The sequence below is a fragment of the Amphiura filiformis genome, chromosome 8 (assembly GCF_039555335.1).
Source record: "Amphiura filiformis chromosome 8, Afil_fr2py, whole genome shotgun sequence".
In the NCBI taxonomy this organism is placed as follows: Eukaryota; Metazoa; Echinodermata; class Ophiuroidea; order Amphilepidida; family Amphiuridae; genus Amphiura; species Amphiura filiformis.
Genome location: NC_092635.1, coordinates 60,090,431 through 60,212,326, shown reverse-complemented (window position 1 = coordinate 60,212,326; position 121,896 = coordinate 60,090,431). Strand labels below are relative to the sequence as shown.

Sequence of the window (121,896 nt, the reverse complement as noted above, 5' to 3'; positions counted from 1 at the left end):
CGCCCTTAAAGTGAACACAAAGCACCGGGTATGTCGCTCATTAACAGAGCGCTTGTGTCAATCTGAGCAAGGGTCTGCCGTTCTTCTCTGAAACCCAGTGTAACAATCACGCCAGTGTTGCACGCCTTTGCATTTACACGAAAGACTGTAAAAATAAGCAGTATGTGCGTAACATTTTCGTCTGCCCAATGTTGTGCCTATTTTTGCATTTTTCTCAAAAATTATAGCGCACTGGGGACAAGTAAAATATGTATATTATAGGGGCAAGGACTACAACTACTGCACTGGAAATTTTATTTCAGCACAGACAACAGTTGTGGTGTTACAGCCAAAAATGAGGGAAAACCATTATTTGATCAATAAATCAATAACTACTTGCTTTGAGTTGCTGAAATTTCAGTACAGTAGTTGTAGTCCTTGCCCTATAATATACATATCTTACTTGTCACCAATGTGCTATAATTTTTGAGAAAAAAAAAATGGGCACAAAATTGGCCAGGGTGTAGTACCCCCTTAATGGAACAGTCAGCCCTCATTATCGGCTGATGCTGGGACTTTGACGGTTTATGGTTAGTCTGTAGTATGACATTCCTTCCTTCCTTCCTTTAAAGTGCAGCCTCAATTATGAGGAAAAATGCACTGCTTGTGTGCTTGGGTAGGAATAACTTGAACATAAAATTGTAGGCAGGTGCGAAATATACAGTATTCGTATGGAAACATGAGGTGAGAGACAGTACAATTCTAATGTTCCTATCTAGGTGAACAAAACTTGTTGTATAGTCTCCAAGATTCATAATTATTCTAGTTCACACACAGCATGACAATAAAGAAACAAACTACACTAGACCTAATAAATGTACTATTCTAATAGTTCACTCTACTTCCCTACATCTTCTACTTCTACATCTGTTGCAGTAGCGTACCGTGGCCGCCCCTTCCCCGGGGGGCTGAAGAAAATCTAATTTTGCCACCCCTTCCTCAACAGCCCGAAAAGGTTGCCCCAATTTTTTTACGGTCGTTTGAAAAAGTGAAGAGCAAAAAAAACAAAAAAAAGGATTTATAGGCGCTACCACCCCAAAGCAACACATTTTGATGTATAGTATAATTTTTTCAAATTGTCCGCCCTTTTTTCTTTACTAATTCTTTTTGCCAGCCCTCTTCTTCCGCCGCCCCTCCTTTTGCCGCCCCTTCTTCTTCCCGCCGCCCCTTCATTTTGGCCGCCCCCCTGCTTTGACCCCGGGGGCTGGCGCCCCAAAATATGCGCATGTGTTGGGGAAATAGCCCCTAGCTCAGGTGGATACAAAATACAAAAGATACATATATATTTGTGACATGATTCTGATCTACTCAACCAATTTTGACAATAGAGTTATCATCATTAACTAGTATACTATAGTGGAAATCCTCACATTTTTTTGTATTTTATTTTATTGCTTGTGTTCCCTAATTTCACAATTTGGCCCAATTGGATCAGAACATAATTTTTTTTCTTATTTCTTATTACAGCATAATAAATATATGGGAATATTTATGTAAATAAATATATACAATGTTAAACAGTAGTATTATGTGACCTTCTTTATGTGACATGGACATAATCAAGCAAAATGCGTCATTGGGCTATTCCATTTAAAATCCACACTACCCCTGTGGAAGATTTGGGAAATGATTTCTACAGGGGGAGTATGAATTTCAAATGGAATGAACAAATTAGGCAGCACCATTTGAATTTCATACATCCTCTGAGAAAGATTCAACCTCAATCTTCTACAGAGGGAGGGTGAGTTTCAAATGGAGCTGCTAATGTGATAATTCCATTTGAAATTCATACACCCCCTGTAGAAGATATTTCCAAAATCTTCCACAGGGGTAGTGTGGATTTTAAATGGAAGAGCCCATTTGTAACAAAAAATTAATTTGTGATTGGGAGCCAATATTTCAACATTATGGAAACATTTGTATCTTAACTCCACAAAAGCAAGAATATCAGATTCAAAGACGGATGGTCTGATCAACAGCATCTTTCCAACTTTTTCTCCATCAAAATGGATAATTTTAGTATCAGTGGAAAGCTCTCTTTTTATCATTGACCCTGTGAAATAATAGGGCTCAAAAATGTTTTGTTTGAATTTTGCAAGCCAAAATGTGGCGTAAGTGGGTTAATCATCTTATTTACAGGGTGTCCAATAGGCCTTCAAATAACAACAATTTTGGCATAAAATATGCACAGGAGAGTCATCCCTGTGCAGTGTCAGAGCTCCTTAAAAAAAGGGGGCCATCCACAGTTCTGATACCTGCACTCAATACCAGGTTCATTCATATATTACAAACATAAACTTTTCAGATAAAAAGTTCAGAACAAATTCAAACATTTATTTGGTCCAGAAAAACATTACTTTGCATCGGAATATTCCAGTTAAAATCATTCACACACACAGTGTGAATTTCAAATGGGGTTACCTAAATGGATGACTCCATTTGATATTCGCATCCCCTCTGTGAGAGATTAAGGTCATGTCTTCCATAAGGGGTGTATGGATTTCAAGTGGAATAGCCCATATATATGTCACATTGATTTACAATTGAAATTTGCTCAAAATGTAACATTAAAAAAAAGGAGGGGATTTCTGGTATGCTACATCAAAACATGCAGGTCTCAGGACACAAATATATAGAACTGTTGATCACTATGGCTTACAGTAAATACAGTAAAACTGGACATTTTTGCGCTACATTTTGTGTTTCAAGCTGCTACCACACAAATCCCAAAATGTTCCTATAAGGCCGGGAATCCTGCAATTATGTTCAGTTACTTTGCAGAATATAATTTGTAAATTGCCTTCTCACATCCATACACTGCACCCATACATTATGTATGTGGTTCTCAAGTCATGCAAGGCTGGTTGGTCCCATATCAGTCATCCCTGTGTGCACATTTAGTGTCGGAGCTATTTGAGAAGAGAAGAGAAGAGAAGAGGGGGGACCATCCACAGTTCTGATATTTGCAATCAATCCTAGGTTCCAGGATTGTGCATAGGTAATAAACTGTGCACATAAAGCCTGTGCGTTAATACTCAAACGTTGAGGTGCAGCACGCATATGAAAAAGAAGAAAGAACAGCGCACAAATATATTTCTTTTCTGTTTAGGTCAATGTAAGGACAATTAGAATTGCAAATTTAAAAACAAGAGAAATAGCTCAAAATTTAAACAAAAAAAATGTGAAATATAACCACACAAAAATATTCACTTTTACGGTATGCCAAATCATTTTACATCAGAAGTGATCCAATAGGCTCATCATGCATTGATGGACATATATAATACTCATATAGTACAAATACTACAAACATTAACTTTGTCTTCATATAGGTTACAAAAAACTCTTACACATTATATTAAATTTGTTAACTCGTTGGCATAAATTTATTTGTACTTTGGTACACGTCTGAGTTGTACATAAGCCAGGAACATAAAGCCCACCAAGATGGCAACTACGGCGACCGTGTTTTGCCACAGACCCCAGGTATCGTAGCGAATGCCCTGTGAGATTAGATAACCTTCTCCTGGAATGCTGTGAAGGAATAAAAACAAACAAGAGGATTGCGGTTAGCATTGAAGAATAATAATGACATACACCCGAACAATGTTCTGTAGTCTGTAAATGTTAAATGCCATGACTTTTCCCAGTCTCCCCATCTACACATACTGTCTGCCAATAGTATCACAAGCTATTTTTTGCTGAACTTGAAACAAGACTTTCAATAGGTTAATCAGCTACTTTTTGAATCTTTATAGCCAATCAGAAACAGCGATATATTTGGCAGAATCAAACCGGCAGCAAAGGAGACTAGACTTTATGTTGTGTAAAACTGCACGGAATTAGGCCAAAAAAAATAATTATTTGGTTGCTCTTCCAAGACAAATATTTGTAGGGTCGGTAGGGCGTTCTTTTTTTTTCCCCATGGGATCTTCCTACATTTTTTCTCCATTTTAAAAAGGCTACCATTGGCAAATGCTTGATCATTTTACGGCAAAACAATTGTGCGTTTTTGGACTGAATTTAAATGGAAATACTTCTTGTTTTTAATCAAATATGCATTTCATAAATAAAATGAGAGAAAAACAAGTATAAAATGTCCTTGATACTGTCATAATTTAAGGTTTCTTCTAAAAAAGTGATTGGAAAAAAAAAACCGACCCAAGATCTCTAATTAAAAATACTGGCGGGTCTTTTTCTTTGTCACTCTTTAACACTAATAATAAAATGAAATGGATTTACTATTTTTGAAAGTACGGTATCACGTCTCATCTAAGACTCATCATCAGGCTGATTGATCAGAGCTGTCAAGTGCCAAAATCGGTGACCGGTAGTACCGGGTGTTTCTATTTGCGCAATGTGGTTTGGCTTTGTAAGATTTTACAATTGGGGCCAAGTGAATTTCAGGGGGGCGAAATCAACCAATTTTGCACAAAATTAGAAATTTACGCAATTTTGGGGGTTTTGCCTCAAAACTGGCGGGGGGGCAAGAAAAAATACCCCCTTTCCCCCACCCCTGTAGCGCCACCACTGGTTATTGCATTACTTACCAATTGACTTCGGTTCCATTGATTACATCACAGAATTGCATGCCTGTTAGCTCGTTGATAGCTAATGCCTGAAACAAAATTGGAAAATTGGTCTCATTTCAAAATAGAATTTTGATTTAACAATATGGTATAGCAGTCAAATTAGCTCAATTGATAAGGCATTCGACTATGGTGCGAGAGGTTGTGGGTTCAAACCATGGCGGTGCCTAGTATGCTCTCATGGATAAATTGAGTTATCTTGAAATTCCCTTGGACAAGGAACTAACTGCTAATTGTCTCGTTGTAACCCATACGTAACTCGGGGAGCTGATCCTGGTTGTGATGGTTATTTGTGGGCAGCAAAGTCCCTCATTTGTTGTCAAATGGTTTATGGAATGATGTGGGGCTGTAGTGGTCAGCGATAACCTGTAAAGTGTGCTGAGACTTGTGGATCAATGCCTAGGCGTTGTGCCTGTGCGTAGCGCACTGCAAATCACTGCGCATTTTAGGAATGCTGGATGACTGCAGTTCCTATGCATTCATTGTTATACAGAGATTGTGTACATCCATATCAAAACGATGCACTTGTCGGCTGCTGCATGTCTCTTTTTTTCATAATAGCAAGGAATAAATATCCGACTCATCTCAAGTGGAGGTCACATCAAACCATCAGTAAATCACATGGTTTTGTAATGTTCCCTGTATTCGCTGTCATAGTGCACATTAGTAACCATTGGTTATGCTCCAAGCCTGTTCCGAAATTTGATATGCAGTAGGCTTTGTGTTGTGATCATTTCGATCAGTGGTTCGAAACAAAGAAAGCGTGATCCAGTTGATCTAGCAACGGTCATATTCTAACGTGCACTACGACAGCGAATTCCTAAACCATACTTTGGGATGGTCTATATATATATATGCCTTGTTTCGTTGGCTGGGCAATTGGAAACACCCAGTGCTTGGCACTTGACAGGTCTGGGGTTCGTATCCCGAGGGAAACAAGTGACCTCCACTTAGTCTGATATTTATTCCTAGCTATTATGAAAAAAAAACATGCAGCAGCCGGCGAGTGCATCATTTTGATATGGATGGATGTTCACACATGTATGTCCTTATTCGCCAGTGTTTATTAACACCCCTACATACAAACACACCCCCACACACAAAACAAAACACCCCAGCATGTTACTTACATTTGTACTATATCTGAATATACTGCCATACTGCAACCACTGTAGGAATTCAGGGAGAGATTCTATATTGATTAGGAGACCACCAAACACCTGTCAAATACAAAACATAAGATATGATATCGATGGTTAGCAGAAATTAAATACACCAGTGGTTGTAATGAGTATATTATTCGTATATCGTCAGCCTGCTACGCTAATTGCCTAGTAAAAGTTATTTTTTATAATTTTGAGAACAAATGTGGTTCAAGCATGCATCAGTTATGTAATCACTCTAATTATTGCTGATTATTCCCTTTCATTTGAATCTAATTAATATCTATTTTAAAACTGATGCATCAATCACTATATTCATCATGTCATATTGTATCATTCTCACATAGATATTGACTGCCAGATCAAAGATAAAAATTAAAGCCACATAATTAAACACCAGTGAAAAGTTGTGGTTTAAAACATGCCATTTAATGTTTTTTGTCCCACTATGTACATGTATAGCCTATTGTACATGGGGCAAAGTGGGTATAATGCGCTCAGGTGCAATCATCATGAAATGTACACCTACTCATGTTACTCTCTTGCCATTTTTCTGGGAAACAAAAAATTAATTGAATTCGTAATTATGATGCCACCCCTAGCTCTCCGGATTGCAGTTATCTAATAAAATATTTGAAATATGTATACTAGCCGCCATCAAAAAGATGGCGACATGAAGATAAGACGTGCATCGATATCGGTCTGTCAATCCAGACTTAATTTACCTGTTTACGACAGTTCATGGCCATAATTTATATTCCATCATATTCAGTGTTATCTGAGGACAATTTTGGACAGTGTTTCTGTTGAAATGTCAGCACTCAGTAGGAGAAAAACCCCTGTTAAAAACGACAACAGCGCGGGAATTGCAAATGCTAATGGGTCAGCCATGGTTGACCAGTCCACTACGGTTAACGCTGTAGACAACAATATGGACACTACCACTGAACAATCTGCGGAGCAGTCATCTATGGTCAAACCGAGTACATGTAGTATGCAGCGAGAACAGTTTGAGACTACAGTTATGACATCCCTAGAGAAATTGCTAGCTGGCCAAGATCAATTGAAATCGGATCTAGAGACATTTGAGAAAGACATCACTGGATCAGTGACCAGTGACCTTTGTTTGTTAGGCTTCCGCACTTGTCTTGTGTTGTTGTTATGTGTATGTGTGTTTTATTTTTTGTAAGATTGTGCAACAATTTTGCAGGCATTTGCCTTTTGTTGCATCTCCTCCATCTTCAGTCTGTCCACATAGAAGTACAAACCAAATCTGTGGCATTGGGGGTCGATGCTTTGCGTCACACGCACTGCGTGTTAAAAACTGCGACGCGTAAAGAGCGTGGTGCGCTTGCAAGTACAAATCTTGCAGCGTTTAGCGCGCCAAAGAAGCATTTACACACGCATTGCACTGAAATAATTATTCTCATACCTTCAGTTTCCGAGGTCTATTTACTTTGTACTTCTATGTGGACAGACTTCTGTTTTTTAATCATTTTGGTGTTATTTAAGCATTTGTTGTATTTTGATGGAAATGTTTGTTGTATTTTGATGGAAATTAATTGAATTGAATTGAATTACATTGATCAAGAAACAAATATCTAGTTTCTTACAAAACACACTTTCATTTATATGATATCATCAAACTTTGGGTTTGTTCCCTTAAGGGAAGGGGTATGAACGTTTGGACAGTATTTATTTTGGGACATTAGAGCACATCAGACATATCAAATTGCATTCTGAATATGAAGAATGTCCTTCTGATATCAAATAATTTTGATTTTTGAAATTAGCAATTTAATACACATTTTATGGCAAATCATTAAAATTGATATTTTTGATATTTAACAGTACTCAAGTAAACTTTACAAATCTGATGATTTATACTTAAAGTGTATGTAGGTGGGATGAAAAGCCTGATGATCAATTGAAAATTTTGACCTTTCAGTATTGGAGATATGGATTTTTCCCCAAAACACCAAAAAAATTAGGTCTTTTGGGAAAAAATCCATATCTTCAATATGAAAGGTCAAAATTTTCAATTGACCGTCGGCTTTTCCTCCCAGCTACATACACTTTAAAATATATCATTAGATTTATATAATTTACTTGAGGACTGTTATATATCAAACATTTGAAAAATATTAATTTTTATAATTTGTCATAAAATTTGTATTATATTGTGATTTTCAAAAATGAAAATTATTTGATATCAGAAAGACATGCTTCGTATTCAGAATGCAATTCGATAGGTCTGAGGTGCTCTCATGTCCCACAAAAAATACTGTCGAAACGCAATAAACGCTCATTCTAGATCCCTTAAAGTGACCATATTTAGATGGACGAAACATCAAAACCACTGTTGGCAGCACCTCTCTCCCCACATACACCCCTAGTTGTGCAAATCCTCCCAAGATGTGAAATGTTTTATTCCAATGTCATACCTTATATCAAAATCTTGTCATCTGTAACTTTACCAAAGATCTCCCCCTCCCCACCCACATACCCCATCCACCACCTCACACACTGTTATCCATTATGTACTTACCATCATAAATACATATGACATGGCTAGAGCTAATGTAGCAATTGCCATAATGCCAATACTAGCACTCATGAAGAAGGATAGAGCACAGGCACATATTGTTGTTAATATCATTTGCAAATAGAAGAAGAAGAAAGCAAATGCTGTTGGTTTGAGTCCTAGAAATGTCAAGAAAAAAGCAACATGTAAGCAACTTTGTCTACAGTATTTGTCTTGTTAGTACATATTTGATAATACATGGGATAAATGGTTCACACGTTTGAAGTCCCCCCCCCTACGATTTTTTAAAATAAATCAAAAAGTTGTTTACAAAATTTAAAAATTATAAAAGTTATTGGTAGCCTAATTTGTTTTACATTCCTGGTCCAATTTACAATGTCACAATGGTCACAAGGGCTCAAGCAATTTACGTAAGAAACGATGCAGTATTGAAAGCTGTACCTCGGTCCATTCAATTGTCACAACGCATGCACAATGTAACATGTGAATAGGCTAGGCCTAATGCATTGTTTAAGAGCTGAATGAACCAAAGTGTGCAACTTTCCATCTATGCCGAGGGTAATCAAGCACATACTACAATCCCAGTCAAGTAGTATTTCCGTAAGATTGAACATTCTAAAATTGCACTTTCTTTGGTGTGAAGTTTAAAACCCTTTCCTACTACGTATACTCCGACCCTCCCCTTCCCCAACAATCAATGCTGGTTGCTTCTACGGGTGCATGACCAAATCAACCAGGTTTCATCACGTCGGCAGAGTGCAACACTATCGTAAGTGCAGTAGAATGCAATAGCTGCCATTTGCAATATTTCAATATATGTACTTACTTTTAACCAATAACCCCGGCCAATAACACTAGAAAACACACCAAACTACATGTAAAGGTGATATCTTGGGGTTAGCTTAGTGGCCATCAGGAAGGTATACAGAACATCAACACTTTACAATGATCATGATGAGGGGATTGTGCTGCAAATAGGTGTTTTACAACCGGCAGCTATTACATTCTACTGCACTTACGATAGTTGTTGCACTCTGCCGACAATAGGAGCATATTTGAAGTACCAGAGTCAAAGTTTTCCAACAATTTTGACCAGGATAGTAGGTTGCCTACTTAGATGGAACAATAATATTGCTCTAGTCTTTTAGGTTCTGAGACTTTTGCGCATTTTAGGTTTGGAAATACAAACCTTCATAATGGACTATTCCAGTTGAAATCCATACACCCCTTATGGGAGATCTGATTTCAATCTCCCACACAGAAGATGCAGATTTCAAATAGAGTCACCCAGTCAGGTAACCCCATTTGAAATTCACACTCCCTGTGTGGGAGATTAAAGTCATGCCTTACATAAGAGGTATATGGATTTGAACTGAAATAGCCCTATTATGCACCTTTAAAAGTTATGAGATGACACAAAATGACAGTCCATATATCCAGACTCACCTATCATCCAGTATGTGATGCAGCAAAACCCTAAGTTTGGAATTATTCTCATCGGAATCAGATCACAGAAAACTTTGGAAAAGAAATAAGCTGACACACGATAAAAACCACTTGCCGATTCATGCCTGCAAATGTAATCAAGACAAAGTTAAAATCAGTTACAGAAACCCGTATTACAAAAGTACCAACAATTCACTTTACACATGTTACTATCAGCATGCATCTACTTGAGTAAAAAATATGTCAATATGCCAGACAATAGATTAAAATGATTCAGCAGAAACAGACTCCCTCCATCATTTACACGGTTTTACCGATTGAAATCCTCCACTATTGGCTATTCCAGTTGAAGTCCATACACCCTATGGAAAACATAACCATAAAGATCTTCCACACTGGGAACAGGGGTGTGAGTGACCTCTATTGAAAAAAGAGGAACTTTATTCAAAAAAGAGGACAAAGAGGAAAAGCACTGAAATATGCTCAAAATGGACTGAAAATGAAAGAAAAAGCTGAAATTTTGCCTCAAAAAAATTTCCAAAAAAGAGGAATTCAGCTTAAAGAGGAGATTTCACACCCCTGTGGGAGTGTGTATTTCAAATGGGATTACCTGAATAAGTGACTACATTTGAAATATACACCCACTGTGTGTGAGAAAAGGGTCAGGTCTTCCATAGAGGGTGTATGGATTTCAACTGGAACAGCCCATTTCCCTTGTATTTATCCTACAAAATGTTACATAATATATTATAAATGAAGAAACAAAGCTGATGAGGCAAACTGAAACTATAATAAAGGAGAGAGAAAAATCAGAACCGGTCAGATTAGAACCAGCGAGAACTCATTTGATGTCGATGAGTTCACCACCACATACCACAACAGCTCATAGCGGATCTACCAGAGAATGAAACAAGTACTGTTTTATTCTCTCTTAAATATCTCACAGCCAAGTAAATCAATTATAAAGAGAGGGGGCGAGAGGCCTATCTGCTGTATGCAATTTGGTTTGCATCAACATGTAGAAATAAAGCAAATTAAGTTTTTCTGTTGGTCAATGCAATGAGTGGTTTTTGATGATGTACCACCTTCCTCTTCTTTAACCAATATTTTATCACATTAAATATCAGATTATGTTGTACAAATCCAGAATTTTACTCACGTTTTAAACATTTGATCTTCCATTTGTACTGACAACAATAACATGAAAATGAAGTGCTCTGGCACAAAATGCAATCTGTATCATGTGCTGCATTTTGTTACATTTCATCAATATTATTATTGGCACACTGTGTGTAGATCTTGGGACAGTAAATAAATAGTGGCTGCGTAGGTTTGAAAAATGATCAATAATATAGTCCAAGCAAAATATTTGGTGGCAAACTACATAATTTTATTTGCATAGCAAATATAACATGAATTTTCGGTCATAGACCTTTGTCAAGTGTGAAGTGAAAACCTTTTGTGTGCCGGAAAAACAAAGGAAGGCATGAACCAGGTACGTGCAAGAAAACAAAAGTGCAATGCGCAGCGCCTATTGCTATGCAAGGGGGAAAAACATGTAAAAGGTCATCACTCTAGATCTTGGGATATATGACATGGTGCATCTGCTATCTTCACATATACTTACATAAACACAACTCTTTCATTGATGAATAACTCCAATGCACTCAAATTACTAAAGACCATGTTCATAACGAGGAAGAAGAACACACCAACCCTGTATAGAAAATAAGAAAAAAATTATTACAGACAAAGACAGGGGTGAGTTTGGTGAAGGGACTGTCAAGTACTGGGACTAATGTAGATTTTGCTCATCATGACCAATGCAGTAAAGAGCATTAATCAAAGCTAAACCACAGCATGGTCTACAGACAAAGACAGGGGTGAGTTAGGTGAAGCGGTCAGACTGATGCAAACATCGAAGACACCACCAACCCTGAATATCTTGTACTAGTTAGTTAAATAAGTCTGTGCCTACACACGCATTTGACGGTATGCTTGCAGCGCAGCTGTGTTAAAGCATTGACATCACTACTAAATGGTGAGGTGAGACCAAGCTTAGTTGGGATTGTTCTTGGAACAATATATTTTCCAAATAATTATAGCATCCCGTTCCTGGGATGAGTTTCTATTCTTTGGTTCATCTAAAGTTCGTTCATGACGTTGATGCTTTTTCACTGCTGCACCGCAACCGTGCTGACAAACCGCCCATGTATGCAAACTTATAAGCTCTCTGCAATACCTTTATGCCGACGATTTGATACTGCTACCAGCGAAATACGCACCTACATCATTGACGCATCTACGACACATACGTCAAGTGAAGCTTAGTTTGCACAATTAAGTTAAGTATTAGAAACCCACTTTCACCGATCCTTGGCAAGAGAAAATACAGTCAACAGATACTCTCAGGTCTTTGATAAAGTAAAACTGTTATAGTCTGCACACCTTTCTCGAGTCATCAGTAATTCAGATATTGTTTTTTATTGTATCTCTAAATGTAACGATGAGAAGTATATAAAAGTATACATTTTCAGAAAGGAACTGGTGTGAGGAATCCAACTAGAATAATTCCGTTTTTTAAAGTTGCGAATCTTTTAAAAACTAGATTGTCTCAGCAGCAGGGGACATTAGGCTGTCATGTGCATCTAGGTGTAGAGGCTTATCCTCTTATTCCCACTTGAGCATTCTCAAGTACACTTAAAGTTTTTTGGTCTCCTGGTCAATTCAGTTTTAATTTAGGGGTTGTTGTTATGTTGTTATAGCAACAAGCTCAGTTTTTCTGTCCAGTCAGCTGTCACTTTAGTGGTGTGCAGCCATTCAGGTTTCCTGTCTTATTTTTTCATTCCTTTGTTATGTCCATAATTCTCCTAGTGATGCACTTGCAATTGTTCCTTCGATCTTGATGGACCAAAAAATCCCACCCACCCTCCCAAAAGCTGGAAGGGTGAATCAGTTAACTAAATATGGTTAAAGATACTCCAATAAAATGGTATGTCCAATTATGCTGCTTTATGCTTAAAAATAGAGGCTTTGTATGGAATTTCTTCAAATCTTGAAGAATATCATTAGTAGATTGTCTCCACTTTCTACTGCGTTTTATAGAAGGGGAATGAATGCTTTGTATGGAGTTTCTTCAAAACCTGAAGAATCTCGTCAGTAGATTGTCTCCACTTTCTACTGCGCTTTTATAGAGGGTGGGGAGTTTCTTCAAACCTGAAGAATCTCGTCAGTAGATTGTCTCCACTTTCTACTGCGCTTTTATAGAGGGTGGGGGAGTTTCTTGAAACCTGAAGAATCTCGTCAGTAGATTGTCTCCACTTTCTACTGCGTTTTATGGTATTGATTGGTTTTATTGGGCTATTGAATGCTTTGTATGGAGTTTCTTCAAACCTGAAGAATCTCGTCAGTAGATTGTCTCCACTTTCTACCGCGCTTTTATGGTATTGGTTGGTTTTATTGTGCTATTGATTGCTTTGAATGGAGTTTCTTCAAAACCTGAAGAATCTCGTCAGTAGATCGTCTTCACTGTCTACTGCGATTTTATGGTATTGGTTGGTTTTATTGTGCTATTGATTGCTTTGAATGGAGTTTCTACAAAACCTGAAGAATCTCGTCAGTAGATTGTCTCCACTTTCTACTGCGTTTTATGGTATTGAATGGTTTTATTGGGCTATTGAAAGCTTTGTATGGAGTTTCTTCAAAACCTGAAGAATCTCGTCAGTAGATTGTCTCCACTTTCTACTGCGTTTTATGGTATTTGTTGGTTTTATTGGGCTATTGATTGCTTTGTATGGAGTTTCTTCAAAACCTGAAGAATCTCGTCAGTAGATTGTCTCCACTTTCTACTGCGTTTTATAGTGGGTTGCCTTCATGCTTTCCTCCCTTTCTACTGCGTTTTTATACCAGGGTTATAAATGCTTTGTTGCTTATTTGGAGTATCTTTATTTACTTGGTTGTAAATAACGGTGGATTTAATATATTATATATCAGTAAATGGTTTAAGCATTGATGCCAGATCTTGCTGAATACAAAATGTTCGTTTGCTAGTGTTGGCATTGTTTATTCTTTTGGAGATTTCTAATTATTTAATTGCGGTTAAAAATGTTGTTTTCCAATCCAATCCTCTGTTTGATCCAAAGATGTATCTGTTTAAGATATGCTTAAGATTTGCTTAAGATGAAATTGGTTAAATGTGATTCAGAAGTCAACTTTTGTTTGTCCAGCCTGTATGGTTGGCTTGTACACATTTTTCCAATAATTTGTGTGTTTATTGATTTATATGAAGATAATCAATAATTCCAAATGCTTGCTGCAATTAATTATCTCAATGTATATAATTTGTTTAATTGATATGAAATCTGTTATTATCTCAATATAGTCTTAATTTCTATGAGATTGTGAAATTGTTATAAATAAGCTTATGTGTATTAAATGGTCCTCATGATCGTGGGGCAATGCGGAGTCTATTCTTTGCGTTGTTGTGCTTTCCTGCTGTCTCGAGACAATCAATTCCTGCAAAAGTTAAGTTTTGATAAAATCTCAAAATGTGATTTTACTTAACTGACTCGAGGAAGGAATACAGACTATATACTGTTATCATTACTATGCTACTATACATACCTATTCTGAATGCCTGAATCTCTGCTAGTGTCTAGCTGAAAGTATATACCACCTACGATGAGTGAGAAGATCACCATCACTACAAACTGAAATGACAAGAATAACCACATGAAAATTAATACGGAATTAGTGTTGCTTTATTTGATTTATATTATTACAAATGTGAATTTCTAACTTGTCTAACAAGCTGATATTGATTCTGCAGACAAAACTGCTCATGACAGCTCAGGGGCACATAGGCACATGTGCATTAACTGCTTTGTGTACGATTGCATGTGATATGCATGTTTATTAGAAATGGAGATTATGTCTTTGTGCCGCTGAGCCATTGATATGACTAGCATTATTTTATGATTAGTAAAGAAGAATCTAGTTAATAATTGAATACATGAATCCAAAACCCACCCAAGTCCATGGGAATTGATTTTGAGAAAAAAACCTGTGTATCATTTTAATTCCTTCAGTTAGATTTACCTGGTCAATATGGTAAGTTGGACGTGCAAATGGATGGGTTAAACTGTATTAGGTATGACGATTAGCATTTCAGGGACTTTGTGGGGTTCATCTTAAATTCTGGACTTGGGTGGTTTTTTGAATCATATACAAAGACAATAATGTTGGTATGATATTACCACTAGTAAGATAATACAAAATAAAGCACACAGTTATGTATAATGTTGATAAGCATTCTGCCATGTAATATAAACCACACACTTTCCTTGATTAAACCCATTTTTTTTTCAAAAGTCACTCTGCAGCAATGAAGATGTTACAAGTGGACTTTTATACATACTGGATTTCAATGAATGTGTTACAAGACTCAAATCATGGACTTGGGTTGATTCTTTCATACATGCTATTTTTCACATGCTCAATAGACAGACACAGAGGATGAATTTGAGTTGTTCTTTCAAACATATGACAGGCCTATGTATAGCAACACTTTCCCATGCTTAACTCAATTTGGCCAAAGTATGGACTTGGGTGGCTTTTGTATTCATATATTCAATTGTTTCTCCCTCATACATTTGTCATATTTTAGCAGATAGCCCAATGATTACTTTCAAGAATACTTAACCACCCATTTCTTAATGACTTGAGTAATACTGTTACCCTTTACAATTCAGATCAACAATGGTCTTACCTGGAATATTGAAGTCATGGGATTTCTGATGATGTTCTTCACCGCTCTTACTGATACAGTACCCAACTAGAAATAAACCAAACAAATATGTAATAAATATTTATTGTACATAATATTTTGTCTAACTGCACCAACAAATGACCATTGACCAATTTGACCATAATATCTAATTTTATAAAACATGCAAACAAATAACATGCTCTGTAAGGGAACAAACCAAAAGATCGATGATGTCCTATAAACGAAACTGGGGAGGGGGTAAAATACTCGATTACGTTTGTACAAAAACATTGGTCTGAAGAATGTGTCATTTAAATTATTATGTCAAAATTTTCAACATTTCATTATTACGTTTCTGGCAGAGAGGGAGGGGGTCGGCTGAGAAACGAAACTAGTTACGTTGATAGGATGTCATCGATCTTTTGGTTTGTTCGCTGTAAATATAAATTGCTATCCCATGTGTAGTTTAACCATGGTTTGCCAATTCCACAGCCCAGGGCTGTCAACTCTCACGCATTGGCCGTGAGTGTCATGCATTGGGTCACTTTCTCACAGTCTCACGCCAAGGTAGTATAATCTCACTCCTAGGTATTAAATCTCACGCCAAATGCTGGAAAATGATTAAAATCTCACGCATCGTCAAGATAATTTGTTGTCCCTACCCCCCCACCACCGCTTTTCAGATTCTCGAAGGCCATGGCTCAAATAATCATGGGTCAAAATGAACATTTTAGTCGACAAATCCTGGTACGGCTCTGTCTCATGCCAAGCAATTCCAAAAAGTTGACAGCCCTGACAGCCTCACTCGCAGAATCTATGTGTTTCCACTGGGCACACCATATTTCTTCACGGTTAACACTTGCCAACCAATTAGCCGTTTGCGGGCCAACCACCACGTTTCCACTGACACTCTACCCGCTAAATGATTGCGTGATCTGGTGTAGAGCGGCATTTTATACTTAGAGAATAAAGGTATGGTTTTTAGCCACTGGAGTGCATCTATTGTCTCATATAACACGAGCAACATCATTATTTTCGCCTTGTTGTTTTACGCCAAAAATAATGATATCGCCCGTGTTATATGAGACGATAGATGCACGACAGCGGCTAAAAACAATACCTTTATTCTCATTCTTAAACACTTCAATTCAAATAAAAATATCATACAAATTTTAAACAAATTAAATCCTACATTTTGCAACGAATAACCTTGGGTTTAAAATCGATCAGTCCCGTTGTTACTGTGCACCCCCGATTGGTCCAAATAGCGAGTACACGTATCACATCGACGCACACGCGATGACCCGTGTGATATCGTGTCATATCACACAGGTAAAGCTGGGTAAGAACCAATAAGATTGCAGGAACATTCTCAATTGTTTAAGAATATATTTTGTTTTCATGACCTTAGGTCATCCTGTGTCACACACATTGCATTTATTTACTGTCACAGACTTGACCTTGCAAAGGTTTACTTCCGGTACACCCGTTAACCATCACACCAAACGTGTTTCCACAGAGGAATATACCTGGTGTTACACTACATGATCTTCTTCCAGAGGTGGAGTTGCCGGGTGTCCACACCACATCAATCTGAACCGATGAGTACATAAGTGGGTAACACTATAAACTAAACTGCACTACCCACCAACATTTCCCCAGTAGAAACACACAGAATGACCCTTAGGGTATGTGAAAACAATGGTACAAATAGAAACAACTGTACTACTTTTATGAGAATACCTTGTCAGCAAATAAATTTCGGCATCAACTGAGCTGTAAAAACCTTTCAAACATATGTGACATGATCAAGGGGAATGAGTCACATGTCGGCCCTGGTCAAAAATGAGTTTTACACATGTTTCTAAACAGGATATTTAGAGCTTTCAGAAACTGAAAACCCCATGTTAAAATGACTTTTCTTTGTGAAGTTAAGTCAATTTATCAATTGCTGAAAACACTATAAAACAAAACAATTTTAACACTTTCTTTGCCAATATCTCAAAATTAATATTAGCGACATCCGACTCATTTCCCTTGATCATGTCACATATGTTCAATTCACTCCCTTATTACGGCACTTTACCTGGTGTAGGAAAGATGTGGGATAGTCTATTTTTTGGACAGTCACTGTCTCTGTTTGCTGGTACCGTGAAAACACTCGTTTAGTATTCTCTTGCATTGCTGTGTAATACTTGGAATTCACGAAGTTCTTCACAAGTGGCGTTTGTTTCGATTCCGAATCCGATTCGAACTGATTTTGATTGCTGTATCCGAATGTGACCTGTTTTTGACATCTGTTGAGGAATACATATAATAAGTGTTAGAAGTTGAGCTTCTGTGGGAAATAGAATTTCAGGGGGGAAAAAAATCAACAAATTTTGCGCAAAATTACTGCAAAAAGTGAAATTTTCTTAATTTTGGGTTTTTACTGGGGGAAACAGGGGCAAGATTTCTGACTGGGGGAATTTCCCCCCTCCCATGCCCCCATGACACAGTCACTGAATACCCCCACCCCTCAGATATGAATGTTCTATACATTGAAAGAGGGTGAAAAAAAACACACCATCAAATATTGTACGCTTCAAATAATAACACATTTTTTACCAAATAAAAAATCACAACATATCCCTTATTTATCCCTGGAATATCTCACTGCACAGTTCTTTGGCATTAGTATGTTTATACACTCATACAATGACCTTTGACCCCAGTATGTTTATACACTCATACAATGACCTTAGAATGAGGTCAACTGCTGAGCTATCATTGTTGTCTGTCTGAGGTCAATGCATTTTGCTATTGGAATTAACTTATACCAGTTTAGCTCATAGTGAACTCATATGTTACAACAAAATATGTCATGTGGTCAAGTCATTAACAAACATTACATAAATTTAGGTCATGTGATCCAACAAAATGAGTCTGATGTCAGGAATATTGAGTTTGAGATATAGCCAATGATAGTATTCAACTTCCTTTGTATTGTATTGTTCTGAGCAACAATAATATGGCCATATCTTTGGTACCGGAAGTCTTTTTATGATTGGGTTTCGATCAAAATAAAGCTCGGAGAATGGCTCATGTAATGAAATTGAGAACTGAATTTTGATTTTGATTGACATCAGACTCATGTAGCTTGATGGCATCACATAATATGCAACAAAAAGTAAAGTTAGCTCACAGTGAATGGCTGCTACCACTTCAAACATCAGTCACACCACTATGAGATCCTAGTGTGCATAAAGATCATACTTTGCGTGGTGAAACATATTGGGGTTAAGGAACTGTGTCCTAGAGATTGTTATGCTTGAGACCCTAGTATGCGTAAAGGCCATTCATTGAGTGTAGAAGCATATTGGGGTTAAGGAACTGAGTCCTAGAGATTGTTATGCTTGAGACCATAGTGTGCATACAGGTCATACTTTGGGTGTAGAAACATATATTGGGGTTAAGGAACTATGTCCTTCAGATTGTTGTGTTTGAGGTCCTATTGATATGCAGAGTAGGAAATTCACTGCAGCCCAGAAGTCCAGCATCATCTGATAACAAGGGCCAATCACTCTTTACAATCACAATTTACAAGAGAAACGAAAATATTACACACACTCTGCGCCTGTAAGAGCATATTTTTTAAGCACAAGCAAGTTGTTACACACAAGCAATGGAATGATAAGCCAACGTACATGAATATACCAGAATTATCATTCATTCAAATCATGGGGACTTAAAAGTGACCCTGTCTAGGTCGATTAGTTACTTGTCCCAACTTGTTATTTCTAAGAAATTATATATCAAATGTGCCTCCCCTTTAAGAAAGAACTCTTTCTCAAATTTCACTAAATGTATGGTACCAAATTTGCATGAATTTAAAAACCTGATGGCAATTGCTCTAAGGTAATTGCAGGCCTAAGGAACTTGAGGAGACCAAAAAAGACCTACAGGGTGTCCCAGAATGATTTATACAGAGAAAGATGGAATTATTTAGGTATGAACGGCATTTCTATTGGTCATATTGTTATGCATTTTAAGCTTTATATATATTTAGCTTTCTCAGATTTTTTAGATTTTAAAAATTGGACGTTTCTAGTAGAAGTTAGAGAGGATTGCGTAAAAATGGTGAATTCCAAGTTTTGACAAACCAACCTATTTTGAAAATCTGTAAAATTACTAACCGTTCAGCACAAAGTAATGTTATGCAATATATTGCTGTGTCCTGTTCTTACTTCTACTAAATAGTCGACATAATCTATCGTTTATTTATGATGTTACGAAACAATCATTGTATGGAATAAAGGATTTGCTACGCTTGAGTGACCTTAAACTATTCTTTCTTTGGCGGCAGTTTTGAAGACAATTATTGAGGCGTGTGAGTTTCATCATTTGAAATGCCGGCAGAGATGAATTTTTCATAAAAGTATAGAGAAGGTTCGTCCTTAGTGTCACAGCATGCATTTATGTCCACAGCAAACTCACAGCTACGTAACGAAGAAGATTAAAAAATTTACTTTGAGGAAGTTATATCCTCTGTAATAATGACATTTTTGGGTAAAAATTGTGGTAAAAATCACATAAAAAGTATGTTTTTCAACCTAAATATCCGATGTCATATTGAAATGTTTCACTTCAATCCCAAATCAAGAATTAGCTAGCATTGTAAGCTCTACATCTGTGCCAAATTTGGTGTATTTCCTATCAAAGAATGTAGGATTTCTCCAATATATTGCACAGTGCGGCTGGACGATGGTGATAAAGGATCCATGTGTTATGATGCCTTTGCACTGTAAATTACACACATGCAGTTTTTGTCCATTTTCAGTAATAGCAATGTCACGCCAAAACGAATCAAGCTATTTCCATGAAAGTCACAGAATAAGTAGGAGACATGTGTGGCATTGTATTGCACTTATTAAAATTAGATACACTGTTGACTATATATTTTTGATATTTTGTTCAAACACGGTATAAATCATTCTGGGACACCCTGTAGCAGGAGTGGTATATTTTGAAAATTCCACAATCCTTAAGACAGTCAGCAAAGCAAAGAATGTCATCAATTTCCATCTCAAAATTACTGGGAACAAAATGTGCTACAAGGTCATATTTGGTCAGCCAAAAAAAGATGAATATTTCATAGTGATACCTTGTCTACAATTCAGATCCATGATTTAGTTGCCTTATATATATACTATGGAACTATTTCCATGCTTATACAGAAGGCAAGGACTCAGCAGAATATCTGCTAAACACCCAAGCAAAACATGTGCCTAAAACATTAACTATGATATAAAATAGTAAATCCCTGCACTTGGTTACAAGGCCACTGTGATGGCAGCCTCAGATTACCAACTCTCCCACACTAGGATCCACAACATGCTCATCTATGAGGGGCACAGTTCTTCAACCCCAAAACATTTGTATATTCATTGAATGACCTTTGAATATTTGGGTACTAAAACTCATACTCTGCAAGTTGAGGTCAAATTTTGCACTATGATTGTTTAATTGAGGTTATTGAACTATGTCATTGGGATGAGGCCATTGTGGTCCATAGTGCCAGGAGATCAGTCATGTGGCATATGTGATATACCATAATCACATGAATGTGTGATCATTATTTACTGTAAGAATTATGCTTCACCCTGGCAGAGTGTAAGACAATGCTAGACACAATAGTGTCTAATGCTAGACACAACAGCGTCTAGCATTGTCTTATCATTTACTATGTCAAGCTTGACCTTTACCTATCAAAATAATACTGAGCCTCATTTTATAAGGCTTGTTCAGACGATCGCTTATGTAGTCACTTGAAAGTACTTTCGAATGTAAACTTGCAAGTAGTGCCCGTCTAAACGCACTCGCATGTAGCTACATGCAAGTTACTTTTGACGATTATACATGCAAGATATCTTACATGTAAGGCCAGTGTGAACAAGACTTGCATGTACCTCTCATGTAAGCATGACCTTGATGATCTTACATGTAAGGCCATAAGATATCTTACATGTAAGGCCAGTGTGAACAAGACTTGCATGTAACTCGCATGTAAGCATGACCTTGATGATCCAATCCTATTGTGATTGTGTATAATCAAAGATACTCATATCTTTGGTATAATCATGGCTTAATTTACCAGTGAAGGTCATGCTTACTTGTGAGTTACTTGTGAGTTGGCTTACAAGTAAGTCCGGTGTGGACACACACTCACTTGTAGGGTAATTTAATTGCTGGCTTGCATATAAGTTACATTCGAAAGTAGGCTACCATCTAAACACACCCATAAAAAATAAGGACTGTACAATAAAAATTGCAGCTGTTCTTGAGTTTTGACCATATTTCATCCCAAATATTATTACAATGAAAATGGGTGTTATTACACCAAGAGGCCGGTCGAGTGCAGATCCGTCGGAACATGCTTGAATAAATTGCTAACCTCATTGTGACATCATCCAAGCAGCAAAGTTCATTTCCCATTGAAAATGCATTATCTGACGGATCTTCAGTGGACCATTGTGCTAACCAAACATAACTAAATAACCAATGTGGTTGAGGAATATATACCAGCTTCAGAACTTTACAAAACTACCTCATTTTCAATCTGTTCCATGGAGTCAAATATCTACAATGACAATAGACGCCTCATGCGCTGATGCTATGCAGTGATTAGCACTCCGAATACAGATCACCAATTGATATTTGAATTCATGGAAAGGTTTGAAAATGAAGGAGTTTCATAAAATTCTTCTATTTTAGGAACAGTCAATTTTTTCCTCAACCACGCCAATTATTTAGTTATGTTTAGTTGTAGCGTTAAGGAGGCACACAGGATCACTAATTATCCATTATTATTCACCTCATAACTCGAAAACTATTTATGTAAAGTATATAAAAGTATACATTTTTTGAACGGAAATGAGCTCATAAATCCATTTAAAATGTCAGTTTTGGGTCAAAAAGTACAATTTTCGAGAAAATCCCAAAAAACGGCTTTTTTGACCAAAAATTTTTGGTCCGCCATAAAAAAATTATTTGAAAATCAAAACTGTAAAACATGAATTTTATTAATTTAGACAAATAAATCTAGAAAGTGTTTTTTATTTTTTGAAATTTTGCTTAGTTTTTAAAATATAGGCAAAAAATCAGTAAAACGTGTGACCCGTATTCAAATTTTTGAAAAATGAGAAATAAAAAAGTTCTAGGCCCTAATTTAAAAAAATGAAAAAACACTATCTAGATTTTGGCCATATCTAAACGCTTGACTTAAAAACTTACCTCAGTGATGCTTCATTTAGACGCTATGGCGGACCAAAAATGGTTAAAAGTGGTCAAAAGTGAACTTGCCGAAAATCGCGATTTAGAAAAATACAGCGGATTTTAGGTCCATTTTTGAAGATTATTCCATTAATATATAATCCGGTGACCTGTGACGTTTGGTCAAGTTAGAAAATCAGAAGGGACGTCCAACTGCAGCAGATTGGCATTTTTTTTGGTGATTTAGAAGGTAAAAATTACAATATGACAAAATTATCCATGCACATTCGGCAGATGTTTATCCACATGGAGTAGCCATTTTATTTACTGCAGTCTTGTTTCCATGGTGCAGCAGAGCTTCCGGCAAGGCCGCGGCGTCGCGTCGGCGTTTGAGGAGCGACAGGACGCGCGGACAGACAGACAGGTTACGCGAATAAGTTGCACACTGCATGGTCGTGTTGCCGAGAACGAAACCAAGATTATTTAAGCACAATTTTGTCCTGTTCCGTATAAAAAAAGATCATGCTCTGTAGGCCTATTAAAATTTGCGGACAATCAATTATTTTAGCAGATAATCAGGAAGTTTTATGAAATGAAGAATAAATTGAGGCATAATCATGATAATTGCGATTTCTGTTTTGTCCTAATTTTCATAATTTTGCTTTAAAAATGCAATGTTTTTAATTTATCGTTTTTTGTGTTTTTCTTTTTTTTTTTTTTTTTTTTTTTTTGGTGTTGACAAAATATTGAATTTTTATGTTCATTGTCCTTTTCTGAACCGCAAACATGATGTTGTTAATACTCGTTGCTTTTTCTTTTTAGTTGGTGCTTGAGAGGCACCACAGCGGCCCGTCCGCGCCAAAGATAGGCATTTTAACGCCCGTTATAGCTAGGCCTACACCACAGGAATACCAAGTAAAATTTAAAAAGATTCTGATGTGTCGCATTACTCAATATTCCGTTTTTGTTATTGTAATTGTTTCGTGTTATCATATTTTATTTTTAACTTTTTACGGAATATCAAACACATACAAAAGTCATAGGCCTATTATAGGCCTCAACCAAGAAGAAGAAGAAGCCACAATAAAGTTGTAAAATATTTTGTACCGCATAAAAAGTGAATAAATACAATAACAAAAATTTAGAAAAGTGTGTCTGTTGTTGTTTTCAATCAAATAAACGTGTAAAAAGTGGGGTAAAAGTTGTAATATGTCTTGAATAAACGTCTCGTAAAACGGACAAAAAGTAGGCCTATATATATGTTAAACGGGCAAAACACGGAAAGGTCACAAGAAAACTGAAAAACACGGAAATTGACATAGCCTAACAAAACCGAATTTCAAAAGTAGAAAACGGAACACTTAGGCCCTATGGCTTTAAATTAGATTGTGGTTTATGCAGTAGGCCTACCGTATAGGCATCATGCTATAAAGAGCGTTTTAAAACACTGCATGAAAACATTCAAGAAAAATGCTTTAAAGCAGTTTACCTTTTAAAGTATGCAGAAAACATTATAAACGTGAAAGTTGAAAGCCAGACAAACATTGCAAATAAAAAAAAATTCGGCCAAAACATTCGCCAAAAGTCTTGTATTTTAAATGGGTTATAAAAAAGCACGAATTTGCGTTTTCGATTATATTTCTAGTTTGAAATTATTATTCAGCATTTAAACATTCATGAAAATGCTTTCATAAACGCGTGCTCGCTATGCCGATTTCAAATATCGACATTTTTGACATAGAGTTGTAGGCCTATGCCTATAGATGATCGATATGATGTATTGAAATGTCAACGTTTTTGACATTGCGTTAATGGTCAATCAGGAGTAGAGAACGTTTGAAAATGAATCTTAAATCCGTTTTTTAATAACACTTTGAAACATTATTCAGGGCCTTAGGTATCTAATATAGGCCTACCGGTAGTAACTGCTTGCCTATTTTTTATGGTCTTCAAAATTAAGACGAGACTGAACGACCGCAGAGGCCCCCGAACCAAGGCTGGGACTGCATAAAATATAAGCTAATATAATAGGCCTATATTCTTGTCCAACTACAACAACTTGGTAAATCAAATAATAACAATGAAATGAATGAATGAATGAATGAATGAATGAAATAAAACAAATTTTTAAACATAAAATAATAAGCCTAGTGATGTACTATACGGGCTAAGTCTAGCCTACTAGCAAAATATTTAGGGCCTACGTTTTCTATCGTATCTACCAGATTGCGTCATCATTACAGGGTAACTACTTCTTACAGATAAATTTCACCTTTTCAAGTTCAGAATGAAACTTGAAAAACAAAACAAAAACAAACAAAAAATTCACTATTATGTTCATATAAAAAAACTATAATTTAATATACCACTATATCAGTACTTTTTTGGCGAAATTTATCGAGTAGGCCTACTGATTCTGGGACGGGGACGGTGGTGGTCTGTCGGCCCGCAGTTTCGCAATGCAATGGTGCAAGCTTTACCTACCTTGGAAGAGATCAATTATGATAAAATACGGTAGTGATCGCGATTATGACTCAGCGCCTCAATCAGCAATCACCTCGCCCATCCAGTTTACCATGTGTGCTTGTCTTTTCTAGCTGTACGCCGTAGTACGCGTAACGAGAACGCGATATATTGCGGGAAAACAATGATTTATTTGCTTTTGCATTTTGACGAATTTTTAATGAAAAATGGTCTTTATGATAGCTTTTCTTATGGTTCAAATTTTAAGATTTCTTTAAAATCTATTAATGACAAGATAAAATACGGTTAGAAGATGACATTAGTGATGAAAACTCAATTTTGGCCATGTAACACTTCAGTGATCCTGTGTGCATCCTTAAGGCCAGAGTAATGGAAGACACATTCGTCCACGCCCGAATTTGAGATTTCTTGATATTTATCAACACTACATGTAAGATGTATTCTTTCACTTGAAACTGATAAAATACAACTTGCTAATATTTACTCGTATTTTTTGCTTAATTTATTTCACTCTTTTCAACTCTAAAAAGTCACATGGCTCAAGACAGCTTAGTAAATTGGCGGAAATAATGAGTCAGAAATGCGCAAATGCGTGTTATTTTGAATTTTAGCGCACTGAAAGCAGCCATTATAGATTCATTGGTGCAAAAAGACGCATATTTAGACCATGCACCAGATACAGCTTTTACAAGAGTGAAAGTCTTACCGTTTTAAAATATAAGGACGTTTTGTGCATAATTTTGACATTTTTGTACTAAAACGTCAATTTCTCAGCATTCACTTTTGACAATATTGCATGATTTTTGTGACAAGATAACTCGAAAAATATGCAAGCAAAAGGTAAACTTTTTGCACTATCGTTTAGAGTACATCAAAGTCTAGGGAAGGCTTTCTCATTTTTTCAAAATATTTGTTTTAATTAAAAATATACACCATTATGTGCAATTGTTAGCTTAATAGAGCGACAAAATTGATTTTTTCACATGTTTTTTCAATATTTCAAAGAAGAGAGGCGAATTTAAAAAAATAAAAAAACCTTCCCTAAGTTCATATCTCTTCTTCATGAGTTGTCACAAAAAAATTGGGGTAAAAAAGGGGCTTTTTGTGATTTTTGAACAAATCTGACGTCTTCATGAGATTCCTTGGCTCATTTCCTTTCCAAAAATGTATAGTTTTATATACTTTGGACATACAGTTAAGAAATAATGATGCTGGAAAAGGTCTATGTTCTCTCCCATTACACTGGCCTTAAAATACCCAAACAGTTAAGTTTCTGACGATACAGTTCTATCAGGGACACTCTGAGAAAATATGGAAAACTGTTATAAAATCACAATTCAACAACTTTTCCTATTTTGAACAGCTTGTTGCCGTTGTTAAACTGTGATGAATCCACACTTACGAATAAGCGTATGCGTGTCACTCAGTAAGACAGAAGTGCCCTCATTCATAACATGTTATCTGGGTATTAAAGGGGGTCTCCGGCAATCATAACATTATACGTTATATATAAAGAATCACAAGGTTTTATTTCAAACAAATTCATATTGACCATAAAAACAGTTGGATCTCAACACGCGATATTCAAAATTCCTGCGCCGAAATTGTCTAGTGCAATGACATCATGAATAATTTGTGCTCAATCGTGTCAGCAGCCTTCATTGTATTACTGGGACGTCATTGCACTCAACAATTTCGGCGCCCGGGAGGGTTGAGAGACTGATGTTTTTATTCGGTCTTATGGTCACTAAGAGATTGTTTTAAATAAAACCATGTGATTCATGCTTGATAATTATTTTTCTTACATATAAGGCATGTTGTGATTGCCAGAGATTTCCTTTAATGGGCACATAAACTTCACAGGTGTATGTATGCGCTTAAAACATTTGAATTCATGACAGCAGTTGCATATTGCTGTTTTGGAAATTGACAGACTGTACCGGTATTCTATAATAAGTCAATATCCCAGCAAGTCGCTACCCTCGGAATTGAACCTGGGACCTCATGCACTAAAGGCAAGTACCCTAACCATTGCGCCACGCTCTCCACAATCTTTTTCACTTACTATATTCATCTGCAACATCAGCTACTGAGGCTACAGCTGTGGAATCACCATTAATAACATCCAAGAAGAAATCTGCTGGGTTATTATGCTCCTCACACACAAATCCTGTACACAGATTTAAAAAAACAAAAACTTATGCGTTCAATACCGGATGTTATTAAAGTGGTTGAAGAGTCCAAACACCCGGTTAATAAACCCTAATTCTTACCCTAACCCTGAACTTCACCCTAATCCTAACCCTAACAATAAGTCCAACTCTAATCGTAAATCTGACCTTGACCCAAGTCTAACCCTATCTCTAACACTAAACCTTATGCTAAATATGTGTGATATCGCGATCAACAATGATATCACAATGTAATTTTCAATACCACAATTTGTTTTTAAAGCTTCTAATGATGTGTCTGAGCATGCGATAAAGCAAAATCTCCCAGTACCACGCATTGCATTACTGGTAGATTTCTCACAATGCAATGTGACCACTGGAAGTAATGAATTTAAGATGGCGGCTTCAGTACTTCGGCAAATTTTGAAGCAAAATTTTAACTTATTTGACTGTATATCAAAGTGAATTTGTTAAAAGCTAAGATAATTTTTGTAAAACATACTGTCATGTTCTACCATAAGTAATTTTGTTGAGTACAATTGCACTCAGTGTAAGAAAGCTTTAAAAAAAATTGCGATACGGTGATATCGGGATATTTTTGCCCCCTCGATGTTTGATATGAAAAACACTGGCGAAGCCCACACTTACCTTCAAATGCTAACCATAACCCTGGCCTAAACCCTAGCCCTGATCCTAACCCGAAATGCCCTAAACTCTATCCCTAACCATTTTCAGACTAATGACTCTTCGCATTTAGGTAATCTTTTTTATAGTGTGCGACTGTGTGTAGGGGTGTGCTAGCCTAGCTACATGCATGCTTGCATGTACTCCTATGTGTGGTCTTCTATATACAGCCAACAAGGGAAATTTTCTAGCATTTTTATTGCAATAACATATTTTTATCTGATGTGGAACATGACCCTAACCCAAGGTCATCCCCCCAGTCATAATAATGCATTTTTAGGGCATTTCAATAGCAGGGTCACATCAAGGGAGATAGCATTGCCAAGAAAAGCTAGCAATGTCCCTTGGGTTTTAGGTGAGTGTGTTGTATTACAATCTCCAATAGATGGCATAACATATTATTATTATTATTATTATTATTATTATTAATTGAGAGATACCTATGCTCATTGATTATTTCTTTGAGTAGTTAGGGAAAGTTGTTTTTACCAAACATTTTTTTCAGAAAGTTTTATAAGCTTAGGAAAATGCTTCAAAAAACATTCTACATCATAAAAAATGTAAAATTTTGTCGAAATGTTCTTACAAAAATACAAAATAGTTTTCTTTCAAACATTTAAAAAAAATATTATCGTTTGTCCACACAGAATAACATTTTGTTGCCAATGTTTTGTGACAACTGAAAATATTTTGGTGCAAATGTTTAAAATAATAAAAAGTTTCATACCCCTAATTTAAATGGTTTCATTTTTAATCTTTTGACAATTTTACAAAAACAATTCATGGTTTTTTTCCATGTAGTAAGGATTCAGGTTTCTTCTTCCAATAAAGTGGTGCTTCATTAGGATGAGGATAAACACACTGCAGAATCGCACATGAGTGGAACAGTTAGTGGCGCAACCGTATCTTGGTGCAAATACATACAGGTGCAAGTAAAAAACCTGGTCCTATGGTGCAGACTTGAATGCGTCGAGGGAAGCTGCGTGGGCAGGACCAACGCCAGGGTTTGAGTTAGGATTAGGGTGTAAATTTCAATTCACTTACCACAGTCGCTAAAGTATGTTAATGCCTCGTTAGCAGGTCCATGATAAACCGTCTCCCCAAGGGACAGTAAGTGTAGGAATTCAAACGTCTTGAAGATGGAATAACGAGGTTGGTGAATGGAAAAGATGATAGTCCGTCCTCTCCTTGATAATCTGCAAATGATCAGAAACAAAAGTATTATCAGAGCTACATATTAACCCCATGAGAACTACCTGCCAATTGGTCAAAAAGAAGTTTTCATTATCAATTGGACCAATCAGCAACATTGTTAGAATAATTTCACCACACAAAAAATTGGGGTGAATTATTTTCAAAAGCTCCATTCTGATTGGTGATTAAAGTAAATGTAATTGACCAATCAGAGGCAATGTTAGATCGGCAGGTAGTGCTCAGGGGGTTAAGAAATGGTTAAGTCTGACACTGAATACTGGACTCCCCCCTCCAAAGTCAAATGATGGACCACTTTTTCAAGTTCAAACTGTTCTAGTTTTAGGGGGCTAAGTTCCGTGTTTGCATGTAAGCTTATCAATTTTGAAAAAGGTCCACATTCCACACCCCGCAAAATAAAACACTGGTTGCAAGCCTACTTTTATTGTAACCTAACTTTTAACCAAATACTTACCTGGGAAAATTATATTATTACATATTCATGAGCTTTTTCAGTCATCTAAGCTCATGAACTACAGTACATTGATACAAGAAAATATATAAATTAAAGTCTTATGAAAACCGTATGTCAGATTTGCTTCAAATAGATTTTGAACAATGTACTTTTAAAACATGCTCAGAACTAAACTAATTTCCAGAAAATGCCTCATGATCCACTTTAAGATTAACCCTAACACCCCAATGGTTTTTTTGCTATCGTGAGGGAAAGAGGAAATGACAGGAGAGACGATGAACAATGAAGTCACTTGGTACCCCCCCCCGGATTCGAACCTTAGACCCCTCGTGTGTCAACCACAGGATCACTGACTGGTAGCCACGGGGGTTCTGCTGGCCCGGCCAGTGATTCCGTGCGTATTTATGACTTAGGGTCAGTGGTTTTCCTTGTTAGATTTGGCAGTATTAAGATAAATGGTATTTCTATAATGAAAGACAGAGATAAAAAGAATTTGTCGCGTCTGACGTCATCTGTCAATCAAACTCGAGCATGGTTTGTTTACAAGTATCATGATGATGACTTGCTGAATGCGGCGCTATACCCGGGCGCCTTATTGTTAATTTTGCACCTTCAAACATGCAAACCATCTCAAAAGTTAGGCTTCATAGTAGGAAACTTTCTTTCGTGAAGGTACCATGTCAACAATGCCTAGAAAAGCTGCTATTCGCCTTTTCGCCTTTCTGCTATTCCTTTTCTCCGATCGGCACCAGATAAATCTGCCTTCCTTTTACGCGCTATTAACCTGTGTAAACCAATCAAGGATTGTAATTAACAGTGACATCAGACGCGATAAAATCTTTTTATCTCCGTCTTTCATTATATAAGCATACTCCTTTTAATAGTACCTCCTTACTGTCACTACATTCATTTTGTAACAGTCCTTTATCTGCTGATTAAAAGTGTGCTGTACTAATAATAATTTGTTAACTTATGATAAAAGTTCAGTCATAAACAGTGGCTTGTTCGGGGGGGGGGGGTTCTTTGGGGGCTTCAGCCCCTGCACTTCGTTAAAAATCATGTAAAATCAGCTGTTTTTTGGCAATTTTAGCCATTAAGCGCCCGCATAACTCTGAAAGCCCCCCAGGAACAGATCTTGGACATGCCGGTGATCAATGACCAAGGTCAATCATAAGTGACCAATGCATTAACTTTATCGTCAAATTATTTGGATTCTGATCGATACTAATAGAGGCATACTACTTTAACAATACATCCATACTGTCTTTGTGTTCATTTTGTAACATCCTCTTATCTGCTGATTAAAAGTGTGCTGTACAAATAATAATTTGTTAACTTATGATAAAAGGTCAATCATCAATGATCAATGCCATAACTTTATCATCAAATTATTTGGCTTCTGATCAATACAAACAGATATACCCATCATCTCTTAGATAAAAGTGCTTCAAATAGTGCACCAATGCAACCGGGGGCACTCAACTTTAGAAGTGACAGGTATGTGCCTACCGGCGTCGTGAAGTAGGGGGCCTATCGGTACAAAACATTGTTTTAAAAAACGTGGGTCATACAAACAAAATGAAAAAGGGGGTCATTGGGTATAATATTTTGAAAAAAGGGGTCATTGGGTATAACATTTCAAAAATGGGGTCATTGGGTAAAATTTTTTGAAAACAATCAAGCAAAATTCTATTTTCCAAAATTTCCAATACAAATTTACTGAAATAAGAGAATTTGAAATCTTGTGGCATTTTGATGATAGAATTCTAGGAGAAAAGGGGTCATTGGGTAGCGGTAGCCGCACCTAAAAAAGGGGGGCCATCAGGTATATTTAACTTCAAAAAAGGGGGCCTATTGACAGGCACATACCGTCATTCTAAAGTTGAGTGCCCTCCCCCTGGAATGTAACAAAACAAGCAACATATATTTATAAAGGCCAATCTTTCCATGGCCAATGTGTAACAAATCACGCACAGGGCTGCATGTTATGCATTCAGTACATGATGTTATGACAGCTAGTGTTTGTGCTTGGAAAAATACACGGTAACGGGTGCAACATTTTCATCTCTTGCACTTCATGGAACGATCGGCCCTCATAACAGATGGTGCTGGACTTTGCCACTTGGTGCACTGTTTGTTTATAATATTACTAGTCCAAGTAAGACCGTCAAGGAGAAGGACACGGTAACCTATTGTTTCCTGAAGGCCATGTAAAACTGATCAAATAATTCTTTCTTTGAATTCACTTTAAGGGGGTACTACACCCATCACATTTTTTTGGGTTTTTGCATTTTGTGAAGAAATGAGAAAAAAAAAATGGTCAAAGTGGTATGCAAAATGAAGGGGCAAAACTTCTCGTTCTATTGGTGGTATTGATAATAATGTAGCTTACATGCTTTTAATTGTACAAGCCAAAGAGAGGTACATGATGACCCCGTCACAATTTTGATCATATTTGCAATTTCAGAACTGCTGACGTGAATCCATTTACACACACTTATTTATCACCAATGGCAGACCCTAATAGTATCAAAATATTTTTTATTTTGGAAATGCATTAATTATGCACAGCTTTGAAAACACAAATATGCATCAATTTCATGTTATCAATGAAATTAAACTTATTTCCCCCTTCCAGTTGACAATGATATGCAAAATTTGTGTTCACAAGGCAGCACATTTGTTTCAGGTTTGATAAGGTTGAAATTAAAGAACAGTCAAAACAGTCAATTTTCAGTATTAGGTGAATTTTTGCTCAGTTTTCTGAGAAAATAGAAAGCTTATAAAACACGATAATAATGTGAATCGGGATGTTCACAATGGTAAAACCTCAATATTAAACTGTTGGACACACCCTAAAACTTCATGTGTAGTAACGGTTTCGTCACTTACCTGTAGCGGGTGTGTATTCCTTCCACTTTGAGAAAAAGATGAAAAATCCGTGTGAAACTTGAAGTGATAAAATCACTGCTCGCGTCGAACCGATGAAAACACGACGCCATATTTTTATAATTGGTTTTGACCTTTGACTAAGGTTGCGCGATACTCGATACATCGGATTCTCTGATACCGATGCAGCGTCACGATACCGTACTTTACAGACATGACAGAATAGGCCTAAAGAATTAGTTAATGGAACGTATTGAAAAAAATATTAGAAAATTGAAAACAAATATAAACAAATATTCTAATCTTCCATTCTCTATTAGCGACTTCAGGTAGCGAATAAATTGTGTGGTAGGTCTAGACTATCTCCAACTCTAGTGTGATGCAGAATCCCGGGTGCAGAATTCACTGCTTTTATTGGATGGAGTATAAATGATCCAGATCCAGATCTCGCAGCCGGGCTCACCGCTAGGCCTAGGCCTACATTGTACAGTGTTTTGAATAATCCAATGGATTGTCTATGGGATATGCACTCCGCAGCACATCATGGCGGGTATTGGCGGGCATGTAGGCCTACACGATAAAACATTTCAGGGTGTGTTTGTTATGTTATATTTATTACAATTAGGTAAAAATCTCGATTTTGAAAAATGTTACGGTGCTTTAAATAACAATTGTTTTCCTAAATGTACGTACATGTAACGTCACAAAACACTTTTCAGCGACCTACCATATCATTCACATTTAAAAGTGTATAGAAACTAGTTTACGCTGAGGATGATTTCATACAATTTTTTAACAAAAGGATTTTTCACACATCTGAGTTTTGGTGACCTTGAGCATTGTAAAGTGGCAATGTTCGATCCCAATCAAAGTAATTGCAAATCTTTTACAAAATATTTTCAGTACAAAAAACACGGTTTAAAAAATGTTACGAACGATTTGAGACTAGCCAATTGTCAATTGTAGGCCTATTGATTTTGTTTACAATCAACACACAAATTGTGTTAATAATGTTTTAAACTTAAATTGTCAACAGAAAGAGTCAGCTGATCATCAGGTTTTATGTCTTCTTTTAACAAGAGTGGAAACAAAGGAACCCAAGAATGTGCAAAGTTATTGACTTGACTAGCATCTTAAAATTAAACTCTGAGTCAAAAATAAGCTTTCATTAATTAAAAAGAAAGTTGTAAAGTTGTTGTATCTTGTTGGTAAAGTGAAGTTCGCTACTGGTTTTATCATTACCTGTGTTGCGATTCAAATCCCACAAAGAGTAAGTAAGTTCGTTATTAAATGTGGTAGGCCTCAGTACCCCCCCCCCCTCCCCAACATACACATTGACTCATTTAAGGCGCGGATTCAGGGGGCTGACGGGCCCACCCCCCAAAAAAAAAGAGAAGAGAAGGGAAGAAAGGAGAAAAGAGAAGAAAATGGAGGAAAGGAGGAGAGAAACTAAATTGCACGTAATTGAGTAGGCCCATGTCTAAATAACCGCACAGTCGGGACGATTGGAAGTAGGTCCTATATAGGCCTGCGATTATTTTAGGCATTGCTTGAAAGCGGGTCCTCGTCCTAAAAGCATGTGAAAATTACTGCGGGTCCGCCGATATGCAGGGCCCCTCACATTTTGCCACCAAAGTCAGTATTAAGACGGACTCCATACCGACTTCATCGATTTATGCATGCTTTATAGTAATTGCCAATCTCAAGTTTTGCAACTTGAGTTCGGGCCTTTTTTTCTGTTTAAAGCAATTGATTCAAATAGTAGTGAAAAAACAATGCACCGAATGGCTTCAATTCGACCTTCATCTTGCAAATTTTTCAAACTTCTCAGGGGGAACATCCCCTCAGACTAACCCTTAACGTGTAGTGGATAAACATAATTATGATCATTTTCGCTCTTCTTCCAACATTTGTAAATTTAAGCCCTATGTTAACACAATTTGCGGTATGGACCATCATTCAACAAATTCGCGGCTTTTTCAAACTAACATTTTATACACTAATCACTGCTCAGTGCCAAAATGGTCCACAATCACTTCAATAAAGTTTTCATTTTGCACAAGTTTCTTACTTCTGAGGGTGTCAGACATCCTGTGTCGCATAAGCGCTTATGACGCGATGCCATTTTTTCAATGTTATTTTATTTTTCTAAAATTGCCCCCCCTTGGCTGCTTTGGATCGACAACTGATACAAAAGCTGGTATCGCCCATCCTACAGAGGATGACACAGATTACTCAACACACGACTTCTACTTTTACCACGGTCATTTCACACGCGTATGAATAGAAATTGTTTTGCGTACTTTTTAAATATTTTTTAGAGCACGCTTTTTTCAATATTTTGACAAGTTGACGTCGAATTTTCTATTCTTTATTGTTTGGCAATAATGTATGTTGCCATGATAGTTTATCCAAAGTTGTAGTTTTTTGTTTTTGATCGCAAAGATTGGGTATTTTTTATTACGAATTCGAATTTTTTGAACGCCAGCATGGTCAGGAGGCTTCGCCATGGTGCAGAATTCAGGTAAGTGTAACAGTAATTTTGCCTTTTTGGACACTAAAAGCCATTCGATCCTTGATTTTATTGATATGAACTTTGTTCATTTGCAAGCATAATGACATAGGTACCATTTGTATATGTTTATTAAATTTTAAAGAAATTTTTGCCCATGTTTGACCCTACGCCAAATCGTTAAGCGTGTATTGACAAAGCGGTGTGTGTCAGTCCTAAATATATAGAAGCACGGCGTATTATTGGACTACGAGCTAGTCTAATACTGTATTGTGTTAGGAACGGCATCCCGGCAGAAAACGGTTGTGAAGAAGACTACTATCGTGGATCGCTAACAAATAGGCGTCCTAACAACCAATCAACTTTAAGACAAATAGGTGAAAACTGACACTTTCACGATGTTTTGTCATATTTGTTTTTTATTTCACATGATCCGTGCATATATCGCCTAGCTATAAATGAAAAAATATTTTTTTAGACCAATCAAACCAATATATGGGTGTAGTACGCCCTTAAGAAAAAGATCTATATGACTATTGAACTGTAATCTGGGTCATCTTACTATAATTCACCGGAATCTCTCTGTGTGTTTGTCTGTCCGCCTATTTTCTCGGAGACTAGGGGTCGCACGTTCCTCAAACTTGGTGAGTGGGTGCATCTTGACCCCAGACAGAACAGTTTGTATTGGTTAGTGGGTCAATGTCACCTGAGGTCATCCAGGGGTCATCTGAGGTCAAATTAGTAAACACTGTCATATGGGCATGGAACTTGGTGGGTACAGTCAACATTTAGAGCCATTTTTTTGGAGGCAGGACTCTCCTAGTCAGTAACCATGGCAACAACTTTGGCAAACAATAATCTAACCAATGACAACAACTTGCTCTTTTTGCTCTTCAATTGATACATATAACATCATTTGTCCTTTTGTTTGATCCAGTTGAAGAGTACAATCACCCTCATCCAGGTGCACAATAAGACTGCATCATGAATTATTAATAAATCCAGCTACAACACCCCTAGATGTTTGTATATGACTGCCTACTTCAAGCTGGCCCCCACTTGGTTGGTATCAGTATAGCAAGGGGATAGGGTAAACCTGGGTAATAAAAAAAATGGCATTCTGATTTTCATGTTCTAGTTATTTTCTGTCTGTCATACATATGAACCATGCATCACCTAAGGCCTAAAAAAAAATGTTTGATTGGCGTAACCCGACCGACCCTAAAAATAGGCCCGACCCTAGACTTTTTTTTCTTATTTTTTTGCAAAAATGAATAAAAAATAAAAAATAAGATTAAAATTTTAAAAAAGAAAATATTCATGATTTTCAGCTGAAAATGTGTGTAAAATAAAAATTGCCGACCGACCTACCCTAATTTTTGTTTCATGTTACGCCAATCAAACAATTTTTTTTAGGCCTAACTATGCTGTGCCAAAAAGAAAGTATCCTTACACTTGGAAGAAAAATCCTAATTTTAAAACAAAACCATATTTGGGTAGATTTATTTGTTTAATAGATGCACGTTCTCATCCGGCACATTTTGACACCCCATTGAATCCAATGTGACTTCAAGAAGCAAAGTTACAAGCATTTTATTAGATGAAGGTCCAGTTTTAAAAGTGACAAACTGGCCTATTCAAAACTCCACGGACTAGACATCTGGTTTGAAAGTGATGAGTGGCTAATTTGTGTGTGCCTTTAATTTAAAACAAAAGGAACAAAAGAAAACTGAAACAAAAGAGCTGACAAATAAAATGAGAGTTATGAAAAGTACAGAAGTAAAAACTGAAATAAAAACTGCTTTATTTTCATTGAAGAAACTGTGTTGTGTCTTTATTGCGCTTATTGGAATCTTTTTGCGCCTTGTATAGGTCAGTTTGTCACTTTTAAAACTGGACCTTTGTCTATTCAATTGCTTGTAACTTTGCTTCTTGAGGTCACACTGGATTCAATGTGGTGTCATAATGTGCAAAATTAGATACATGTAGTGCAAAAAAAATTTACCCCAATTTGGTACAGTTTTGAAATTGTGATTATTTTTTCAAGTGTAAGGATACTTTTTTGGCGCAGTAGCCTGTGACTGGGTTCTTGGATGTTGGTTTTGGTTGGGAATGTGTGGCTGATTGTTCTACAATTTGTGGCTCCATATTATACATGAAGATCTGAAAATACAATTCCTCTCAACTAAAAATTCCCATACCAACCTGTACACTACAGACCCCACTCCCCCCCCCCCGGGATAGGTGGGAGGGGGACAAATCAGGTCACAAGATTCAGGGGTGGATCAAAGTTTTTGAAAGGGTAGGGAAGATGCTCATTAAAAAGTTTCTTGCTTGCTTCACCCGCCTCAATTTTATGGCAAATGTTACTGGCAAATGCCAATTCTGGGGAGGTCCAAGGGGGGTACCACCCTTCAGGCCTTAATTCAATCTTCAAAAAAAAATCTGGGACAAGAGGGGTCTGGATCCCTGGATCCACCTTGGCAAGATATAGGCCTACTTACTTGGCGAGAAGCAGCATGACTGCATTGGCTGTGCTTGCATCTAAACCCGTAGTAGGCTCATCTAAAAATAGTACTGATGGTTTGATGATAAGTTCCATGCCTATGTTGGTCCTTTTTCTCTCTCCTCCAGAAACACCTCGGATAAAATCTGTCCCAACCTGAAATTGGTGGCATCCAAAATATATTATGTAAATTGATACAGTACTTCTCTGCCTATATATGACCTTGACCTACAGCTGAATTTAACCCTGTGTAGGGGTAAGACACTGCTACCAAGCTTGTAAAAACTGTTTGAAGGGGTAACATTTTTCACTCAGGGATAGGTCAAAAAGAAAAGAATACTATATTTTTGAGACAGTTTGAACTTTATTTGAGGGGTTTGAGATTGGATGCATTGTTTCATATTCAATTTGAGGGTGATCCCCTACCAAAAGAATCAATGTACCGTATTTCGTCAAATAAACGCCCCGGGTTCACTTCCGGGTTTCTGATGCAGATTTTCGCCATTTATTGCTGCTATTACCGACCATGTGAGCAACTTGGTAAGCTTACTACACAAGATAGCATGGAAATATCGAATTTTTGAAACATCTCGGTTGAAAAAAGTGGTGGGGGCGTTTATTTGAGGGGGCGACTATTTGACGAAATACGGTATAATGAAACCAGTGTCTTAGCTAGCCACCATAAAATGACCGCGAGTTTGGAGAGAGGCGCTATAAGTGATAATAGCGATAATAGCGCCCTTTCATATACTACTTGCAATTGCGTTTGTAGGTATATATATTGACAAAGGCTGTTGACCTTTTTAGTAGACCAGCTATGTATTAAACAAGGCCATATATAGCAAGACATATTTGAACTCTTTGAACCCCCAATGGGCTGTTGAGGTTTTTTAAAGGTCAAATTAGGACAGGGATCAAAGTCTATGATGTCTGGGAATTACCTAATTTACCTGCAAAATCATGCCAGTGTTTCTGTACAGAAAAGACTGCTTAAAATCATTAAAAAATATTTGATTTCTCCCATCTGTGGTACACTTGCAGGATTTGATATTACTAATCATGACCAATCCAAATTTAGCCAAAGTTATGCAAAGTTTCTGCTCATTTTTAAAAATGCTTTTAGGCCATCCAAGGTTTTTTCTGAGAAATGCATTCAGGGCGCACTACCGTATAATACTATTTGGTGGTGTGAAATCTTATGTACATTATTAATTGGGACCTAAACTGGGAATAAATGTACCCAACAACATTGAGAGTCCAGTTTGAATTTAGTTCCGCAACTTTATGCAACCGGAAATAGCGCTACCTTGAACTATGTAGGAACAGACTATATTCATGTGAGGAAATGAAGATGTGAAATGCGATAAATGCCTTTTGTGTCCCATAATGATAGCTTTTAAATTGACACACTACTTAAAAAATTCCAAGTTTAATTTTTGAAAATATGATTAAAAGTAGCAATTTGTCTATGTATCTCATATTGAGAAAAATGGATATATCCCGGTGTTGTCACTTAACATTGACTATTTGTACGCATTATCGTTCACAATTTCGGGGGGAAAAGGGGTTATTTTAAACTATGTTCGCGAACATAAAACCACGCAAAATAGGGAGGTATTTTTGACTTTGGGAACGATCATGTGTTACGCCTTTGAATAGGGAGTGACAACACTGCGGATATATCATTTCAAAGAGTGTCCTTTTTTTTGACATTCAGACTCGGAAATCAACAATAGAAAATAGCATAATAAGAGTGGATGCTCTAATTTTTTTTAAAGATTAATGTTGAAGAGGGAAAACTTCGTATTGCTGACTTTGGCATTCAAATTCACAGGCCTTGCAGGCCCGAAGGGTGATGTATCGGCAAGCCTGTAGTGATTTTCACAGATACTTCACCATCAAGACTACCAGGTAGCAAATTATAACTACCAAGATGACTCCCATGTCCCTTTATTCAGGGACTGCCTTTTGAGGATAGCAATCACTCTCTACTGCTCTCCTTAAATCTGATATAGGAGAGTGATTTTTAGCTCTCCTTAGTTGACCATTCTCTCCTTACATTCTATTGTAAATGCTTTAAACAGCTCTCCTTGAAGCCTCCAGAAGAGCTATTTAATGCTCTCCTGCAAATTCCAAAAGACAGTCCCTGTTTATTAATATACATATACTGTCATTACCTTGGTATCTGCACATTTAGTGAGGCCCAGCTCCATGATGATATCTTCAACTCGTTCTTTCTTCTCCTGTTTGCTTATTTTCTTTGACAATCTGAGTGATGCTGAGAATGCCAGATTCTCTCTTACTGTCAGAGTGCCCATGACTACATCATCCTAAGAAACAGAAAACAATTAATAATTATTATTATTGACAGTTAATGCTAGTTCACATGAATATACACTGTATGTGTGTTTAATCCAATCACAGCTTTTAAATACGCAGACGCAAATGCAGGTTATTGAAAAAGTATAATGACCGCATCTCGTGACATAGTTAAAATTACACTTTACAATGACAGCGCTATGTGACGTATTATGCATTCGAACAATTTACGCTGACCGCCATATTTGGACATCGCATACTTGCATGTTCACTGTTCAACTGAGCGTATAGCGCAACCTCTCTGGATCGACTAACAGCAACAGAGCCCAAAGTAGTGCTTTGTCAACATCAACACCCATGAACACACCCATGAACACAGTATTGGCACTTAAAAGTGCCAATACTACATTCAGCTAATTCCTTAAACCATGCAATAGATAATGTAAAGTTAATGTAAGAACTCATATTATTTGTGTAAATAAGTGCACATTAATTCAACATTTAGGGACTGAAAATCATAAATTTCAAGAAGAAAAAGTTTGACTTTCACTGTTTGGAGGGCCCTGAATTGATCGATTTATGTATAGCCAGATACATAAAGCAGCCGATTTGGTCATGTATGTAAATATAGGGAGAACTCATTGTCTCAAGTCCGATGTATACTCCACTTCGCGACCGCGATTTCGCAGGCCGCGAAGTAATTTGAGCTGAAAATTCCTTCATGGAGCAGGTTTCTTAAACTCATGGAGAGTTGGATTTGTTCAACTTTTGGGGGTAGGCCAGCGAAGTTTCTATATGAAAGCACAGAGCAGGCAACAATTCTTCGCGATACTCGGCGATATTTTGATGAAGTATACATGAATGTCTTCGCGCGAAGCTGCAAATTAATTTTTTCATCACAGCTTCTCGCGAAGTGGCGAAGTGGAGCATACATCGGACTTCACTGTGTACAGTTACCTGTACACAAATGTGCAGAACCTAATTGTTCCTCAGATTGTGTAAGAGCCAAAAGTCAGTCTGCAAATATATGAAGCTCAATGTCATCAAACTATTTATTCATAACTGAATGCCGTTTATGTCCTTCAATCAATCAGGAGCATAATCTGTATGCCCTTTTTATGTCCTTTAATCAGGAGCATGATTAACCTCCAACAATTTGATAACATTCACAGATCTATATAATATATTATATACAAGATTGCTAACTTGATATACAAGATATTCAATCAAACAAGGAAACAAGGACCCTGTTCACATTAGAAAATTTTCTTCTTTCGACGAACCTCAAACGAAGATTAAAAATCGTTTTTTTCTAATGTGTACACACTTTCTTCCTTCGACAAAGATTAAAATTGCTTTGTTCAACGAAGCTAAAAAGGTTGTTTCGATGAAAGAATACTTCGTTCGACGAAGCTAATTTTGTAATGTTTCGAACGCTTCGAAGGAAAGTGATCCAGTGACAAGTGACCTTCGCCGGTTTTAATAATAGCCGGGCATTATAGCTTTGTTCAAGCTTTGTTAATTTGCATGAAATGTGTACAGTGCAATGTCTTTGTTCGATCTTCGTTCAGCGTAATGCGTACGCATGCTTAATTAGTTAATCAAGGTTAACTCATCTTCGTCGAATGAAGAAATTTTCTGATGTGAACAGCCAAATCCAACAAAACATCAGTAAAGTTCCTCAAAAGCACTCCCACAAAGCGAAATGAAAACTAATTGATATTCATATTTCAACATTATAACTTAAAAGTAGATTTTCTCCTATTTCATATTTCACCAAAAATGCGTTTTCATAAAAATGTGGAAACAAAACTACAACCCCTATGAGCCTGAAACTTGCACAAATCATCTTGAAACCAAGGGCTATGGTTTGAACTTACTTTGAATACACTGGAATGTATACTTCTTTTAAGGTTGGTCAATTTCCCAAAATTCATGTGGGAGTCCCAGTGGGACATTTCACATTTTTACACACTACACCCGGACACTACACCCCTCTGTAGTTTGTGGGTGTGTTTCAAAGTAGATCCAAACTTTAGATCTTTTCAAAAGCTTTCATTTGACACCTCAATCAACTTTCTGTGATGTTTTATTGCAGAGCTACATTTTTTCAAAATTTGTACGATTCAGGCTAATTAGGATTAACAAGAGCGACCTCAACAGGGACGCTGGGAGATACTACCTGCCCGCTGTAGTGTTAACTCTCTTCTGAGCCGGCTGACACCGTCTGGTGTCAGTGGCTCAGAATAGCCGACGGCGCCCCACGTGCCAAATATTGGGGCTGAAGACGTCCAAGAGAATACTGGATGAAAGCTTCCTCTCGGTAAGCAATTTCAAGTTTGTGAGAAATAAGAAAAGTTAAACATCAGGCTAATTAAATATGCAAATTAGCTAATTAATTAGTATGCATAAAATTTTGAGTTGTTATTTTTTGAGTACTTTCTAATATACCTACATGTAGATCATTTACTCACAGACTAAAATTCCTGCCACATTAAAAAAAACCTGCCAATCCCTCTCCTTCTACCGTGCAAAAAATTATAGAAACAACTACGGTAGTGCAATGTCATAATAGTGCTCATACACCAACTAGGGAAAATTGTGTGTAGGCCTACAGGTATGATAGTGCGATAATGTTTTATGACTTGCCCATTTTATATAGAGCTAGAGGCCGTCAGCCTTTCGCCATCTTGTGGGTACAAATGATCTGTGTGTTCATGCGCCGGACACTACGCGCAGGGCGCAGCTTGCCACACAGTTGTTATCGCGGATCAACGTGGTGATTTTGCCGTTCACGCATGGAGATCGAACGTCCATCACAGCATGTACCCACAAGATGGCGGCATATGACGTCACACTAATGGCCTCTATTGATAAAATATGTACAGTATATAACTAATTAGGTATTTTAAATAATGTTGCACTACTTTGTATCTTAACTTGGCAGGAATGGCTGGTGTAAAGAATGTCAATGATTAATACTACATGTATGTTGCACACAGACACAATTATGTTTTGCTTGCAAAATAACCAAACTTTTTCACATAATGACTTCTTTGCACATAACACAAAAATGTGTCCTCTGTATCACCTCCATGATTACATATCAGTGCAGCCTAGTATGAATTATAATAATAATACATTGTAGGATGTAGATACGCCACTATTTTTGAATGAATGCACAAAAGTCATTGACTTTGATAAGAAGCATGGTTGCCAACCCCACAATTTAGATGCCCAATTGGGTGACTTGAAAATGGCTCAGGGATGGTGCTTATGTGTAGCTCCAGGGTGGTGAATTCTCATAATGGTCTGCCAAAAATTGCTTGCCCCCTTTGGCCATGCCAAAAAATCTTTGCCGCCTTTTGACGTGCAAAAAAACCTTTGCCCCCCCTTACACATGCCAGATTTTGGGGAACTAAAATTTAAAACCGTAAATTGTCTTGAAATTTTGTATATTTGAACGTGTTCCTGACATTTTCCTACACCTTTTTAGGGTGTAGTATAGAAACAGTGCCCAAAACATCTGTGACACAAATCGCTCCCCCCTTTCAACCTGCCAATAATTGCTCCCTCCCCCTTTTTTCGACTTGCCAAAAAAAGCTTGCCCCCCCCACCTTTGGTCTGCCAAAAAATCTTTGCCCCCTCCCATAATTCATCACCCTGGGTGTATATATAATTATTGCACCACCCCTAACCAGACGATGGTGGACTACATTATTCAATGTGGCAACAGCCAAAAGCGTAAACAAAACAGACAATATGACGGCAACACTGCCTGCACGATGGACGCAATTATTTTTTCCCGGAGCCAAGATCCGTTTTTAGCTCTATTGGCCGGGTGGCCCCATTACAGAAAAAAAATGCACAAAATATATTTCCCAGTGCAATATATACATTTTCACATGAAAATAAATAATTTTAAATTCAAAGAAAAAAGAAGAAGACAAATTTTTAATCATCGCCGGGGATGGGAATCGATCTCGGGACCCTGTGCGTGGGAGGCGAGATCCGTAACCACTACACCACGTGAACTCACTGATACACATAGGGGAAATTTTCAGTATATATCGTAACATATCGTGCGTTATTCATACACAAAAAATAAAAAAAACAGTACTTACAATGAGGTTCACTGGCGAACCTCAACGGATTTAGACTGATAAAATAGTGCTTAATAACATACGTACAGTTTTGGAATAATTTGAGACATTTTTTGTGTTTACGTGTAAAACCAATGACGACGTCAAAATTGAGCCAATCTTGGCCGGCCCCCCCTGACCCCTAACACAATGTTGCAACTTTTAGGTAACTTTGGCTTTTGATAGAAGAAAAATGTAATTCCTGTAAATAATTTTGGACAAGATTCACAGAAATCATTCATTTTTTTTTTTAATGAAAATTGAATGGAAATAATATTGATTTCTAACAAGCTTGGGTGGATTTTTGCCGATTTGCATGTGAATTTTCAGGTGGTGTAGGTGTGAAATAGGCTGCAAGGATGTCAACTTTGTATCTGGCCTGATGATAAAATTGTTGCGTTGCCTCTCAAGTGGGAACAATGGGAAGGTTGAGCTGATCCATCCACTCAGGTTAAGGTCGGAAATTTTGGATATTGATTACTACCATAAATAATCAGGCATGAGAATGATCAGCCATAAAAAAACCTGAAAGTTTGAAAAAGCCTGTGAAATGAGGCAAAAAAATCCAAAAACGGGCTGAAATTAAAAGAAAGTGCGGAAATTTGGGCTACAAAAAAGCAGGAAATCCTGCAAACGCGGGAAAATTCTCATGCCTGAATACAACTTGTCAGTGCGTACACTTACTAGGAATCCCCAGGTCTCTTCAATACTTGGTTGCAAAGTTATGAAATTTTTATATATCCATTTTCTTATGTTTTTTATTGTTTTTTTCTCATCACTTTTGCCTATATCTCAGTTTCATTATTGCCAACTTTAGCCCGAATGGACCAGATCTGCTCACATTTTGACTACTGGATACTTGTTAGATAATCAATTTAAGACTAGTCTTATTAATTATCAAATATGAATTTCAAGTGAAAAAAATTGCCTTTTTAAACATCTGTGAAAAAAATCGTCAATAAAAAAATGCAACCCTGATTTTTCAGGATTTAGGGTCGGTAGCTGAGGGCAACACAACAAAAAAAATGTTGGCCTTATCATGCTTATGCATGGATTTCTGCTCCAATTAATCAGGAACTTGACCTATGTCATACATATCCTGTCCACTAAACAATATTACCTGGTACAAGAATCCCATATCTACATTTTACACAGTATTGACCGAAATGCTTTATTGTAGCAAACCTTAAACTGACCCAACTCTTTGAAAATTGAAAGTACTTTATAGTCTATGTTTGCATTGTACAATGTATACCAGGTCAACTTTTTAAAATTTAAAGGCTAATTTATCAGAGATTTTTTGTACCATATTTTGTCTATCTTTACCACAAAAGGATCAACAGGGGGATGGCTATTTGTGTATGTTTTGAACTATTATAAATGCAAAATAATAATACAAAATAATAATATAAAAAAGTTATTTATTTTGTTCTTCATAATGGAGCCATCAATCACATTCATGCACTAAAAGACATTTCTATCAAATTTGGAACTAAGCAATTAGGATTTACTTGGTTACCTAACACTTCAATAGGACCTGTCAATAGAGTCTGCTAATTACTCATGGTCTAGTCAACCTGAGACTTAGACCCCGTTTATACTAGAGAAAAGTCGAATTCAAATTCAACATCAAATTCGGTTAAGACAGAGGATTAGCATAAATTAATTCGTGTTTGTGGTTTTTAGTGGGTGTTTACACTATGCGCCCGAACTAATTCGACTCTGTAGAATTTGATTACGACTATTTATGCCCTCTGTCATCCAGTATTTTTTTATCAAACCTAAGATTATAATTAATTATATTCTATTTTAAATGCCTGTATACCTTTCGCCAGCCCATTCGCGGGCTGGTATATATTTCTGGGATCGGGTCTGTTTGCTCAAGAGATTAACTTTTATTGGTATTGGAATGACTTATTTTTTTAAATTTTTTGCGATGGAATTTTTAAAAATTATTGTAAATCGATTTGTCAGGAAAAGTAAGTATGTTTTGCCGTTTCAACGAATGAAAACGAGTGAGTATTACCAAAGTTATGTTTGAATTAATATGACTTTAAAAGTTTCAGGTATAGGCCTAAAATGTAACAATATACAGCATCATATGGTCAGCAGAAGAAAATTACATCACCTATGATCCGGGGTCCTTGACCACTGAACAGCGTGATATCATGTTGATAACAGAAGAATCAAAATCTTCATCATATGGACCATATTGATGTCAAAGTAATTATCTATCCCATCCTGTGTCATTTTATGGATAAAAATGACTCAAAATGCTATTGATGAAATAGTTGCTATCATAAACATCAGTTTTGTCTTTTCAACAGGAAAAATCCGATACAAAATAAAGTTTTTAGGGCCTAGCTATAATATGGGCATAATTTATTCATCTGGGCATAATTTATGCATGTGGGCCTATAGTATTGAACAATTTACCCATTTGACATGCACTTATAGATAAATAAATTGTCTTACTTTATTAATTTAATAACTTCTGTTATAAATAAAATGACACATAACGTAAGTGAAGCTACTTTCTATCTTTTTTATTTGATTCATAAACTTACAGTCAAAACACACAAGAGTGAAGATTGCAGTGAGTAATCAGTCCTTTATAAATGTGCTTGCCACCATCTATCATATAGTAAACTATACATTGCGAATTAATAAATAAAATTAAATTAAAATAAAATGTACATGTAAGGTGAGTTTATATTATGTTATATGGCGAATTAAAGGAGTATTTCGTGATCCTAGCATCCTCTTTTTCTGACATTTTTCAGTAGATATCCACAAAAAAAGCTTATTCTAAAAAATTTCAGTTGATTCCAATTTTGCCTTTACGAGTTATGCATGATTATGTGTAGACAATGTGTTGTAATTTCGGGTGAGTTAATATTATGTTATATGGCGAATTAAAGGAGTATTTCGTGATCCTAGCATCCTCTTTTTATGACATTTTTCAGTAGATATCCACAAAAAAGCTTATTCTAAAAATTTCAGTTGATTCCGATTTTGCCTTTACGAGTTATGCATGATTATGTGTAGACAATGTGTTGTAATTTCGTTCTGGTATACCAGAACGAAATTCAAATTTCACGATTACTTTGCTAAACGAATTAATCTGCAAGAAATATTTGGTACATAAACATTATGTAGCAAGAGGTTTCCAGGGAGAGAAAAATATCAACTTTTAAAGAGAAAAGTTGGGGGTGATGCTGTGGATCACGAAATGCCCTTTAACTAAAACCTGCAGTCAGTGCAGTGTAGTATTTGTGACGTGGTATATCGAAAGCAGACACTTTTGGGCAGGATCGTAAATGGAGAAATAGCCAAAAATCTACCCGGGGTGATTTTTTCACGATTTGGGTTTATGTTATTAATGTTTAAAATATTGTCTGATCGTTTCAGACCGGAATAAAACTGGCATCTTGTATTTTTGAGACATTTTTCAAGGTAATTCCTACTCTGAACATTGTCAATAATATTTTTAAAGGCAGCTTATCTATTATTAATATTAAAGGCCCATTCAGTGATTTGCTCATCCGGACGATCGTAAAAATCATCAAAATTTTGGTACCGTACCTTTGTTATTACATAGATGTGCTAAGTCTGCGAATGGTTCAGCCGAAAGCCGTGTAGGCCTATTTAAGACAAAATAAGACATTTTACACGAATCTGTATTTTTAGATACTGACAGTATCTAAAATTAGCTACATGTATTTGAATGGCGGGGCTTGAACTTCGTCAGTACTGCTGTTTTCTTCGTTTTTTGCCAAAATTGGCATTTCGAAAATACCAAATGACAATTTGAATGACTTAGGCCTATCCTTCTCTTTTAAGCAATTTATAAACAATTTTAATTTTTTTACTCTTGCGCTGGGATCACTGAATGGGTCTTTAAGAAATGTGGCGTATCATGTCAAAAACAGACATCTTTTGACAGCTTGGAGGCTTTCACATAAAGAGCTATTTTGCTCCACAACGCCGTTTTCACCAATAAAATCGGACATTCCTAAGCGAAGATATTGAGTTCGTAAGTTATGGTATTAAAAAATTGGAAATTGAGATATCGTGGGTAAAAAGCTGAAAAGACAAAAAAAACACACAAAAAACCCAGAACAGAACAATTTAGAGAACAATAATGAATTAATAATAATGAACAATAATGAATTAAAGAGTTGACATGAGATTAGGAGTTAATGTTTTCTGCAGTTTCAGTACATGTTCTCACCGTTGATGGTTTAATGGACTGTCATGTAACATGGATGTAGTAAGCCGTGATCCTAAAAATGCCTTTCACATTGACCAAAACTAATTACAAGACCTCTTCTACATTTAGGCTGGCTTTCCCTTTTAAAGGGAATTTTTATTTAAAAAAAAATCTACATGCAAAGTAGTAAAATTGAGATAAAAGTCAGCGTTAACTTTCCGGTAGAAACGTTTTGAGTACGTCGCCATATTGAATTTTTAACACATATTTTCCTCATTCTGACCATGTGCAGAACGCATCACTTCTCAACTTGTGACGTCATAGTTCATATAAAATTCATCCGCGGGGCGGCTCACAGAATTCAGGCCGCGAAAACTTTTATGACCTTGCTTTATGAACTCCATTTGCTCCCTTTGCCCCATTTGCATCCAAGTTATGAGTTGATACTTTGACCCATTTACCCTAAAATTAAAGTTGAGGATTATTTCAGATGAACTAACACCGCAATAAAATTGGCCAATTTTTATGGATTTACTTCGAGTTTGGAGTGAAAATTGGATGTACACTCACTACAGTATGCTGCACACGTACAAAAATACACAAGAACAGCTGTTGTTTAGCGAGATCACAGTGCCGTTGCTTAGCGACAAATCGACGGACCGGAAATTCACCTTGCCAGGTCAGCGATACGCATGAAAAAGTCAAATTCAACTTGACTGACTGTTTAGACCAGGAAAAGTCGCACTTCAACCATAACAAAGTCGAATTGAATTCGACTTAATGAACCTCAGGAGCATTGTTGAACAACGACTTTTGAACTCGACTTCAGTCGTACTTGAACAACGACTGTACCTGTTTAGACCTGAATTGACTGAACTCGACTTCAAAAAAGTCGTTGTTGAAGTCGACTTTTCCCTAGTCTAAACGGGGTCTTAAGGCGATTTAATACCCTGATTTTCATCAGTACCCATCTTCTTTTTGTTGTTGCAAATTTATAAAGTATATAAATATGTTCATCATCTCATGTCCTGAACTTATAAAATATCTCTACATACAAAGTGGTTTTAAACCATTTTAGAAAATCATTTTAGCCCTATATATTTTTTTTGTTTACTGTATCCTGGTAACTGAGATGTGTGTTTCATAACAAACCATAATTTATTCTATTGAACATGTCCAAGTAGAATACATGAATAGAATACATTAAATCCTTTGTTATACTATCTATAGAAATATACTCACTGATTATAACACTGAATAAATTAAATAGGCCTAAATAATCTCTTCCACATAGACAATTTAATACTACACCATATGTATCTTCTATAATATGTTGTTAGGAAAAGAGATTAAAAAAGGCTATAAGGTCATCAAAGGTCAGGTTATAGGTCAATTGGTTCAGGTCAAATTCAGGCATCAATTTTGAATACATGTGATAGTCTGTGATATCATACATGTCATAATGAGGCATCAATTTTGATATTTTGTCTGTTACTGGATATATAATGGAAATGTGTGAGGTGGATATACTAAAATTGGGATGTAAATGGTGAGTACAATTTAGATTGACTAGTTGAGTTGGATTGGGCAAATAAATATAAAATAGTTACCAAAATCACAAAAATGAAGCTTACGGAAACTACCTAATATGGTGGTATAAGTGACAAAAAATACAATCTTTTTCAACATTGCTGTAGTGTGGTTGTGGTAACCTGTTACCTATGGCTTAATTAAGTTTCAGTGACATAGTGTTGCAAGTTCAAAATACAAAATATAGCTCGACATTGAAAATAGAAGCATTTTAACCGGTTCGTTTTTGATAGTTGTGGAGCACCAAGTTCATGAAGTCATAAAAGAAATCAGGGACCACTTATTCCCATTTTACATATCAACATTATTTCCCTAATGTGTTAGCAACACATATCCAAAATTTTAACGAAATCCGTTGATAGTAAGCTTTCCAAAATGAAGTGAATTTAAATCATCAGTGATGTACCTCCTTTTGGCTTCTATCTTCAAAAGCATGTAAGCTACATTATATTGATACCGATGCCACCAATAAAAGCGAGAAGATTTGCCCCTTCATTTTGCATACCACTTTGTCCAATTTTTTTTTGTAATTTCTTCACAAAATGCAAAAAAAATGCACAAAAAAAATCAATGGGTGTAGTACCCCCTTAATAACATGAAATCAGAAAATATTTACAATTTAAGCTATAAACTGTTATGTAATAATGAAATATTTGAAGTGAGCCGCTACCATCACTGACAGTGTTGGAATTAAGCATTTTTTATGCATAGCAAAATTTGCTTTCATATACTTTTCTCTTGCAGTCTTGGTACATTCACATACTTCTGTAAGTCTCTGGCATAAAAATGCTACTCAACTCCAACATTGTGTAGCAAATTCATAAAATTGTGTAGCATTTTGCTACGCGATACCAGCTATTTCCAACGCTGGTCACTGACAGTAAAGAATAGTATGAGAGAAGCTGCAGACTACATAGAAATATCCATACAGGGATGTGCCACAACGTGGGTCTCATTTTCCGCCACTTGGTATATCAATAGCTATATGACCCCCTTTTTCTATGCCAATTTTGTATATGGATCATGGATGGGCCATTTTTCCAGAAAACTAGCCCAATGTTGTCTCAATGTAGCCCAAATTTGCCATTGGGAAAGTTGTGTAAAAACTAAGTTTGCCTAAAATATAGACTTTGGGTATAGCAATGGGTCAAAATCCCCCCTGATAATATAGGCCCTAGACCAAAAATTGATTGGTTATAGGCCGGAGTACTCAAGTTTGGTTTTGGTAAATATACCAATTTTTCAAGAAATTTGGACCCATTGATATACCAAAAGTCAAGATTTTCGGCCGAATTTACGCAAAATTGTCTTAGTTTTTACAAATTTTCCCAAAATTTTGGGAAAATTTTGAAAATTTTAGCTAGATTAAGGAAAAATTTGGCTGTTTTCGAAAAAAATTAAGAAAATTTTGAAAAAGGACCCATTCATATACCAAAATAGGCTTTGAAAAAGGGTCATTGATATACCAGAAGGCTGAAAATGCTACCCATGTTTGCGGCACGTCCCGTATGGTCATTTGTACTGAGTACCCCGGGTTATAGGCTGTGTCTCGATTGGCTTAAGTTATATAACTTAACACTGGCTTATAATTACATTTGACAGACTAAATGACTCAATCCTAGTACAGATGTGCTGCCTGCATGTTTCACATGTTTTCCCTTCATTCAACTTCTTTCAATTCTATGTTTCTTTCTCCATTTGAATTGACAAAATTAACAATAGTTTGATCAGCTCGTAATTGGCGGGCTAATAATATCGCAGATTAATATCAATATACTGGGCATTTTATTTGGAGAATTGTCTTGTGACATCTCACCAGAAGTATTACAAATAATTAATTGAAGTCCTATACTTTGTCTACTTTCTTTAACAAGCAAAATATAGACCAGGCAGATCAAAAATATCACTTTTAACGCGGACCTACTTTTCGGCATAGTGGTAAAAGCCTAATAATTCCTGCCGATTACAAGCTGATCAGAGTATATGTTGAACTCAATTGCGATAAATGGCATCAGACAAACGTGACTCTTTTTCTAAACCTTATCTTAAAAATTATATATAACAACATGAATGTGTAAGTTGAAAGGTTCAAGGTGTTATATATGTTAGGCCAAGTCAAAAAATTACATGTATATCGTCCGGACTTTTTCAAACATTGGTGAGGGAGGGAGGTCATTATGTTATTTTTTAGCATTTATTTCTGTGTAAAATTGCAATTGCAAAGTGTTTGTCAACACATCATAAAATCAGAGAGGCCCCCTAATATTTTTGTTAATTCCCCAAAGCCCTACCCTTAGTTTGAAGAGAGTGTTTGCAATGTCTTTAAAAACAATAACCAAGAACTTTTTTAAAACATGTCTTTTCATCACAACAATTTTAGAAACAAAGTAAGGAAACAAATAGGAAAAATAACAAAAATATATGAAAATCTCCCAAAATCGGTGAGGGCGGGGACGATATACATCTATTTTACTTGGCCTTAAATGTATTTGTATAATGGTAGGTCACAGACCTTTTTTTGTCACTTTAAAACCAAAGTTCATTCTGAACATAAGTTCTGGAGAGACAAAGAGGGCATGTATGTGTATGATAGTATGAATCACTTGATTAGGATACCACAATCAATTAAAAAAGGACTGGGCATAATTAAAGGAAGTGTACGGAATCATAACATTATGAGACATAATATTGTGATTGCCGTACACTTCATTTAATTTTTGCATTGGAATTCTGGAATTCTTCTAAATTGCCTAGGAAATGCCTACCATTTTTCACCCTGATGAAGTAGTGATGTCAGTGCGCATTTCATTGGGCGCAGCTTCAAATCGCTAGCATTCCCTCAAAGAGCTGACATATGCACATGTTTTAAGATGCCGCATAGATGTGCGCGCGAAACATTTGCCTTAACGTGTTGACGTCACTGCCATATCAGGGCAGAAAATGGTATAGCCTCTACAACTGTATGATATATGTGACGTGTCATGTCAAAAGGAGACACTTTTGGGCAGGTCATGAATTTTGAGGTTTTTACATATCTTAAATGTAGAGATATTTTGCTCCTAACGCCGTTTTCCCCAATGAAATCGGACATTCCTAAGCGAAGATATTGAGTTCGGAAGTTGTGGTATTATAAAATTGGAAATTGAGATATCGGCCTTTAAAAATAATATTGACAATGTTGAGAGTAGGAATTAACTTGAAAAATGTCTCAAAAAATACAAGATGCCAGTTATATTCCGGTCTGAAACTATTAGACATTATTTTTAACATTAATAACATCACAAATTCGCAACAAACCCGAATTGTGAAAAAATCACCCACCAGAAGATTTTTGGCTATTTCTCTATTTACGATCCTGCCCAAAAGTGTCTCCTTTTGACATGACACGTCACATATGTACAACAGTTACTGTAAAGTAGAAATTTATTTAAAAATGCACATGTAGTTAGTCTGATCTTAAAAGTGAAAAGGCCAAAAAAAGAAAAAGGTTCGTCTCAAAGCTTGCGCGCGCGTTTGTAAAATCCCACGATTTGACAAAAAACAAATGCGGAATTTTTTTTTATTTTTAAAAAAAAAAAAAAATTTTATAGTTTTTTCCAGAAAAAATCGGCTAAAATCAGACTTTTTTCTCAAAATACCATGAAAAAAAGTCGGAATAAAAAATCAAAAAAAAAAAATCGATTTCGCATTTGTTTTTAAATTTCTCGTGAGCTTTGGAAAGAGACATTTTTTTTTGCCAAACCACGTGAGCTACCAGTCCAAGATAATATAACACCCTAGCTGCCAACTGTGGGCAGTCTCGTTTTAATTGGGAAACATGCATGTTGATTTTTACACAGAGTTCATGTTCAGTATCAGCATGTGCAAAATGGGCCCGGGGGGGGGGGGGTACTCAGTACAAATGACCATACGGGGACGGGCCGCAAACATGGGTAGCATTTTCTGCCTTCTGGTATATCAATGACCCCTTTTTCAAAGCCTATTTTGGTATATGAATGGGTCCTCTTTTTAAATTTTCTCAATTTTTTCGTAAAACGGCCCAATTTTTCCTTAATCTAGCCAAAATTTTCCCAAAATTTTGGGAAAATTTGTAAAAACTAAGACAATTTTGGTTAAATTCGGCCGAAAATTTCTTGAAAAATTGGTATATTTATGGGTCCACTTCCAAAATCTCAGCGGCACGTCCCTACCCAAACCAAACTTGAGTACCCCCCCTGAAAATGGGAGCTAGGGTGTGATACTGTTATTGACAATTTGCAACACAGGGACACCCATCAGTCTGAAACACTGTCAATCCGAACCCCCATCAGTCTGAACTCTAACCCTAACCCTAACGGGAGTTCGGATTGACGGTGTTTCGGCCTGACGGGGAGACCCCGGTAACAGTGTAGAATGTATCATATATATTTTTTATCTTTCCACAGAGCACACAAGGTGCCATGTGCATGCACTCGGCACTTTAAGTACACAAATTTGAAAAAAGAATCACACATCCTATAGTCCATTGGCACAACTCACTACAGATGCACTGCCCTTGATCACACGTATCAAACGTGGACGTTAGCTTTTTTTTTAAAGTGACATCTTTTACACATTGATATTAGTGCCTGTTTCTTCCCCTTCGTACTACTTGCAGTGGACCCTCTTTTCAAACTACCGTATTTGTTTAATATCAACACCCAAAATACGACTGACCTAGATATTTTGACGGAATAAGTAAGATGTGATTAAAAAAAACCCTCTCACTTCCCCCCCCCACCCTATCAAAACAAGAAATCTTAAAAATTGCACTTTCCTGGCCAAAAAATGCCAAATTTTTGCATTTTGGCAATGCACTGAAATTCACTTGCACTTGTTCCCTCAAATATGGCAATGACCACCCCCCCCCCCCTTCGTATATATCGGGTAACTTACTTGGACAACGTATCCAGAGCACAGCCTGAAGTTCTCTGGTTGAGGAGCGCCATCAATCAGCACAGTACCTTTGAGACCATTTGGGTCCTTACGAGCTGCAAGCACATCTAATAGTCTGTTGGAAATAATACAGTAACAATAAAAATTAATATCAATTATAACTGTGCTTACGAAATCATGCAAAGAGTAGAAATTCAGGAAAATTGAGGGCATCGCTATGGAGCAAATCACACATTATATGGCTTTGATATCATGCATTATTGAAACAAAGAGAATCATATAGGTCTATACTCAAACACTCCATAGATGATTAAATTTGTTAAAAACTTAAAAGAGTATTTTGTGATCCTAGCATCCTCTTTTTATGACATTTTTCAGTAGATATCCACGAAAAAAGCTTATTCCCCCTTATTTCAGTTGATACCAATTTTGCGTTTGCGAGTTATGCACGATTATGTGTATTACACTACTCCATAGACAATGTGTAGTTATTTCGTTCTGGTATACCAGAACAAAATTCAAATTTGACGATATCTTTGCTAAACGCATTAATCTGCAAGAAATTTTTTGTACATAAACATTATGTAGCCAGAGGTTTCCAGTGGTATAAAAATCTCAACTTTTTTTTTAGAAAAGTGGATGGATGAGGCTGTGGATCACGAAATGCCCTTTAAAGATGAAAAAGATAAATTTGTTGCTACTTTCAAGTGTCCCAACGATTTTCACCATAGACTGTAAAAAGAACAGTCTATGTTTTCACACATGACTGTATTAGGGAAAATTTGGATGTTATACAACCAAACTATATGAGTGGAAAGTTTAATTCCAAAATATCAAAAAAATGGAAGCCCAATTCCCCAAGGAAGATTATAGTATCACAATACTAGTTGAATGAACACCTGTACGAGGTCAAGATGGGGTCAACATGTAGCAAGGGTGAAGGAAAAGTGTTAGATAGAGTGGTGAAGGAAGAGTAACTAGTACTTTCCATTTCTTGGCCCATTGAATTTAATGTTTTGGTTTTTGTCCCCACTTCCAATATTAATTTTATACTGCCTTTAAAATCAAATTCAATTCAATTCAATTAACAACCTCAACAAGATTCTCGTTTGGGGTTGTTCATCTTCTATGTGCAATCATATTGAGTTATATTTGAGTACATGGTATGTGCCTACAAAAAAAAGAGGTTGTCATGGTTGTAAAATGTAAATTGGCAGCGGACTCCGGACAGCGGTTCATATGCACTGCCAGCTCGTTTGGGGTGATCGGCTGGCCATCATAGTGTAAGAGAGAGTCTCGAACAAGATTATTTGTGCAAAGCAAAACTAGATTCATGTAGCAAAACTACTTCAATAAAATCATAACCATATATCAATTCCAATATTGGAGGGGGGCAAGGGGGCATTCCCCCCCCCAATATTTTTCTTGCCCCCCCTTTTGAGGCACCCAATGCCCCCACCACGAAAATTCCTGGTGCCGCCACTGTGTACAAGTAATACCTACATGTATATCAGGCCCGTATGCAGGTTTGTTTGGTGGGGTGTGGATTTTGAAAAAGTGGACTTTTTTCCAGGGGTAGGGGAGGGGCAGTTTTGTAAAAATGCATAAAAACTGATTTTTCTACCTGCTACACTCACAACTGGGATTATTTGGGACTTTTCTATACTTGGGGGGTGCATACAGACCTGGAATAGATACCAACAGATTTGGAACTGTCTGCAACATAAAATATTCATATTTAATACATTGTATCTCAGGAATCAAAACTATCAAATTCTATGCATTATTTAGGCCTTTACATTTGTAGGCTGACAAATGAGCAAGATTTTAAAGAAACAGAGATAATTCACACTGCATGACTAAGACCCCCTTTGCTTGATTGCACCATAGATCATGCATGATTGATGATATATGCCTATAAAATTATGCTTATTGCCATAGATCATGCATGGGGATATAAATATGCCTAGATAGTACCAAAAGATTATGCCTATACAGGTTGAGGTTGTAACAAAAAGTGATACAATTTTAGAAAATGCATGAAGGTACAAAATAGTTTTATGCATGGTACAAAAAGGAGACACAACCTTCTCTTCCACATGAACAGAGAGCAAATTTCGAATGGAATTACCTGAATGGGTGACTCCGTTTGAAATCTACACCCCCTGTGTGGGAGATTATGTCTTCCACAGAGGGGTATGGATGTCAACTGGAATAGCCCCTTCTGTCCCCGTCATTGCCCTAGAAAATGTCTTTGAAGCAGACTACACAAAGAACCCAAGCATACCAAGTGTAACTTCTGACTACAACTTATGGATAAACTAGGCTTTACTATAACAAAGCTTTAGCCTGAGGCTTTTATGCATTACACACACCCACCACAAACGAAACAATGATACAAAATGTTTGCATTATTTTGTTTAGTAGAAGTGAGCCAGAAAAGGTATGAACACAAAAATGTCAAATACATTATTACAATGTACCTGAGCCATAAAAGTCTGCATACTGTTTGATATCATAATTTAAATTGAACCGATTTTGAACAATCATTAGTTCCATCTTTGGTTACTACTATACTAGTCTGTATGCCTTCTTTGAAGCAGTAATTTAGACATTGATTTTTATCGTATCTCTAAATGTAATGATGAAAACTTAAAAGAATACGTTTTCAGAAAGGAAATAATGCAAGGAATCCAAATAACAGATTTAAGTGAAAACATTGATTTTTTTAAACGTACCTGGAAAAATCGTCAATATAATAACCTATTAAATTGTGGAAGTAATACTTCCCTGATAAAGACCAAGATTCAAGGTCCATAGTAATATACAGCCCTTTTGTAATTTATACATGGTTGTAAAGAGGGTCATTTAACGGTCAGTGTGTCAAGTTTTGAGTGAACAATTGAATACCTGAGTGGAAGAAGGGCCCAACTCCATCAAAACTGTTTTTGAGATATTAAGAAAAAACTTAATATTCGGAAAAGTTTTATAGACAGAATGTTCATCTTCAGGGGACCTTTAATACATGAACATACAGTATTACATACATTCGAAATCAAATATGGTGTTTCCATGGCAACGGTACAGGTTTTAATACGAACTGGAGTTGGGCTCTTCTTCCACTAATATACTCCAAGTGCGAGTTCCCTAAGCAAATATGTTATAAATAGCTCCAGAAATTTGGAAATTATCCATTAACTGCAAGTAGAAGCATGTAATATGTTAGCAAGAAAGTTTATTGTAGTGAAAAGCAGATTTCATGGATAAACAAAATTCCTGTTTATTTGTGGAAGAAGGGCACAACTCCATGGAGTTGGGCCTTTCTTCCATGAAAACCATGATTAAGAGTACGTGGAAGACTATTTAGAGAGTGGATTGTGGCTCATCTTTCACACACAAGGAAGAGCAGTCTGCTGGCAATAAAATGCTGGGTTTAATCATTTTTGTAAAAAATTGGAGTTGGGCCCTTCTTCCACTCAGGTATTCAATTAGATAATGAACCACTGCAGAATTACAACAGGAAACCACAGTAGGAGTATAAGGTAAACAAAACAAAACATCAAGTAGGATATAGGGATGATACATACATCGGAAAATATATACCAAACACAGTATGCAGTGATCAATATTACAGGGGTGTGATTCAAAGCCTGTGAAATATCCTGAAAGTAGTAGAAAATCTTGAAACACAGCATGAAATTGGGCTAAAATACCCCCATAATGGGCTGAAAATCAAGAAAATTGTGTGCATTTTGGCCACAAAAGTAGTCGTAAAAAAGTAGTAGAAAATCCTGAAACACAGCATGAAATTGGACTAAAATACCCCCATAATGGCCTGAAAATCAAGAAAATTTTGGGCATTTTGGCCACAAAAAATCCTCATCAAATCAGAAAAAATTCGGTAGAATCACACTCGGTCAATAAGCATTAAATTTCAGCAATGGAATATATAGGGCAGACATTGCAGGACAAATCACCTATTATTTAGTCTATAGGTTAATGAATGAGTCTTACTTGGAGTAGTGAAATTGTACAAAATAATGCACACATACTGAGATGTTGATGCGTCTAATTAGACGCAGCAACATCTCAGTACAAGTGCATTATTTTGTACAATTCTCGAGCAACAAGTAAGACGCATTCATTAACCTATTTCATACACGAGAAAGAAAAACATGATTTTTGCTAATTTTATAACAAAATTGTCACTAAAATTGTTTGAAAATACGAGCAAATATAAAGGCATCAACCCGCAAGGAAAACACACAGCATGGTCTATTCGCTGTTGAAGTGACATAATCGGATTAACTACACGCGCTATCTATGCATTGATGTACGTACATGCGAACAAAAGGACTATGTATGAATAGATGCGACGGGATTACCTGCGGAATTATCTCCATTATATATATTATTAGCTATTATTCTATTAACCCTCCTCGTCCTTGCATCTTCTCTAGGTGTTAGGCGGCTTTTATTTGCACAATTGGTCTCTCAAAACACCAGGTTGGTGCTAGCGGCTACCCAAAGATGTCCGACCAAATCCTGACCATGACTTGGCTCCTTGGATTCGTCTATACAGACGCGTGCGAAAGCACTGCGTGTAGTACGCGGAGTGTGCACCCGTGCAATTATACAATATTAATGCACTCCGCGTATTTTTCTATCAGCTTTTCTGATTGGCTGTGTGGTTCTAAGAGTGTATGAACAATTATTATTACCTTTTCAATAATTTACCTTCCCCCCAATTTTACCCTTTCATGTGCTCATAATTATTGCACAGCCCATTATAAGTTACACAATTTGCACAGGTCACTGCCACTCATTTCACTATAAATCAAAGTATTCTAGCCATACTTTGCTATAATTATACTGTACTACATGTAACTCCTGCCAACATTTGTCCTTACATAATATTTGGTTACATGATATTTGGTTACCCAATCTTCTTGGTTTGCTGCCAACATTGCTACAGTACTTACACAACATTTGTGGTGCGATCAAGCAAAATCAGTCTCAAGTCGGGTATATTCAATTTTCAGTTTTCTACATGATTGGGTAAAGCATTTGCAAAGCTGCATTTTGCAGAAACCCATATAGAAAATAAACATTTATTTCCAAAGATATGAACAGTTGAAGTGTTTCCAAAACAAAAGACAGCAAAAGAAATAAATTTCCTTTGTTTGGCTGTACCTGTAAATCAATATTTCCGACTTCCGACTGATTTTGCTTGATCACATCACATTTATATATCTTGTGTAATCAATTATAATTTAATTTATCAATAATATCAATTAATTCAATATTAATTGAATTAATTGCTAATAGTATGTGGAATTTGATATCATTAATTAGCATGATTAGGGCTTTATAAGTGCCATCCGTTATCATAAAACTGTGACATCAGTTACATTTAATTTATGTAGTGCGAATTTGTTACTTTAAATATCACCAATGGTGCTGTAGCTCAATTGTTTCTGGATATAGACATGTCCAGGCTCGTCACAGGATTTTTTTTGGGGGTGCTGTTTCCAGGGGGGGCAATTTTGTAAAAGTGGACTTTTCCTCATAAATTTTGACCTTTTTAGCCAAAAAAGCATAAAAACCCTGTTTTGCTCGCTACGCTCCCAAAATGTCATATTTTGGGACATTTTGTATGCTTTTGCACATTTGGGGGGGTGGGGGCGACCGCACCTCCCTGCGTACGGGCCTGGACATGTAATAACAGAAGCTCTACTACATAAATAATATAGAAGTGATCACCCTGAGGAGAGGGGAAAAGTAGTCAAGAAGGCTGTATTTACATCAGGACCCCAGTGGCGGGGCCACGGGGGAGGCATGGGGAAATTCCCACAGTCAGAACTCTTTCCCCCCTGTTTCCCCCAGAAAAAAACACATATTAGCAAATTTTGTTGATTTTGCCCCCCAGAAATTCAATTTACCCCCTAATGCCCCGAAAAAATTCCTGGCGCCGCCACTGCAGGACCCCCCAGGTCAGTATACATGGGTGGAGAGGGGGGGATTCAACAAGGTCATCTACATCATAGGGCCCAAATCAGGGCCACAGACACAATCATTATGTCATGTATCATGTATTTTTGATAAAAATATTTGTATTGCGATCAAGTGTTTCAAATGAATCAAACTAAATCAAAATATATGTACTTACGAAGTTTTCCCGCTCCCTGTAGGCCCCAGTATGGCATTCATTCCTGGTCCGAAGACACCACTGTGAACAGAGCATACAAATTTGATTAAAGTGATAAAATGTTATGGTACAAAATGGGTAAAAATAATAGCACACATAGTTACTTTATCTGCGAAGTAATATAATCGATTAACTGAATTTCTTGGTTTTTGTAGGTTTCAAATCTGTGCCAATACAGTTGGTTAGTAACAAAGCACAATCAGTATTGGAACAGACTTAACTTGTCAGTGATGTTTTAACTCCATAATCCCTTGATTGATGCAGGTTTGGAGTTCCTATTTGAACACCCTCCCTCTTTCCGTGATGCATGCTTTGAGGTTCCGACTTGAACATCATCAGCCTTTCGGAATAGTTGTTTTGGGTTCCAACTTGAATGTCCCCGATTCAGGATGCTTGTTTTCGGGTTCAGATTCATTTGTCCCCCTTTTGGGATGACTGTTTTGGGGTTCCGACTTGAACATCCCTACATTTCAAGATGCTTGTTTTGAGGTTCAGACTTTTTTGTCCCTCCTTTCAGGATGCTTGATTAAATTTGGGTTCTAACTTGACATCCCATCCCCAAATTCAACATCCTTTGGTGATTCCAACTTGACGACGAGGAGGAGGAGGAGGGGGTGACAGCTGTGGCAGTACTATGACTAGTGTAAATGGAGGTAATGCAATATTTAACTTACTTGATATCTTTGAGGATAATTTTCTTAGCCTTCACTCCATCAATCTTTGTATTCACAGAATAATTGATATCATGAAATGACACCGTGGATCCAGTATCCATGCTTTTTGAAAAATCCACCACATGTGAATCGTTGGAATAGATGATTCCACCATTGCCGGTACCGTAACCATGTTGATTAGGGCTAATCAACTTATCCTGAAAGGAAATACACATGCTTAAAATTAGTTTTGCAACAATTTGAATTTATGAGATAAAAAGAAACTTTTTATTTCGAAGTCCCGTGATACAAATTTTGGAATTTGGATATTATATTCTTTTACTGGATTCCAATTGTGTAGATTAAGTGCAGCAGAAACAATGAAACATATTTTAAAAAGGTCTCTGTTAAAACATTTTCCTTATTTGAGCTGTATAACACCATTTGAAGTATAACATTTGAGTTGTATCGTATTTTAGTAAGTGCAAGCAGTATATTGGAGTAGGCCTGGCATTTTCGGGTAATTTTGTACCGGGTACCATATAATTTTCGGGCGGGTAACCGGGTACCTGAAAAAAAAAAAAAAAAAAAAAATTTTTTTTTTAAGTTTTTATTTTTCGGTTTTGTAGTGTCTCTGGACCTAGACCTAAATGCCAGGATCATTCATGGTTGACCTAAAAAAAAAAAAAAAAAAAAAAAATTTCAAGATATTTTGTTATTTTTTATATGAAAATTGATAATTTGTATTCATGTCATAGTCTATTAATGATTTCAAAATGTATTGAAATTTGAATTTCGGGTACCGGGAGGGTATTTCCTACCGGGTAATGTAATCTCGGCGGTACCCGTTTACCCGACCGAAAATGCCAGCCTTATATTGGAGCCTTGCTGAAAGCATATTAACATATATTTTAGGGAGCTTCAAGCTGCTACATTACATAGCCATTCCTTTGCCTTTGCTGGGGGAGGGGTGTAACGCACTACCGTAAATTGACAAAAGGTCCATTTTTTCTGGAACAATGGGACCACCTTTTCATGACAGATCATTCAAATCAGCCTGAAAACTAGAATATCTGTGGAACTACACAGTTCGTAATTAAGGTGGCCCACACAAAGGTGTGTAAATAACAGAGGTTTGCACAAAAAAGTGCAATATGCAAATAAGCTCATTAATATTCATAAATATGCAACTAACATGACACAAAACTCTACAGCACATCAGGCCACCATATCCAATCCACATACCAAGTTTGATATAAAATTGGATGGTTTGAACCCAATGCACAAATTTATTGGTCGAGCTATGAGTTTAAAAATATTGGACGAGACGCAGGTGGCGCTAAAATTGGATGCAAAATGGATCCAATATGCTATTTTTTTGATGTTTTAAATTGTGTGGAGAGGTATAGGAAGCAAGATTCTGAAAACATAATAATGAAGTTGATCGGCCTTTGCGATTGATCTGCAGAGTAGATTAATAAAAATGTAGGCAAAATATGCAAATCAGCTCATTAATATTCATAAATATGCAAATAACATGACACAAAACTATACAGCACATAAAGCCACCATATCCTATCACCATACCAAGTTTGATATAATATTGGATGGCTGAGCATGATACCATAACATATCGGATGAGTCATAACAATATTGGACGAGCCAACGGCGAGTTCGATATTTGTATGACTCATCCGATATGTTATGGTATCATGCTAAATAAGCCATCAATATTATCATTATTAAACTTTCTTAACTCCTAATAACCCTGAAAACATAATAATGAAGTTGATCGGCCTTTGCATTTGAACTGCAGAGTAGATTAATAAAAATGTAGGCAAAATATGCAAATTAGCTCATTACTATGAAAATATGCAAATAACATGACACAAATTATACAGCACATAAGGCCACCACATCCTATCATCATGTTGATCGGTTATTGCGTCGGAGCTGCACAGTGGAGCAATATGAATTTGCTTTTGCCCGGACAGCCAAATAAAGAAACAACCAAACAAACAACCATTTGGATGATAACATAGGCCCCACACATGTGGGGGGAAAAAAAAAATCAAGGATTAGGAAAAGGGTTAACTTTTTGGAAATTCTGCACTGCAAAAATCCTGGCTAACTACACAAGGCATTTAGATTTAGGATACTCCATACAATCATAATACTAGCAAAACAATAGCAAAACAATTAAACAAGCTTTGTTAGATTTTTGTTTGTCAAATCCGATAAATATTTACTCACTGACTTGAGCTTTCGCCATCCAGGCTGATGGCTTGATCACAAGTGATCTGGTCCACTGCATTTCCCGCGGTGTTTGGAATGCAATCTCACTCCTCTGGATCAAAGTTTAAGTTTGTTTTAGCAGTGGATCATGCTAAAACAAACTTTATCCAGCCATCAGCCTGGATGGCGAAAGCTCAAGTCAGTGAGTAAATATTTATTGGATTTGACAAACAAAAAGCTAACTAATATTATCTACAATCCTACCATTACCAATGCATCTGTTTACGTAATTAAACAAGCCTTCTTTATCTCCATACCAGTTTAAAAGGAGGACTCGGTATTTGTTATTGCCAAAATTTTGCATCACTTATTCATTTCCAAAGGTTCTTTATAACTTTTAAACTTGAAATATTTATCTACCCAGTCCCATGTCCAAGTAGGACTTATCTCTTTTGAGGAGACCTGGAGCTATGAATTGGCCACCAGGGGGGGTACTAAAGTTTGGTTTTGGTAGGGACGTGCCGCTTTCCTTAATTACTCCCTTTAATTGTAATCAGGGGAGCAGTTTTTTTATGACTTTACAATATAGTTTCCCAGAAGTTTATTCACAAATTATGACTAAATATCGGTAAAACATACGGTACTCGAATCTGTTGAGAGGAATTTTACTCAATTCAAAATATCACTTTTTGTATTCTAGGTCCCCAAAGGCATGCATTATATACTAGTACCGTACTGACGCGAGTATAGTCCCACCTTCGAGTAAAGTCCCACCCCCAAATTTTCGAAAAATTTCAGAATTTTTTTTTTTTTTTTTTTTTTTTTTTTAAGTTATTTATTTTTTCGACTTTGGTGTCCCAGGACCTAGACCTAAATGCTAGGATCATTCATGGTTGACCTAAAAAAAAAATTTCAAGATGTTTTGTATTTTTAATATGAAAATTTATACTTGGTATTCATGTCATACTCTATTAATGATTTCAAAATGCATTCAAATTCAATGCATTTTGAAATCATTAATAGACTATGACATGAATACAAGTTATCAATTTTCATATTAAAAATACAAAATATCTTGAAATTTTTTTTTTTTTTAGGTCAACCATGAATGATCCTAACATTTAGGTCTAGGTCCAGGGACACTACAAACCGAAAAAAGAAAAAACTTAATCTGGGTGTCCTTTATCAGGAATGAATGTATAACTTGTTCACCCACTACTCTCCTTAACAGCTCGGCTAATCTCCTTAAAAAGGTCAGGGGGCGGTTTGAACAAGCAGCTCTAGGAGAGCTGTTCAAACCGCTCTTGAGGATATTAAAATACCGCTTGAGGGTATTAAAATTCTGCTATTGAGTATAAAAAGATACCCGAAAGAGGAGCTGTCGACAGCTCACCTGGAAAATCTAAAACAAAAGGCATGTTGTAGGATTTCTACATACAGTAAAAATACAGACCTACATCACACATTATCATGATTATGTAGGAAAGTCCCTCTGAAGGTTCACAATCTTTTTTTAGATATCAACTGGATTGGTCAAACGTTTTCAGTACTTGCTGGTTGTTGGTGAATTGAATTGAGGGTTATCAGGTAATACCAGGGGAAAATATAAACATGAAGAAAGCTGCAAGTACAAATGCATTTCATACTTTTCAAAATAGAAATATTGGAAATAATTCCAATTCTGGAGTGCAAATTGATCAACCATGGGCAGTCTCACGTATCACATCACTGCACATCAAAGGGAAAGTGGCTGTCTAACTACTTGTGAATAAAGGATGAATAGATGCAACACAATTAGCTACAGTATTTATGATTATCTCAAGCATGTAATTTTGTTCACCCTTCTTTTATATCTTCTCTGGTTGTTTTGCAATTTCACAAAAGGAGTGGAAGTCAAAGAAAGCCAGGATATAAAATTATGATCTTGTAATGGCAAAATGAACAGAATCATACAAAAATTGGAAAACACCATGCACCATTTAATAAAATTTGCAAACATGCACTGCCATGCAAGAATGAAATAATAAACTAAGGGGTACAAACAATCATGCAACAGGGTGTAAATAATCATGCAACACATGTTACACAGCAGTGGCACCAGATCATTCATGGTTGACCTAAAAAAAAAATTTCAAGATGTTTTGTATTTTTAATATGAAAATTTATACTTGGTATTCATGTCATACTCTATTAATGATTTCAAAATGCATTCAAATTCAATGCATTTTGAAATCATTAATAGACTATGACATGAATACAAGTTATCAATTTTCATATTAAAAATACAAAATATCTTGAAATTTTTTTTTTTTTTTTTAGGTCAACCATGAATGATCCTAGCATTTAGGTCTAGGTCCAGGGACACTACAAAACCGAAAAAAGAAAAACTTAATCTGGGGTGTCCTTTATCAGGAATGAATGTATAACTCGTTCACCCACTACTCTCCTTAACAGCTCGGCTAATCTCCTTAAAAAAGGTCAGGGGAGCGGTTTGAACAAGCAGCTCTAGGAGAGCTGTTCAAACCGCTCTTGAGGATATTAAAATACCGCTTGAGGGTATTAAAATTCTGCTATTGAGTATAAAAAGATACCCGAAAGAGGAGCTGTCGACAGCTCACCTGGAAAATCTAAAACAAAAGGCATGTTGTAGGATTTCTACATACAGTAAAAATACAGACCTACATCACACATTATCATGATTATGTAGGAAAGTCCCTCTGAAGGTTCACAATCTTTTTTTAGATATCAACTGGATTGGTCAAACGTTTTCAGTACTTGCTGGTTGTTGGTGAATTGAATTGAGGGTTATCAGGTAATACCAGGGGAAAATATAAACATGAAGAAAGCTGCAAGTACAAATGCATTTCATACTTTTCAAAATAGAAATATTGGAAATAATTCCAATTCTGGAGTGCAAATTGATCAACCATGGGCAGTCTCACGTATCACATCACTGCACATCAAAGGGAAAGTGGCTGTCTAACTACTTGTGAATAAAGGATGAATAGATGCAACACAATTAGCTACAGTATTTATGATTATCTCAAGCATGTAATTTTGTTCACCCTTCTTTTATATCTTCTCTGGTTGTTTTGCAATTTCACAAAAGGAGTGGAAGTCAAAGAAAGCCAGGATATAAAATTATGATCTTGTAATGGCAAAATGAACAGAATCATACAAAAATTGGAAAACACCATGCACCATTTAATAAAATTTGCAAACATGCACTGCCATGCAAGAATGAAATAATAAACTAAGGGGTACAAACAATCATGCAACAGGGTGTAAATAATCATGCAACACATGTTACACAGCAGTGGCACCAGAATTTTTTTCCAGGAGACTAGCATGGGCAAAGTGATATTTTTTTTTTAGGAGGGGGGTAAAAATATTAACATTTGCCAAATGTGTGGCAATTTCCATTTTCTTCCCAAAATAAAGGAACGTTTAGTGATTTTTTGTTTTGATTGTGGGGGCCCCGAGTTTGAGAAACCCACCCGGTGCCACCACTGATATTACAAAAGAAAAGTTGGGTTGCACAACTTTGACAGCTTTTTTAGTACTAGTCGACAAAATGAAATGATTCAGCTATGTTTCATTTGGCAAACAGGATATTTCTTTTAATTAAAAACAAAATTAGTGAAATAGGGAGTAGAGTTATGCAACCCTAAAGAAAAGCAATATTCACATTAAACTTACATGTGAAAGTAAAGATACTGCTTCCCCAGAAACAGAGAAATAGTACTTGAAAAACAATTTAAAGGGTATAGAACAAAGGAATTTAAAAGACGGAATGAATAAAGAAATTTAAAAGACGGAATTCAAAAGGGTGACAATAAAAACATAAACATACAACAGGAAGATTAAAGTAAAAACAAATCTGCTTTCTTTACAATTTACAACATGTATGATCATAAAAAAACTGATGCAAGTTTAATAAAATTAAGGAATCGGATAGGTCAATGTTTGCATAATATTTTTTGTGGGACATGAGAGCACATCAGACATATCGAATTTCATTGTGAATGCGAGGAATGTCTTGATGATTTCAACTAAAATTTGCAATATAATGTATGTATAAATTACACCCCCATATGTTTTCTACAAAATATAAACAAATTAGATATATAATATTTTCTGTTTTCCTCCAAGCTTCTCTCAAAGTTATGCAAAACTGTGATTTCCTATTGAAACACACACAGTGAACTACAATACTGAACTTTGCATACTGACTATTCAGTGCTAAGTTCAGTATTGTGGTTTACTGTGTGCTTCAATGGAAAATCACATTTTTGCCTAACTTTATTTGAGAGAAGCTTGTATGAAAACAAAACATATTATACCTCTAATTTTTATATATTTTGTAGAAAACATATGGGGGTGTAATTTGAGCACACTTTGTTTCAAGTCGCGTGATCCACAAGGTCAAATTCAAGGGCAAAAGGTTTTACAATTTTAACTTGCTCGTATTTATTAAATAATGACAGATTTGGATTCTTTATGACATTAGCTTTCCAATGACACCAATTTCAGCTCATTTGGACAAACGGTTACGGAGATATGGTCATTGGAAACTCTGCCGCCACACCATTTTTCGCAGAAATCGCAAAAATTGGGCCGGCCGTAGCGGGAGAACCATAAGTCCGATTAAGCTCAAACTTGAAATATCAGCTTTGGCAGCCAAAATCAACTTGTATACCAAATTAGAACAAATTTGAAGGAGGTCAGGTTTAACTCATTGGGTGAATTGACATGGATTGACCCCATGATATGAAAGGTGAAAGATTTATAAAGTTTACTCTGATGACTGTTAAATGTCAAAAATATCAATTTTTAATAATTTGCCATAAAATATGTATATTAGTCGTGAATTTCAAAAAATCAAAATTATTTGCTATCAGAAGGACATTCCTTGTACCCGTATTCAGAATGCAATTTGATGGGGATGTGTGCAAACATTGCTTTCTGATCCCTTTAGCTACATTAAAATTTTTGTCATTGCTGCTTTTTATTGTCAGAAAAGTACACACAAAATTTATAACGCAACTGTTATACAAACACATTTGCACAAAATGACCACATGTACTTACTATATGTATGACAGCTTTAAAACATTTAACAAAATCATGCATGGAGATAATTATACATGTACTACAGGTCTTTAACTAAAACTTTTGAACATGCTTCACAGGCAGAAACAAACACACACATGGCACAGCTCAGGGTTGTACCTGTACTCAGTGTTCGAAATAAGCACTTATCCTCTTGTCCTCTTGTCCAAAAATCACTGGGGACAACCAAATTGGGCTATGTACTTATCCCCTGGACAACCACTATAGTTTACCTCCAAAAATATGACACATTTTGGGGACAACCAAAATGCTTTGAGGACAAGCAAAATTTATGCTTTAGTTGTCCTCAGGACAACCTCCATATTTTCCTTATTTCGGACACTGCCTGTACTGGTCATGTGAGTCCATGTCATGCATTTATGAAATGTCCAATATGGATGGATGATAAAACACACAATTTACCAAAGGAAACAAAAATATATATCAAATTGTTCAATTCATACACGTGCCACAATGTCTAAGGCAATCGTCATGAACGGTCTTACCTCTTTATCTACATTTACTTGTATTTCACCTGGAGTAGGAGGAGAGTCCTTGAGTAAAGCATGAATGGAGGATACAAAGAATATATACATGTCGTTTCATGTTCATCATATTTTATCGAAACAGAAATTCAATATTAACTTGTCCACTTGAGCCTGGTACAATCTAGGAATCATAAGACTATAGACAACATTTCAAATTTGAAACAAGTTAACTTTTGGACACTTGGTCTAAAAAACATCCTTTTGTATTTTCAACAAAAGTTTATTTGATCACAGAGCTCAATTTCTATCATCAGGGCCTGGTCAGGCTTATTTCATCCAATCTAACTCATATAAATTATTTAAAATCATTGAAAATTATGCACAGACTCAAATTAAAGCCATACACGATTTCGGTTGAATTTTAATTTGGTTATTCTTTGCCAAATATTATAAAATGTTATAATTCTTTGGTCATTTTAAGCCAAACTAATTATGAGGTAAAATGAAAGACAAATCACTTTCAAATCTTAACCAAGTTAATGGTGTTCTATGGGATTTAAAATCATTCAAACTTGCTCTGTTGTCTTAAGGCCAAGTAAAAAATAAAACATGTTTCACGTCCGGTTTTCAAAAAAAGGAGGAGGAGGGGCTTTTTATTTTCTATTTTTATCGCAAAATTGGTGTAAATACCCATACTTAGAGCTGTTTTAGCACATACAATAATGCCTGGAAAAAGGAGGAGGCCCTTTTTTATTTGTTGTTCTGAGAGTTACACCCTCCAATGATCACAAAACCTTCCTAAAATGTTTCTTGTATCTTAACAAGGCTATAGAAAGCATTCCAACTTCCTAGACATATTTTTTGAAAAGTTATAACTGAATTTCAAAAAATAAAAATATATTTGAGGAAACCTCAAAAAAGGAAGCGGGAGGGGACGTGAAACATGTTTATTTTTTTATTTTGCCTAATAAATAACATGCTCAATCTGAGGCTATTGACAGACGTGTTGATGCTACACTTTATTTCGTACAGTAGGCATAGAGGGCCATACTACAGGCTGTGTAACATACCCTGGGTTCGGAACAGTATAACCTCAGATCGTGCATTAAGCCTGACATTCTCAGGTTATTTTGTACCGGTACCAGGTACCTGACACATTTTTTCACTCATGGTTGACTTGTAAACAAATTAAAAAATTTTTGTGTTTTTACTTTTTAATATGCAATTGATCATTTGTATGAATGTCATAGTCAATAAATGATTTCAAGATGGATACAAATTCAACACATTTTTTTCTAGGAAACCCAATGCCGACTCTCTTACATGTACCCGGGTAGTAAAATATCATCAGTTTGGTGCCACACGGTACATGTACACCCTGATATTCTGTGCATTTATTATTCCTTGACGAACGATTTAATAATTTTATTCCCAAACATCTTTTTTTTACGTGGCATTGAGGAAAGAGATCAGTGGAATGCTAGACATGTACATGTATACGGAATACTATCAGGTATTTACAAAGAATTCAAAACGTCTTTTTACTATCGTGTGCAAATTCAAAGCTAGAGTTCTTGAGTAAAAATCGCAGCGATTTTTAAAAATCAAACAATCCTGAAGCTGAAGGAAATGTTAATAAATTATATGAAAAAAAGGTTTAATTTAATAGCCATTAATTGGAGATGATCATAGTAGGATATTTCACATAGAAATTATTTTGTTTAAAAAGGTGTATGATTTAACTTAAAAAATGAGGGGTCAACCATGTCTGTAGGTCAAACATTAGCAAATTTATGGGCAAATTTCCCTTTCAAAATTCTGCATTTTTCTGTGGCAATCATTGTTTTTGACAATGATTGAAAATGACTTGGACAATGACTTTACTGTAAAAAGCCCCGGGGTCACTCCCATTGTGGCCTGTACACCATCCGCGATAATGAAAAGCGTAAAAGGGTCGTTTTTAGTGGGTAGGCACGATCTGCAGCGCGTCGCGTTTAGGGTGTCAAAAACATGAAAAATTGGAAAAAAGGGTAGCAAAATTGCAATTGCTAAATACGCGAAATGAAATTTAGGGTATGAAATTTGATGTTAGGAATGAAATCCCTGTTTAGGGTGTCGTTTTAGCCAAGGGTTAAATCCTTGTTTAGGGTGCTTTTCAAAAGTTGATTATCGCGGATGGTGTACAGGTCACAATGGGAGTGATCCCCCCGGGTAAAAAGCAAACAATGTCAATGCATCATTTTTCAACACGTGAACACAGTGATCTATTTTGCATAAAAGCGATTTTAATTTGATGAAATCTAACTATCGATCTGTATTGATATCTGTATCCATCCATATTTTCTTTTTACTACACAAATGAGATGGGGGGTATCCATAATAATTAACACATCATATTTTGAATCATCCATACGAATTTAGGGGTTCATTCATATATATATTTTCATGACTAGTCCAGGCGTGCAAGTGCATCAGGGCCCATGCATGGACAAGGAGCAGTACGGGCCCTTTAAATGGCCGAGTTTTGGTTTTACATAGAGGGGACTATAAACATCTTTTGTTCTTAGGCCAATGGAACTTGATTATTAGTTTCCGATTGGATGTTTGAGAAAAAGGATGAGGTCGCTATTTCATTATTCGGTCTCTTTTCATTATCCATTAGGCTAATGGAACTTCGATTATTAGTTTCCTATTGACGCCGCCGCATCACCTTTTCAATTTGACCCAAACTTTCATTATTGTTAATAAAAATAATGAAAGTTTTGGTCAAATTGAAAAGGTGATGCGGGCGGTCAATAGGAAACTAACAATCGAGTTCCATTAGCCTTATGTTCCTAGGTCATTTGCGCGCAAAATACGCGAAAAAAATTCTATTTCAGACTATTTTAGCCCCAGATTAACATGAAATATGTTATTAAAATGTGCACGATTTGGCCACAAACATGCTGTTATTGAATATTGGGGTTAAAGAAAGGGTAATTTGGGGCCCCCAAATTTTGGGTGCCCTGGACCTGGGCCCATTCAGGGCCCCTGAACCCTAGGGGCCCATGGACTTCGTCCACCCACGCCCCCCCCTGCTTGCTACGCCCCTGGACTAGTCTATAAATGGTTGTTTATGCCAGAGGGGCCCCTTAGGGCATAAACAACCATTTAGACTAGTCATGAAAATATATGAATGAACCCCGGCCCGTTCATACATACCAGAACATTTTGCGATTCTTATTTCATCAAAATAATATTTATAATTTAAAGGGGCATTTCGTGATCCACAGCCTCATCCCCCCACTTTTCTCAAAAAAAGTTGAAATTTTTATATCGCTGGAAACCTCTGGCTACATAATGTTTATGTACAAAATATCTCTTGCAGATTAATTCGTTTAGCTAAAGATATCGTGAAATTTGAATTTCATTCTGGTGCACCAGAACGAAATTACAACGCCAGGGGCGGATACAGGATTTTGAGAAAGGGGGGGCACACTCCTGAAAAGAAAAAAATGTAATAAATGGCCGCTGAAGCGTCATCCCGAACCCTTGCGCGACGCAGGGGTGTCTGAGGGGATGTGCCCCCTCAGAAGTGAGAAACTTTTGGAAAATGAAGACCCAAGTGAAGCCATTTGGTGGACCATTTTGTCAACATTATGGTGTAAAATTTTAGTTTGAAAAAGCCTAAAATTTGCAAAAAAACGACCCAATTGAAGCCATTCGTGGACAAGTTTTGACCTCTTTTGTAAAATTTGCTTTATATGTACCCATAACGTTTAGCGACATGGGGGGTGTTTGAGGGGATGCCCCTCAGAAATGAGAAACATTTGCAAAATAACAACCTAATTGAAGCCATTTGGTGGACCATTTTGGCACTATTATGGTGTAAAATTTGAGTTTGAAAAAGCCGAAAATATAAAATTTGCGAAATGACAGGCCAATTGAAGCCACCTTTTTTCACTGTTATTGTATAAATTCAGAGTGCTGGGTGTGAAATACAGAAGTGAAAACGGGCAGTTGTTTATACAGGCAGGGGGTGTCTGATGTTCCCCCTCCGAAATTTGGAAATTTTGTGAAATGAAGGTCCAATTGAAGCCATTTGGTGCATCTGTTTTACACTATACGAGAGTATATCATTGCTTGCTTTTAAAACAAAACAGGGCCCGAACTCAATTTGTTAAATGTTACACTGACACTTTAATAGGCCTATATAAGACTTGGAGATTCGGCATGGATCGAAGTCAGCATGGAGTCCGTATTAATACTGACTTTGATGACAAAATGTGACGGGCCCTGCATCATCGACGGGCCATCAGAAATCAACAAGTACTGCCTAAAAGAATCCGGCCTATATTATATTAGGCCTATATAGGGCCTACTTTTGATATACCAGACTGTGAGCTACTGTGCGGTTTATTTGGCATGGGCCTACTAATTATACGTGCAATTTAACTTTTCCCTTCTCCTTTTCTCTTCTCTTTTCTCCTTTTTCCTCTTTCTCTTCTCTTCTCTCTTTTCCTCTTTTTTTTTTTCGGGGGGAGGAAGGGGTTGCCGCCCCCCCTGAATCCGCGCCTGGAGAGTGCCACCCCGGTGTATGATACTCACTACAGATTTATTAGGCTATAGGCCCGTTTTTCTTTCTTTTTACGTTGTGCCGTTTTCTTTTTCTTTCTTTTCTTTTCTTTTTTCCCTTTCTTTTCTTTTCCTCTTTTCTTTCCCTCCTTCTCTTCTCTTTCTTTTCTTCTTTTATTTTTATTTTTTGGGATCCGCCAAAAGGGGGGGCACGGGCCGGCTGTGCCCCCCCTCTAAATCCGCGCATGTACAACGCATTGGCCATTGTCTATGGAGCAGTGTAATACACATAATCATGCATAACTCACAAACGCATAAAATCGGAATCAACTGAAATTTTGAGAATAGGCTTTTTCATGGATATGTACTGAAACATGTCATAAAAAGAGGATGCTAGGATCACGAAATCCTCCTTTAACAAAAAATTACAAATAACATGATAAACATCATTAAAAAAACATGATTTTCCTTCATTTTTCCTACCCGGCGAACTCAGCTCACATCCGGGACACCGGGCATTTAATATATTTAAACGCCGTTTATGCCCGGCTCTCGACCAATCATGCACGCTGTTACCGTATTAGCGTGTATGTATGAACATGTCTTCACAATACAAATGTCATGAATATGTCCTACCGACAATTTCAGATTTGTCATGTTTGTATGAAAAAATGATGAAAAAAACAATGAAAAAAAACATCACTTACATGTTCATCCATCCTGTAATTCCCGTAGACTCAAACGACTGTTGCCAAAATCAAATTAAATGAAATAAAGGCAGTTCAAGCATGCAAGTTTCACTAGTAATGTTCCAGTTTTACACAAAAAAAGGTAAGCTTAAGTTAAAGTGTGTATAAATCATGAAATGAACTTGACGTATATAATACGTGCCGAGCCGGCGGAAAGTCACTGTCCCTCCGAGCACAGCACAAAAGACTAAATAAAATAAAATAATACTGATAAAGGCTCATATGTCCAAATAATTATCAACACATATTGAATGAGGGGTAAAACAAAAACAGCAACACGACAAATTCATGAATTTCAGGGCGGTACGGACCAACTCACTGGCAACATCGATGTCTTGTGTTAGTTGTGTAAAAATTGTGTTGTTGTAATGTTGTGTTGACGAAAAATGAATAAAAATTCCTTTAAAAAAGGAATGGGGCGGCCAATGGGAGCATTGATGTGATGCGTGCTGAAATCCGGGGGCTTTTTTTTACCCCATGGTTGCCAAGTTTTGGCTCCTGGTGTGTCCAATATTTTACACTACAAACTATAGGACCAAGAGCCATCTCGAAGTTGGGACCAGAAGTTCATTTTAGCTCCTGGTCCAGGCATACTCCAACTTTGGAGGTGACAAGAATTTATACTGATATTTATTAGACCAATAGGCCTACATCTAAATACTAGTATAAAATTGTTATGAAAAAGTTTATATAATTTAGAGAGGGGGGCCTATCTGCTGTGTTCTGGCCCCATCTGGTTCTGGCCTGGTTCTGGCAGAACATCAGTCAATATGAGACATTAAATGCGAGGATCCCCGGGATTCCAGAGGATAGGCCTACATGCCTGAAAAAATTTATAATAATCCGAACGGAATCCGAACGGTTCTGATTTTTTCTCTCCTTTATTATAATGCCAGTTTGTCTGAGCTCCATTATAATTATATTAGTGACAGTAAAAGTAAAGTGTACGTAGGCTTATATTATTGAATGCAACATATCATAATGTCATAATTATATTGGCACTTCAATACTGAACAATTCTGATTTTAGAATCTACCAGTTTATTAAACGCGAAAGTCCCTAACACACACTGTCAATCATACTTGTTTTATCAATCCAATTTAACCGCAAGCAAGTACAAGACGCGCTCATGCACTTACTGAGAGTTTAAGTCCAAAAAAAAATATATTGTTGTGTTGCCCTCAAGTGGGAAAATGGTAAAGTTGGGTCGGACGGTCGGATTTCTTTTTCTTTCTTTTTTTTCTTTTTTTTTCAAACCTTCATTTTTTTTTAATCCCCTCAAATATTAAATAATACTTCTTTAATTAGGGGACATTTGTCAATTTTGACTTCTGGATACCTATTAGACATCAATTAAAGACTAGTCTTTCAATAAAATATTAATTTCAAGTGAAAACATTGATTTTTGAACAAATCTGTAAAAATCATCATTCAAAAAAAAAAAAAAAAGCCAACCCTGATCTTTCAGGATTTAGGGTAGGGCGGTTGAGGGCAACACAACAATTTTGTTGGCCTAATATTCCCGCCAACACAAAGGCCGCATATAGTTGTGTACCATGTAGTTATTAAAGGTCCAAAAGCGTTGGCCTGGTCAACTGGTAAGTTTGTGCAGGAACTAAATACCAACAATATTACTAAATGTTTATACTAGGATTTGCCATTTGGGCAGGTAACCTTGTCCTTACGTATCACAATGTTCTTTTAGATGGTCAGGACCTTGGCGAGTTGGACACTTTTATTATGTAATTTGTAATGGCAGGTGCCCGGAAGATTTAAACCATAACGAGATCTGGGCGACCAATCACAAGCCAGATCCATTTAAAGATGCATTATATCATGGCCAATTTTAGTAGGCCAGAAATCCGACAATCTCATCCATTGACAACCGTATTAAGCATGTAAACCGCAATCCAAAGTTAGTAGTCCACTTGGGAAGCTAACAAACAGAGAGAGTACGGTGACTGAAAAGATCAGTTGTGAAAGTTTTAAGCTTAAATACAATATCCAGAGTATATGCACAATGGGCAAGTGGACTACGGAGTAGTCTAAACAGCAAAGGCCCCGGCCTAAAAAAAGTCATATTCTCACCCAATGCCCCCCCCCCTAACTTAGATCCAAACGGTCCCTCTCTCATCATGACCGCATATTTCGTATTTTGTACATTTTGCTCTCATCGAATGCCAAAAATCATGCTCTCACCTTTCAGCCCCCCTTTTTTTTTTTGACATGAAAACTGTGGGTCAACCCCATGGAAAAGCATATAAACTCAAAAGGAAAGTAACTTGCCATTGGCAATACCAAAACTATATCAAATTGAATATCCAAAATGGTCGACCATGCAAATGCCTTCAATTGGGCCATCATTGCACAAGTTGAAGTTCGAAGGCTCTGAACTGGCTAAAGTCGCTACCCCAGCCCAGTTTAATTCTTACTTTATTGATCAAGGGGAGTTGTATCACAATTTAGTATAGTGGCCTCTATTGAATGCAGTTTTAACTGCATTCAATTTAAAAATGCTGTTGCATTAAGGGATGGGGTATGAACGTTTGGACAGTATTATTCAGGCGGCGAATGGCATAATCGAGCCGGCAACTTGTGAAACCTCCCGGCCGTATGGCATTTTCCACATATCTTGGTTAGTTTTGTGGGGTTCATTGTCGAACCCCAACGGTTTTAGCTTGTATTTATATTATTTATTAACATAGGCCTATTTGTTTGTGATATTTCAAGCGTTTTTTCAAGCGTTTTTTCAAAATTCCAAAATAATCCCATTCAATTACACGGTTGACGATGAAAATTTACTGAGTTTAGAGAATGCACGGCGACCACCACCTGTATTTATTGTGGGACATTAGAGCACATCAGACATATCGAATTGCATAACTGAATACGAAGAATGTCCTTCTGATATCAAATAATTTTGATTTTTTATAAAATTCGCAATGTAATACACATATGGCAAATAAATCGATATTTTTGATATTCAACAGTACTCGAATTAAAGTAAACTTTATAAATCTGATGATATGTACTTAAATTGTATGTAGGTGGGATGAAAGCCGACGATCAATTGAAAATTTTGACCTTTCGTATTGAAGATATGGATTTTTTTCCCCAAAACACCCAAAAAAATTAGGTCTTTTGGGGGAAAAAATCCATATCTTCACTATGAAAGGTCTCAAATGCCGCATAGTTGTGTACCATGTAGTTATTAAAGGTCCAAAAGCGTTGGCCTGGTCAACTGGCAGGTTTGTGCAGGAACTAAATACCAACAATTACTAAATGTTTATACTATAGGATTTGGGCAGGTAACCTTGTCCTTACATATCACAATGTTCTTTTAGATGGCCAGGACCTTGGCGAGTTGGACACTTTTATTATGTAATTTGTAATGGCTGGTGCCCGGAGGATTTAAACCATAACGAGATCTGGGCGACCAATCACAAGCCAGATCCATTTAAAGATGCATTACATCATGGCCAATTTTAGTAGGCCAGAAATCCGACAATCTCATCCATTGACAACCGTGTTAAGCATGTAAACCGCAATCCAAAGTAAGTAGTCCACTTGGGAAGCTAACAAACAGAGGGAGTACGGTGACTGAAAAGATCAGTTGTGAGAGTGTTAAGCTTAAATACAATATCCAGAGTATGCACAATGGGCAAGTGGACTATGGAGTAGTCTAAACAGCAACGAGCCTCACCTATCAATGACACTGATTGTGTTAATTCTTTTGAAATAACAAAGCCATTTGAAGCCATTAAGAACTAAGAATTCAATTTTTGAGGCTCTCACACAAAGGCCCGGCCTAAAAAAAGTCATATTCTCACCCAATGCCCCTCCCCCCTAATTTAGATCCAAACGGTCCCTCTCTCACCCAATGACCGCATATTTTGTAAAAAAAATTTTGACATGAAAATTATGGGTCAACCCCATGGAAAAGCATATAAACTCAATTTTCCCAGGAAAATTTGTTGTATCAAGCCCCCCTAACAAGTGTTTGTGAACGTTCCCTAGACCACTGTTGTCATTTTCGTTCTGGTATACCAGAACAAATTTGACGATATTTAAGCTAAACGAATTAATCTGCAAGATATTTTTGTAGCCAGAGGTTTCAAGTGGTATAAGAATTTTTTTTGAGGAAAGTGGGGGGGATGAGGATGTGGGTCACGAAATTCCCTTTTATTAAAGAGGAAGTCCCGCCAAAGATGTTCTTCTGGGTTGAACCAAACCTGCCTGGTTATCAAATTAATCAGTGAAAAGGTTATCTCTGAATTTGACAGGTGCTAATTGGTGCAGTAACATTAAAACATCAATAGCACATGTCAAATTCAGAGATAACCTTGTCACTGATAAATTTGACAACCAGGCAGGTTTGGTCCGGGGGTTTGGTTCACCCCAGAAGAACTGCTCTCGTTGGGCTCATTCTCTTTAAGGAGAAACTTTATTGATGGCGCTATGTCAAACTGCTGATGACGAGAAGCGTTTATGATGATGATGATGATGATGATGATAGGCCAACTAGCCTATATATCCAGAGCATAAGGTTTAAAGAGTATATAACGCACATTACAGATTCAATGTGACAAAATGAAAAAAAAACCAGCAAAGACCATTTTTTAAATGATTATTTATCTTACCCTTTTTAAAATCAAATAATCATATTCCATTCTTCGTTTCATCAAAATAAAGTTTTTCAAAACAGCGAAATTTGGGTTCACTTTCTGAAATCTACATCTGTATTACTGAATAATATTATAAAGGAAAGTAACTTGCCGTTTGGCAATACCAAAACTGTATCAAATTAAATATCCAAAATGGTCGACCAAATGCCTTCAATTGAGCCGCCCCCGGGGGGGGGGGGCACTTCGATTTGAAATGGATAGGTGTAGGGCTGGCGCTTTCGCACTAAGGGGCATTCGGTGAGAGCAACATGTAAAAAATATGGGGTCATTGGGTGAGAGCATGATTTTTGGCATTCGGTGAGAGCAAATGTAACAAATATGGGGTCATTGGGTGAGAACATGACCTTTTTTTAAATGGAATCTTTGGGTACCGGGTGAGAACCAAAACTGCGCCACAAAAACCTCGAAAATCGAATTTATAGTTCTAAATGGCTTCAAATTTCTTTATTTTTTCAAAATAAGTAACAAAATCAGTGATAAATGAAAGTTGCTGTTTAAATTGAACTTGTAAGGGTCTGTGGGTAACAAATCAAATGAAAAAATAGGGTGTCTTCGGGTGACAGAGCGCGCGCGGAGCGAGATGTGTTCGTAAAAAAATATGGGGTCTTTGACAGCGATGCTGAAAAAGGGTGTCTTAACAGCCTATACATACGCGTCACCTCCAAAGTTGGAGTGCCCCCTCGGGGAGCCGTCATCATTGCATAAGTTTACTTCTTACTTTATTGATCAATCAGGGGAGTTGTATGAGTTGTATGAGTTGTATCAGACTGAGTTGTATCACAATTTAGTATAGTGCCCTCTATTGAATGCAGTTAAATGCTGTTGCATTAAGGTTAGCAACTATTTAAACTGTTGCGATTTGGTATAGTTCACAGTATCTTGCGAATGGTAGTGAGGTTTGACAAAAATTGCATTGATCATTTCATAGCGAGTATGTAGAATAATTCAAACATCCTATATATACTTTTGTATGTCCTGTGGTTCTTGAGTTATGTTGTAAAGAGGGCTGAAACAACAACACTTTTGTAAAACGTGCATAACTCATTAACAACAATAAATCAAGCAAGTTTTCAAAGTATATGATTTGTAGAATGAACTTTTGTAAAACATCAAAGTGTTATTTTCAATAATATATTGATTTAGACAACAATGAATATCGGATTCTTTATTTGGTTGCTTTGGCCAACAAAAGATCGCGTGGCCTTAAGGGCTGGGGTATGAACGTTTGGACAGTATATATTGTGGGACATTAGAGCACATCAGACATATCGAATTGCATTCTGAATACGAAGAATGTCATTCTGATATCAAACAATTTTGATTTTTTGAAATTCGCAATTTGATACACATTTTATGGCAAATCATTAAAAATTGATATTTTTGATATTTAACAGTACTTAAAGTAAACTTTATAAATCTGATGATTTAAACTTAAAGTGTATGTAGGTGGGATAAAAAGCCGACGATCAATTGAAAATTTTGACCTTTCGTATTGAAGATATGGATTTTTTTTCCAAAACACCAAAAAAAATTAGGTCTTTTTTGGGAAAAAAATCCATATCTTCAATATGAAAGGTCAAAATTTTCAATTGATCGTCGTCTTTTTCTTCCAGCTACATACACTTTAAGAATATGCATGTCATTAGATTTATATAATTTACTTTGAGGACTGTTATATATCAAAATTTGAAAAATATCAAATTTTTATAATTTGTCATAAAATTTGTATTATATTGTGATTTTCAAAAATGAAAATTATTTGATATCAGAAAGACATGCTTCGTATTCAGAATGCAATTCGATAGGTCTGAGGTGCTCTCATGTCCCACAAAAAATACTGTCGAAACGCAATAAACGCTCATTTTAGATCCCTTAAATCAATCATTTCAGATAAATTCAACTTTCTCATATTATTATTAACAAAAACATGAACCACTGTTTTAGCTTAGGCTTACCGTCTCACTTGAATCAAAGTTTACGTCTTGGTGATATTGGTCCCCGTTACTTGGTGGAAGGCTTTTCATGCTCGATTCACCCAAGCTTTCTTCATTTTGCCAGGCCGACGCCGTTGCCATTTTTTTACAATTTCTTTTCTTCTTTTTCTATTTCTTTTTTGATTTCAATATTGTCCCTGTAACTGAGAATCTGCACCATCTAAAGATATACGCACGGCATATCCTTTAAATCATTTCATTATTAATTACACCACCCTACGTCATATATAAATTCACCTAGCCCCATTTCCCTAAGATGAAATTTTCAATTTACCCTTATTAAAGGGCGCACACCACTAAATAATCGCCTCATTGAAATACGTGTAGAAACACCAGTTTTCTTTGCTCGTTTTGAGGCTTGTTCGGCGCTTTTGGGGAAATTTAATGATAACCAGTCGATTGCAAATCGTTGAAAGTTTAACATATGTTTCAATGATGGGTAGTCTCCCATCTCGTTTTCCCGGTAGGAGCCACTAAACAGCGCCCTCACTGTTTTTGACATGCTCTCAAGACTGCAAACCTGTTTCTGCCCAATTTTTAATACGCGGACTTATTTTCTCGATAATTATAAAAATGCGACTTTTTGGTGATTCAAATTCATGCACAGGCTTTACACTTTCATTTAAAGCTACAATTCGCTACTCTTTCTGATTATTACTATCAGCCCATAATACCTCAAAAACTTTCTGTATTTTACCGGAACTCAGTAGGGTTGCACAAATGGCGCATTGATTTAGTGGTGAGTGAATTGCAGCAGTGTGTGACCCCGGGGGGGGGGGGGGCACTTCCATAACTGCAGATATGCATCATGTGCCTCGGGATAGACCCCCTTTTTCAAACCGGCTTGTACCCAATGACCCCCTTTTTTGTGTTATGGCCAGTATTACCCAATGACCCCCTTTAAAAAATTCATGTACTCAATGACCCCCTTTTTTCTATTTCCTGCTATACTCAATTACCCCCCCTTTTAATTCCCAAATTTAGGTGGTATTTGTGTTCTCCTCCAGAAATAATGAGATTTCGCAAATTTCCAAGGTGGCCAAGTTAATTGTTTTTTCGCAGTTTGGCACTTATTTATGTACGTGTACTTAATGATACTCTTTTGGCAATCCTGTACCCAATGACTCCCATTTTACAATTGGTTACCCCAATGACCATCCTTTTTCAAAGTTTCATACCGAATGACCCCATTTTTTTTAGGTTGTGTACTGAATGACCCCATATTTTTGTAATTGTACATTTGACCGAATGCCCCCTACTTTTAACATGGCCGAGGCACATCCCTGCCATTTCAGATAGGGAGTGCCCCCCCCGGGTGTGTGACTCTGGTGTGTGACAAACAAAACCAACGGACAGCTCCCTCGCGGAGGGTATTCCGTAATAGGCCCCCTATGCCCAGCTTTTACAAACACAAATATTTCATTGAAAACCCTCCCACTCGGCTATTTCAAAAAGGTAATCAGGTTTCCTTATCCTGTGCAATAAATTAGCATTAAATACATTTTATTCTAAAAACACTTTTAGAAACATTTCTTATTTCGTACACTGCCGTGTCCCATTATACAAGACTCAAGATTGCATGTGGCAAAGTTCACTGTTTTGTAACAGTTCGTAAATAAATAGTATTGATATTATGAAAAATAATTGACAAGGAGGCGTGGTCTGATTCTATCAGTTATTTTTATAATATCTATACTATTGTTTATTTACGACTTGTTACAAAAGAGTGAAATTTGCCACATACAATCCTGAGTCCTTCAGGTAGACGAGTTTTGCCAGTGAAAATTTATTTCTCTGCTGAGAGCGAGGCCTAATGATTAGGGTTCTTGCCTTTAGTGCACGAGGTCCCAGGTTCAATTCCCGGCGGTGGAAATTTGCTAGGATATTGACTTGGGAAAAATGTCTGAAATTAATTGGCAACATCTGTAGATTAAATTCAGACTTCCGTTCTCCATGGTTCATTTAGAATTGGGTAAATAAATCATGAAAGTACTCCGTCCTTCGGACGAGAGGACGTTAAAAACCGTCGGTCCCGTGTACAGAGAGCCATACCTGTACATGCATCTTGCATTCAGTTTCGAAAAGAGTATATGCTAGGGTGTTAACCCCTCACTGTTCCCAACCCGTCCCGGTATATTCAAATGGACCCCATATGGAAATAAGCTTCAATAGGGGCTTTCTTGGGTTATCCACGGTTGTCAAAACCCGAGCAAATCAAGTAAAATAAAATATGGGTACATAAGCATACAAAATTCGATACATCCAAGTACAAATTTTATACAGAGGTCAAAATTAAAAACAGGTCAAAATTTTGTCAAAACCTATGCCAAATTATTTCTCTCGTTATAGCGCCTTTCCATAGATCTCAGAAGACTCAAAGCGCTGTAATTTCCCGTCCATGGTGAATCATCAATCACCCTAAACCCTAATCCCTAACAGCATATAGGCTTAGGCACCGGGGGCTTGCAGGGACCCAGCCCCCTCAATAATTTTAGTCTGAGGCTCAGCCCCCCCCCCCCATAATTCCAGATGAAGTAAAAAAAAATGTGACCAGATACCAGGAAAAATTGGTGTTTTTGACCTATTTTTCGCAAAATTTCCTGACACCAAGGGGGAAAACACCTCCTCGGGCACCCCTAGGATGGGTCACCGAAATTTTTTTTGTTTCGTCAGCCACCCCCCCCACACACATTTTAAAAATCTTCCTAACCCAATGAACTCCTAACCCCTGCCTGAAAATAGTAATGAGTTGCAATTAAAAACATTCATCATGTTCAGAAACAGAATAATATTAAACCTTAAGGCGACGCGATCTTTTGTTAGCCGAATTAGCAACCAAAAATTCGATTTTCATTATCTAAATCAATATATTATTGTGATGTGTCCTCAGTAATTTAATTTGATGATTTATGATGTAAACACATATGCATTTACTTTCCAAACAATATGAAATAAAACAGTAAAACATCTAAATGCTCGTAAGTGTTTACTCTTTGTATTTTATGTGTTAACCTTTGTGTTTAGGTACAAGGTAGGCTTACTTTACTGTGTAAATGCCAAAATTGTTACAGACACCCTAAACACTTGGATTTACAGTGTACATTATTAAACCCATCCTAACTTAACATTCATGTCAACACATTATTACTTTGGTTTGTATACCATTAAGTAACTCTCTCCACCCCTCCCACCCCCCACCCCCAAATCATCACAGTTTCCAGCATTTCAAAGATTTCCTTTGACGCTGCTTAACTCTTTTAAAGAGTTTTTTAATTTTTTATTGTCATTGCATGCAGTAGGCCCGGGGGGTCACTCCAATTGTGGCCTGTACACCATCCGCGATAATCAACTTTTAAAAAGCACCCTAAACAAGGATTTAACCCTTGGCTAAAACAATACCCTAAACAGGTGTTTTCACACCCTAAACAGGGATTTTATTCCTTGCATAAAATTTCATATCCTAAATTCCATTTCCGCGTATTAGCAATTGCAATTTCGCTACCCTTTTTTCCAATATTTCATGTTTTTGACACCCTAAACGCGTAACGCGCGTATCGTGCCTACCCACGAAAAACTACCCTTTTTACCCGTTTTCATTATCGCGGATGGTGTACAGGCCACAATGGGGTGACACCCCCGGGGGCAGTAGGCATATTCAACTATTTTACTGCTAGCAACATTTGGCATTTATTGAACATTGACTTCAACGTATACAGCTGTATACCACCACACCAGGTTCAACCAAGTTAGCAGATAAAGGGCAACCAGTTATTGACTTTTCTCCTGATAATTGGTCAATAAGCAAACACTCATGGTGTGCTCATGGTCTGAGCAAGTATCCGTGTGATTTGTATTGCACAGGGCTCAAAACTCATCAATGCTAATTATATCTCAATATCGCTCGGGGGGGGGTACTCAGTACAAATGACCTTACGGGGACGTGCCACAAACAGGGGTAGCATTTTCGGCCTTCTGGTATATCAATGACCCCTTTTTCCAAGCCTATTTTGGTATATGAATGGGTCCTTTTTTCAAAATTTTCAATTTTTTTTCGAAAAACAGCCCATTTTTTCCTTAATCTAGCAAAAATTTTCTAAATTTCCCCAAAATTTTGGGAAAATTTGTAAAAACCAAGACAATTTTGGTTAAATTCGGCCGAAAATGTTGACTTTTGGTATATCAATGGGTCCAAATTTCTTGAAAAATTGGTATATTTATGGGTCCACTTCCAAAATCTCAGCGGCACGTCCCTACCAAAACCAAACTTGAGTACCCCCCCCGGGATATCGCTGAACGCCTGAGGCCAGGCTTTGAAATTTGCGTTAAAAAATGCTTGAAAATGCTGTTTTTTAATCGATAATAAAGGAAATGTGTATGGCATTTGTTCAATATTTGATTACCTACTGAATACACTGCGAATATCTCACAAAATTAAAAAAATAAGTCGGGTCAGGTGGGGTATGAAAAGTCGGGTATGAGAAGTAGGGTCACAAATTGTACCAACCAGCCCGTCGGAACCGCTATGGACAGTACGGCCATGGCCGTGCCACTTTTCAGCCTAAAAAAAATTAAAAAAGAAAGGGAGAGAGAGAGAGAAAAAGAAAGAAAGAGAGAAAGAAAGAAAGAAGTATGCACCAAATCGCGCGAATTGAGTTCAGAAATGCAAAATTTCCCTAGGCAAGGGGACCTGCCCATTCCAACACACTGGACCCCCGTCTTCATTTTGCAAAATTTCCAAACAAAAATCTGAGGAGGGAGCATCCCCCCTCAGACACCCCTTGTGTAGTGCATAAACAAGTGGCCATTTTCGCTCCTGCCTAAAACAATAGGGAAACGAAAGGCTTCGTGGCCCCTCATTTCACACATTTTCAGCTTTTTCAAACTAAAATTTTACACACTAATATAGTGACAGAATGGTCCACCAAATCGCTTCAATTAGGTCTTCATTTTGCAAAAGTTTCTTACTTCTTACATCCCCCTCAGACACCCCCCTGCGCGTGCGTCGCGATCCCCGCTTCGCGCTCATTTTGTACATTTACGATATTTTTTAAGCACCCGGTGGGGGGGGGGGGGAGAAGCAGTCCTGGGTCCGCCGTTGAACAAATCGGATCAATTGTATAAATATGATAGATAACTTTATAACTTCGGTGATTTTTGAATGGCTGATTTTACATTTTATTTTATTTTTTTGAGGTGCGACTTACGAATTTAGTATCATGTGTACTGCAAATTGGTAACATGTTTTATGGTTGTTCATTTTATTTTGAATGTCCTAGTTTTGAAGTTTGGTCCAATTAACTTACCGTTGAAATTGTACTTTTCATTTTCAAAAGTGCTGGGGCTTCAGGGGCTTCGCCCCTAGAACCCCATGAGGGGCTCTGCCCTTCAAACACCGATGGGGTTTCACCCCAGACCCCAAAAGTGGGCCGTACCCCGGCCGTACCACTTTTAATTTGCTTCCGACGGGCCTGACTACTACCAACCCTCTGCGCAGTACCAGCGAAGTACCTTGGCGACGGTTTACATGTGCGGGCGGACGGTTTACATGTGAAGTGCATGCGGAATCTTGTAGTGATTATCGAAAGTCTTATCGAAATGTCTCAAGGTTGTCAGTGCACATCTTGAGATCATATTAATTATCCTATGAACTTTTATAAAAATAGCCTAGGCCTAATCAGTATAATATTATCTAGTCCCTAATCAGTGGTGGAACCAGGGGAGGCGCAAGGGGGAAAGGGAGGAAGAGCATTTTCTCCAAAATATTATTCTTACCCCCCACACACACACACCTGCACAGAGACACTTGTCAACACAAAATCACGAAAATAATTGCGTAAAGAGTTTTTTGAAAAAGGGGGACGTTTTACAGTAGTAGTAGTTATTCAGCCAAATCTTTTGACGTTTAGGGTTAGTAATATTATTGTTTGAGTGAGTTTGCACTAATTTGATAAAAATCACCACTTTTTAATTGATTCTTGTTACCTTGTTTCTTGTTTCTATAGGTCTGCAACATCAAAAAGATACATTGGGTATCAAATTCTCATTTCTTTTTACGCCACTTAATAGGGTACAAATTAGATATTTCTCAGTTGACGCCATTTAGGGTACCTATGGTTTTGCATGTGCTACGCCATTTGCATTTAGGGTAGGATTTTGCATGTGTTTTGCCATTAAAGGAGGATTTCGTGATCCTAGCATCCTCTTTTTATGACATTTTTCAGTACATATCCACGAAAAAGCCTATTCCCAAAATTTCAGTTGATTCTGATTTTGCGTTTGCGAGTTGCATGATTATGTGTAGGGCCTATTACACTGCTCCATAGACAATGCGTTGTAATTTCGTTCTGGTGCACCATCCCCACAGAACGAAATTCAAATTTCACGATATCTTTGCAAAACGAATTAATCTGCAAGAAATATTTTGTACATAAACATTATGTAGCCAGAGGTTTCCAGTGATATAAAAATCTCAACTTTTTTTGAGAAAAGTGGGGGGATGAGGCTGAGGATCACGAAATGCCCCTTTAAGGGGTGCAATTTGGTTTAAATATGTGAATATTTAGGGGTGCATACACCTGTCAGTAGTGTCTTCAACAGTTCATATTTGCATGCTGTCCTATAGGCCTAGTCCTATAAATATGCCTTGTCACAAAAAAAATTAGGCCTACTAGTCCTGTCTCATAATTGTTTCTTGGATTGTACCATAGATACTTATTTTAGTATCTATGATTGTACTCACCGCTGCAACCTCTCCCGTCTGTATCGAAAATATGTGGCTTCTACCAGAGGATTTTGAATTGATTCTGTTTCGATGTTCCTCCGATGATTCTACGAAGCTGGTATCAGTCTCCATATTATAATCCTTCCGTTGGTAGTTCACTGTAACGATATCCATAGTTAAAACGAGATGTTTTAACCCTTAACAACATTAAGATGGATAAAATAGATCCGTTGATATATATGGTTGATTATGTTCTAATAGACCATATAAATATGCGCTATTCTCCACCATTCAAGGACATGAAGTTACTTACATACCTTTTATTTTATCATGAAAATGAAATCACAGGGTCGTTGGTGCAAATAATAGACAGATAACAGTTTCCCGGCGGCGTCCTTCCCCTCGCTAGCTGTGTTGAATATAGCTCCCTTTTAACATGTTTAAGTCAACACAGCTCATTTTCAATTTCAGCCACATGTCACAGCATTCTACGATGTGTGTGACTGTCACTGTCCTACCCGAAAGTGTCATAATTTGGTCAGAACATTTCGCGCAACAATCATTCATAGGCTTAGGAACCAAGGGCTGGGGGGCTCACCCTCAATAATTTAGACCCCCCCCATAATCCTGGGTGAGTTTCCCGGGGTGAGTTTTACAAAATTGTAATAAAACGGGGAAAATGAGTGTTTATAATGCAAAATTTTCTGACTTCATGTTGAAAATTTAAGCCAAATTATGGAACATATCGCGCAAGTCTCGGATAACGACGTTTTTTTGTGAGACCTGGCTCACCTGAGAGCACAGCAGATGAACTTGAATGCATTTTGAAAACGAGGAATGTCCTACCCGGGATTCAGGCATTCAGGCGACGCCCCCCAATTTGGAAAAGTATACAAAAAGTCCCAAAATTTCGGAAGAAGAGAGTCCACTTCATAAAATCGCCCCCCCCCCCTTTCAAAATCAGCACCCCCCTCCCCCCCAATTAATTCCTGCGTACGTGCCTGGTCCCGGGGGGGCACTCAATTTGGAGGTGACGCGTATGTAGGGCTGTTAAGACCCCTTTTTCAGCATCGCTGTCACCCAAAGACCCCATATTTTTTACGAACACATGCTCGCTCCGCGCTCGCTCTGTCACCCGAAGACCCCCTATTTTTCCATTTGATCTGTCACCCAAAGACCCTTACAAGTTCAATTTGAACAGCAACTTCCATTTATCACTGATTTTGTTACTTATTTTGAAAAAATAAAGAAATTTGAAGCCATTTAGAACTAGAAATTCGATTTTCGAGGTTTTTGTGGCGCTGTTTTGGTTCTCACCCAAAGATTCCATTTAAAAAAAGGTCATGTTCTCACCCAATGACCCCATATTTTTTTTACATTTTGCTCTCACCGAATGCCAAAAATCATGCTCTCACCCAATGACCCCATATTTTTTACATGTTGCTCTCACCGAATGCCCCTTAGTGCGAAAGCGCCAGCCCTACTACACCTATATCCATTTCAAATTGAAGTGCCCCCCCCCCCGGGTGCCTGGTCCTTCTGATTGGCGTAATGCAGACCTGACCTGGGGGGGGCCAAGCAGATTTAAAAATTCCCAATTTCCGATCAAAAGTTATAGTATTTATGTACGAGTGATACTATTGCGGTTGTGTCCAGGGGCCCGCTTGGGGGTCCAAGGGGCGGGGTACAAATTTTACAATGAAAGTAGTATAATTTATCTTCTTCCCTAGTTTTCTTTGCTTTTCTCTTCTCCCTTCCCTTTCATCTTCTTTCCTTTTTTCTCCTCCTTTTTCCCTTTCTCTTCTTCCCTCTTTCTTTCCCTTTTTGCTCTTCTCCCTTCCCCTTTTTTCTTCCCTCTTTTTCTCTCCTTCCCCCTTTCCCCTTGAATTAAAGAGTTGGCAGGAGTTAACGTTTTTTGCTGTTTCGGTGTGCATGTTCTCATCATTGATGTTGATGGTTTGGTGGACTGTCGTGTAACCATGGTAACATGGATGTAAATGTGATACTAAAAATGCCTTTCACTGTGACCCAAACTAATTACAAGACCTCTTCTGCATTGAGGCTGGCCTTCCCTTTAAAGGGAATTTTTATTTACTCTTCTTCCCAGTTTTTTTTTTGTTTCGGGTCGGGCGTAGCTCCCCCCACACTGGTTACAACACTGCTTCTGATATCAACTAATTTTAATATTTCGAAATTCGCGATAATTATAAGGCTAATTTTTATGGCAAAAAAAATTAATAGTTTGAAATGTTTAGCCCTCGAAGAAAATTGTATAAATCTAATGATATACTTAAAGTGTAGGCCTATACAGCGGGAATGAAAAGCCGTCAGTCATATTGAAGCTACAGATTTTTTTCCAAAAACACCAAAAAAATTAAGGTCTTTTTTGGAAAATATTGTAAATCTTCAATATGAAAGGTCAAATTTTTCAATTGATAGTCGGCATTTCATCCCAGCTACGTATACATTAAGTACATATCATTAGATATTAAAGTTTACTTCGAGGACTGTTAAATATCTAAAATATCAAATTCATAATTTGAATAAAATTTATATACCGCGAATTAAAAAAAATTTATTTGATATCAGAAGGACATGCCTCGTATTCAATGCAATTCGATATGTCTGATGTGCTCTCATGTCCCACAAAAATACTGATGGTTTAAAATGGCCCATCGGCGTATCTGAATTCACTCAACTAGTGTTGTCCAATAGAACATGATAATAATGTCAAAAACACAGGTTTTAACGAAAACTAACCAATGATCATTTAAGATTTATCACTAACTAACCCAGCTACGTACGACGCTTCAAGTTATGATGACCATATTGACGCAAGGCAGCCATTAATAGTAATTAGGTCTACATGGTCTATAAAACCAAAGATAGTCAAAAGAAATCAGATCAAGACACGGAACACCAGATCAAAGCATGATCAAATTAAATTAGTTTGTTATATTTGCACATTATGTAATTTAGCAAACATTATTGCACGTCTGCAGTCAGAACGGTGGTCACCAGTTCTTTTGTAGTCGCGCTAAAAGTCGAGGCGATAGGCCTACAATACATGTTAAAATCAGCACACCTTTTTGCTATAAAATAAATTTTCTCGCTCAAATATAAAGCAGTATTTTTATCAATTTTTTAAATGTCAGTTTTAACTTATGTTATGTTATTTTATGTTATGTTATGTTTAACTTATGTTATCTTATGTTTAACTTATGTTATGTTTAAAAAAAACCATAGTGCTTGGATATACATTATTAAGTCCGCCCGAGAGCTTTTTTCGGAATTCTTTTTTTAGCGTTTCAAACTATTATAATTTGCTGAAGAAAGATATTTCCACCGCTGTTTAAGGCACATCGTGTGGGTCTATATATTATAGTTTGGTCAGATCCCGTTTTGATTTCACCTTTTTTCACCTACGACTGCCAAATGTTCAACCAGTGCTTCATTTCTAATAAACATCTAAAAAAAAGTAACTAACCCGCTTAAATAATTGCCATTATTCAAAAACGGGCTGCAAATCTGAAAAATGCATCGGAAGCAGAATTTATTTCTGTGCATTTTGACACTTCATTCGATACGATAGCCCAGAAAACAATAAAACACCGGTCAATTTAATGTAGTGAGGTCCAGATTTGAAAGTTGCACTTACAACAATACAAAAACACTCGGATATCATTATTGCACAGATTTCCTTCCATAATACTGAATACAAATCAATAGATTTTACTGCAACTTTCAAATCTTAGGTTACATTGATTTAAATGTACGATGTGACGTCAATATGTAGAAAATTTTTACAAATGAGGTGTCAAAATGCGCAGAAATTAATTCTGCTTCCAACGCATTTTACAGATTTGTAATACAATCACCCGTTTTTGAATAATGGCCATTATTTAAGGGGAGTTAGTTACTTTTTCGATATGTTTATAACCATAACCAGCAGAAATAATCGATATTTCTACTGTGGCTTGCAAAATCATCCATCCATGGCATGGGTACATTCGCGAGTTGATTTTGACAAAATTGGTAGTCGGAATTGAAAAATGGTGCAATCAAACCCGAAATTCTGACAAAACTATGACATATAGCTTTATATGATGTGCTTTAGAAATTTGGGAAATATCTTTCGTTAGCGAATTATGTTACTTTGAAAAGCAAAACAAAAACGTTGACCCCAAAAACTAGCTCGCGGGGCAACTTGAAGCATAGGCCTATAAAAAAATCGAAAATCTTACACTAGAAGCCTAAATTTCACACTTAAGTTTAACACCAAGTTTGAAAAAAATACAGTACCAAGCATTATAGTTTTCTTTTGACATTTTCTGAAAAAATGAAAATTATTGCTTTTCATTTGGCCGAGAAAAGGTGTCACTTTGCTCATTTCAACACCAAATTCGATCATTGAGCCTTGCACAACAATAGATATCGGTTGACCACCGTTCTGAGTGTATTCATAAGCAAACCATGACACTTTATTGGTCAAATTCGCGCAAATGAATTGACCTATACACATAGTTTCCATCTATACATGACAACCTCATCGCCATAACAGCTCATAGCCAAAGTTCGATGCAATAAAACACATGAAATATCGGAGAAATAGGTTAAATATTTTCCCGTTCTGAATCTGGTTAGAGGGTGTCACAATGCATGATCAGAATGACCACGCGCCGCAAACCATGGGTAAAATTTCGGGCCTTGGGGACTATGGTCAGCCGTGGAATTTGAATGATAAAACAACCTATCTAGATACCTTATATAGGTCCCAAAGAGCAAGAAAAGTCTTGATGGAAAAATCTAAGGTGTGGCAGAGGGCGGCCGCCGTTTTAATATTTATTTTTAACATGCGGTTCCGAATATCCTATATGAGGCTAATTTTTGTGGCCGTACCCACATTTCCAATGCCAATGAGTCCAAAGGAACAATAAAGCTGTCAGCCATCTTGATTTTCAAAATGGCTGCCATTTTAACATTTATACTATAACTTAAGTTGTGAATATCCTGTGACTCTCATTTTAGTGGTAATACCCATATATCAATACCAACAAGTCCAAATAACATGGTGCCAGATTTTGTTAGGGGACAATCAGATTACCAATCATCTGGAATTTCAAAATGGCGGCCATTTATGGTGTATATTCATAAAGTCCGTCACCCGTTTCATGAGAAATGCTCACATGCTTGTAAATTACTATAATGCATTCTATTTTCACTCTGCAACTTTAGTTACATACATACATATGATACACATTGTGATATTTTCCATCACCAATCATCCTCATCATCTGATAGGAACACATATTCTGTATCTCAAATTCATCAGACTTAATTATGTAGAACAGCCATAAAGTTCGATACAGACAGTTTGGATTTAGGCCGCACAACAGCACAGCTGACATCCAGTCACCATTCTGACCCAAGAGTGGTCGAACTCCCTCGATAGTGGCAACGAAGTGCGCCTGATTGCCCTGAACATCAAAGGAGCATTTGAAAAGGTCTGACATAATGGCCTTTGCTCAAAACTCATGGCAAAAGGTGTATCCGACAAGCTGCTCGCCTGGATTAGGACTATATATGAGCTACCTAGCTGACAGATCGTTCCATCAAAGTTGTTTTATCTGGCCAGTTATCAAGTACTTTCTCCATCAATACATCAGTTCCTCATCATGATGCAGTCATGGTCCATGGCAAAGGCGATTCGACCTTTGTGGCATTAAACCCAGTTAACAGGAAATTAATCCAGTAAATCGATTCAGTAAAGCAAATAAGCTCATGCATTCGATCACTAACGGCAACAAGCTTCGGTCGATTACCCCAGCTGCAGCGTGTGTAAACTCTAATTTGCATAGAGGCTGTACGTGAAATTATTGATTGGCTCCAAACAAAGGATTTGAACCGGTGCACGTAATCATGGCGCAGTGCAGTCCATTCAATCAAATGTTGTCATCAACCTATTTGATCGCAGTGCATTGTTATGTGTGTGAGACGAACTGTCGCGGTTGATTGCAATCAAACAAACGATGTCTTATGTATTACTTTGTTCCGTGATGAAAATCGTGATGTTTTATTCAATCACTCTTGAAAAATGTATTTCTTTTGTAGGCCTATTACTTTGTTTTGTGATGAAAATTGTGATGTTTTATTTCATCACGCTTTAAAACAAACGATTTCTCATGTATTACTTTGTTTCGTGATGACAATTTTGATGTTTTATTTCATCACTCACGAAAAATTGATATCTTATGTATTACTTTGTTTCGGGATGAAAATCGTGATGTTTTATTTCATCATCACGCTCTAAAACAAACGATTTCTTATGCATTATATTTGTTTTGTGATGAAAATCGTGATGTTTTATTTCATCACGCTCTAAACAATAATTATAGTTACATGCTTTTCAAGAAAAAAATCTTATTAAAACGGTAGGCCCTATGTTGTTTAGAAAAAATGTAGAAAGTGATGATGATGATGATGTCGATGATGATGATGATGATGATGATGATGATGATGATGATGATGATGATGATGATGTCTCCAAAAGTGTCCCGGTTTGTTTTTCTTGCCCTAAATCGTGCGTATCTATTAATAAGGCACTTCAATAATCAATAATCAGTCCCGTGACGGCCTCCACTAACTAGCTACTAACTTGGGTTTATGGGCGCTGATATTTCATGTTCACTGTCACTTATTTATCGGAAAAGTGCGACCATTTGTCAATCACCTACAGTACCCAATTTCGGCATACTATATAAGAAACTCATCATGATGATTGCCAGAGAATAGTTAAAATGTAGCTTGTACCGTTTTTTTGTGGCTTCCTTCAGAAGTGAGCGGTCCGATACCAATATTTTCGGTCAAATCTCCATTCAATTAACACGGGGAGTTGGCTAGCTATGTCTTGCCCTCACTCATATTTTACAAAAGTGCGACTATTTCTGAACATCTAACCTAGCTGTAATTTTAGGTCATGTTAGAGAAATATATTTGCTAGAAGTTTGGAGAATAGCTAACATATTGGCTGGTTATTTTTCACACAGTGATGTTAACTAGGCAAGTGCCCATTCTTCCAACGTAGATCATTTGTAGGGGTCACGCGTCAATGGTGAGAGCACTGTGTATTGTGTATAGGAAAACGGACAGTAACTGCAGTATGATTTGGCCCACTTTTGTTCTCTGTCTTCATTGTTGATCTGGGTGATGAGTTTGAAAACCAACTCTACCTCTATACGCAGATGATTCCACATTGTTCTGTGAGATTACATTTAGAGACAACCCTGAAGCCGTTACTGTTGGCCTGAAGAGAGACCTGGAAAAATGAGGATCTGGGCAGACAAAGGGAAGGTGACCTTCGAGCACTCCTCATGACATCTGCACTCCTCATGGGCTATTGTTCACTCTAGCATTTCTTTTTCCATTTCTTTTTCACCTGCAGCGATTGTTAGCTGATACAAGAAAAGTTAAGTTGGCGGCAGACCCTCTGACATGTCTGATTGCGCCTACTTCTTCAAGAGCCACCACCTAACATCTGCTACATTTGTTAAATATATGCGTGAGGCAAATAGCTGCAAAAACAACTTCAATGGCAGTGAGACAAGACTGCTTCAGATTAGGGCATACACATTATCAGTGATTATGTCTGCGTCTGAGTCAAGTTCTTTCAGCGCCTGCCAAAACTTCAGCTTTCCTTTGCCAGCAAATCCAGTGGCGTCTGCCGCCGATGCGATAGTGCATAGAGACGCTACTCTCCCACCACTCAAGGCATTGTAGATGGGCGCAAGCGAATTACCATACGTTTCACTGCAACTCCTCAGTGTCACAAAAGACATATCCTTTACCATGTTTACAGATGGTGTGTACGAGGATCCATGTGTATCGGGCAAATAAATCTTGACAGACATGGCACCATTTGTTGTGGCATTAAGGGGGTACTACACCCCTCTATAAATTTGTGTCTATTTTTGCATTTTTCTCAAAAACTAATAACACACTGGTAACAAATGTTATGTATATTATAGGGGCAAGGAATCCGATTACTACTGTAAAAGAATGGGGGTCCGAGCGGTCGGCGCGTGGGCTGGTTATTTAAAACCATATTTAGGGAAAAATAATACACAATGCAGAGCATGAGAGAAAAATATATGAGCAGATAAACATTTTTTTTATATATAAAGAACAATAAAAACGAGTGTCATCATAACCACCTTAAGCTTCTTAAAATCTACAATGTTATTGTTACATGTCTTACTCTACTGATTGCTGTCATTGATTTTTAACCATTGAATACCAAAATTTAACTGGTGTTTTATATGCGTGGATCTGCCTTGATTTGTTCACTTGAAAGTGTGAGTCCCAATGCTGGAAGAATGAGTTTATGATTTTGTTCAATCTCTGCTGTAATTCAGAACGAATGAGTCCAAATATTTGACGAATGTATGAGTTCATACCTGAGGTCATTATGATTTTAAGTATGAGTCTTTTCATTGCGAAACACATCAACAGGCGCCGCCAATCTCCGCAGAAATGCAAAATCGCTGAGTAAATTACCAACACAACAGCATCCGCCACAAACGATATGGGTCAGTCTCATGATTTGTCAAGATCCACCAGGTATCAAGACGTGTACATGTCTTTAGGCCGACTCCCAATGCAGAGCGCCACTGAGTGCTGACAAAACGGGGACTGCTCTATAACCCGACGCTTTATAGAGCTTCCACCGACAAAACTGCCACAATCTACATTTCAGCTCCATACATTGTATACACAGCGCAATATTAATGATACACTTCACCATCCATTCACATGCATGTCTCATACGATGACCGAAAGTCGTCATTTTAATCGGTTTCATCTGGCCAGATCCACAGCTCACTAAATCACAAATTCAGCCTCGGAAGAATCTTGATCGTCTTCCAAGCTGATTTATTAAGTTTAATTATCCATAATCATGTCCAATCAGTGCAATTTCACGGCAAATCACGGCCGGTTCCATCACATTAAATCAACATCACTCGCCATTGTTTTGATTACATCATCATCTGACCCCAGGATATTTGACCTCAGGCTTTTTGACCGCAAGGCTTCCACTTTTATCTGTGTGTTGTGTTACCTGGGTTAAGTGGACCAGGCATTGATGTAAACATAATTTTTAGAATATGTTGACAAATATTTTAAGTCATATTATGAAGCATGCACATTTTTATAGGGTCTTACACTACAACAACAAAATAATATTATTGACCCAAGTTCATGACCTTGCTGAACTTGCATAACTGATAAACAATAAGGGCGCACACCACTATAAGAAAACATAAAATGCACTTGAAACAACTGATCGATAACAATGCCAGGATTTTATAATATGATTGCAGAAATGATGGATTTGACACCATACGAAAAGATAAATAAACAAGAAAATTTGTAAAGTTCAAAACATGTCCTTTAGCAGCCATATTAATTTTGCGGGCAGAGATCATTAAGATTTTTCAGGCAAACCACACAGAAAATGACCAAGTTTAATGATTGGCGGAGCTGTATACTTCTCCCTAAACACAGGCTAGTCCTTTTTTTTAAAAATCATACCATACTGCAGCCACACTCATGCAGTTCCTTAATTTGTTATCTAAATTAACCGTCAAAATTCCGTGCGAAAAAATACCCTATTTTGTCTTAATTACTCGGCCCAAATTTTGTTACAGAGCCCCCACCGAAGACGATGCCGCCCCGGCATAAAAGGCATACACCTACAAAAAGAGACAAAATTTGGGCCGCTACACATCCTGTAACTTTAAAAAAATGGGTTAAGCAAAACAAGAGTTAACGATCAGTGTTATGACATAATAATGATGATACAACTTACAAGTACCGGCGCCGGTACACAATAATAAATGAGCACATACAAACATGTTACATAAGCATAAGTATAGTTGCTTCATAACACAAAAGTGAGTCTATCTTTAGCTCAGTTGCGTCTACATTGTCTCTCATGATCTCCACACATGTATGCCCCGTGTCCTTTGGTTACCGCTACTGTCTTTTAAACTTTTCACTGCCATAGGCTTGCTTAATCTTCCAGTTCTTTACCTTTTTCATTCTTGTACCACATCGACAACATTTCTTCACAATGTACTATCATTATAGCAAATAACTCTTCCTTGCGTGACGGGCGGCCCCGGCCGGTGGCCGCATGCGATCACTCTCCAATACAATACGAATACCGGTACTTCTAGTGTCCTTTTTACTTTTTAGTATCAATCCATGGCCAGGGATCCATGGCGTTGATTATCCACTCTTCGGTGCCAACATTGCGATTTAAGTCTTCTTCTGAAGTGCAGATGAGACAATGTTTAAACTAGTATTTATTGTTCGTCATCTGACAAAGCTATCTAGCAGGCTCACTATTTGATGTATTACTGGCTCAGAGCCATTTTCACCAAAGTCAATTTCTTCAGCACAAGGCCTCCAGTATTTCAAAGAACTTGCTCCCTAAATGGCAACAATTTACAGAGTACTGCAGTATTGGCGTACAATCTCTCTGCTACCAGCGGTACATGAGAATATATACTTTTTTTAAAAACCAATGTCACTTCAATGCAAAACAACATGTTCATTATTTGACAGTACTTTCACAAACATTTTTCAATCCAAACACATGCATAAAATACAACCATACCAAAACCTCCAAATCATCCCACTCCTGACACCATTTTGTAAAAGAATGGGGGTCCGAGCGGTCGGCGCGTGGGCTGGTTATTTAAAACCATATTTAGGGAAAAATAATACACAATGCAGAGCATGAGAGAAAAATATATGAGCAGATAAACATTTTTTTTTATATATAAAGAACAATAAAAACGAGTGTCATCATAACCACCTTAAGCTTCTTAAAATCTACAATGTCTTTTTTAAAAATCATACCATACTGCAGCCACACTCATGCAGTTCCTTAATTTGTTATCTAAATTAACCGTCAAAATTCCGTGCGAAAAAATACCCTATTTTGTCTTAATTACTCGGCCCAAATTTTGTTACACTACACTGGAATTTCAGTGACCCAAGACAAACGGTTCGTTATTTATGATAAGAAAAGAGGTACATCTGGGATGTACCTCTTTTACTATCATATATACTGAACCGCTTGTCTTGAGTCACTAACATTTCAGTGTAGTAATTGAATGCATTGCCCCAATAATATACATAACTTTGGTTACTAGTGTGTTATTACTTTTTGAGAAAAATGCAAAAATAGTCACAAATTTACCACAGGGGTGTAGAACCCCCTTAACGCAATGTAGAATTTGCTATGTGTCTGCTTCTTCTTAGGAGCTTGAGATATATACCTTCAATGTGTGCCTTTGCTTGGTCTCGCCAAGTAAACATTAACAAGACACTTGCCATTTGCCTCAGCATGTTGAAGGATTTTGTCAGCTGTACACTGCAAATGTTCCCGAACACATGACTCTTCTCAGACGCGTAAGAGGTGTTCATAATTGTCTCTTTAGAACACTAGTGTATTTGAAAATATGATAAGCCTTGCACATTAGTGTTCTTTTAGTATAATGTAGAACACACAGTATTGATCAGTCGTGTCACAAGTGTTCTGAATGATTATATTGAATACTGGTGTTGGCCCATTCCATGTCAACTCCAGGGATGTGCACCGCAGCACCTCTTCAATTTTTTTTTTTTCTTTTCTGTGTGGTGGTAGATATTGATGAGAAAGTAAAATCCTGAAAATTTGAGCTTCATACTCCATTTCGTTTTCCCGTGGCATCAATTTGAAATTTAGGGGGTCAGCGTAAAAATGTGTCGCAACGCGAAAGACGACGTTTGGAGGTTCATAAATGTATAAAGGGAACCCTTTAAAACTTTGAAAAGTATGTATCCTGGGGTACTTTTTGGTGTAGAATTCAAATCAGTTAGGTTTGCCTACTCCATAGAGTTGTACACATTTTTGATTTTGCATGTATAATGATTTAATGTACAACTCTATGGAGAAGGCAAACCTAACTAATGTGTTGAAGCCATCAAGACCCCAAGCCAATATCTCTCAGAAATGTTGTCCAAGAACATATCTTCAACATACCTGAAGTTGATGGTGGGGCAAATTGTCTGACTTTGGTTTTCAGGGGGGTCAAAAAAAAAAAAAAGTGGTTTTGCATGGGTAATATCTCAGCTAAATGTATTCTAATATGCTCAATATTGGATAAGAGTAATGTCCTACCAAAGGGCTCTGACTGGCAAAAAAATGGACCATAAAATTATTTTTACTTTTGGAGTTCTGGACCCCCCAAAGTTGGTCCTGGTTGGACGAAGTTGCATTTTGAGGGCCCTATATCTTTTAAAGTAAAGGAGTTACAAGTTTTCTGATAGCAGATATGAATTCTACACCAAAAAGTACCCCAGGATACATACTTTTCAAAGTTTTAAAGGGTTACATTTATGGACCTCCAAACATCGTCTTTCGCGTTGCGACACATTTTTTACGCTGACCCCCCTAAATTTCAAATTGATGCCACGGGAAAACGAAATGGAGTATGAAGCTCAAATTTTCAGGATTTTACTTTCTCATCAATATCTACCACCACACAGAAAAAAAAAAATTGAAGAGGTGCTGCGGTGCACATCCCTGGAGTTGACATGGAATGGGCCTGTTCTAAAATGGAACGCATGAGCAGATAGAGGCGTTGGAGAGCTGCGACGTGTCAGCGAGAAATACACGGTGCTCCTTTGAAGGAGGGATATAAGTATAACAACAACAACAACAACAATGGCAATGCAACGTGGAAACGCTCCCGGGACTGAAACGCTATTCCAAAATGTCTTTTTCAAGACAAATGGGATGATAGTGAGAGTAAATTCGAAGGATTTAGGGTAGAATGAAATTCAGGGCAACTTTGGGAGCGACTAGTATATCTGTTGACAGCGATGAACAAGCATCGGAGAGACAAGAGGGTGAGATGGCCGAGCGATTAATGCGTTGCGCTGTCGGCCGGGAGATACGATCTGCGAGGGTTCGAGCCTTGGGCTTGCCTTATAGGTGAAAACTCTCTGATTTCATCGTAATTCTTCGGAACACCGCCATTATCTTGTTTTTACTACCATGCATTTGTTTATTGTCGAGTAATGTATAAATAAAGGTTGAACACCAGCATTCTGAAAATCAATGTTTGAACACGTGTCATGTGTTAAAAACCGTTACATTTCTTTCATGTGTCCGAGGTGTTCATAGATAGTAATTTTGAATACCAGAGTTTAAAGGATTAGAACATGTTACACTAGTGTTCTGAGGTAATAACACATGTGTTCTCTACATTAACACTAGTGTTCTCTAAATAAGTTGAACACGTGTCATGTGTTAAAAACCGTTACATTAATGAACGCGTTCCATGTGTTCTGGCCAATTTACAGTGTAGGTATAGACCTATCATCTTTAGTTTTCACATGCAAGGATACTCTAGAAGTCTACGTGATTGTCTTGTCGAACAATGTATTGGTAAACTTGGTTTGATATCTATCACGTGTTGTTGTCACCGATGTCATTGCGATAGAACAACAAATCACCGTACTTTTGCCAGCGCCAATCTTTCAACGCTTGTCAAAACTTCAGCCATAGCGTCGATGCCGGGCGTCGATGACTGCAGAACATTTGGTAGCAGAGATATGTGTCAGCTTTTCGTTCCACCACCCATTACCATATTGTCTCTGGATTACATTAAGAGCTATTTTAAAAGCTGCACTTGGATACCATGAAGCAACTGAGGAACCGACAGAGGCAAACAAGGCCCGGTACAATTCATTGGTTTCACTAACCGCCGCGCCGGTCTTTGAGGTTAATATCTCGTGCTTTCGAGACAGACAATCAGCAAGCGAGCAAAGAGTCCCCTATCCTCCCCGAGTTATGCAATGTTATCAACAATATCGGTAAACTTCCGTGTTGTCACCAATCATCGATCATCGGCACTAAGTTTTATAGTTTTAAGTTCGGCACTAAGTTTTAAGTTTTAAATTTTGTTTTAATTATAGATATATTCTGTCTTTAAATTCAAATTGTTACTATTGTTTATAAATATATATTGTTATTATTATTTTAGTATATATATAAAGATAGTTTACTTGCCTGTCTTGCCAGATGTCACCTTAAAATTTGACGTGTTTTTTTGTAAACTACATAAAAAGGACTGAAAAGGACTCTAACATCAATGCCAAGTTCATGCAGATCGTTACGGTTCAAGTGATCTATTTAATTGGAACCGTTTGAAATGAAATTGAGGTGACACAATATAAACCTATTTGTCTCAAATCCCTGCACTTACTAAATAGGCCTATAGCTCACACGAGTGGGCATTACGAGGGTTTGTTTGTCGATACCATCCTGCACCATGTACTATGAGGTAGTTCGATCTATATATAGAAAGTTCAATTAAACTCAAAATAACAATCATCTTTGGTTGTCAATGTTAGCAATACGGGTTTATTTGAGACCTGAAACTGACATTAATCTGACAAACAACGTGAAATTGTGGTAAAATAGCTCACTTTTTCCTGAAAATAAAAGAAAACGCGTGAAAATCCTGAAATCCGCTAAAAAACTGAAACGTCCAGATAACGTGAAAAAGGTCGTCGTTTACAGTGGTCCATATTGTCATTCCCCCCACCGTGTCATCGCCTCGATATCTTCATGGCAGAAATCGCCATGGTAGTGTGGCCATTTTGATCCGACCTGTTTAATAGTTTTGAGACGCATAATGGGCCGAGGGACATCCGACTAAGGCTATTGACAATAGCTCGGTCACTGACCTCTGTACGGTCAGTGAGTATGGTATACGCCATGAGGTCATCTGCTTTTAGACTGCCTCCACGAGTGGCTTACGCTGCGCTATAGTTCGGCACATAAAAAATCAGAATTTTTGTCAATTTTTGAGCTCAATACGAACGGTTCTTTCTCAATACGCAAGCTAACGACTATCATATCCTTTCAACACATATATTCAAATGCAAGCATAAAAATATGGCTTCTTTAGAATAAAAAAAATTATGAGAGATATTTATAATTTTCTACCCCGGTATCCAAAGATTTATCGTCTGAATATCAAATCGTAAGTAAAAAGGTAAAGGAGACGATCCTGTATAAACAGTGATCGGAGTGCCCATCTCTCTTTCATTGGCGATTGGGCCAGACTCCTCCATGTAATGTTGCTATAGGGGATCGCTACACCTCCTCTACAGCGAGTCTGTTACCTTCCCAGCATTTAAGAATGCCGGTACCCATTTAAACACCTGGGTGGAGAGGAGTAATCGAGATAAAGTGCCTTACTCAAGGACACAACACGATGGCGTAGCCGGGGCTCGAACCCGCAACCTTCCGATTATGAGTCAGCGCCCGTTCCGCTAGGCCACCGTGCTCCCTTTTCAAATCGTACATAGCACATTCACGTGTATCGATCCCGGGTATTCATTTTAGTGTCTCTGCTGTACAATGTAATTATTAACCAGGCGATGTCGGTGTGCCCCCGTGAACATGAAAAAGTACAAATTCTGCTCTTAAAGTGTTCAAAGTGATGATGACTTTATCAAGAATAATGCCGCCAACTTCTTACCCATAATAACCAAATTAGAATATAAATTTCAAATTGTGCTTTAAGTTTTAATTTAGGAGTTAGGGTCAGTCAATTTGGTCTAAAACGCTCAAAAATAAGGCTTTTTGGATAAAATTAGCATTTTAGTTAGGATTTCCACCGATTTCCGCCAAAATTTTAATATGGACATATTGACCAAAGTCTAACCTTTTCATTGACTCTAAACTTAAGGAATTAAAATTTCGCCTTTAGTTGGCGAGACCAAGATAATACATGAGCATTTAAAATTAATTAAATTAAACCGACCAATCAAAATTCAGCAATTTGATGACGTCATACGGTTTCAAAAATGGCTTCATTGAAATCTGCGGTCCCCAAAACCTCTAATACAACACTCTTTTCATGCTTATCTGATTATGTTCCGTTGCTATACTTTTGGCACACTTTGAAGCGAACGTTACATCGAACGTCCTAATAAAGTGAAAAAGTCTATACAAAGGTGTACAGACGTTGGTTGAACGTTGGATGTTGGTTTGAAGGTCAAGTTACGTTTTCAGAACGTTGTTAATATGTTTCAAGGACGTTGCATTTTACTTCTTATGCGCTGGTAGAAAGTTGGATGTGTGTTTGAAGAAGTTACGTTTTCACAACGTTTTAAAAACGTTTCTAGAGGCCGTTACATCTAACGGCCTTATAACGTTAAAAAGTGTCGACACTTTACGTTCGTTGGACGTAAAACAAGTACGTCCAAATGACCAAAGCCAAACTTTACTCACAAGTTGCCACAACCTCATATTGCTAGCTGGGTAGCTGCTATAGTCTACTTTGCATAGGCCTTGACAATCTCATTGTCATACTGCTTATCAATTACACTGCAAACAAGACAAAGTTCATGGATCTGGTGTATTTGTTCATAAATCCCCCCAATATTTTGCCAGGGGGTGGTCCATACAATCACCCCCCCCCCCAATGTTGACGCCTGAATATGGGTTTCTGAACAAATTGACCTCATATTATTTACCCCTTTTAGCCCCATTTTAGCGCATTTATTCCACTTTTGCACCATATTTCATCAGTTTAGCTTCAAAATAGCAACGCAAGTTTGCGCATTTGTCCATAAACTTATTCTCTCGCCAAAAGGTGCTGGATTCATTATACTTCAAGATTTTTTTTTCCAAACCCACCCCCTATGTGAAAAAGAAATCTACGCCACTGTAAACAGCAAATGGGTACATTCTCTCCGCAACTGTCGGGCTAGCAGCTCAGTAGCAGTGGAATCCTATCATCGTATTGTGAGTGTCCGTTTAGCTGCCAGTCTGCGAACAAGCAAATAAAAACCTTGCAAGAGACTAAAATTCAATTTGAAGAAGTTGCAAGATCCTGATACAAAGGAGGAATTTCAGCTGGAGCTATCAAACAGATTCCAGGTCTTGAGCATGGATGATGCCACACACATCTCTGATAGGTATGAGACCTTTGAAACAGCGGTTCGAGAAGTTGCTGAGAAAGTTATTGGAAAGCAAGAACCATGCGGACTGCCAAGTTGGGTATCAGATGCAACCATCAGGCTTTAACCTGAAAGGGATGAGGCCAAAAAGCGGTACTCCATTTCAAAGTCTCGTCAATCTAGAGAAAGATGGAAGAACTTGAACAACAGCCTTAACAACTCCTATAAACTTGCTAATTTCAATAAGCAGATGGACATGATGGAAGACCAGCCGATGAGATACACCACCACCTGGAAAGCATACACTCGCTTTCTGAGAAGAACTCAAGGAAAGGGGTAAAAGTAAAAAAGAGGGATGGATCAGCCCCAACCAGTGACCAGGAACTGCTTGGGAATGGAAGGAATATTTTAGCTCATTCTATAGGCCTAATACCGACAGTGGCACAGCGTCTTCAGAACTTCCTGCACCAGCTGTTGAAGATCTGCCTGTCATCACTGAACCCCCAACTCGTGAAGAAGTAGTCGAAGCAATAGCAGTCATGAAGACCAACAAGGCAGCAGCATTGGGCTGTGCTATAACTGCTGAAGCACTTCAGGGAAGAGGGGATAGCATGATTGATATGATTCTCGAATTCTGTATGGACACTGTCCATTGGACAGTGATGGAAGTATTCTCATGAGCGGACACCGCTACGTCCATAGGTCACAAATGTAATCATTCCTCTACCAAAGAAAGGCGACTTCTCTCTCATGCATGATGTATGACCTGGATTTTGCTGATGATATTGTCCTGTTGGAATCTTCCATAGCCCGGGCCCAGTCACAGCTATAGGACTGCAACTGCAGCAGCAGATCTAAGCCTTGTCATCAGCGTACATAAGACATATGACTGCAAACTGTAACGCCCAGTCAGCACTTGAAGTCTATGGTAGTACCATTAACGACAGACTTGGGTTCAAAGATGGGCTCTAGTGTTGGAGACATAAAAAGAAGAAAAGCACAAGCCTGGGTAGCTAATTCTGGAAACTGGAACGCCTTTGGAGAAGCCCATCCCTGCCAATCGAAACAAAAATCAAGCTGTTTGAGACAACTTGTATTACTGCCTTTCTGTACTCGTACGAGTCATGGGTAATCACTAAAGGACTTGGAAAACAAGATCAACGCCTTTGCAACATCTTGCTACAGAGTCATGTTAAACATCAAGCGTGTGGATCGGATTCTAAATGAAACCATCTACAATCTGACCAACACCACTCCACTGGTTGCCAGAGTCAAGATTCATCAACTCAAATTTCTCGGCCATACTGCGTCTTGAAGACGACGAGCCTGTGAAAGAGTAGGCCTATGCTGCAGCAAAACAAAATTGTTTCGCTTGCCCAAGATCGCAAAAGTTGGAGAAAGCTTGTAGTCGCCTCCTCCGCAGCCGACAGATGATGATGACTATTTATTGGAAGTCTGTTGGAAAATGTACCACTTTACCATGTTTACACTAAAAAACTAATAAACAAATACCGTAAACAAATATTTTTTCAAATGTTCTTACACGTATTAACGATAAAACTGATTACGAACTTACAATAATATCAAGTGTATGGTGAAATAGGTGGAAGCCTTGAGTTGTCTACTTCCTTGAAGCTTCTGCATATAGGCCTACATGAAACCTATGTGCAACTATTTATTAACAAGGTGAGGTGTGTCGGAATAATCTGTGAATGCAATATTTGGGGTTCACCGAACACAATTTAATAGAGCGAAAAGGTTATTTTCGTTTCTCATGTTTATTAATCGTATCCAGTAAACATGTTCCACAATCTTTTTTGCTGCATTGTATTCCACAAATTAAAATACAAGGCAAATTATGATAATTTATCTAAAGTATAAAACTCGTAACCAATATTGTCTAAAGCAAAATCACATAAGAAGATGCCTATTACCATGATTACTAAGTTCGCGACCTATTGCAAACATGCATATATTATTATGCATGTACTTTATGTATCTGGGTTATCAGGTAATGTAACGCTTCTCGCATGAAAATCACATACACTTCAATAAAGTTGTATGTGATACCGACATCGCCTGGGATCGATACACGTGAATGTGCTTAGACCCTCCCTCGGGTCCGTGGAGAACAACTGGTAATGTAGATTACATAGCATTAAAAATCAACCCAATACAATCAGCGCTCAATGGACTTTCGCGTTCACTTATAATACGAGTATATTTCTATATTGCTGCATGGTTGACTGTGGTGGGTGTAATTAGTGGCGTCGATTTGTGGGGCGGCGGAGCATTGAGAAAATGGCATTGAAGAAAATAAGGGGGGAGTTGGCATTTTTTTTTCATAGGGCATTACGTAATTATTTATTGTTACATTATCCAGAGATGGAACCGAACCGAGACTGGGGCCAGTCTAGAATGTGCTATGCACGATTGATATTCAGACGATAAATCTTTGGATACCGGGATAGAAAATGATGAATATCTTCCGTTATTTTTTTATTCTAAAGAAGCCATATTTTTATACTTGCACTTGAATATATGTGTTGAAAGGATATGATAGTCGTTAGCTTGCGTATCGAGAAAGAACCGTGCGTATTGAGCTCAAAAACTGACAAAAATTCTGATTTTATATGTGCCGAACTATAGCGCAGCGTAGACCACTCGTGGATGCAGTCTAAAAGCAGATGACCTCATGGCATATACCATGCTCACTGACCGTACAGAGGTCAATCTTTTTTTTTTCTATCCCGGTATCCAAAAAGGATAACTCCGAGAATCACAGCATTATGCCTTATTCTGTCGGTCGAACATCCGGGCTATCTCTAGTCTCGGGCCCAAACTGCATGTGGCCCACGGTTTGTTATGAACAACAGAAACCGACTGTGAAGGAGGCTACATAGCGATGTTGTTGGAGTGACGTTCAATTTCGGAAAAAACGACACTCGACCATGGAATTTAATTTTAAGTTTGTCAGTATATAAAAGGTAAATCAAGTAAGTTTCTTCCACTCTGAAGATTTAGAAACGGTTGTTTGATTCCACTGACTATTTGTGATCGAAATTTACATAACACCAATGACAGAAATCATCAACAAAAATCGAATCAGGGACTTGCTTTCACTCGAACATCATCAACCGGAAGTGACGTGACACGGACCGACGGAATATGATAGAAAATTAATTATCAAGTACGAATCACGCGGTTTTATTTGAAACAAACTCATATGGTATTGACCATAAAAACGAATTAATACAGTCGTCTCTCAACACGCGATATTCAAAATTACCGGGCGCCGAAATTGTCCAGTGCAATGTAATACAATAAAGGCTGACAACAATTGAGCACAAGTAACCATGACGTCATTGCACTAGACAATTTCGGCACGGGAATTTTGAATATATCGCGTGTTGAGAGCCGGCTGTTTTTATGGTCAATATGAGTTTGTTTCAAATAAAACCACGCGATTCGTGCTTGATAATTGTTTTTCCAACATAGCCATAATGTTGTGATTGCCGGATTCATCCAAATCCTTAAAATCATATGCGTATAGTAATGTAATCTGTGTTACTCCATATTGCGCATAGAGTTTCTGCGGGAGTTTCTGCCTAATCAACACTGATTGTTTCCCCTATGATAAGTTATCAGGAGCACAATGATGGTGTTATACTTTAGTGTGTAAACAATGAACCCTGGACTACACTGTTAAAAAAAATTAAACTCAAAGTTGTCCGCAAGTAGGTTCATCAGGATTTTCCATTAAAATTATATGAAAATGTTCTTAAACAAATCCAAATAAGGGTGATGTTAACATACCTCAATGACGTTTGTGATGTGCCCTGAGTAATTTAATTTGATTATTTATCTTTGTTTACCAAATTACATGATGAGCGATGACATTTTGAGGGAATTCCCCTCTCAAATTGAGCAAAACAAATTGAATCATATCTAATATGGAATATTTGGGAAAAAACCTGAGATTGTAAAGTGAAGATGACATCATATGGGATTCCCCTCAGGAAGTAATGTCATGGGATTCCCCTCAGGAAGTGATGTCATGTAAAAGGTTAATATTATAATTAAGACTTGGGAATTTCCCAGATTGCAGCATGGTGTGAAGGTAGTAATTGGCTATTAATAGAATGGGTTTTTTCCAGTGCTCAGCTGGTGCTTGGTATAAGAAAATGTAAACATGATTCTTCACAGTTTATAGTGTTGATCTGGGCTAGCTAGCTAATGTGCTTAGAGTCCAAACTTCAAAGAAAGGAAATTGGTAACCAGAAATATTTTATGTAGTCAATGCCTGCCAGTGTTGTCGGAGAAGATCTAGAATACGTCAAAGAACGTTCTTCTTCCAAGAAAGGAATATATACAGGGTGTCCCAGAAAAAATTACCGAGTGAATAAAATTGAATGTAAGTCGAGAACTAGACATCAGAATCAAAAAATTAAAATTGTAACGCATAGCCTATTTTATTATGCATCATAAACAAACATGTTATTTGATTCGGTTGAATGGTTGCGAAGACGTTAACAATTACATAATGCGCGCATCATTGCAGTTCATTCCAAGTTTGATCAACAGGCGCTTTTTCATGCTCGCTCACCGCTTCCTAAAGTTTGTGTATCTCATTCAATTTAGTCCACATTATCTGTTTTATTATCCGACGGTGTTATGTTATTCATGCTTTCACTGAAGATGAACAACAGTTTGTCCGAGAAAGCTTATATTTCTGCAATTTGAAGCTTTTCAACTTTAATTCTTTATGTTGTGCAAATATGTTATATTTTAACTTTCCAAAGAAAATTTGAGCCAAGAATGACAATGAACAAGTGCTTACAGCTTTACGTGTGATTTTGAATATCATGCAACATTAATGTTGAAGTTAGAACTTTGCATTACAATTTCTTGGAAATATTCCTAAAACATTAATGTGTGTGAGAAAGTTTTTAAGCCAGATGGAATTCTTTATGCAATAATTGTTTTGCAACATTTATATCAAAATTAACGAAAAAAGATATTTACAAGTACCGAGCATCATCTTACATGCATCTTTCATTTTCAATATCGTGCAGGTTTTCAAATTTGAACAAAAACCTAATTTTAATTATGTTTAAAAAAAATGTTTTGCAAGAAACAGATTATTGAAAAACAAAAATGGAAAGGATTTCACTTAACAAAATGTGAAGCCCATTGACAGTTAATCACTAGTGCGCATTGTGTGGAATGATCTTTCTTTCAAACTTGGAATGAAGTGAATTGACGCATGCGATATGTAATCGCTCATTTCTTCGCAATCTGTCAAATTAGCATATAAGATGGAAAATAAGATAAGGCTACACGTTGATTTTTAGATTTGTGGATTCTGATGTGTATTTCTCGACTTACGTCCAACTTTATTGGCTTGGTAATTTTTTTCTGGGACACCCTGTATTCTTCTGTCGACTTGATGAAGTCTGGTTTACGAAACAACACATCTGTCAATATAAGTGGGGACAACTGCATCACAGTCCTGCTTCCTGAAGATATTGTGTGAAAGGTGGAAATAGCACCATTTTTGGAGAAAGCAGCGCAAGGAAAGCAGCGCAAGGAGATACCCAGCAAACACGAAACGTTTTCGACATCATTCGCAAAAGGTTATTAAAGGTTGTCAGAAAACGTTTAAATGTCGGGTTATATAAAGGGTATATTAATGGTATAAAACGTTTTCATAACATTAACTAACATTTGTTGGTAATTTACTGCACAGCAAACACAAATGTTTTACAAAATGTCGGGTTATATAAAGGGTATACAAACGTTTTAATAACATTCCAATAACATTTTTGAAAACTTGGTACAAATCATTCTAAACAGAATGTTATTTTGGGGTTGAAAAATATTTTGCAAAAATTGTTTGCCCAAAATATTTACAATAACGTTTTTAAAATGTTCTCACGACCTTTATATAACCCGACATTTAAATGTTATTAAAACGTTTTGTAAAAAACATTTTACGAACATTTCTGTGTTTGCTGGGTGCAAATATTTGAACATAATGTTATTTAAGTGTTGACAAAATATTTGGCCAAAAATGTTTGCAAAAATAGTTTACAATGATATTTCGAAAATATTTTAAAAATATTGTTATAGTGTGTTTTTATACAAAACGTTTTAAAACGTTTTCATGACCTTTATACAACCCGACATTTTAATGTTATTAAAACGTTTTTACCTAATCCCAAAGCCAAAATATAACTTATTTAAAACGTTTTAAAAACGTTTTGTGTTTGCTGGGTAAGTGTTTGAAGAAAGCAACGCCATTTTTGTGTGAGGATTTTATTCGCAAGGATATTTATCAATGCAAGTGTACAATGGACTTCGCTGATTTTCGCAGGACAAGTGAATAAGGATATATACATCAGCCGTCAGCCGTCCAGAAAATTGCAAGAACTCTACCGTATGTTACCACCAAGAAGAAGAAGAATGCTGGCTAAGTAGGGGCCTACTGATTAGTTTAAAGAGTAATTATATTTGATTTTTGTATGTGCATTTGTTGTCATATATTGTACCAATCATATCTTACTTTCAATTAAAGACTTTGATTTTGTTAGCTTAATCAAACAGTGTATTTGGGTTGTGCATTCGTTTAAATTTTGGTAAAACGTAATTTTGGCCTTGAGTCAGTGCGGCTCGTAACACGTTTGTTTGTTTGTTTAAGTTTGTTTGTTTTCCCAGATTGATCCATGAGGGACACATGTAGTGTAGGCTAATAAAATGTATGCTGGCCTAGATAGCTTTGATAAACAAAGCAAGAAATGGAAGAAAATAGCTAGGAAAAGGAGAAAGAGAGAAGGCCACTCCGAAACACAATTGTACAACTCTACTCTTAGCCCTTACTTCGCGAGAAAGGAAACTGGAATTCCAATCTCAAGTCCCGATGCAAAGGCTTCACGTTTCGTGTTGTATCACTGCACTTTCTCAAATTGAATGATCAGCTTTGACCTTTGACGTCGACTGCTTCCTATTGGTAGCTGGCGTAGATGGCGCTGTCAATAACTGATTATAAATATGCAGAAGGAAGTAGTTGCCACATCTTCTCTGCTGGGCCCGGGGGGGCACTTCAATTTGAAATGGATATAGGTATAGGGCTGGCGCTTTCGCACTAAGAGGCATTCGGTGAGAGCAACATGTAACAAATATGGGGTCATTGGGTGAGAGCATGATTTTTGGCATTCGGTGCGGAGAGCAAAATGTAAAAAATATGGGGTAATTGGGTGAGAACATGACCTTTTTTTTAAATGGAATCTTTGGGTGAGAACCAAAACAGCGCCACAAGAACCTCGAAAATCGAATTTCTAGTTCTAAATGGCTTCAAATTTCCTTATTTTTTCAAAATAAGTAACAAAATCAGTGATAAATGAAAGTTGCTGTTCAAATTGAACTTGTAAGGGTCTTTGGGTGACAGATCAAATGTAAAAATAGGGGGTCTTTGGCGTGACAGAGCGCGGAGTGAGCATGTGTTCGTAAAAAATATGGGGCGATGCTGAAAAAGGGGACGCATAAAGGAATCAGGCGGCGGATGACATGATCGAACCGGCAACTCGTGAAACCGCCCGGCCGTATGGCATTTTCCATATACTCGGTTAGTTTTGTGGGGTTCATTATCGAACCCCAACGGTTTTAGCTTGTATTTATATTATTTACAGGGTGTATCAAAATGATTGGTACCGTCAGTTTTCAGTGATTATGGACAGGGCTGCTACATCACAATGCAACATAGGATGCACCTAATTTGTAGACAAATAATGTGAACGATTATAAACTACAAATTGAGGCGATTTTACTGTGATCCAAAGCTGCATTTGGAAGCAGCAGGTTTGTCAATAAACATGAAAACAGATGGGTACCAATCATTTTGATACAGCCTGTATCAACATAGGCCTATTTGTTTGTGATATTTCAAGCGTTTTAAAATTTCAAAATAATCCCATTTAATTGCAAGGTTGACGATGAAAATTTACTGAATTTAGGGACTGCACGTCATACACCACCTGAAAGGAATCAATATACAAGGAGCACATTCGCCCCTTTGAGGATGGGGCATCGCCCCATATTTTCTGTAGGGTGGACCTGTCCCACCAGCGTATCATGCAAGATAGTGATAAATATACCATTATTATACAAGGTAAAACTACTGAAAAGCATGTTTTCTTTTAAGTTATGAGGTATCAGGATCACCCATACCACCATTTATCATGTTTATGTCCTAATCCATAATTCCCCCAAAGTTGTAAACAAAATACATTTTAGCTCACTTTGGACCCCTACATTGTACCCTGACAATCCCTTCAATATATTTAGTATTAACTCACCAGAAGAGAATGAATTCCCTGTATTCTTGCTAATAAATGTTTGCATTGAATTAGAACTGGCTCGGTTCCCTCTGATCGCGACACCCGATGGTCCCTACAGGCACTGAACAAGTGCGACATTGAATGCAATAAAATAATATTTCAACCCTTTTTTTTATTAGGGTGAACTTGCCCCACCATAAATGGGCGAATTTGCCCCAGCATGATGGGGCAAGTTTGCCGCCACTTTGTAAAAAAATAAATTGTTTGCTCTATCCTGTTGCCATTGTGCCTATAGTTCTGAGATTGTGGTTGTATATAGCTTTGCATGACCATGATGACATAGGGCTTTGACGAGTCAGGTCCTCTCTAACCTTAAAATTGACATCGCTAGACTGGTCAGAAAAAAATAGGGTGAACACTTCCCGCTCTCCCCTAACCATGCAACAATTAGTTTGCAAACCATTATTTCGGATCTGTCAGCGGGATTTGTGCCCCCTGCTAATACATAGGCCTACACGTCACATGTCATTTAATGAAGTTTGTTGATCATGAAAATTATATTCTGCAAAATGGTGAAAAACATTAACTTTACTTACCTCTAAAAACTTAAAAAGTTAATTGTTCTCTAATATCTAGAAGTCCTTTTCAGTGATAATAATCTCTCTTCCAGGTCTGTCTCTCTGTAACATACCCGGGGTAACATACAGCTATTCAGTCGTGTATGAGACCGTGCTTCTATTTTCACCGTTTCATATGTTTTACAATTTACAAAACAACATTTTATTATAATTTCCCCACCATGCCCCAAGCAAGGTATAACCCGATTCTTTGTGATTCGACGTGAACTTGATGATGGTTTTGTAGTGTCATTATTCTACATGAATGGTCCTTTGCAATATTCTCTAGGCATCGCAAAGGTCCCAGCTATATCATGTATCATAGGAAAGTTATTATGAACCAAAGTAAAATTGAGAGGGAGGGAAATATACATTCACCATGTTCACGAGTAAAAGTATGCAAAGCACGGTTTTAGTATTGATTTTCGTTTGATAACAAAATACTTATTAATTTATTAATATTATATGCTTGGCTTGATTTGAGTATTATTTCATTTTATTTTCAGCAAAACGACTAAAAATACATGTTTTACAACTCTATTGAATTTGAGCTATAGCCATATGTTACATCGGGTAAAATGAGATCATGATTTTTTAATATCAGAAAATTAGTTTTGTAGGCATTATTATTCTGGAATCGGCGGTATACAAAACAAACCACCCAGGTCTATTATATCCAGGTCTATATGATCATGATGATGCATGTACACATCTTCTGCATCAGTGTTGTCTACTGAAGATAGCAATTTATCTGCTGCTGTGCAGTGGCGTAGCTATAGGGGTTGTGTGGCGCCCAGGGCTAAGGTTACATAAGGGCGCCTCCCATAATTCTTATTGCATAAATAGGGCCTACCACTAATCAATTTTGGTTATAATGAAACTGAGTTGAATAATCGGTCTTGAATTGACGCACCACCCCCCCCATTTCAACAGTGCAAAAGTATACCAAAAGTCCCAAAATAAGAATTTGCAAGCGTAGCGAGCCAAAAAATCCGATTTTTTAAAGCTTTTTCGGTCAAAAAAGGTCCAAATTTGGGGAAGAAAGCCAACTTTTCACAAAATTGCCAACTTGGAAAAAAGTTCACCTTTTTAAAATCAGCCCCCCCATAAAAAAATCCTGGCTGCTGGCCTGATCACACCCCTTGACTACATGGCCTGTTCAGGGGTGGTGCAATAATTATGTGTACCCCGGGTAGTGAAATATATAGGGGGGCAAAGATTTTTGGCAGGCCAGGGGGAGGGCTGTCAACTTTTTGGAATTGCTTGGCGTGAGACAGAGGCGTACCGGGATTTGCCAACTACAATGATCATTTTGACCCGTGATTATTTTGATGATGCGTGAGATTTTACTCATTTTCCAGCTTTTTGAGTGAGATTTACTACCTAGGCGTGAGATTATACTACCTTGGCGTGAGACCGTGAGAAAGTGACACAATGCGTGAGACTCACGGCCAATGCGTGAGAGTTGACAGCCCGGGGGGGGGGGGGCAAGCATTTTTTGGCAGGTCGAAAGGCGGGGACATGTGATTTTTGGCAAAAAGGTGTAGGAAAACATTAGGCACGTTTAAATTTCCTGCTTGCTGCACTCCCATTATTGATTATATGATTATGCATAAGACTAGTATTTAAGGTTTTAAATTCTGGTTTGTCCCAGGGGCCTAGGGGGGGGGGCAAGGCTTTTGGCACGTCAAAAGGGGGCAAAGATTAGATTTTTTTTGGCCCGGCCAAAGGGGAGGGCAGGCGATTTTGGCAGACCACTGGGGTACACATAATTATTTCACAACCAAGCTGTTAGAAAAGTATGACCCGACCATTCCAAGGCAGACCATTGCAGGTAGGGACAAGGGGGCTGACAGTGATTCGCCGATTCTCCAAATTTAGCCAAATTTGCACGCTACGGTATGCTATACAGAAGTTGCCGGGAATTACAAATTTGGTACCAGCATGGGAGCCGCCATCTTGGGAAAAGGGGTGCTGGCGACTGTCGACTCGACGGTCGCCAGCACCCCCGAACGCGCCCAGCAGCTCCCAGCACCATGACTACGCGTAACAGTACGCGTTCCCGACTGTCAATCATCAAGGGTCAATCACCTCGAGCTTGACAACGATATCTGAAGAGACTATTGCCAAGTCTTACGTGTAGGCGCGAAATCAAGGTTAATTTTTGTGATTGAAACAGTATTTTACTTGTATAAATCTTGGTCTGGAGAGTGGGATTGTTGGTCGATTTGATGTATTTAATAAATTAAGTTAATGGATGCCCCAAAATATTATTAAAAGTATTAAAAACAGCTATTCAACATTTGAAAAAAATACGCTGTTGCAGGCTTGAAAAGGTCTAACCTTGATTGCAGCAAGCCGTGATTTTCACGGGTAATTTTATTTCTTGAACGCGGAACACGGGCGCGATGCAGCCGGTAGAAATCGCGGTAGTGTTCCAGGCCTACGCGGTGGCAGGGTAATGGCGGCATCCATAGTTTTATTACATTTATCTTCGAGTGACGCTTCCCAATCTTATTTATTCCCTGGTAGGGACCATTGTTTTAATTGGTCGAGCGCCCTCTTTATCAATTAACTAATTGCACAGTACATGAGACAGATACACAATGGGTCTTACACAGCATTTTACGTGTAAGCAAAGTGTAGATGAAAGTACTGTAAAAGAGGTTGTGTAACCTATTGTGCAGTCTGCAACATATACATGCTTGCAATGCGTGCTAGGTTAAGACTGCAGAAAGACTATTCAAACCATATTGGATTTGCTAAAAATGGCCACTGCTAAAACTGCTCAATCTGAGGTAAAATTTGCGTTTTATGCTTATGTTTCTCATAAAAAACTACTTCGGTGAACTTGAACTAATCGTATATTAGCAATTGATCATCTTGTTTAACTTATTAATGATTTGACTGAATAGTTTGGTTGTAAAATAAGTAGTTATGTAAGGAGAAAAAGACACATGTTCAACATGTTCATGTGTTCGGAAACCGGCATGACCGATGACCGAATCATGTTGCATGTTAAACGTCTGTTGTCTCAAATGTCGATTGCATGATTCATTCATATGTCATATTTGTTAATGGTGTGGTTCCTTTGTTCCGAATAAAGACCATACAAAGAAGTAAACTGAAGAAAATTAATCACATCTGGTACAGGACAAATGCAATTCCTGAACCAGGAACCACAAAAAATACTGACGTGGTGATCAACTGGATTCCAGGCTGTACCGGTCCAGGTCTCACTATCAATCATGCTAGGCTATTATATTTTACAGTAAACCTTTTTAAGTGTACTTCGTTGCAACACACTCGTCACTGGTCCAGATGATCGATGAGCTTCTCTGGATTTGCTGCCAAGTCGATCAGCAGTGTTGGCGAGTGGAAATTTATGAATGAACTTTGCGCCGTACCGTTGTTGTTAGCTCTGACTTTGCACAATCTAGGTAACCCAGGCAAACCTTAGTTGACACATTTTAGGTATGCCAGGTGAATTCAAATTTGCCATCAAACTGCATCATTTTATATATCAAATTAAAGCCCTTGAGTATTAATGAGTAAAGAAAGCCAACACTGAAAACCTTTTTGTCATAGCACTTTCCGTAGCAAAGTTACATCTTGTCAAAGATTGGCTTTCATATGGGCAAAATTCCTCAAAACAGCATTACGGGGTGTTTCTAGATCTTAGTCTCATGATTAGCACCTTTTTTAATGGAACTGCTATCAAAATCTCTCTGAAATGCCATGTGCGAGTATCTCAAAACCAAAAAAAATCATATATGGGTCAAGTGAAGTATAGACAACATATTTATGAAGGTTTCCTTCTTAAAAAGCTTCTTTTTAATTTTAATGTAAATTTGTATTGCCGGTTTAGGCCATTTTGACTGACTAACAAATGTGTTAACCGAGGTTTCCCTGTGATACCTACACATTTGCTAGTCAGCCAAATTCGCCGACAATGTCAATGCATATTTACATAGAAATTTAAAACAACTGGCCGAAGAAGGAAACGTACATAAATATGTTTTCTATACTTCACTTGACCCAAATATATGATTTTTATGGTGATAAGTCACTCGCACATGGAATTTTAGAGGATTTGGATAGCAGTTCCATTAAAAAAAGCTGCTATCATAATGAGACTAAGATCTAGAAACACCCCCGAAATGCCGTTCTGAAATATGAAAGTCGATCTTTGACAAGATGTAACTTTGCTACGGAAAGTGCTATGAAAAATGGTTTTCAGTTTTGGCTTTGTTTACTCAAGGGCTTTGATTTGATATATAAAATGATGCAGTTTGATGGCAAATTTGAGTTCACCTAGCATACCTACACAATCACAGTACTAGTAAGCGCTCGTCACACAGGCAGGGTTCGATTTACTTTGAAAAACTTATATAGCAATTTTCAGTGATAATATTATTTAGGCGATGTTCTTATTTAAGGGGGGTACTACACCCCTCAATAAATTTGTGAGTATTTTTGCATTTTTCTCAAAAACTAATAATACACTGGTAACAAAAGTTATGTATATTATAGGGGCAAGGAATCCAATTACTACACTGGAATTTCAGTGACCCAAGACAAGCGGTTTGATAAGAAAATGAGGTACCGCTAGGATATCAGATGTACCTCATTTCTTATCATATTTACTGAACCGCTTGTCTTGAGTCACTGAAATTTCAGTGTAGTAATTGGATCCCTTGCCCCAATAATATACATAACTTTTGTTACCAGTGTGTTATTGTAAGAAAAATGCAAAAATAGTCACAAATTTACCACAGGGGTGTAGTACCCCCTTAATTAATATCATTAGCAGATCTATGTTTACATTGTAAAATATTGCTATACCCGGGGGGTCACTCCCATTGATTGTGGTCTGTACACCATCCGCGATAATCAACTTTTGAAAAGCACCCTAAACAAGGATTTAACCCTTGGCTAAAACGACACCCTAAGCAGGTAACACACGCCTGTTTTCACGCCCTAAACTGGAATTTTATTCCTTGCATCAGATCTCATACCCTTTCCGCATATATGCCATTGCAATTTTGCTACCCTTTTTCCTGATTTTTCATGTTTTTGACACCCTAAACACGATACCCGCGTATCGTGCGTACCCACGAAAAACTACCCTTTTTACGCATTTTCATTATCGCGGATGGTGTACAGTACACTACAGGCCACAATCAATGGGAGTGACCTCCCCGGGTTGCTATCAAGCTGATATTTGTGTAGCAGGTTGTCCAAAATAGGGAGCATTTTGCTACACGACACAAGTTAAATCGAACCCTGGTCACAGGTTTACTGCAAAATATTATAGCAAGTATTTCTCACCATAAACTAGTATTTAAAAGTACTTGCGTAAACTGTCCCTTCAAAGCTTCAGGTTTGTTCAACCATGTCAACTGTTATGCGGTGCTGTTGGAATTATTATTAATCAACACTTATACATGTATGGCGCTCTAACAATGAGCACAGCGCCTTACAAAAAATACAGGCAAACCTTAGTTAACACATTTGCTAGTCAACCAAATTCTCCTAGAACTCAATACATATTTTACATAGAAATTTAAAAGAACAGGCTGGTCAAGGAAACCTACATAAATATGTTTTCTATACTTCACTTGACCCAAATATATGATTTTTATGGTGATAAGACAATCGCACATGGAATTTTAGAGGGATTTTGATAGCAGTTCCATTAAAAAAACTGCTATCATAATGAGACTAAGATCTAGAAACACCCCGAAATGCTGTTTTGGGCAGGCGGTGATGGAAGCGATATCGCCAATTTGAGGTCGCCATTGGATTAACACATAATCATGAAATCTTCACAAACAATTCTAAATTTCTAATCTATTTCTATATCTCTAAAACCGCCGGGGTTCGACAAAGTACCCCACTGCAAGTATGTTAATTTTCCATTTGTAATTGCTAACCGTGTATTTTGAATGGGGCTGTCAGCCCTGTATCTTCGCCAGCCTCGTGCGTCACGTGTTAAGCTTCCTATGCCGCCTGGTTTTGGGGAATTTTGCTAGCTGAATCTTTTTGATGAAAGTCAATCTTTGACAAGATGTAACTTTGCTACGGAAAGTGCTATGAAAAAAAGGTTTTCAGTTTTGGCTTTGTTTACTCAAGGGCTTTAATTTGATATATAAAATGATGCAGTTTGATGGCAAATTTGAATTCACCTAGCATACCTACATTCTAGGCTAGAGACCATTGTATTCAAAATCTAGTCAGGTTCGGCTGAAGCATGACACCGTGGGTTAAATCGAGGGATGGCAGGGACTGCCTTTTGAAAAATAGAAAAGCAAGGCAGTCCCGGGGGTCCCGGGTCAGGAGGTTGTCCCGGGGCAGGGGGGTGTCTAGACAGCGAGCGTCTAACCCTCCAGAGCAATAACATCTTCATGGCAATAACATCTGCTTTCCAAGCCTTGAAATAAGCGGACTGGAACCAGAAGCAATTTGTTTTTTAACATTGCTCCTGGTTCACTGGGATTTTACAAGAACCAGGAGCAATTTCTGAAGAAGCCGATACTCTTTTCAAATAGTAAATTTTTTCTGCATATGTACATGTACCGTACATACAAAAGGCCTACAGCATACCAGCAGCTACTGCATCAAGTGCAAAACTGGAACCAGAAGCAACTTGTTTTCGAAAATTGCTCCTGGTTCATGCAAATTATACAAGGACCAGGAGCAATTGGTAGCTTTGCAAGGGCAAATTTGCTCCCAGCGCCCGCTTATTTCAAGGCTTGCTGCTTTCACTGTTGACGAAAGTTAAAAATTTTGCTTTCAATCTATATTTTGATTTTGCGATCTTTAGGATTCTACAAAAGCTAAGAAAGAAGGACAAGAGATGGAACTGACAAATGAGCCTGAAGGAGGAGATGCTCTAGCACTGGAATCAACGGACCTAGTCAAACACCCACTGCAGAACAAATGGTCGATGTGGTTCTTCAAGAATGACAAAGCCAAATCTTGGGCCGATAACCTTAGAGTTGTTTCTTCGTTTGACACAGTAGAAGATTTCTGGGCGTAAGTCAAATATTATATGATTCCTCTAATTAAAATATAACATCCAGTAAAGCAAATTAAATCTGTTAAAGAAATGCCATATAATGATAGCATTCTTACATATAAATCAAGGAAAGTAATTTCTCTGTGTCAGTGTCAAACAAACAATAATGTTCCCTGCGCAATAAACCATTTCAAATCAAGATTGGAGAAGTTCGTAAAACCATGTGCTGTATATCATGAATCATGGCACTTTTTGAGCAACAACTTATTTAGCCAATGTCAACATGGGATCATCAGGTAAAATATTTCCCTATCTTATAGAACTAAACACCTCCAGGGGTAGCGCTAGGCTGCATTTGGGAGTCCTGTCAACAAAATACAGTTTGGTCCCCCTATTTTAGAATTTTCTGGTTCAGATCCCCAGTTACTCAATCTAGTGCACATGTTCATTGTTCAGTACAAATAATTTTGCCACATAATGGGGTCAATCTCTTAATACCCCATGCTCACCATTTATAAACATTCTTTTAAACTTTGTTGTTTCTTTCAGATTATATAATCACATAGTTGTTGCTAGTAGATTGCAATCTGGATGTGATTATGC

At 37.2% G+C, this 121,896-nt stretch overlaps 2 protein-coding genes across 2 annotated transcripts in view; one reads left to right on the top strand and one right to left on the bottom strand.

Annotated features, from left to right (window-relative positions):
- Positions 1–2,964: 2,964 nt before the first annotated feature.
- On the bottom strand, positions 2,965–102,850 carry LOC140159307 (broad substrate specificity ATP-binding cassette transporter ABCG2-like). Its single transcript, XM_072182732.1, is given in 19 exon segments — positions 2,965–3,573; positions 4,590–4,657; positions 5,759–5,848; positions 8,340–8,494; positions 9,783–9,907; positions 11,410–11,499; positions 14,406–14,491; positions 15,550–15,615; positions 17,636–17,827; positions 17,830–17,846; positions 27,350–27,454; positions 29,184–29,335; positions 37,711–37,868; positions 39,890–40,042; positions 54,891–55,005; positions 61,060–61,119; positions 61,773–61,969; positions 88,307–88,446; positions 102,833–102,850. Coding segments are annotated over 19 exon segments (2,118 nt in total). The 5' UTR covers positions 102,834–102,850; the 3' UTR covers positions 2,965–3,425.
- Positions 102,851–116,960: 14,110 nt separating this feature from the next.
- The window catches only part of LOC140159306 (eukaryotic translation initiation factor 4E-1A-like), a 12,907-nt gene continuing 7,971 nt past the window's right edge, over positions 116,961–121,896 (top strand). The window contains exons 1-3 of the mRNA XM_072182731.1: positions 116,961–117,070; positions 121,099–121,310; positions 121,843–121,896. The exon at positions 121,843–121,896 is cut by the window's right edge and continues 10 nt beyond it. Of these exons, the coding sequence (XP_072038832.1) occupies positions 117,041–117,070; positions 121,099–121,310; positions 121,843–121,896 (296 nt within the window). The 5' untranslated portion in view covers positions 116,961–117,040. The remainder of the gene's footprint in view (positions 117,071–121,098; positions 121,311–121,842) is intronic.